General features: G+C 37.0%; 1 protein-coding gene and 1 pseudogene across 1 annotated transcript; both read left to right on the forward strand.

Annotated features, from left to right (window-relative positions):
- Nucleotides 1-42,886: 42,886 nt before the first annotated feature.
- On the forward strand, nucleotides 42,887-121,566 carry RASSF8 (Ras association domain family member 8). Its single transcript, XM_047067168.1, has 5 exons — nucleotides 42,887-42,957; nucleotides 106,074-106,280; nucleotides 116,408-117,297; nucleotides 119,638-119,782; nucleotides 120,391-121,566. Exons 2-5 carry the CDS (start codon nucleotides 106,178-106,180, stop codon nucleotides 120,510-120,512), a joined length of 1,260 nt encoding a protein of 419 aa, XP_046923124.1. The 5' UTR covers nucleotides 42,887-42,957; nucleotides 106,074-106,177; the 3' UTR covers nucleotides 120,513-121,566.
- LOC124502491 (SIN3-HDAC complex-associated factor-like) lies at nucleotides 54,546-55,431 on the forward strand (annotated as a pseudogene).
- Nucleotides 121,567-127,931: the final 6,365 nt, after the last annotated feature.

Consider the following 127,931-nt stretch of genomic DNA (forward strand, 5'->3'; position numbering starts at 1 on the left):
GGTGGCGCAGTCGGTTAAGCGTCCGACTTCAGCCAGGTCACGATCTCGCGGTCCGTGAGTTCGAGCCCCGCGTCAGGCTCTGGGCTGATGGCTCAGAGCCTGGAGCCTGCTTCCGATTCTGTGTCTCCCTCTCTCTCTGCCCCTCCCCCGTTCATGCTCTGTCTCTCTCTGTCCCAAAAATAAATAAAAAACGTTGAAAAAAAAAATTAAAAAAAAAAAAGAATGGGAAAGAATACCATATTTACTTGCTTTCCATATATACATACTGAAGAGAAAAGGTGACTGTTTTCCTTTTCCTTCCAAATTTATTAGTAATAGTGATAGGCTGAATAAATGACCCCATTTGTACAAATTTTAGCATATGACTTTGAGCTTCCAGGTAGTATTGATGTCACAAGATTGCTGCTGTAACTCCAGCTATATCAATCATATTCCAAGCAATCATAGGGCTTGAGTCAGCCCTGCTAGTAACTTACCACCAGGTACACAAATAAGGAGTTCCATACAATACCTCCCATCCACATACCATGGCCTTCTGCAAGGAAGGTTATGAAATGAAATTTTTCACTGGGCACAAAATCAGATTTCTGTTACTAAGAGCAAAAGGAAGAAAGGAAATGAGATAGGCAGCTAGTATTACCTGCCTTATTTTCTTTTTAAGCATGTGTTTCCTTAGATGAACTGTGAGGTCATGGAAGGCTGAGATTATGTCATATTAATTTTTATAATCTCAGAACCTAGCACAATACCACAGTTTATTACATTTTTCAAAATGTTTATTAATTAAAGACAAGTATAACAGGTGAGTAAGTGGCATGAGTTTGTCCCATTTATTTTTTTTTTATTCAAAAAAAATTTTTTTTAATGTTTATTCATTTTTGAGAGACAGAGGAGAGACAGAGCATGAACGGGGAAGGGGTAGAGAGAGGGAGACACAGAATCGGAAACAGGCTCCAGGCTCTGAGCTGTTAGCACAGAGCCTGATGCCGGGCCTGAACTCACGAACCCGTGAGATCACGACCTGAGCCGAAGTCGGACGCTCAACTGACTGAGCCACCCAGGTGCCCGGAGTTTGTTCCATTTATATTGTCACTCATTCATTTAATTGTTATTTCAACTAATATTAATTGAGCTCCCAGCCTGAGCCAGGCCCTGTATCAGGCATGGGGAATACAGTGATAAATACAACATAGTCCCTGGCTTTACAAAGCAGGTAAAGGTGATGTTAGGGGAGGATAGGAATGGCCCTAAAAGTAAACAGGCAATTTCGGGGCGCCTGGGTGGCTCAGTCGGTTGAACGTCTGACTTTAGCTCAGGTCATCATTTCACGGTTCATGAGTTTGAGCCCCACATTGGGCTCTGTGCTGACACCTGGGAGCCTGGAGCCTGCTTCAGATTCTGTGTCTCCCTCTCTCTTTGTCCCTCCCCTGCTCACACTCTGTCTCTCTCTCTCTCAGAAAATAAACATTAAAAAAATGTTTTTAAAGGTACACAGGCAATTTCAAGGTGATGTGGGAAAGAATAAGAAGTGGTCCTGAGCCACCATTTGAGAGGTTATGAAGCTGTAAGTAGTCTGGGTGAAACATACAGTTAGGGAAAGAAGAAGAGAAAAAGAAGGAAAGGTGGGGATAGATAATAAAAAAAATAAGTTATAATCATAAGCCCATAATTTATTCCTGCCAGCACACATACCTATTTGTTGTGACAAAATGTTTGTTTCTCCCTTAGACTTCCTCACGAAAGAATTTCCCAACACTCTGTCCTTGATGGATCTGTCCCACTGACAAGGTTCTTGGTTGGCCTAAACTGTAATCACAACTGTGTTCTATGGACCTTATCCAAGCATGGAGCAACTGTCTTCCCAGCATCCCATCTTACAGGATGATGTTCCCTGGTAGGCCAGTTTGGGAAATGTTGGTCTCAACACGTTTCTCAAACTTGGCAATATGAGTCTACTAGACAGCATAAAAAAGAGTTGCCAGGCATTTCCAGAGAAAGGGAATTATCCCCAGAAAGTGCAGATCTGAACCTGGTTTTCTGAGTGTGTTTACACCTTGGGTTTCAGTTACACGGGTGACCAGGACGGATATAGGTTTAGCTGGACTAATGGGTCACCACTTCAGCAATTTTACAGTCAAATAAGTTATCCCTATGATGCTGTGACTAATAATTAAAACACTCATCTCTTCCTACAAATAATCCGGTTCAATTCAGTTTGTAACATATATGGCTAGAAATGTATCTACATCAATTCCTATTTTCTTTGCCTACCTTAGAGAGAAAGATAGCCCCTAACCATGAAGCAGAGGTCACAAGAAGAGAGACAGATTTGAAGATGATATGTATGCTATTGCCTTAAATACGGAGGAAGAGGCCACAAGCCAAGGAAATCAGATAGCATCTACAAACTAGAAAAAACAAAGCAATGGATTCTCCCCTAGAGACTCCAGATGGAACACAGCCCACACCTTGACTTTAGAATTTCTGACCTCCAGAACTGCAAGATAACACATCTTGATTTTAGCCACTAAGTTTGTGGTAACTTTTTTAGTAGCAATAGGAAAATAATAATACACAGTAATATATCTCTAGATGGTGTCCCCCTCCCCCTTCACAAATCTTTCTTGGGATTCTCCTCTTTTCTGAATCTACCCTCTCAGATTATTTTCCTGAAAGTCAAATCTGATTATGTCACAGGGCTTAAGGTGCATGAATACTCACTGATTCTAGGTAGATTACTTTTGGGGAATATATTAGAAACCAGAAATAAGAGTTGTTTACAAAATCCTGTCAAGGACATTTGGTATGATCTCAGGAAAGCTTAACAGGGATGTGATTATAGCTAAGAAAGCTTAAAACAAATTGCACTCTACACTGAAGAAAAAATGTATTAACCATATGGGGTTGAGGTAGAGAAGAGATTTTTCTGGGTTGATTCAGGACTGGACAGAGATAAATTCACTTGACTCTGGCACCATCAGTAAGACACACGCTGGTTTGGAGGCGGGGATACTTCATCATGGAGCCTAGTAAGTGTTTATCCTAAATATTGGTCATGGTTATACTATCACAGTCAACTTCATCCTGATTTAAATGCTAGTCATGTGAAAGTCGGTTGTCATAAGCCAGTCCACTGTTCACCTCTGGATGTGTGATAAAATTGAGGTCAGGACGCTACTGGTGACCAACAGAAACCAGATTAAGGTTCTTCTTCTACTTCCATTCCCCTTACAGAAAGATAAAAGATATGTCCTTCAGTAAGATCCTGAATCCTAGTTTAACAATAGCCACACTTCTGCCAGCTATCGCTCACCCCTGTTTCAAGACCTCCACCAAAAAGGGAGGACTATCAACAACAACAAAAAAGGGTGGGGGGAGGAAAGTTCAAGGAAGGAAGAGGTCAAAATTGGCAAATGCCACAAAGGGCATAACAAAATGCGGATTAAATTTTTCCATTAGATTTGGCAATTAGGTGGGTGACTGATGTTGTTCAGTGGAGTGAAAGGTTGACAAGGGAATGAGAGTTTAGGAAATGTTAAGGTTAAGTCTGGAAAAGTCCTCTTGAGAAGAGGATCCATGCCCTAAGGAATCACCTTAAATAAAATTTCCTCAGGGTTTGCATTTGAATCCTAGAGAACTCTCCTTGTCCACAAATCCTCCAAATGTTTATCAGCCAAATTTGAGTCTCACTGATCTCTCTTTCTCCTCAGTTCACCTCAAAGGCAAAGGAACTAATGAGCTGTGCAATAACTAAAGGTCAAAAAACAAGAGGAAGAAACAAAAGACCTACAAACACAAACTCAAAACAAAACAAATCAGGTCTTTGGTAAGAGAAGCTGTACCAAGTTGTGCTTCAAATTTAATATCCTTGTTTTGATTTAAAAAAAAAAAAAGAATGAAAACTGTCTGGAGAATTAAAAGGGGCATTTTATAATTGGAATGTTTTCTTGTATCTCGACCATTATCTTCACTCCATCTCCCTCCAAATTAATAGCTGTTGCTGAGTTGTGGGCATGTGTGAGCACAAGCCTGGACCAAAGACTGAATTTTGTCCAGTGGCTAGAGTAATTGCGTGCCATTAAAAAAAAAAAAAAAAGGTGGGATAGGGAGAACCACATACATATCTGCATTTCCAGATGAAAGCACTGGTTTTCTTCCTCAACTATTTGCTGTATTTAAGGGTCAGGGAGGGGGGAGCAGTTTTCTGAATGTGAGACCAGCTCTTTCTAAACTTGGTTACTCACGTCTGATTCATTCGCTGTGTTTTTCATCTCCTGTCTCTGTCACTGCCTGCCGCTGAGAAGGGGGTCGCTGAATCACTGCCACTCCAGATGAAAAGCAATTCAAACCCAGTCCTTGGAGGATGGAAGGTTTTGTTTTGTTTTCTTTCCTTTTTTTCTTTTTTAAGCGTCTGCAGAATAAGCCTCCTACTTTCCGACATGACCGTAGAGGGCAGTTTTACAAGTCTCACCCGGAGCTCTGGAAGATTTTGCTCCTGTGAGAGTCAGTAGGCACTGGTCACCTCACCATTTCTGGCTTTTCTGGTCCATAGGCCTCGGCGGTCGGGGGTGTGTGGTGGGGCGAGCGGCGGCGGGGCCGAGCTAGGGGCGCCGGGGTGAGCTTGGCCCGGTGGGCCCGAGCGGCTGCGCCGCGCTCCCCGCCGCTTTAAAAGCTCCCACAATGCAGCGCTGGCGTCCCAGTTCCGTTACAATGTCTCTCACGGCGCGAGTGAACCGGCAAGGAGCGGGCGGGGTAGCCGGAGAGCCGGGGCTGTAACCCGAGCGCCCGGCCGAGGGGGGCGCCCCCGCGCCGCTCCTCGCGCGCGCTCTACCCGCGGCCCGGCGAAGGGGCGGAGCCGCCCGGGTGCCCGAGCCCGGCCCGGCCCCCAGCCCGGCCCCCAGCCCAGAGGCACCGGCCGCGGGAGCGAGCCGGCCGCCAACTCTGCCGTCCGGCACAACGCTCGCCGCCCCGCTCCTCGCCGAGCCTCGCTAGACCGCCCGCGGCAGCGGCGGCTGCGCTGGGGGCGGCTCCTGCGGGCGGCACAGCCGCTGCCCGAGCGCTCCCACACCGCGGCAGCTCAGCCAGGGGCGTCCACACTCACCTAGCGCTGGCCGGGAGGTGCGCCGAGAGGACGCGCCGGGAGCCGGGGCCTCCAGCCGGTGCGGAGCGTGCGGCCCGCCGAGTGCGGCGGAGGGAGGCGAGCCGGGCGGCACGGCCGGGACAGGAGCTGGGCGGCCGCCGAGCTTCGGACGCCGTCGCGTCCTCAGCGCCCCGGCCGGCCTGGGCGGGCGGCCTGCGGGGGCGGCGCAGTTGCGAAACTGAGTAAGTATTAACTTTACTCCGCTGCTGCGATTTCTGGGCAACGTCTAGGATCCCTCCCTTCTCCTCCTGGAGCCTCGGGCTCTCCCTTCCCCGCCCCCTCACCCCTCCGTCTGCACCTTGGGTTTCTTCGCCGGTTCTACCCTGCGGCCACTGGCTCCCAGTTCCTCCGGTTCACCTTTTCCCTGTTGTGTTCGCCTTTGCGCGTTCTGCCCGCCGCGCACACGCGCCTCTGAGAAGTACAAGCTTGTGTCCTGCTTCTCTGTTTCCTCCCAGTGTCCTTGGCAGGGGAGTTTAGAGGCCACTTTTGTTGGGCAGGGAAATGTATGTATGGCTTCTTTAACATTTTTCTCTCCAAATGGAAATCGGATGTTCGCTTGCCGGGTGGCGGTTTGGTGAACGCTTACTTTCTCCTCTGAAAACAGGATTGTTTTTTAGGTTTTAAAATTTTGTTTGAACGCTTAACCGTCCTCCGTCCCTATTTCCCCTTGCCGCCAACCCGTCTGGAGAGGCGAGTCCAGACGAGGGGACTTTAAAAGTAATTCCGTTTTGCAGACTAGAAACTTTGCGAGGGTTCATAGCAGAAAGCATCATAAGCTTCAACCTGAAGGGACGTGAGCTTTGAATGTGGCTCCTTGTGCGGCACTAGAGCTTACAAGCGAGTACCTGGGTTCGTAATTGAGTGTTGGCGTTGTTATTTTAGCATCCTAGAGCCGCCTGGTGTTGCTAAACCACTACTTTTTCAGCATCAAATGGCATCTTGAGCAGAGCAAGCGTTGAATGTAATTACGGGTCAGCATTGCCCCTGGTCTTTAGGGACTTAGAAGAGAAATAGATGCAGGGCACATTTCATAGCTGTGAAACCCATCAGGTTAGCTGTGTCAGTGCATCACAGCATTGCATTAAAAAGAATTCTTCCAGCCTGGTAACAGCGAGGAGGAACATTTACAAATTTTCCAGTATGATGTGGCTCAGCAATTCTTCGTTAGATCTGTTGTGTCACTAGAAAGGACCTTTAAAAAGGTATAGAGCTCAGCTTTTCTGCCGATTGGATTAACCCCTCATTCTGGTAGAAGGCCTCAGGTAGTCCTCCTCCCCCCCCCCCCCCCGCCGTCTTTCTTTTTTTTTTTTTTTTCTTTCATCTTTGGGTTGTCAGCAGTTGGCGATCCTGTTTTGAAGGACTAGAAAACGGGAAGCTTTTCTTAATGGATTTTCAGCATCCCGTCCTTTGCCTGGGTGAGGCAGTAGTGAATGCCAGCTAGATCTCTGCAGGGAGAGGTGCAGGTGGACACAAGAATCTGGCAGAAGGACACTGTAGTACTATCATTGGGGGGGGGTGGTTTGTGTGTTTATCTTTTAGTGGGCATATTGATGCTACTTTTTATTTATCTCCATGGGGAATCTCCCAAAACCATGAAAATTACATGTGACCATACCCAGCTTTAAGAAGACTGAATGTAATTTGATTATTCCGTTGAAGGATCAGACTTAACAAAATAGAATTTGTAATGTAGGCGATAAGACCTTTCAAAAATCTCTCCCTTCCTCATTTTCTCTCCTTTTAAGAGCCTCAAGCTGGTACTTTCAGTAATAGACACAATTGTTAGTAATGCATTGAGTTCTTTCTAGGTTCATTAATCAAGCCTAATTTCTGGCTTCAATAGCTGAGGGGGACATCAGCCCAGAGAGGGAGAGAATCATGAGACTGTGCAGATAGGAAAGGCATTTCAGTTTGCTAAAGTGTCAATGTGCTGCAGAGAAAAGCAGTTAAAAAGAAGAATGTTCAGGTTTTAGCATGCACATTTACTGAATTTGGCATTTGGTTGAGATATTTGGGAATTGCAGATTTTAAATTCTACAGTTATGGTATCCTTTCTTTTTGCCTAACATTGTATCCTTTTAAGTTTTTGATTGTTTAATGGGAATCTCAATACTTCCTTTTGTAGCCTTCTGTACTGGGTGGCTTGCATTAATTTTTTACTTGAATGGTTTAGCCATTTTGAGAAATAGTTTTTCAGAATTTCTTACTCAGTTGATCTGTCTTATATTGATTCATGTATGGTTTGTGAGTAAAAATATTGTTCACTGCTGGGTGTTGTTGCTCTTTTCATTATCGTTGATTTCTGGCATCATGGCTTTGCTCCTTTATTGTAAACCATTAAGGTCCTAGGTATCTTGCGGGTGTTCAAAACATTGCAAAACTCTGCAGGGAGAAGTGGAGAGGGGATAGGGAAACATTATGCATCATAAATCTGAGAACTTGGATTTATTTTTTTTTAATTTTTTTTTAATGTTCTTATTTATTTTTGAGACAGAGAGAGACAGAGCATGAGCAGGGGAGGGGGAGAGAGAGGGAAACACAGAATCCGAAGCAGGCTCCAGGCTCTGAGCTGTCAGCACAGAGCCCGACGCGGGGCTCAAACTCACAGACTGTGAGATCATGACCTGAGCTGAAGTCGGACGCTTAACCAACTGAGTCACCCAGGCACCCCTGAGAACTTGGATTTAAAAAATAACATATCACCTGTTTACTCACCTTGGGTGCTAGCTTGCTCCAACCCCATGTAGATTTCAAAATGGGAAGTATGGACATAGTTTCCAAGAACTGTGTATAGTGAAAAGAATGCTTACCCCACAGCCAGCCAACCAGACTTGAGTAGCAAGTGACTTTGTCACTTTGAACTGATTTAGCTTGGCCATGCTACTTCAACCTCATGATCTACAGTTTGCTTTGTGTAAAATGGGAATACTGTTCCTAAAAAGGATGCTGTGACAAGTGAAATAGCTAACATAGTGTCTGGTACATCTCAGTCAATACATGACAGTATCTGACACTTCTCAAGAACTGAGCTCTTGATTACCCAACCTTTCAGCCTGTTTCTCCTGTGTTTTTCATCCCCTCCATCCAACAAGTGGCTCAGGCCAGAAGGCTAGAGTTTAACATTCACTTCTGTTCTCACCTCCCCTCCCCACCCCCAACCAGTTTGTCACAAAGTCTTTATTTACTTTTCTGGAAAAATCTCTCTCAAACCTGTCTGATTTTCAATCTCCACTACGTTTCCATTCCACTTGAGGCCACCATTATCTTTCCCCATTGCCTTCTGCATGTACTCTGTATCCCTTCCAGTCTCTTTTCCTACCAGCAGCCTAAAAAGAAAAAAAAATGTCACTTGCTATTTAAAGTCTTCAAAGCTCTAAGAAAACACATTTATTTCTCCAGATATAATATGAGATCTTCAACATACCTATAAAGTCCTGCATGGTTTGGCCACTGCCCACCCCCAATCTTCGTCTCTTGCTAGCCACATTGTTCAGTTCTCCAGCAGGCTCACATCAGGGCTCTTGCTCATGCTATTGGTCTTTCTATTTTAGGACCATCTCCTTGAGTAATTTGTCATCCTTGGATATGGATTCAAATATCCTCTCTATAAATGTCTTCTCTGAGAAGACCCTATCCTTAGCATCATGTCATTTAGAAATTCTTTATTTTCTCCCTCATAGCACAATCATCTTGCCTTCTTTGTGTGTATCATAACTTATATATTATTTACTTAATGTTTCTTTCTTAGCCTCAAGGTCGAAGTAATACCCGGTTTATTCACCAGTCTATACTCAGTGCCTGGTACAGTTAGTAGGTGCTCAATAAAGGATTCTTGTTATAATTAATAAGATAATGTCAGTTTTATATTTGTGTCTTGGTTGCCTCCTATGTCACTGTTCATTCTGCTTTTCATAACAGAAAAGCCAGACTGGTGCTCTCCTGTGTTCCTTCATTGCTGGTGTTAAATGTGTAATATGAAACAGCCTTTGCAGATACGAGGCAAAATTAATGCATTTGGGCTATGTGGAAAATTCATAGTAATAAATTGAGACACCTTTTAATTAGTGTTACCCTTGTGATTTTCTGTTGTAGATAATCCTTTTTCTAAGTACATCATTAAAGTAATTACGGTTTTTTTTCATCAGCACAGGATTACTGAAAGAAAAAAATCTTAGTAGTTCATATTATTTTACACATGTCATAGGATAATATGTTAGCAGCTATTGATCGCTCAGTGTCAGACTTCAAAGGAAGGTAGAGAAAACTAGTAGAAAGATGAGAGTTCTAGTTCTAAGGATGTTTAGTACTTTCCAGCTGTTGATGTGACTTGCATAAATAACTACATATCATTTGAACATTTAGTTAAGGTAGCAGAGTAGTTATTTAAAAATTGGAGCCACCTAGAGGTCTGTAAATTCTTTTTCCTTCTCTCACTAAAGCATTCCTTCTTTTAGCCAAAAAAGTCTCATGACTTTCCAAGGCCAAGGAAGGCTTAAAGCTTTGAGTATTTTTGTCATGTGGTTGCTCTCTACAAATTATTAGTTTGATGCACTATAGTTCTAAAGTGCTTATGTCCTTAGTATTAATGTTTCTACTCTAATTCTTAAGTAATAACCCACATTTCTTTTGACTTATTTCTTAGGACTTGAGTTTCTTTTTAGAATTTTCCCTTGCACTCCTAGAGTATAAATCCAATTCCTCTTTCGTTTTGTAGCTTATACTTTAGGTCATAAAGTATACAGAGAATTTAGGAGTTGATTCTAGTTCTTTCAACGATTTATTTGTTTGCATTTAACCTCTGGGTGTCTCCTAAATGTTATACCTCATAAGTGGTCTAGACTCTGAGTTTTTGTCAGCAAGAAGCTGGATGCCCTTGGATTGGGAAAGTAAGGGAGATTACAGCAGCATTTTTAAGTCCCTATTATATGCCAAGCTTGAGGCTAAGTGCTCTCGCAAAAGAACAGTGAGTGGTTCATCCAGTCAAAATCATGAAAAGGAACCATAACCTTTCCATACATTTGCTTCACTCAAAGAAATTGTTTTTGTTGTTTCTCCATTTCCCTACCCTTTATTTTTCTAGTTAGGAAGGCATGGCAAGATAGTGAAGCCCTCTCTAGCTCAGCCCATTACCTTACCTTTTTATTTATTTAGACCTGAATTTACTTGTATAAAAATACTGGACGTGGGGCCAGAAAGGGGCATGCCCTTTGATTTGTCTTTGAGGTAGGTCTCTGTGCTCCAGGATATTTGCACCATGAGTAGCTACTACTATGGAGGAGAAAAAAGTTATGGTTGAGAGTCCTAGTTATTTTTCCCCATATATATGTATATATTAATATGTATATTAACATATACACACACATATGCATGTGTATGTATATATATACACACATACATACATGCTTACTGGTTACTTTGGGTGACCTTGAATGAGTTGCCTGAAGCTTTATAGCACCAACAATATCTATTACCTATTTATTTCACAGCCTTGCTATTGGATTTAGAAGACTTATTTTTGGCAATGTTTTTTTTTTTTTTTTTTTTGTCACATTCAAATATATCACAAAGCTCATTACAATTAACTCCAATGCTGTCAAGTTCTATGCATTAAGAAAAATGTTTTCTAAAAAAAAAAAAAAAAAAGAAAGAAAAATGTTTTCTTAGCATATGTTTTAACTCTTTGTTTTGATAAGCAATCAGATATGAGTACAGGTTGTAACAAGAGGAGAGTTGTAATACTTTTCTACCAGCTTTTATTCATGTGTGTGATATATCTTGTCGATTGTTAATGGTCATTGGCTTCTGGTTAATCATGTTTATCCTTAATTGTAGTAAATTTATTATTGGAAAATCACCTAAAATTAAATTATTTTTCAGAAAGAAGCACATACAGTGGAAAAATTAGAGTGCTTTTAATGGATAGGTATTGGACAGAAAAGTAAGATATCACTCTAATTTTTGCTTAAAATATTTGAATAGATTTATAATTTCTGAAATCCTACTGCAGAAATAGTATTGAAAGGTAGGTTGGGAATAATTTGTAGTGTTTAAGGTAAAATTTGGGCGTTTCTGAAGCAAGTTCTAATACTTGATGCCATTAGATGTCAGGAAAGTAAACTAGTTTATTTGTGCTACATTTTCCTTATTTTCTTTTTGTATATAATGACTTCCTTCTTTTATATCTCTTTTTTAATTTTTATTTTTTATGTTAAAATTTTTTAATGTTTATATTTGAGAGAGAGAAAGACAGAGTGAGCAGGGAAAGGGCAGAGAGAGAGGGAGACCCAGAATCTGAAGCAGGCTCTAGGCTGAGCTGATGCACAGAGCCTGATGTGGGGCTTAAACTCATGAGCCATGAGATCATGTCCTGAGCCAAAGTTGGAAGCTCAACAGACTGAGTCACCCAGGTGCCCCATCTCTCTCTTTTTTTTTAAACCTCTTTAGTGAGCTAAGCTGAGGTGAACAGCTTAGTAACATGCAATGAACTGCACACATTTAAGTGTACAGTTTGATAAGCTTTGACCTACATATATAAATATGAAATCATGACCACAGTCAAGATAGTGAATATATATATCACCCTCCCCAAATTTCCCATTCCCATTTGCAGTCCCTTCCCTATCCATCATCCCCTCCCCGACAAAGCACAGCTTTGCTCTGTCTCTGCAGAGTAGTTTTCATTTTCCAGAATATAAATTAATGGAACATGTAATATATTCTTTTTTGGTCTGACTTCTTTCACTCAGAATAATTATTTATTTGGAGATGCATTCATGTTGATGTAGGCAGCATTGATGAATAGTGTTCCATTATATGTATATACAACAAATTATGTATGTACCTATTGATGGCCATTTGGGCTGTTTCCAGTTTTTGGCTATTACAAAGGAAGCTGCTGTGAATATTTGCATATAATCTTTGTGTGGACATACGTTTTCATTAATCTTGGGTAAGTACATAGGAGTAGAATGGCAGGGTGATGGTAGACATACATGTTTAGCTTTTTCAGAAACTGCCAAACTGTTTTCCAGAGTGATTACACCATTTTATTTTCCTACCAGCAGTGTATAAGCATGCTAGTTCCTTCACTTCCTTCCCAACAATTAGTATGATTAGTCTTTTTTAATTTTAGTTATCAGCAGTATTTCATTTTTATTTTAATTTACCATTTCCCTAATGACTAGTGGTGTTAACCACCTTTTAATGTATTTTTTGCTATGTTTGTATCTTCTTTGATGAAGTGTTTGTTCAAGTGTTTTGCCCACGTTTTTATTGGGTTGATTGTTTTTTTAATTGTTGAATTTTGAGAGTTCATTATATATTTTGAAAAATCCTTCATCCAATATATGTTTTGCAAAGATTTTCTCCCAGTTTGTGGCTTACACTTTCATTTTCACAGTGACTTTTGAAGAGAAAAGGTTTTTAATTTTGATGAAGTCCAGCTTATGATTTTGTTCTCTTACATATTGTGCTTTTGGTGTCCTTTTTAAGAACCTTTGCCTAAGCTAAGTTCACATAGATTGTCTTCTAAAACTTTTCTGATTTTCTTCTAGAATTTTTATAGTTTTAGGTTTTACATTGAAGTATATCACCTATTTGAAGTTATATTTTTAAAATAGACTTTACTTTTTAGAGCAATTTTAGGTTCACAACAAAACTGAGGAGAAGGTACAGAGATTTCCCATATACTCCCTGTCCCCACACATGCATAGCTTCCTCCATTACAGTATTCCCCACAGAATGGTGCATTTATTGTAGTTGAACCTACATTGACTGACACATCATTATAACCTAAAGTCCATGGTTTATGTTAGGGTTCACTCACTCTAAGTGTTCTAAGTACTGTGTGTTTAGGCAAATTTATAATGACACATATTCATCATTATAGCTAGTTGCACTGCTCTAAAAATCCTCTGTACTCTGCCTATTCATTTCTCCCTCTCCTAATCCCTGGAAACCACTATGATCTTTTTACTGTCTCCATAGTTATCCCTTTTCCTGAATGTCATATAGTTGGAATCGTATGGTATGTAGCCTTTTCAGATAGGTCCTTTCATTTACTAATACGCATTTATGTTTTCTCCATGTCTTTTCATAGTTTGATAGCTCGTTTTAGCCCTGAATAATATTTCATCATCTGGATGTACCACAGTCTGTTTATCCATTCACCTACTGACAGACACATCTGTGTCCAACTTTTGGCAATTATAAATAAAGCTGCAAGAAGCGTCCATGTGCAGGTTTCTGTATGGGCATAGTTTTCAACTCCTTTGGATAAATACAAAGGAACACAATTTTAGGGTCATGTGGTAAGGGTATGTTTGGTTTTATAAGAAATTGCCACATTTCCCAAGTGGTGTACCATTTTGCATTCCCACCCTCAGTGAATGAGGGTTCCTGCCCTTCCACATCCTTAACAGCATTTGGTGTTGTCAGTGTTTTGTATTTCAGCCATTCTAATATTACATTGTTGTTTTAACTTATATTTCACTGAAGACTTATTATGTGGGGCATCTTTTTATATGCTTATTTGCCGTATCTCTATCTTTGGCAAGGTATTAAGGTGTTTAGTCTATTGAGTTAATTTTTTTTTTTTTTTTTTATTGAGTAAGTTTTGGGTAGAGTTGATTTTCGGCATATGGCAATCTAATTGTTTCACCACTATTTGTTAAAAAGACTATTATTTCTTTACTGAGTTGTTTGCATTTTTGTAGGAAATGAGTTGTCCTTTATATCTCTTCTTATTATATCAGTTGACATTCATACCTGGATAAAACAAACTAAAGGAAAAGCAACTAAATCCTATTCTGGACAATGAATGTGTTTTTGTCATGTTTAGTAAAATTTCTAGTTTCCTTACTGTAGCCTTTATGTAAACCTTTCCTACGCAAACATTTCTTCTCCCTTTATTTCTCTTTTTGTTATTGGCTATGTATTATAATAAAGTCTGGTGGTGGGACATGCACAACTTGCCCCTGTAAATTTTAATTAACTTTACTGTTAATGAAAATTATTTGTTTTCTCTCTTTGAAAATCTCTCAACCTAGATTACACCTTCCATTTTAATTTTCCTAGTTTTGATGGTCTGTCTCTTCTCCCATTGTTGAGTCATGACATATGGTGTATATTGGAAAGACTGCTCACTTCAGTTAAAAACCTGGCTGGGACTGGGTAACCTTGGAGAAGTTATAAAGCTCACTCCTTCTCAAGTTTCCTTTAAATGGGGCTACTGTTTCATCACTCAGGGGTGTTTTGGAATAAAAGTGATGTTTGTATGTGTCCATATATGGAAATGAATGTAAATGAAATGTCTCAGTGAAGAGTTAGTGCCTTTCTCCCTTACCTAACTCCAGTTAAGCTGTGGATACTCATTCTCTCTCAACTGAACAGGCCCCAGTGCTCTTTGGAGCCAACTGAACAGGAGTCTGAACAGGCCCCAGTGCTCTTTGGAGAAGACAGGTGCTCCACAGTCTGTCTAGGCAAGTGGTCTGAGGAGAGAACACTGTCAGTGTAGATGATAGAAAGGTGGGAGAAGAGTGTTTGCTAGTTAACGTGGGTGACATCCTCCTCACCCCTCGCAGTCTGGAGTTGGCTGCCCTCTAGGCTATTCTCCATTAGTAATCCTTTCTCCCTATTGGATTTCAGTCTCATCTTTCCTTCTCTTCTTATCCTTAGCCTGGAAAGAATATGCTCAAATCTCTCTTGACATTGCTACACCTCCTGTCTACTTCTGTCTCCTTTCTCAGCCAACTTCTTTGAGGAGGTATCTGTGCTTAATGCTTCTACTACTCACTCCTCAGCCAGGTACCATTTCTTAGAAACATTTTGCCACAGCACCAATTTCTTAATTGCCAAAATCAATGGAAACTTCTTACTTCTAATATAACAGAAGCTTTTTGTAGCGTGTTTGCACTGTTGAGCTATCTTCCTGTGTCTCCAGACTTCTCCTCGGCTTCCTTGTCAGTGCTCTTTCTTTGTTCATTTATTTATTCAAAAATGACAACAAAACACACAACACTGCTCTCATAGAAAGTGCTCCATGGAGGAAGTTAGATAATGAGTAATTTTACATTCTTTATATGATGATAAATGCATCAGAGGAAAAAAATATAACAAGTTGGAGAAATTGAAAATGCTGGGGTTGGGAGTGGAGGTGTTACATGATATTGGATAGGCAGGAAGTCCTCACTCATGAGAACACATTTCAGTAGAAAACTTAATGAAGCGAAGGACGTAACTCTGCAGCTGTCTGGAGGAAGAGCACTCTACACAGAGGAAACATTGAGTGCCTAGGCACTGAAGCAGGTACATACAGTTGTCTCCAGATCAGTGAGGCTGGGAGTGGGGCCAGGGCATGGGACAATAGCAGGAGATGAGGCAGTGGGGCTTATATACCAGGCCCCTTATTGGCTGTGACAAGGATCTTGGGTTTTACTCTTGAGTGAGAAGACAGTTGAGGATCTTGAAGAGAGGAATGAATGAATTGGAGAGTAGCACGGAGTAGTAGGTGAGAGGATGAACTGTGGAGCTGGCTGCTTAAGTTAAAATCCCAGCCCTAAACTTAACTGGCTCTGTGACCTTGTAGTAGTTCTGTAGCTTCTCTGTGCCCCATTGGTAAAATGGGAATACGAATGATCTCTATCTCACAGTGTTGTTATGAGGATGAAATGAGTTAATATTTATAAAGAACAAAGCATGGCAGATAGTATTATAAAAATGCTTGTTAAATAAAATCAGTAAAATAGAAAAGGCTCCCTGTGCTTCCAGGTCTTGTCAAGAGGAATTTAGAATAGAAGCAGAAAGCCTAAACATGGAAACAACCTAAGTGTTTATCAGTCAATGGATGGATAAAGAAAATGTAGCATATGGAATATGATTCAGCCAGAAAAAAAGGAGTTTTGCCATTTGTGACAACATGGCAAACCTTGAAAGGACAGACCTTGAAAGCATTATGCTAAGTGAAATAAACAGAGAAAGACAAATACTGGATGATCTCACTTATATGCATAATCTAAAGAAAAAAAAAACACACCTGACTCATAGATACAGAGAAAAGATTAGTGGTTGCCAAAGGCGGGGAGTGGGGGTGGTTGAAATGGTTGAAGGGGGTCGAAAGGTACAAACTTGTGCTTATAAGATACGTAAGTCCTGGAAATGTAATATACAGCATGGTGGCTCAATAGGAAGGAAGGAAAAGGAAAAAAGAAAACCAATTAGGAGATGATTGCAATAATTCATGCAAGGAATGGCTTAGTTGAGGTGCTAGTTGTGAAGGTGGGGAACATGGTCACATTGTGGGTGTATTTTGGAAATAAGGATGACTTATTGGCTCAGGAATAGATCTGCTTTTCCTCCCATCTCTGATCTTTCTGGCTCAGTCTTCTTTGCTCCTTCCTCTTCTCCCTTTTGACCAAGGGTTCTCAGAAAGGATAGTAGTGTTTGGAAATATGTGGGAGCCCTTTTTGGCTGTCACAGAGATGAAGTTGTGGATATTTCTTGTGTTCAGTGAGTGCTCAATATCATGCATGATGAAGATATGTCTTCTGCAATTTGCCGGTAGCTACCTTGTAGAGAAATGCTGCTTTAGACCTTCTTCCCACCTCTCCTACCTGTCCCCTGGCCTAGGATTTCCTAACCTGTGGTCCTGTGTGGGTAGCAGGGGGCCTACAAACTACCAAGTATTTTTTCCAAAATGTTTGTTTATATACATTTTAGTGAGTGGGGTAGTGGTAAGAATTTTAATCAAGTTCTCAAAAGGGTTCATATCCTCAGAATGCAAGAATTCCTGTTATGGGTGGTCTTACCCACCTTCATGGTTTTTATTCTGGCCTGTATGGTGGTGGACTTTCAAATCTGTTCCTTTAATGTTCTGTGCTTTGACTTCTAGACCCTTCTCTACTGAACCATGCATGCAACACTTCCTCAGGATCAACATGTCTTCTAACTTCTTCCCGTATTTCCCACCTGGGTTTGTGGCACCATCATCCACCTTATTCTTAATCTTGCCTTTTTTGTGCCACTTCACCTTGACTAATTCATCTAGTTCTGCTTTTACCTCCTGGACAGCTGAGGAAATTTTTTTTTCCATTTCCCCTTTATACACTACTCTAATTTAGCATCTCTGATTTAGATTGCTGCCACTTTGCTGGTCTTCCCACCTGAGACCCATCTTCCACATATCAGCAGATGACTGCTTGGATACAGAAATCTCACTGTGTCACTGACTTGCTAAAAACTCAGCTCTGTCAATGCCTGCAGGGTTGCATACAGGATCTCTGAAATCTGGCGCTAGTTCCCTGTCTTGGGCTGTTCAGGAGGCTGTCCTGCCTCTCTGCTTGGCTGCCCACCAGCTCTCCTCCCTCACCTGTCTTTCTGTGCTGGCCTCTAGTAGGACCAAACTAATAAGCTGTTTTATGCATTGATGCTGCAACATCTAAATATGCTATTTGGCCACATGAAAAAATAGTTCAGTCTCTTTCTTACCCATACTTTATAGCTTTAAAACCAAGCTTGGCTATCCTCTCTTCCTGAAGGAAGTGGTCGCTCACTTAGAAGTCCATCTTGCCTTCCTTATATATCATATGCATGCATATTTCTCTTCTTTCTTTGTGCTGTAATTTCAGAAGCTCTCTATTTCAAACAGATGAGCTTCTAAGAGGCTCTTCTTAAGCTCATTTGTTCACAGGTTCAAAGTGACTAAGAAGACTAAGCTTGCAGTCCCCCAGTGCAGTTCAAGGAGTGTAAGTTGGTTCTTTGAAGCTTTGTAACCAGTTATGCCCTTGCTGCTGGATGTTCAGTGGGGCATCTTTTTCTGAAGTGGAGCAGCTTTGTCTACATTAAAAATCTCTTGAGGCAGATGGGTCCTTTATGGTCTCTTTGGAGCCCGGGGGAGCCCCTTAGTAGCCCTTGGAGTCCAACTTCACTCCTTACCTCTTGAATTATAGGAGCCTCAGTGGGTTCAGTTTTGGCTGTACTCAGCCTTTCTGTTCTAGAACAATTTCCTGGCCTCCTGAACTAACTTTGGGCCAAGTTTCCATTTTTAACACTGATCATCCTGTTGTATATTCAAAATGGAAAAACTTCTGAAGATCTATCTTCTCTGTTCTGGCTGATTATTACTGCTAGGTTAATAGGTATAGGTTAGCCTGTTTCACCCTCAGCCCCATTCATCCTTTATCCTTCAGGGTTCCATATACAAAAGGAAAAAAAAAGAAAAATATTTTTTACCACTCTCAGCTATTTTTATTAGTTATCCTTTTGTTTCTGCCATAATTTTGTGTCTTTTTTATTAGTACATTAGACATGTACTGTAGCTTTTCAACGTGAGATAATGATAAGGTTAATAATGGTTTTTTTTAAATACTTTAAAACATATTTTAAATGTAGCAAACACATTCATCCACAGACTAATGAACAGGAAGGTGCCCACCCAAGGCAGAGTTTTCAGAGTTTGGCTTTGGAGCCAGTATATGTCCCCATCTTGGCAATTGTGGTACGAAAGCTCAGGAGTAGGGAGGTCAGGATGTGTTTCGTGTCACCTGCTAGATTGTGGATCTCCTTGAAAGTGAGATCCATATTTAATTATCCATCAACTACAATCTCTTTAATGGCAGGAACTTGTCTGATTCTCCTTGGATTCGTAGAGCATGGAACTGTTAGTTGTTGAATGAATTCATTTGCTAGCTAGTATTTATACCCTCAAGGGGAATCGTACTAAACTTCCTCTAAGTATATAGTTGTGTAGACTAAACAAAGAGTTTAAAATATAGACGACTAAAACATTCATGTTACATGGATGACTGAGGTGATACTGAAATTTGGGTTGGTAAGAATGGATATTTTACTTGGCTTTTGAAAACACTTCAACAAGTAGCAACTACCATGGTTAACAGTGGGATTTTGTAGATGATATGAGGAGAGGTGATGTAGTCTGTGGAAGCTTATTGAGCAATGAGGTTGCAGTAAATATATAAATAATTACATATGGCAGAGTATGTTATATGTATTATAAATATATTAAGCAGAGTATGAGGAGAGAGTGGCTAAATGACTTAAAGGTAAACGTATTTGCTATGGCAATTTTATAATAATAATTGGAAACATCTAAATGTTTGATTACAGGGCACTGGTTAAGTAAATGGTGGCACAGCTTCCAGATATACGGTTAGATAGCCATTAAAAATATTTATAAAGAATTTCTAGTAATTTGGGTAAAGCATATGCTTTATTGTAGGGGGAAATATCAGAATATAAACATATATAGACAACTTTTTTTTTTTTAAACCAGGCATCTAGGAGGAAGAAAAGCACCAGGAAGAAAATAAACCAAAATATATACACTGCATCTGTGTATTACACATATACAATACATATCATAAATATACACTTCAGTGAGTTTTTTACACACTGAACCTATCCATGCAACAAATGCCTAGATTAAGAAATAGAACATTATCAGCATTCCCACAAGCCCCCCCTGTGCTCTTAACTTTCAGTGACATTCCAGAGTTTTGACTGTTTTTGTTCCTTCCAGAAATGTAATAATACAACATGTACTCTTTTGTGTCTTAATTTCTCACACTCAGCATATGTGATTCACCCATACTGTGTATAGTTTTTTAGGTTGTTTATGTTTATTACTTATTATGGGTGACTTTTAATCATGCTCTTTTGTGTTTTCCAAAATTTGCTATAATGAGCATGTATTTATAATCAGAAAAAGATTACATTTGTTTTTTCAGAGATGCAAAGTCAAGTTTATTTGTGCCTGCGTAGATTCAGTTACCCAATTCAGCTAGACCATGGAACGTATGAAGGAGAATTGAGAAAATAAATTGTGGCTATTTAGAAACAGATGTGCAGTGCAATATGAACTCAGTATCAAGACAACCAGATTCTGTTTTGTCATTTAGTAGTCATCAGACTGTGGACACACTCTTTAATTCTTTGTTCCTCAGTTTTCTGATCCATTGGTCAATTAGGTATGATGATATCTTCCTTATAAACTAGGCATAAGGGTTAGCTGGAGATCATGAGTCTGTGAGTCTGCTAGGTGGTGAGGTCCTTCATTTAAAAACTGGAGTTAGAGAAGGTGGATGTGCAAGGAGGGAACTCATGTCCAGTTCCCATTTTCTCTATGAAGTGAGGGCTGAGGGTTCTTTGTAAGCAAAAGCACATGGCTTTGACGTATTAGTTTGTGCAAAGCTAAGAAGCTTTGGGGCAGGCAGCCCTTAAGTACTCAGGGAGCTAGGGGACCCAAGGGGGAATGCAGGAAGAATGCAGCAGTGTTGAGGGCCCAGCTGAGGTTGGAGCATAAATGTGAATATAGTGTGTAAGTTTTTCCTCCAGAAGATTATGATTTATCTGGGCTACCATTAAGGTGAATCTTTATTATAAAAGTGGAGGAGGAAAAAACAGAAAGAAAAAGGAAGGAGGAAGAAAGAAAGCCACTGACACATGAGAAGTACGATGTCTAATCTACAAAGAGAACACTGTTTAAAGGGAACCTCTGATTTAAAATGTGTATTATAGAAGTCCACAGTGATTTGGAACTTAGATTGTCTTTTTCCAAGCATATTTGCACTAAAAGGGAGGGCTAAGATTTTAGTCTAGCCCACAAAGGTCCACAGAACAGGCAGGTAGGTATCTTTTACTAACATGTTTTCTAGTTCTGAGAGTCCTAAAATCAACTAGTTTTAACTATTTTAGATCCTTCAAATAAAATAGGGCTTGATGTGTCAGCCTGGAACTGTATTCATGGATAGCATTGTTTCTATGAGAGTAATACTCAGGTACAGTGAAAACTTCTGGGAATGCACTCTGAGTTTTTTCTGACACCTCCAAATATGGGGATAGGTGAGCACTAGTTTCTGAGCCCAATACCTGGAAGGTTAGCTATTTGTAGATAAATGATGTTGGTTCCTTTGCTCAGTTTTAATCCATTCACACAGTATCTATTGAGTGCCTACCAGCTGGATATGCAAAAACAAAGAGAACCAGTCTTATCTTCCAGGTAGTTTGTGTCTGGGCCAGGTATTTAAAGAAATAATTTTTGGAATGTGATAACAGATAAAATGGAGATGTGGGTTCTTAAGGTGGGATTGGAAGTGAGTGTTTCTGGAAAGGTGTTTCTGAGTCTGCCTAAAGAAATCAGGGAAGGTTTAAGAGGAAAATTCACTCTTGAGCGAAGACTTGAGGAAGAAAGGCATTTTCTAGGAGGACACTCCATACTGAGGAAATGATAGACACCCCCCTGGGAACAGTACATAAGGGAGAACATGGTCTGTTGGAAAAGTACAGTAGTTTTGATATTTCTTAAAGTTAGATGTGTACAATGGAGTCGGGGAATGGCAGGAACTGAGGTAGGGACCCCCACTCCCCGACTCCTCTTGCAACCCAGGGGTTGGGGAAGGATAGCACATTTGTCCTAAAATTAGTTTAAGTTTCTGTTGATAGCATGATTGGTTATGAGAAACAGTTTTTCTATTTCTGTTCTGAATTAAGATTTTTACTTCTTTAGATTTTACATTAGGAAGAAATTTAGAGATTGCTTTAGAATTAACTGGGGCTTAGAGTACTGCTCAGTGTCTTTTATTACAGTGTATTTAGATCACCTCGTGAATACTCCACAAACATTTATGAAGCACACATTGTGTTGAAGGAATTATACTTGTGGTGGATGGTATTACAAGGATGAGAAATGGCCCCTGCCTTTCAAGAAGCTTACCGTCTAGTTAGTGAAGCAAAACTTGAATTTTCAAAAGTCCTATTATGGAAATAAAGATAATAGCAAAAGAAAGAGGATTAAAGATAATAGCAAAAGAAAAGAGGATGGGCTTGTTACTTAGAACTATGGGAAGCTGAGGAATGTATTTAGAAGACCACGTAATCAGGGTGCCTGAGTAGCTCAGTCAGTTAAGTGACCAGACTCTTGATTTCCGCTTGGCTCATGATCTCAGGGTCTTGGGATTGGCCCCGCATTGGGCTTCAGGCTGGGTGTGGAGCCTGCTTGGGATTCCCTCCATTCCTTCCTTCCTTCCTTCCTTCCTTCCTTCCTTCCTTCCTTCCTTCCTTCCTTCCTCTCTCTCTCTCTCTCTCTCTCTCAAAAGAAGACGACGATGACAGTGTAATCAAGGACTGAAAAGACCAAAAGAAATATGACTGGGGGACAGTGGTGTAAATGTGGGGCAAGGTGATTGGGGAACTGGAAAGAGGCCACCCCAGCCTGAGGACCATGGTGGAGACTAGCCCAGAATATAGATGTGCAGAGTATGGTTGGGAGGTAGCACCGTGTCTAGAGTCACTCAGTCTGGAGTGTACTGCTGGGAGTAGAGGGCAATGGGACTTTGTGGCTGGAGCCAGGTGTTGGAAGTCTTACATACTGCACTGAGGAATTTGAACTTTATTCCAAGGTGGTAAGGTTTTAAGATCAAGTCTTCTACTGATCTTCCTCTCCAACTCAGGCTGCCACTGTCTCTAGTTCTCCCTTCCATTTGCTATGTTCAGAACAAGCCCAGTGTAATTTGCCTAGTCCTGACACCATCTGACAGAGACTCTTCCGGTTTTGTACAGATTACCAAGGAAATTGTGATTTTGGTCTAGAATCTTAGGATGTTTTCGTAGTCAGCAGCTAATCCTTTGGTGTTGGTTCTCCTTGCCATAGATTTTTGCAGCACACTGTTCAGTTTTTCAACTATTTTTGTGTCCATTGTATAATCTGATACTTAACAGTTTTTGGAAATAGATCAGACAGCTTAGAGAAATCAGCTCAGAAAGCCTAAATGAATAGCCCAAGATCACTCAGTGGTGAGACTTGAAGATGAAATTAGAAACAGTGACTTTATGACCCTGTTTGGTCCAGGGTTCCTTCCATTGAGTCATTATACCATGGCCTTCCATGAGTGATTCCGACTACCAAGGAATGCACATCAGCCATGTTGTTATGCCATCAGCGAGGTGCTTGCATGGGTTTATACCTGTTGGGTGTGATATTTTGAAATGGCTGAGATTATGAGTTACATCTGTAATCATTACACAGAGAGAAACTAACTGGCTTATATGGGAGTTTGCCTATAATCATCTTATTTATTATTTTTTATAGGAACAGTCTAACTTCTTGGTAAACCTTTTTCATTCAACAAATCATTTTGATTTTTTTTTCTGGAAATAATATGCCTAAATCATTGGAGTTTTTATTCTTAATTTCATATAGTTAGCAGGAAAATTGTTTTCATCCTTCAAATATTCAGCAAGCTAACAAAGTATATTAATTTTGTGAGTCATTTTAAAGCAATAGGACTTACCAAGTTAAGTGCACAACTTAAAATATTTGTAAAAAAAAAAAAATTGAGGATCTTCCTTTAGAATTCTTTGTGCCAAAAGCAACAAAGTTCGCCTTTTAAAAATCATAATTGAGATTATCTAGGTTGTAAGCAGCTATAATATTGGCAAAAATACTATCTTTATAATTAAGGACCACTGACATCAAACACTAAACCTATAGAATTCCTATAGAGACGTGGTGGTGTTGACACTGGAGAGACTGGGAGGTTGTACCATATTCAGAAGAGCAGTCTCTGAAGAATAGCAATGGAAGGTCACATAGTGTTAGGCTATGGGACGAGGTCATGAGACCTCCTAGGCTTCCTGTTGTTAGTAGTAGGATCAGGTATAAACTCCTCAGTCTGTCCTCGGCCTTCCATCTGAGGGAGTGTGGGAGATGGAGGCTTTTCCCAAGTCCAACAACAAAGGCACAGAACACAAACAAAAGTAAGGACTTGCTTATCAGCACTGAGTGAATGTAATTTGATGGCATTATAGTAATGACAGTAAGTTTCAGACCTATCTTAGAAATAAAGATGGAGGGGCACCTGGGTGGCGCAGTCGGTTAAGCGTCCGACTTCAGCCAGGTCACGATCTCGCGGTCCGTGAGTTCGAGCCCCGCGTCGGGCTCTGGGCTGATGGCTCAGAGCCTGGAGCCTGCTTCCGATTCTGTGTCTCCCTCTCTCTCTGCCCCTCCCCCGTTCATGCTCTGTCTCTCTCTGTCCCAAAAATAAATAAACGTTGAAAAAAAAAATTTTTAATAAAAAAAAAAAAAAGAAATAAAGATGGAACTCTTCTAACATTCTATTAAAAAAAAAAACAATAGATTGTCATTGAATATGTAGAGGCTTCTGAGCTTCTGATAGAGCGAGCTGATCTGGAACATTTTGTTCAATTCTAAGGTCAAATCAAGTTATTTTTAAGCTCTTAAATGACTGGGACTGGCCTAAATATAATATCCTTATGTATCTGGAAGTCAGACTGGCTAACCTCACCTGTCTGATAAAAGCATTTACAGTGGCAGTCACAAACCTCTATGTTTCCTAGTTTCTAAATTTATTATTATTTAATTCTATATTAATTATGTGTGTACTATATGTGATTATGTTAATGATATTAATTGTTAAATAATAAATGTTGCTTATTTCCGGTCCAAAATGTTTTAGACCTTTGACTGAAACCTGTGTACGTACCTGTGTTTGGTGGGGAGGGGTTCAGGAGCAACAGAATGAGGGCCTTAAAAACAGGCACATAGATTAAACAAACATTCAGGAGGCAGGACAAGACCAGCATTCTTTAACTTCAAAATATTGGACATGATTATGGTGTCTTGTAGTTTTCTGATCATTTTCACATCTTTTAAATCATTTGATTGTTCCAGAAAACCTGTAAGAATGGTACGCTGGGCATCATTCACATTGTCCATGCAAAGTGAAGTCATAGACTACGTTGTGTAATGTAACAGATATTTACACCATTCTTCCACAGTCAATTTGGTCCTGCCCACCTTCCTAGGTGTCTTATTTGGGGGATTAGTTGGATAATGGTATCTAGCAAAGAAGCTTGAAGCAAGTGAGAAATTCTTGGTCTCTTATAACATTACTACTGGGTTATAATGAAAGCAAATTTTGATTAAACTACACATACAGATAATTTTTAGATAAACATTTACTGGCAAATAGCAAAAAATTGTTAATACAGCCTGGTGTATAAGCTTGATGAAGGCTCAAATCTTTGTGTTTTTAGGCGTTCTGACACACCTTGCAAGGAACATTTACTTAAAGCAGACAGCAGCGTGGCAGAGGAGAGATACTTGGTCTTTTACTTGTCATGAGGGGTTCCAGGCTTCACCAGATTCTTTGTTTACTGCAGGGTGGAAGTATCTCTGAAACATTTTAACAAGCCATACATACTTGAATCCTTTAATTTCATCAATATGATTCTATTTCTAATATTCATCAGGCTACTTATAATTAGCAAGCTGCTGAATACACTGAAGAAAATCCATCCAGTAGGTAATGAGCAGTGTCCCCAAAGCATTTGTCTCTTATAACCACTGTTAAAGTATGGGCTTTCTGATTCCACTGTGGACAGTGCATTCCTACTACTATCAAAGTTATTGCCTAACCTAAAAAGTGTCACAAATCACAGCCTGTATGCTAAAATGGCTCAAAAAGTAAATTGCAGATACTGAAACACATCTAGACTTTTGAGATGTCTAGGCAAGTTACACTATTTGTGTATTCTGTTTAATAAAGAAGTTAGCAGGCACATTAATTTGCTTATAGAAGTCTTAACAAAATGTGGAGAGTGAGTTTGTGGTGATGTTATTTTTGCCCACATCAATGCAGCATGAATAGGCATGTGTGCATGGTATCTGTTTAGTGACTATTTGTGTGTATATATGTATCATCTTTATACAGCACAAAGACTAAGTGAATTTCAGGTATAGTTTTCTGGGAAGAAATGAGAACTAAAAATTTAAAGATTTGCATTACTGAGGTAAGGCTAGGGTTTTGACACCCACCCATACATACATACACTTAAAACAAGCTATAGTCTGGTGAATGCTATGCAAATATTTACATACTCAAGCATGCAATAGGTGCAGTTTGGTAGCTAAACTTAATGTAGATGGTTTTGGGGATAGGTTGGAATATATTATGTATGGAATAAATGTGAGGATGTGACATGCAAATATTTTTTTCTAAATTTAAATTTAATCTCTATATGGTCTGTATCCCCCAAAATAAAAGCTTATTGAATTATACACTCTGCTTTCCCACAAGTGGTAGTAGTTGAAGACCAATTAATAGATAAGCTTGTCCTAGAAGCAGGTGTAGAGTAAGAGTTAAATAGTGAGAAGCTGCAACAGCTGGCCTAGGCAAGAGGAGAAGCCAGAGAGAAAAGGTGAGAGCAGTACCTTCCCTGAGTGCAAAGGGGAAAAGTCTCAATAACCAGCAGAAATAACCAGCAGTATTGAGTCTTATAGAGTCTATACACATTTTTATCCCCCATTTTACCTACACAAAAACTCAGGCACAGAATAATTTACCCAAACTTACATGGGTAGGAAGAGTGAGGCAGAGCTAGGATTCTAACCCAAAAGTGGCTACACCACTATTGATTTTAACTACCATTCCATGCTGAAGCTTTGCCATAGAGGAGAGTTTAGGTGCTTTGTTGGGTGATGGGGACACAGAGACACTTCCTACCCTAGAGGAATTTTTACAAGAATAGTAGGGTAGATGGCTCAATGACACATGGAGTGTTTTCATTTCTGTGATAGTGTGTTGCAGGTAGAGTCAGGACACAGGAAGACTGTGGCCAGCTTTTAATTATTGGAGGAAGGAGAGAGGAATCAGGATAGGTCTGTTGGAGAAGGTAACTCTTAAACTGAGGTTCACAGTGGCAAAATTTAGAGTGGTGGTTTAAAAAATTTAGGTACAGGAAGCTGGATTTCATCCTTAGGTCTGCTTCTTTGTTTCCATCAAATTTTCTAAGTACTCTTCCCATATGGTTAAAAACTGATTTAAGCGAATATGCTGTGTCTTTAAAAGTCTGCAATGGGTTTGTCCTAACAAGGTATTTAACTCACAAATGTGAATATTTTGTTATTTGTTTTGGTTAGGTGGGTCATTGTGCTGTAACATTTATAATACAATTATATGCAATGTTCTCTTTAGAAAAAGAGTAATTAAAAAAAGTGTAGTAACTACCATGCTTTGTGTATGGGGTGGGAAAGACCTTTCATAATCATTCCTGTGCTTTCATTAAAAGCACCTTAGAAGAAATGAAGCTGTTCTCCAAATGAGGAGAACAAGGAAAATTAGGAAAGAAGGAATTCTGGAAATGTTGCAGGATTCTTCTGAGTAACGTCCCTTCTATTACACAGGTGCCCTGTCTCCATTAAGTGATTATATGATGTAGCTGAGTTTATTATGTCTTCTTTATGTATAGTTTTGTTACCTGTTTTTTAAAAGCAAGCACATTATAACTTTTTAAAAACTCAATTTCATGAAGTTGTTTTATTGCACTGGCTCACTCTTGGGTTTTTTTTTTGGGGGGGGGGTTGGGGTGGGGAGGGCCGTTGCCCTAAAAATAGTAAGAACAACCATGCACTAAGTGAACATTGTAGGTGCAGAGGCTGTGCTAGGTCCTTTACCCACATTTTTGTTTAATCTTACAATTCTGCAAGGTAAATTTGCTCATTTTACAAATGAGAAAATAGGGGCGCCTGGCTGGCCCAGTCAGTTAAGCATCCAAGTTTGGTTCAGGTCATGATCTTGCAGTTTGTGAGTTCAAGTCCTGTGTCAGGCTCTGTACTGACAACTCAGAACCTGGAGCCTGTTTTGGATTCTGTGTCTCCCTCTCTCTCTGCCTCCACCCAGCTTGTGCTCGCGCTCTCTCACTCTCTCTCTCTCTCTCTTTCTCTCTCTCTCTCAAATAAATAAATAAGCATTAAAAAAATTTTGAAAAAATGAGAAAACAGGTTTGGAGAGATTTTTTAAACTACAGAAAGTTAAGCAGCCAGTAGGAAGAGCTGGTCTGAGAAGAAAGAGGCCAACATAAGGAGAAAAAGCAGATATGAGGGAGGGCATGGAAGTGAACAAAAGAATGAGAGATGAGACAGATGAATCATTCAGCAGACTCACATGTGTGGTGTTGGAGGTTCTTGTTCTGGAACCCCTGAGGCTGTGGATATGCCATGCCCTTGTCTTGGATATGTTAGCCTTCTATGTATATGGGGTGTCTCTTTTTTTCAGATGCTTTTTGGCAAGGTTTACAGACTCATTACAGCAGTCATGCAGATGGCATTAAGAGGTGAGGTGGGGTTAGTATAAAGGATGAGTGGTTAGGACTGTGGCAAGTTAGAGTATGCCTTACCTAAAGGGGTGGTCACCTGCTCTGCTCAAGTTGATTACTGCCCTTAGGAAATGTTTGGCTTATATTCAGGCTTTTTTTTCAGAGAAGCCATATATCTGGATATTTTGGGTCATTTCCACCTTTTTAAAAACATCAAAACACCATGTTAGCCAAACAAAATGGAAGGTGAATTTGTGCTTTAAATTGTATCAGTGTCTTTGTTAGCTGGTGAGAGTAGGGTAGGGGTAGTACTAAGTTCTTAGGCCTGTGGGAAAGGATGTCTTGGTTACCTGATTAGCCTCAGCCAGCTACTGAGCAGGCCTGGTCTGGGCAAGGAGTCGTTATAAATGCACTAATTTTAATTTTTGAATTACAGAGGACGTAGATGTCAGATTGTCGAAATAGTCTCATTTCAAGAATAAATCTAAGCTAATTTTTAAAAATTCATGGAACGAGATATTTCAATTCAGTGAATTTTTTAGATAATTTAAATTCCTTTAAAACCTTCATTTTAAGAATTAAGGATATCAGGGGCGCCTGGGTGGCGCAGTCGGTTAAGCGTCCGACTTCAGCCAGGTCATGATCTCGCGCTCCGTGAGTTCGAGCCCCGCATCAGGCTCTGGGCTGATGGCTCGGAGCCTGGAGCCTGTTTCCGATTCTGTGGCTCCCTCTCTCTCTGCCCCTCCCCCGTTCATGCTCTGTCTCTCTCTGTCCCAAAAATAAATAAAAAACGTTGAAAAAAAATTAAAAAAAAAAAAAGAATTAAGGATATCAAACTGCCTGTTTTAACAAATATATTAAACATAATATTTGTGAGGGATGTATTAAAAGACATTATTAGCATATTATCCCATAAATTTAGATTTTGTTCAGTAGAAAATTGACAATGAATGTGTACTTTTATGAGCAGTTTAAGGAGATACTGAGGCAGTTGCTTTATTTAAAAAGGAGGAGGTATATTGCTAGGGTGACAACATATCCTGACTTACTGGATCAGTCCTGGTTCATTCTTGTTCTGGAATAATTAAAGGACCTTTAGTCCAGGATGATAAATTAAATGGTTACCTTATATAATGTTAATATGTTCTTTAGCTGTTAGTCCCTTTCTCATAGACTTGGAATGAGCCAGGTATGCTGAACGACCTTGTTGCTTCTTGGAAAATTAATCACTGAAGCAAAGGATAAACCAGTCTTCACCTCACTGTTACTCTCTCAGCCCTCCCTGAAGGATCTTTGCTATTGCTGTCATGGTTTTACTTGTCAGCAACATTTAAACCATGATTGATTATATCTATATCATAGTTTTCAAAGCCATCCTTCTTGTTAATTTTAACCTACTCTTATATCTGTATCAGATTTAATTTGTGGTGTGTGAGGGAGGCATAGCAATCCCCATTTCAAGGATGTATACCAAAAGTATCCATAATCATCCTTCAGTGACACTTAGGTAAAGGTAATAAAACCTTAATTTTATATAAGCACATATCCAAGCAAATATCTTTTATTGCATGAAATTTAACATACTGGGTGCTACTTTCCTGATGTATCAATTTTTTTTCAGAAATTATGTTTTATAATTATATATATATGATGATATATGAGTGATACCATGTTCCACATCTTTTCAGCTTGGAATAAATATAATGAAGTCATGTTAATCAGGTTCGTAAATGAAAAAAATTTGAAGATGTAGATAAAAATCTAAAAATGACAGATTGTGAATTCAGAATGATTTTAATGTCTTAAAACAATGGCTGAACCATAAAAGGACTAAATTTAATGGATTATGAATTTCTGCATTTAGATTAAAAAATAACAGTTACGTAAGTACAGGAATGAGGAAACATCTCAACATACCTCCTATGAAAAATAACAGGAAGTAATGGCCTTTAAAAAAATTAATGCTACCTTTCATTTCTTGGTATGTGAGACTAAATATGCTCAACTTCTTTTCTACCATAAACTAAAAGTGCTAGATAAGTTACATAATTGTGTCTTTAAACGGTGAGAGGGAAACTTTGGGCCGAAAGTAAAAGCAACTCCATGAGGTACGTGAAACGGCCAATATGTGAACACTTGTTGAATCCAGCAGATGTGAGCTGTGATTTACTTGGAGATAGGAGACAAAGCCCAGAGCCTATGTGAGGGAGAAAAACTTTACTAGATGTCTCCACATCAGTCTGGAACCCTGTAAAGACTACTTTCATTGTGTGGTGTTAAACCAGAGCTAACTTTTCCCCCTGATCTTCTCCCAGTCCCTAGCAACTCTAAGGAAAACTGCCTAATATTTCATAGCAAATAGCGTTCATGCAGGTTTTTAGTCCTAATTTAGACCTACTTAGGTAGTTCAAAAAAGACAAATAGTTGTTAAGTGTTTTTAGAAAGCAGAAGCAAGTGCAGATTCCTTCTGGAGGAATCTTTCTTCAGTGTAGGTCTCAAAGAGTTCAAAAAATATAATTTCAAGAAATTTCAACTCATAATCAAAATTATAAAACAGACAAGTAAACAAAGCATCATGAATAGAACCAGCCAGAGTAGTAGATGATAGAATTAGACATGTAGTGATCTAAGATACAGTTATCAGACAGAGAATGTAAAGTAGCTTTGTGTTAAAGAAATGGGAATGTTAAAAATGTTAGTAAATAGCAAGTGAATATAAAAATGACAAAGGAGGTCTGAAAATACTAGATAGAGCTTTGAAAATTTAAATATTTACTTGGAATTTTAAAATCAGCAAACAGGCTTAGTGGTAAATTAGACATAGCCAAAGAAAGAATTAATCAACTGGAGAACAGTTCTGAGCTTTCTGACTGTGACCCACAGTAAGAAATTCATTTACTGATGTGTGTGTGCATGTAACACGTGTATAATTTAAGTCAGAGTTTTAAGAAACTGATTGTATCCTCCTAAGAGTAATATTCTCTATTATTTTTCCTTTCTAATTTGTTCTTTTTCATTTAAAAACAAAAGTTGGATCCAACCCAGGAAATTTTATGAACCACACACAATAGGTCATGACCACAGTTCTGAATAAAACTGATTTTAATAAAGTTGAAAATATTCATACCCTGCAGCCCAGCATTTATCCACCGATGTTCGTAGTGCTTCATGTGGCCCATTCCAAAAAACCTGGAAGAAAACCATCAGTTGTAGAAAACATATCTGTGGTGTGTTTTATACACATAGTGGATTACTGTAGGACTAAGGTGATAACATGATGAATGACCAGTAAGTGCAACATGGGTACCACCCCATCAGAGTGGATGCTGCCAGGAAACAGCCAGCCTCAACCCACACCTGTGCGCGCAAACCTTTTCTGCAGCTTTGGAAATGCATAGAGCACCGATCCAAGCAGCAACATCACACTGAGTAAAAAAAAAAAAAGCAAGGTGCAAAAGATTATATGTGGTATGATACCATTTATATGAAGTTCAGAAATTTGGGCAAGCTGGTAACCATTTGGGGATACAAACATGTAATTGAATTATTTTTCTAAAGATGAGTACACACAGCATTTAAGAGAGTTTCACCTCTAAGTGGAGAATTAGGGAGTGGGTTAGGAAGAGTCAAAAGGGGCTTCAGAGGTGTTAGTAATTTGGGTTTTTTTTCTTAAAACTGGTTGTGGCACACACGTTTATTCCCTTAGAATTCTTTATATATTGAGCATTAAATGAAAATAACTTAATAAAAAAGCCAAGGCACGATCAACACAGATAATAAATCTTTTATGCTGATCAGACCATCTTTAGAAAGACATTTTTAGTTTGGGCTGCCAGATTTTATGGACTTTAACAAACTGGAATGTGTCCAGAGGAAAACATCCAGAGTAATGATATAAACCTGGTCTTGAGCCTTTCATTTTTTAGATGAAAATCATGTGAATTTTGAGCATGGGGCAGTTTTGATTTCCCTGATCCATTAGCTAGTGGATGTGGGAAGTGAACTGTGCTCTGTTAAGTCTCAGGGTAATATACTTCTGCTGCACCATGCAGAAATGAGTTCTAAAAAATGTCTACAATTGTATTGTTTTTTCTGTCAAATGCTAGAACTGTAGGCCTTATGTGGCATGTTGTAATATACCAAGTAATAGCTCAGAAATGGGACCTTTCATTACTGGCTTCAGACAAGCCCTGTGCTATCCATAGCTTCTGAAAGCATCTTTAGATTCAGGTAGTATCCATGGAAGGGAGGTGCATCTGGGTAATTTGGTTTGGTGTCTTTTGGAGGAAAAGCAAACTCAGTCCTAGCATTGCTCTGTCTTTGGCTATGCAGGGAGCCAGTTTGTCTGACCAGGGCCTTAGTTGGACATAAACATGGAAGGTTGGGCAAATAAATGGTAACCTTTATCTAGGTATAATGATCACTGGAGGTAAAGGTATAAGTTAGCAATTGTTGAGGATCTACAATGTGCCAGCTGTTGTTAGGCATTTTTTTAAGACTTTAATTTTTTTAGAGCAGTCTTAGGTTTGCAGCAAAATTAAGAGGAACTTACCAAGATTTCCCATATACCCCACACATGCATAGCCTTCCCCATTATCAACATGCCCCACCAGGGTGATACATTTGTTACAGTTAATGAACCTGCATCCACATATCACTATCACCCAAAGTCCGTAGTTCACACTACAGTTCACTTTTGGTGTTGTATCCTCTGTGTGTTGGGATAAATGCACCAGGATATGCATCTACCATTAGATTATAGAGTGGTTGCCCTGCCCTAAAAATTCTCTATGCTCTGCCTTTTCATTCCTCTCTCTCCCCCAACCCATGGCAACCACTAATCTTCTTACTGTCTCCATACTTTTGCCTTTTTTTGAGTGAATGTCAAATAGTTGGAATCATACAGTTTGTAGCATCTTCAGATTGGCTTCTCTTCCACTTGCTCATACGCATTTACCTTTCCTCCATGTCGTTTCATGGTTGATAGCTCATTTTTAGCTCTGAATAATATTCCATTGTCTGGATATACCACAGCTTATTTATTCATTTACCTACTGAAGAACATCTATTTGCTTCCAAGTTTTGGGAGTTATAAATTAAGTTGCTATGCAGGTTTCTGTGTGGACATAAATTTTCAGCTCCTTTGAGTAAATACAAAGGTGCATGATAGGTAGATCCTGCCAGCAGGGAGTATGTTTAGTTTTGTTAGAAACCACCAAATTGTCTTTCAGAGTAGCTATCATTTTGCTTTCCCACCTGCAGTGAATGAGAATTTCTGTTGCATTTTATGTTGTCAGTGTTCCAGATTTTGGCCATTCTAACAGGTGTGTAGTAGTATCTCATTGTTTTAATTTGCATTTCCCTGATGATGTATGATGTACAGCATCTTTTCATATGTTTCTTAGGCATTGTCACATAAAAATATTCTATTCCTTTGGGAAGGAAGTGGTCTTATCTCCATCTTACAGATGTGAAATTCAAGGAGAGGTGATTAAAATCACTCTTTGGAAAGAAGGCCTTCCTGTCAAGAGAGCAAGCTGCAGGGTCCTGGTTAGAGGCAGTGTTGTGGAGTGGTTAGGAGCACAGACTATTCATATATACACAGAATCTGCCATTTGCTAGCAGGGTGAGCTGGATTATGAGTTATTTGCCTTATCAGGAAATGAGGAAAATCCTTATTTTATGGGATTGTTATGAAAAGTAAATGAATTAATGTATACAGTACATAAAACAGTGGCTTAGCACATAGAAAGTGATTAAAATGAAGTGTTTACAGAAATATTTTTCCGGACTCTGGCTTGTAGCAAGCAACTCTCTTGGTCTCAGTGACCTCGTAGCAGAGCCTGCCATCAGTCTTTTTTTTAAAATTTTTTTTTTTCAACGTTTATTTATTTTTGGGACAGAGAGAGACAGAGCATGAACGGGGGAGGGGCAGAGAGAGAGGGAGACACAGAATCGGAAACAGGCTCCAGGCTCTGAGCCATCAGCCCAGAGCCCGACGCGGGGCTCGAACTCACGGACCGCGAGATCGTGACCTGGCTGAAGTCGGACGCTTAACCGACTGCGCCACCCAGGCGCCCCGAGCCTGCCATCAGTCTTAAAGAGGTGAAATAGTTATGTCCAGTCTGGTATCCCCAACATCCCAAGTTGGGTTCTGCCCCATCCAGAAGGTGATAGTGGCCTTGATGATTTGCATTCATCAGTTCGTCTTCTTCCAAGATCCTTCATCTTCCAGGGGCATAGAGATGTTGATTATGATGCAGTTACTAAAAGACATAACAGGTACACTGATTTCTAAGAGCTTTGCTCTGCAGATGAGAAATTGAGGCTCAGGGAGGTTGTGAGTGTCCCAAATGCACTTCACATCCGAACTGGGATTAGGGTGTTTGCTCTCGTATGTACTACCTCCAGAACTGTGGAGGATAAAGCCAAGTTTTCTCTTTGAAGCCTCAATTTCATACAATATGAATCATCTCACATTTCTTGGGTTGACTGGACCATCAAGACTGTGGGTTCCGTGTGCCTTTTGGGGACTGGTAGGCTGTCACCAGCGTCCACATCATGCCAGGGCTGTTTGCCTTTTCTATTAAGGCATCTAATGGCTGCTCCTCCTTGCCCAGTTTCTCTCTGAATTGTGCAGGGATTAGACTTCTGTTGGCTTCCTCTGTGTGTTTCTCTTGTATCTGACCTATCATTTCCCAGTCATTGGCTTTTCATAACTCTGGCCAGGTTCGTATTTACTTATTTCCCCCCTTCCCCACCCCCCGCTTCTTCTGCCACTTCCTGTTTCCTTTAATCATTTTCCCTTCCTTATCCTGTTTTCTCTCTTATTTATTCTTACACATTGGCTCTTGTATGTTTTTGCCATTTTTCCTGTAGCTGGGGTCAGGAGAGGTCTCTTGATTTTTAGAGTCATTATTAGACAGTGAATGGTATGAACTGGAACATGGCACACTGACCCAAATCCACAATACAGCATGTGAACTAACTTAACTTCCTTTTGATTCCCTGGAGCCAAAGTGAACATTATTAACACAGCATTATAGTCAATATCATAATGGTCTCAGTAAGGGAAAAGAAGACACCAAAACTGTAGAGACTATAATTCTAGAAATGATCCAAGGACTTCCCTTCCCTAAGGCACTAAGGCAGGAAATGATAAGATCTCAGAAATAGGTAAAGTGTAATAATAATCACAAGTTCCTGGCTTAAATAGTGTTTAAACATAAAGATACTCTTTTCTTCAACTTAAGATAGCTTTATTGCTTAATGCTCTTCTTTGAACCGAAATGAGGACATTTATTCAAGATTAGCATATATGATGAAACTGTTCAATTTAGGAAATTAGATAATTGTTTGAAACATCTGAGCATGCCAAATGCTATAGTGATTGTCAAATTTAATAGGAGGATATTCTTTGATCTCTGTGTTTTGCGTTTTTAAAAAACATGCTAAAAATTTTCTATCAACTCCTATTTTAAAAGGAGAGAATAGAAATCATTGTCACTTAAAATCAATTAGTGTTATTTTAAAAATGAATCCATCACATTTGAACATACCCTTCTTTATGGTAGGGTTTTAAAAATTAGTTCTAAGACTGTTAGAAGAAAAATGAGAGAAAGTTTAGAACATCTGTGGACAACCTTTCAGTCAGAATTGTCAGGTCTTTATAAGTAATCTAGGGATTTTTCTTGTTGCCTGGTAGCAGTATTGAACATATGCTAAATTTACAGAAATAAAGCTGGATAATCAAATCTGATAAGCTGAGAAGAAGTTAACTAGAGCAATCTGTGGTATTTTAAAAAATTTCCAGGGTAATTGGGGACTGGTGGCTGAAATCAATATTTGGGATTTCATTTGTGTTAATACAAAAACAAAACCACAAGTTTGCTTTTTAATTAAATTATTTTTCTTTGATTTAAAAAATAGCCCTCCGGGGCGCTTGGGTGGCTCAGTCGGTTGAGCATCTGACTCCAGCTCAGGTCATGATCTTGCAGTTCATGGGTTTGAGCCCTGCGTCAGGCTCTGTGCCTATGGCTCAAAGCCTGGAGCCTGCTTCAGTTTCCGTGTCTCCCTCTCTCTCTGCCCTTCCCCTGTTCGTGCTCTGTCTCTCTTTCTCTCTCAAAAATGAATAAACATTAAAAAAAATTGTTTTTAAATAGCCCTCCTACCTTCCAACCAATCCATCCTTGTTGGGAGAGAAAGAAAAGAAAAATTTCTATCAGCTAGCTGCCTGCATGCCACCTCAGGAAATAGCATGTCAAATTCCTGCTTTATCAAGATCCTCTTCCTGGCCTTCCTCTCATCCTCATTGATTGAGTGTGCCAGATTCTGTGCTAGGTGCTGGGCCTATAAAGAAGAAGTGAGACAGGATTCCATTGTACAGTAGGGGAGTAGGTCTAACAAATAACACAAAACAGGGTGGAAACCTCCAAACAATCCTTTTGGTATGTTTAGAGAAGCTATCTGCTGAAGGAGCTGTCAACTTCACCAGCTCATTACCTTTTGTAATTCATTTAAATAAAAAACTAGTTAAGTTCTTTGAATTTTTCCTGTTCTTTACAAAGCAGCTCTTTGACAGGTATTATCTGTCCCACCTAAATTCTTCTGCAAACTCACTGTGCCTCCAGAAGAGCCTTGTACTTTCTGAGCAACAGTAAAGACAGCTTTGCAGAAAAAGCCCACTTCCTTTTCTGTTCTTCAGGTCTTTTTCCCTCCTAACATTTCCATCAGTTTGATGTTTTCTCAAACACCAGGCCACATGTGCTGTCCTGATCACGGAACCACACCAAGATCATACTGTTTCTTTCTCAGTGCTTGCTTAATGTAACTCTTTAAGACGTCCCAGTATCACATTTGTCTGATGTGTGTTCTACAGGGAAACATAGCTTCTGTTAGCATGGTTATGTTTGTTCTTTATATGCATTTAACAGTGGCTTTTTTGGCCAACTCAGATTGGAATAATAGAGCTTCAGTTAGGACAACTAGATAATTTGATGAATGCTTGTTAAACTCTGCAGTTGATCTGAAAACAACTCTGATGTGTAGGTTAAGTGTTAGCTAGGAGAGGGAGACCCTATCCAAGCAATCATTGGATAGCTTCTCTAGCAAAGTTTATGAAATGCATTTTTCACACTTCTCTAAGCAAAAGTGATTGCTTGGTGGTTTAAAAACTAATTGATCATGTCTTTTGTCTTCTCCTTCTCCTCCTTTATAACTCTTCTGATTTCCTGTGTGACATTTAATAACAAATCATAAGACTAACAAGGATGGATTTCAATTCCTGTGGTTTATGGATCAGTTTATTAGGCCAGAAAGGGAAGGTGCAGTAAAGAATGTGAACACTTACTGGGAGCAGCACGGGTTAGGAGAACTAACCTGGGATGGGAGTCTGGGAGAAAAAAGAAGGATCTTTCAAATCAGGTACACCTAAGTTCAAATCAGGGCTCTGCCATTTACTAGCCATGTGAATCTGGAAAGGTACCAGATCTTCTAAGGTCTTAGTGTCCTCATCTGTAAAGTGGGGACTGTAGGATTTACCTTCCCAGTGTAGTGAACAGCTTCTGAATGATGCATTGAGTGTTGCCTGGCACTTATTTTCTGAGTGTCTACTATTCCTTCTTTAAAAAGCAGAAACTTGGTTCAGATCAAGTCACTTAATCTTTCTGAGCCTCCGCTTTGCCATCTGTATAATGGGAATTATAACATATTAACATGAAAAAGCTCAAAAAATTTTTAGTCATATACAAGTATAATGACATTTCACAAAGGCTTCCTAAATATCCAGGATATGAACTCTGCTGTAGCTTTTTTTACGTTTTTTTGGTGCTTCCAAAACATCTATTTGGTATTATTATTACTGTATATTAGTTATATCTCACAAATATTGCACAATTAGTGGAAAAAAACCCTTATCTTATTCACATTTGTAATCCCTACTAAATTTTAAATATATTAAGAGCTTGGTAGATGTTGATTATATAAATAATTCTCTGCTTTGCAAACTAATATAGCTTATAGCATCCTAATGGATTTACTTCACCTTTATTGTTTCTGTAATAATTTTATTTTAACATTTTATATTAAATGTTAGAAACCTAAGATACTTTTCTTAATAACTGTATTTCTTGTAGTAGAACTGAATTATGTTCACAGATGCATGATGTCTAGGAGTTTTGGTGTCAAAGAAGAAAAAAAAATTGTATGTTCCTACCCTCTTTTATTAGAAAAACTAAAAATTCAGGAGAATTTCAAATTTGCATAATATTTATAGTTTTAATTTATTTTGTGTATACAAAGAGATATCACTTATAAAAATGTGCTGTTGCAGTCTATTTATAATTGAATATTTATAGTTGAATATAGTTGAATATTTAGATGGATTTTTCCCTTTCCAATAAAAAAATGTACTTTTTTAACTTTTTAGTGTCTTGAAGTCACAGAGTAGAGAGTAGCTTCCTCTAAAACCTTTAGAATTTTTCCTATGTGACCTATAAGACTTGAACAACCAGAGCAGTAACCTCTTTTCTGACTGTTGTCCACTGATTATTCATTTGGTGGGCCTAGTTTAGAAGAAGGGAATATACCCAGCAATTAACCAATAGTCATTAAGGGATAACCTACAAGCAAATGAAAGGCCTGCATGCTTCATTTCACCTATTAAAAAAAAAAAAAAAAAAGGAAGGAAAGGAAAAAGGCAACATCTCTTAGAAAACTGGAATTTATTTTGCACTTGAGTTGTTCTTAATCATTCTATTTTGGTTTTGTTCAGTGTATAGGAATTGCGATAACCTGATATTGTGTTCATTTGTTATCAGTAATTTCCATTTGCATTCTTATAAACTGAATAAAGGCTGTGTGAGTGACAATAGATATATATTAGTTATCTATTGCTGCATAACAAGTTGCCTTGAACATAGGGATGTAAAACAATAAATGTTTGTTTTTTATCTCACTAGATTCTTTGGATCAGGAATCCAGGAATGTCCTAGGTGGGTGGCTCTGGCTCAGAATCTTACATGAGATTGCAGTCTAGACATCATCTCATGTTATAAGTAGTCTGTGTGAAGGCTTTACTGGGGCTGAAAGATCTATTTCCAAGGTGGTTTGCTCACATGCCTGGCAAATTTGAGCTGGTTGTTGCCAGGAGACCTGTTTCTTACCATGTGGACCTTTCCATAGGGCTGCTTGACCATCTGCATAACATGAGCAAATGATCAAAGGGCAGGATAGAAGCTGCATCATCTTTTGTGACCTAGCCTGGAAGTCACACATCATTTCCATGATACCCTTCTGGCTATACAAATTAACTCTCCTCATAGTTGGAGGAGAATACGCAAGGTTATGAAGACCAGGAAGCAAGGATCTTTAGGGGCTATCTTAGGCACTGGCTACCAAACCTTAGGAGAATGTCTAATCTAATATGTGCAAGTGTCCAGTGAATGTTCAAATAGCCTTAATTTTAATTTTATCAAAAATAATATAAATTGGGGTGTAGAGGTTTTCAGTTTTTACATCTTTTGCTCCAAATTGCATGTGTTGGTATACATTGGTTATTGGTTCATTTCAATTACTTATATAACAGATACCTATTTTCGAACATGTAGTCATAGGAGAATTCTAGGTAAAAGAAATCATTTAGCAAGGCAGGACTTTCATTGGTGATAAGCTCAGCACCACTGAATAACCTGTTGCCATTCTGTAAAACTCTGAATTCATCAAGCCCTCAACAGACATTTACTGAGCACCTCTTATGTGCTAGGCAATATGAATACAGATAGCAATGCAAAATGTCTCTGTGCTCAAGGAAAGGCAAACATTTCATTATAATTATGCCAAATACTATAACAGAGGTACATACTACAGATGATGAGGTCAGTTGTTGAAGAACATGGGCTCTGAAGTCAATCTGCCTGAGTTCAATTTCCAGCTCTCTTATTTATTAGCTATCTGACCTTGGACCACTTATTCAACCTTTCTATTCTTTAGTTTTCTGATTATTCCCTTTTTACAACTTACCTTCCTTATAGGGTTGTAGGGATTTAGGAAACAGTACCAGTGAGTGCTCTTAGCCAGCCAGAATTCCTGGAATGATCAGTTTGGATGAGGGAAGATTTCCAGAGAATGTGAGATGATTGAGTTGTTTCTTGGAGGGTAAGTTGGAGTTTGGTCAGCACAGAAGATTGGTGGAGCCCAGGGATGAGATACCAGCATGCAGTAGAGCTGGAGCCTGAGGAGCTGAGCAGGGATAAGGCTGGGGCATGTCGTGTGGTAGCTTCAAGGGAATGACTAGAAATGAGTTTAGACAGTGGCATGCAAGGATATGAAGTCTCAGGTGGAGCCCCAATACATTGTAAATTTTCTGAGATTATCTGTTTAAATATCAAATTTCTTGCTGTCTTCAGATTGCTAGATCTTATGTCCATATTTATGGTTAGGAAGAAATTGTCACCATAATGACAGGCCTAACAAAAAAATTTGGACTTTTTTGTGGAGGTTTTAAAAATAGTAGAATGATAGGATTTGCTCTTTTATTTCTTTGTTTGTTTGTTTTTAAAGTGGTTTGGGCAATGGGTTGAGTAGTTAGGATGGTTATAGTAATCCATGGGGAGAGGGTTGAGGCCACGCAGGAGACTAGAGAGGTGAGTACAAGTATACCAGAACCTGGCCCTTCTTGTCAGGTTTGGCATTTCCCATAGGCATCCCAAGCACATTCCCGGGACCCTGGCAGGACTAGGACACTTCCCATCCTAATCTAAAGAACCTTGAATTTTGCAATTATAAAAATCTAAGAAGGAGAGATTTTAATGTTAGCGTATATCTAAGTATCATTTTGAATTACATATGAGGAAATAGGTACCATAATCTTCTTGGCCTTTAAATGTCTGGCTCTAGTCTTGATAACCTTATTTTATGGATAAAAGAGGATAATGATTATGTCAATTTTAGAAACTCCTTAACTGCCAACTTCCCACTTTCAAAAGTTTTTTTTTTTGAAAACAAAACTAAAAAGAGAGATGAGGCTTTAAAGAAGAAAAGATGGGTAAGAAATGAGATTTTTGATTTAGATAAATAAGAATCCCTTTGCCAACCAGGCTGACTTCTAGATAGCTTGTAGGCCCAAGGTTGGGAATTAGAGTGCTTAGTCTATTTAGCCTTTCTCACATGTCTTTTAATTCATCTTCCAATACTCTCTCCCAACAGGGCTGACCCTTCATTGCTTTCTGGATGACATGTTCCATGGACAGACTCTTTTACCAAGACACACGAGCCTCCAATTTGTGTCTTTCTTTTAGCTTCTTTAGGAGGTAGTTAGGTCTAGTTGAAGCCAGAAGGCTCTAACCCATCTAACATAAAATGACGAGACAGGAATTCTTTGATATCTAGTTTGCTTAAGGCTTATTTATTTTCATTAGAAAGAATTTTCATGTGAATGCTTCCCTCTTTTTCTTTTAAAACTTAGAAGCATGCACTAATGCACCTTTGCACTACAGCTATAACACTATTAAAAAATAATCCAGAAATGGATGGTATTTTATAACAACTATTAAGTTGTATGAAATGTTAGTGTAGCAAACAGACTGAAAGACAGTGTTTCCATTCAGGGTTATATAGCCTTTCAGGGAGAACCCAGCTATGGAAGGGGAAATTTTGAAGTAACTTATCCCTTCCTCAATTATGTTTGAAATTTATATATTTTCTGATAGCTTGCATCGTATTTGGGTTCATTTTCCTTACACTATTTCTAATTTGACATTTCATATTATTACATAACTAAGAATTTAAGGATTGTAACTTTTTTGGTGATAGTTTTTATTCATGAAGTACTTTAGTGTGAAAAGAAAATGGTTGGTGGAAGATGGTCTTGTTATTAAAGTAAACCTTTCTATAAATAAATGCAGAAACATCTGTTAAGGGCAGAGTCTGAATGTGGCAGACATCTGAATTGCGTCAATTCCCGCCTTGTGGCCAAATTTCTTAGGCTTTCTTTATAACTAATGGCAGAGTTTCACATTCTCACAGCATTAGGCAATAGAATGGGCAAAAGAACTGGTGCCAAGTTACCCTCTTTCTTGGGTTAGCTAGTGGTAATAATTTATACTCCCTAAGGAAAAGTGTGGCGTGTTTTTGTTTTTATTTTTGAAGACTGAAAACCTGAAATTTCTCCCTCAACATCACTTTTAGGTGCTGGCTTTTGGCAGTTTTCCAAATGTCTAACTGCTAAACTGCTCTCAATAAATTATTGTGGTGTTGCAGTCAGCTTTGGTCAGGAGAAAGAGGGCACAAAGTCTTTCCTAGAACACCATGGGCCCATCAAATGACCTTTTTGAGAAACAGCTGAGATTTCTTTTTCAATGGCACAAACACGCTAATTGAGATCAAACAGAACACAAACCCACCCCACAAATACCGCAGTTCAAATGAGGAAGGGAGAAGGTTGGAGAGGGGAGGAAAAACTGTTCTTCGGAAAACTGTTTGAAGCTAAGGGCTTATGTATTTTGTTCTTGGATAATTAGAAGTTAAAATGGGGTGATTTAGCATTTTTAAGATAAAAATTAGCCAGGACTGTAAGAACACTGTGTACCTTTTCAGGTGCCTGTGTAGTTCCTCCTAGAATACCTGTCTGGTGCTCCACTCTTCCTCAAGACTACCTCAACACTCCTCCCACTTGGGGACTCCAGCGCCCTAAGGTGAGTCTGAAAATTTGTACTCCTTTCATGTATCCTAGAAAAATATCACTTAAAGTGACATTTTAAAAACAATTTTTCAAAATTGGGGGAGACTTTCAGAGGTTGTGTTCACTGGTGAACTCCTAAGAATCATTACTTATAAGTCCTGTATTTAGATAAGTATAAAGGGTAGTTAGCACTAGTATTTCCTTGCCAGTGTACCATAAATCCTAGGTCCAAATTTGGGGTGACACTACTAGCATTATGAACCATGCTTTAGATTTCAAACGTGGAGTCTGAAGCAAATTTTTTGCAGGTTGGTGTGTCACCACTTAGGCTTTCTGAGCGTTACTCTACTCGTGCTTTAAATTGGCAGCCTCTTTTATTTATTTATTCATTTTTATTTTCAGTTTTTATTTTAATTTCAGTTAGTTAGCATACAGTGTTCTATTAGTTTGGGAGGCACAATATAGTAATTCAACACTTCCGTACTTCACCCTGTGCTCTTCAAGACACGTGCACTCTTTAATCCCCATCACCTATTTTACCTGTCCCCCCATCCTCCTCCCCTCTGGTGACCATCAGTTTGTTCTCTATAGTCTGTTTCTTACTTTGTCTCTCTATCTCTCTCTCTCTCTCCCTCTCTGTCTCTCATATTTTTTCCCTTTGCTTGTTTGTTTTGTTTCTTAAATTCCACATATGAATAAAATCATAGGGTATTTGTCTTTCTCTGACTGATTTACTTCAATTAGCATAATACTCTGGCTCTGTGCATGTTGTCACAAATAGCAAGATTTCATTCTTTTCTGTGGCTGAATAATATTCTGTGTGTGTGTGTGTACACACATTTTATATATACACACACATACCCACCACACCTTCTTTATCCATTCATTAATCGATGGCCTGTTTTACAGCAGAGAAGTATTTCTAACAGTGAAGATTAGAAGGTCTTGATAAGTTTGAAATAGCTTATAGTTTGAGCTTCCATCTCTCAAGTACTGTAATTGTCTTCATGAAAGGGGGTTCACAAAGTCTCTTAAAGTGAGAATATACAACTAAATTAATTTTCACTTGCTTTTTGTGTGCTTGATGTGTATCGCCTCTTGAAACATTAAAGTGCTTCGTTGGTCTCAGAAGGGAAAATAATTTGACCTTGTTTGTAGTATGTGAATCACTTGTGAATAAATTGTCCACATTTTACAAGGTGAATTAACTCTTCAAAGGCACCAACCAGCATGCTGTTTCATAAATTCCTTAGTCTCTTATTTTGCAAAAGTTACGTGCTTGCTTTTTTGCCTTAATGATGTATCTTCAAAGGTGTTAACATAAATTAATCCATCCCTGAAATAAAAATAACCTTAGAGCGTTGTAGTAATTGCTAGAATATTTGGAGGGAAATGAATTCCTAAAACCACAAGTCCTTATCCTCACTGGTTCAGTTTTTCTCCTACAGACTCTTGCATTGCTTGTGGCATTAGCAAAATCCATGACAAGCAGGCCACACGTGCTGAAAGTAAAAGATAGTCAGATTCTCATTGGACAGTTTTGTTATATCCATATCAGAAGCTGAAAAATTCTAGTTTAGCCCTGCTATTTGTCATGTGATCTAAAGAAGAATAAAATGTATTATGTAGTCTAACTTACTACAGTTCTCTCCATAATTATGTTATCACTTAAATTTTAGGTTTAGCTTTCATCACTGATGAAGCTATTCTGTAAATCTTTCTTTTATTTACATTAATTATGTTTTGTTTGGGAGGATTTATATATAAGTTATAGGAAGAGGAACTATGGTTCAGATTTAATGTTTAGATATTGTGTACACTTGGGTTTGAATGCTTCAGTTATTTTGTTTCTTTTAGAACGCTGGTAGTTATACATGTAGAAGATGTAGGACTTGATTCAACTTTGCAGATAAAGAGTTAATTTTTTGCTATTTCTTCTCAAATGCTTACTATACTAGGAATTAACAGTCTTTGATTTTTGACTTCAAGTGCAAAAAGATTCCCTTAGCATACTGCCTTGTTTTCTTTTTTCAAATGAAGTTTTATCTGTTTTAAATAAATGAGGGGTTTCTGGATGTGTTATAGTAATAGATAAAACTTTTTTGCCTTTTGCTGGCTGCTGAAGTAAACCAGTTTACTCATAGAAAGAGGGTATCTGAGTTCCCTAAGCCTTTCTGAATGTAGCATCTAATTTTAGTCATATTAACTTTCTGGCAACAAAACCAGCTTTGAATTTTCAGTATTGCTACACTGTGAAACTACCTTAAATATTTTTTTATGGAGTGACTTTAAATTTTTAATGTCTTGCAATCAGACTATTTCTACTAAATTACATTTTCTCCACAATGATGTAGTTTCTCGTGAGCCATTATTCTTTTAGCGAATGATAGAGAATAATTCACATTTTATTTATCACAAGGCATCTTTCCTAGGTTTTAAATTTGAGGCTGTGTAAGAAGAAACTTTAAAACTCATATTTTATGTAAAAAAGACAGATTATGTAAAACAGAATAAGACATTACAGATAATTTATTTGCTTCTCTTTCTGTTCCAGATAAGATTGCATTCTTCTCCCATCCCCCTTTTCTGGTACCTTCCTGTAAAAAGCATTAATGGAGGGAAAAGAATGATAAACAGGACTTAGCTCTATAATCTTCTTTCAAAACTGCCCTGTAAATAATTTCCTATAGTTTCTGTAATGAAGCTTATGGTGGTAATATTTTGTGCCTCTGGTAGTGGGGAATAGTTTCAAAATACTCTCAACATTTTACATTTTAAGCTGTGTGTGTGTGTGTGTGTGTGTGTGTGTGTGTGTTCATGTGTTCATGTGTTCATGTTTTCAGGTTAGGTTTTCTGTCCCATGTAGATTTAGTGGAATTTATTTTTTATATGCTTATACTTGGTTTTAACGGTTTAGGTGGGGGCATTTCTAAATAAAACTTGTTAAAGAGATGGTTATTGTTGTTACAGGTAATTTATGCACGCAGAGTTTAGGAGACTTGAAATGATCTTTTGGCAAAAAAAAAAAAAAAACTTGGTAGAAGAAGGGGGGACATTTTCTGTAATTTAAGTTGTCATAGTAACTTGCATCAAGACCGATACTTGGAATCCAGGCCTGAAGAATTTCAGTGACAATAAACATTCCAGTTGCATTCATCATTTTTTTCCCCTCTGAGAAAAGAGCCATCAATTGTGATCTAATTATTCGCTTTCTGTTTTTAGAAGATGAGTAGCAGCTTGCATTTTTTAACACTTTGAAACTTCCCTGGTAGAGTAGAAATGAAAAGTTAGCTGTTTATATTTAAACTTGGCATTTTCTGGTAATGTATCTCAAACTAACCATTTTGGATGACAAGATAGGTTCAATATAATGGTTACTTAATGAAATATGAAAAGAAAAAGAGAAGTTGATGAGGATTTGAACACATTGCCACACACATTTGTTAACATGCAAATTTTAATATTAAGAGTATTGGAAAATGGTTTTCATGGAACTCTGATCTGGGAATGTTAGGATTTTCCTAATATCAGATTTTTTTTTTTTTTAATTTTTTTTTTCAACGTTTATTTATTTTTGGGACAGAGAGAGACAGAGCATGAATGGGGGAGGGGCAGAGAGAGAGGGAGACACAGAATCGGAAACAGGCTCCAGGCTCTGAGCCATCAGCCCAGAGCCTGACGCGGGGCTCGAACTCACGGACCGCGAGATCGTGACCTGGCTGAAGTCGGACGCTCAACCGACTGCGCCACCCAGGCGCCCCTTTAATATCAGATTTTTAATATATTTATGGTATCTTGTATTCTTAAGCATGAATGTATTTAAATAAAAAGGAGGAGATACCATTTTTATTAGCAGAATAAGTTTACTTTGAGAAATTTGTATCCAGGCATTATTGTTAGATATGCTGTCTTTCACAAAGGACAGTACAATGTTGTTTTTAAAGAGAAAGCTTTTTTAGGTTTTGCTTCACTCTTGCCTTCTGCAAGATACTGATGACTAACCGACCCATAATTTAGAGTTAGAAACATTCTCCTTAAGCAAGGAACATTAGGAGAAATAAGGAGATAAAGGTGTATGTGTCCATTCATTTTAGGAAACTTGGAAAATAAATGGGAAAAGTTTGTAGCTAGTCTAATAGTAAAAAATAATATACAAAATTAGCAGCTGTTGAATATAACTGTAGTCATCTGTAGATAAAAGTGGTAATACTTTTGTAGAAACTTTTCCACATATGTGTGAGAATCTGAATCAAATGGGCAATCTTCTAAGAAACATAAATCAACAAAATTGAGTTTTAAAAATATAAGGTAGATGTAGAAAACCTAAATAAACCTACATAATTTACTGGAAATTGTGAAGGAAAATATAATCACCTATTATCTCACTGTTTAGAGATATTTACTGTACGTATTTTATGGGAAGTAGCTGAAGTTACGTGTTATAAACAAGGATCAAGTTATCAATAGCCAAAATACTAGTAATGGTGAAACACACAATTTTATCTCCTATTAGAATTAGCAGCTTACTTGCTGTCATCATTACTATCTAAAATAGCTCTGAAATATTTAGCCAGTATATTAAGAACAGAAAAAGAGAATTATTGAAAAGGACAGAATTATTTGTAGATAATAAAAAATGCCCAAGATATTTAATATAGTAAAATTCCATTATAAATAATGTAAATATCATGATTTATTTATATATATATCTGTTCATAGTAGCAACAAAAATTTATGCTGGGGATTAAACTTTGTAAGAAATGCGAATGGCCATGGGCGGGAAACTATTAAACTTTATTCTGAAGATGCAGAGACTCAATGTATCTGAAATTCTAGAAAAGAGGCTTTTAGCAAAGCATTAGTTCTCATATATTTAAAACAATTGCTCATTAAAAAAAAAGTAATACAGTTAAGTTTAAAATGTATAGAAAGGTATAAAATGAAAAACAAGATTCCTTTCTTCCTCATTGTGTTTCTTCTATCTAAAGGAACCATTGTTAACAGTTTCTTGGGTATCTTTGCAGAAAATGTGCATACAACATTTATTTATGCCTTTTTAAACTTACAGCAATAAGTAATAGTGTGTGTGTGTGTGTATTACACGAGATTCTTTACAGGTTGACTTCTTTAATTACCAGAATAATCTTAAAGGCAGATATGATTATCACACTGCTCATTGAATTGGTGGGAGTTCAGTAAATATGGGTAGTGTGCATTCTTCCATTTGGCTGAGTTTATAAAAATAAGGTTAGTATGGAATTACCTGGTATACTCAAGATTCTGATTGAGTCTACTTCTGATTGCACCTATGACTGTCATTCTCTGTGATCTGGTTTCTATCCCTACAAATTGAAATGGTGCTTATATCTGCCTGAATGTGGTAGAAAGAATACAAAAATTAAACAGGACCAAAATACAAAATCATTTTTTGTTCTTAAGGTATTACTAAGATAATACTCAAGAAATAATGATACCATAACACTTTTTTTCTTTTAAGTTTATTTATTTATTTTGAGAGAGAGAGAGTGTGCAGGAGCATGAGCAGGGGAGGGGCAGAGGCTTGGAACTGTGAGATCATGACTCCAACCGTTAACCAACTGCTACCCAGTCATCCTCCATAACACTCTTTCTAATTTTACAAAGGCAATTCCTTTTATATAAAGCAGACCTCATGAAAGTTATAAAGTAGAATAGGATGGAGTCCATATTTTCTGCTGTCAGGAATATATAGTCTCACCAACTTAAGCAGGTTCACACCAGATGGGAAAAACATAGTTTTTAGTTTTTATTGCTAAGCGATACCATGTTATAGCAATTCTTGAACTCTTGAACTTGCATGCTCTCTCTCTTTCCCTCTTCCTTTCTCTCACATTTTAGCCAGGGTATACTTGGCTCCTTAGAAATTTAGGGAAACTTGTCTTAAATCTCCAGTTTCAAAGCTTATAAAAGTATCCCCATGATCTTGATAGGTCTCAAGGCTTCATGTCTCCAGTGAGAATCCCCTCATCTGTCTTTGACTTGACTCTATGGATAGTCTTCATTTTGTCCAGGGTTAAGCCTTCCTTTTTTTTTTTTTTTTTTCAACGTTTATTTATTTTTGGGACAGAGAGAGACAGAGCATGAACGGGGGAGGGGCAGAGAGAGAGGGAGACACAGAATTGGAAACAGGATCCAGGCTCTGAGCCATCAGCCCAGAGCCTGACGCGGGGCTCGAACCCACAGACCGCGAGATCGTGACCTGGCTGAAGTCGGACGCTTAACCGACTGCGCCACCCAGGCGCCCAAGCCTTCCTTTTTTAATGGATTCTCTGAGAACACAGCACAACACAACACATGCATACCACTTAGTAGAACCTACCAAAGATCTGGGACTTAGAGGAAAGAGATTCACATTGTGGGAAGGGCAATCTTGATAGTCTTCCTAGACTCTGGCTTCAACCTCATCCCTTCTTAAGATGCCTCAAAAAGCTACAAAAACTGCCACGTGTCATCTGGACTCATCTGTCAGGGTACAACTCAGCTTATCCCATTATTAATTGTGTGACCTTGACTGATTAGTCTCTAAAATCCAGTTTTCTTACTCGGATGTTAGGTAAGATTAAATTATGCAGTTGATCCTTAATGTGCTGTGTTTAGGGGTGCCAGCCCCCATGCAGTTGAAAATCCACATATAACTTCTGACTTCTCCAGAACTACTGGGAGCCTTGATAACATAAACAATCAATACACATTTTGTATTTTATATGTGTTATCTGCTATATTTGTACAATAAAGTAAGCTAGAGTAAAGAAAATGTTAAGAAAATCCTAAGGAAGAGAAAATGCATTTATATAGTACTATACTGTATTTACTGGGGAAAAAAATACACATAAAAGTGGACCCACACATTTCAAACTTGTGTTGTTCAAGGGTTAACTGTGTATGTAAAGGTCTCAGCATGTACAAAATTCAGTGTATTATAATTATCACCAATTTTATTGAAAGAGTACTGTTTTCCCCAAATGCTTCGATCTTGTTTCAGACTTAGGCTAGATATATTTTTATATAAGCAGATGTTCACCCTTCTGTACTTATGGAAACTATGTAATTGTTCAAACCAGACACTTTGGAGAGTGAAACATGGCATTATTGTTAATTATGCTGGGATAACCATGTAAACTGTAAACCAGGATGAGTGGTCACTCAGCATGCCTCATTTGTGGTGCATGCTCAGAGAACACAGGTCATTGTCATTGAGTGAGACAATGAGGATATAGGACAAGTGAGGTCACATTCATCTTTTTGAGCTTTAGTTCCTTACTCATTAAACTGAGATTAACAATAACTAGCTCACAGGGTGACTAGAAAGATTAAATGAAGTTGTAGTCTGATAAAACATTGTATATATGTGGAAATTGGACACCTGTTAATTCCCTTCTCTGTCTCTGCAAATTACCTTAGTTCTGCTGATGGGTAAGTTTGTGTATAGCTGTGTAATTAGGTACTTAACCTTAATGTATCTTTATAGTTCATTCCACTGGACATTGTAGGTGGTAGTCATAACCAAGTGCACATGTGGTTCCTCAGTTTCCTGTGGAGAGTTGGTCTATATTGCTTCAATTAATCACTTTTTAACACTGAAAGCGTGAATTGTAGTGTTCAGGAACCACACCCACTTTCCCTATAAATTCTCCTGTGGTATGCTTTTTTCTTATGTGCTTTCCTATTTTTTGGATGAACATAATCTAAATAGGGGGATTTTTTTCTTAAATATTTCAGGTATGAATATTTATTTGCATTTAATACATGGTGAGAATCAAAGGCACTTGTTTTTGCACATCAGTTGTAGAGATGTATTTCTTCCTTGGGGAAAAAAATCTAGCCGAAACCTTAAAAATTAATAGTATAATTGGTAATATACATACCAAGTTTGATTTTCTTATCATTTACAAATAAATTTTAATAACACAAAACTGGAAGAAGTAATAGACCTCAAGGTTTGGGCCTTTTGCAAAATGATCACAGCATTTTCACCATTATTTTTCATAGTTGTTGTCTTCATTAGCAAATCCATATTCAGACTTGGTGGTATTTCCCGGTCTTTAGGCTTACAGAGAGTCTGTGGAGGACAGACAGGTGGTAAATGATTTTAGTCCTGTCATAAATTACACTTTTGTGGAATGAAGAAGGTGCTATGGGAGCACATGGGAAGTACTTTGTGCAAAGGTTTAGGAAGGCTGTTTGTGGCTACCATTTAAGTTAAGTGTTTAAAGGTAAGTAGATCTTTAAGGAGGGGGGAGAAAGCCTTTGAAAATGGCCTGGGAAATAGCATATGCAAAGCCTAGAAAGGCATATAAGGAGCATGATGTGTTTGGGAATTAACAAGTACAGCTAGGTGTGAATATGAATGTGGATGCCAAGGAGATGACTAATTTAAAAAAAAAAGGAATTCTTATTCTAAATGATAGTCTTTTCTAGGGCTCTGGGCTTTATTGAAATTGAAAGAATCAATATTATAAGTAGATAAAGTTCTAGTTGGAAAAGAAGTAGAAGTGTTAATGACTTAGAACAACCTAAACTTTAGCTGTCTCTGTAAGGAGAAAAATTACTTTCTTTATTCTTGATGGTTTTTCTATAATCTCAAGAAATTAAATATTTACAATATCCTCATTCTTCAAAAGGATATTGCTACTTTAAAATTTTCTCACTTGGGGCGCCTGGGTGGCGCAGTCGGTTAAGCGTCCGACTTCAGCCAGGTCACGGTCTTGCGGTCCGTGAGTTCGAGCCCCGCGTCGGGCTCTGGGCTGATGGCTCAGAGCCTGGAGCCTGTTTCCCATTCTGTGTCTCCCTCTCTCTCTGCCCCTCCCCCGTTCATGCTCTGTCTCTCTCTGTCCCAAAAATAAATAAACGTTGAAAAAAAATTTTTTTTAAATTTTCTCACTTAAAAAAAATTAGATATAAATAGATAACATTAAAATCTATATATACTGGCTCCAGCCAGTTAGCTTAACATTCCATTCATTTTGTTAACATTTTATTCTGTGAGCTGCTCTGTAGCCACCAGACAATTTTGGTGTGCAAATTCTTTGCAGATTTTGCCTTGTCAAAATGTGAATTGCGTGAGGGATGAAATGATTAAAAGTGCTATTTTTTTTGTACAGCAAATAATGCTTTCAGAAAAAAACATGCTGATATTAACTGCCATTTCTATTCCATTTTGCTCCTGAGAATTGTTTGAATGTATACTCTCCATCTTTTTATTATATCAAGAAGTAGAAATATAATGACATTTACTATTAACAAAATAGTAATTTCATGTAGTAATATTTACACTCTCATGTGAGAAATAAAATAATGTCCTATGAGTGACTATTTTAACTCTAGTACCATCTTGCCTGCTTCATTTTGTATTTTCCCTGTGCTACACTATAGCATATACATAAAATCTTTATTTTTTCTTGGAAAGCACTCTGAACATTCAGATTTGAGCTTGAAGAAACCAAGACCCAGTTGGAGACTGATTTGCTCCCTTTAGACATCTCCTGTAGGGCAGAAACTCTTTTCATCATCTTTGTAGTCTCAGTGCCTAGCCAATAAATAAAGATCTGTCAAATAGGTGGATACATCTCTTACAACACACCTCATTTGATTCCTGGTCAGCCCATGTTCTTTGTACATTGGTACCTCCCCCATCTGTTTTCCCTCTCGCAAAGTGGATTTACATAGCAGCAGCATTCCTTAGGTTTCAAATTATGTATTTATGCATGATTGTTGGCTGTCATAACCCCATCCCCAACTCACAAGAAAGCCAAGCTCATCAACATGTTAGGACAAAGGGGCCGTTTGGACTGAGAATCAATGGATATACCAGAATATTCCTGAATGAATTTAATTTCCACACTCAAGATAGATGGCACTTTGTGCTTTTCAATATGTTGTTCATTTTTTTTTAAGTTTGTTTATTTTGAGAAGAATGAGTTTGAGCTGGGGAGAAGCAGAGAAAGAGGAAGAGAGAGAATCCCAAGCAGGTTCCACACTGTCAGCACAGAGCACAACGTGGGGCTCAGTCCCATGAACTGTGAGATCATGACCTGAGCAGAAATCAAGAGTCGGATGCTTAGCCTACTGAGCCCCCCAGGCGCCCTATTCATGCTTCTTTTGATGAAATTACAGAGTCAAGATATTCTGTAGGATCGGACACTATATTTTTAGAATAGTGTTTCTAAGCAGGAGTAATTTCACTATTGGGGTGTTTAGAAAATTTGTCAGAGCATTGTTGATTATTACAGTGATTGGAAGAATACTATTGGCATTTAGTCAATGGGTAACAGAGATGCCAGGCATCCTGTAGTGTACAGGACAGTTCCACATATTGATATTAAAATGGCCCCCTCAGTTTCCTATTGAAAAACCACAACTGAGCATAACTTTTTACATGTATACACAAAGCATTTTTGCATTGTCTTAATATATAATGAATTTTCTAGGAATACAACTGTTATGGAAATTAAGGGAAAATCATATTTAATTCAGAAGTTGAAAAAGAGTTGTTCTCCAGTTTAATAACCATGTCACAGACAACAGTCCCCTTTGTAGTATTTGAGTTTCCTATCAACGTACCTGCACTTTACATACCTACGTTTACAACTGTTGCATTTATGACATAGACATACCTCAGAGATATTGTAGGTTCAGTTCCAGACCACTGCAGTAAAGCAAACATGACAATTAAGTGAGTGAACTAAATTTTCTGGTTTCCAGTACATATAAAAGTTGTATTTACACTGTAGTCTAATAGTGTGTAATAGCATTATGTCTAAAAAAACAACATACATACCTTAATTAAAAATACTTCCTTGTTAAAAAATACTAACCATCATCAGAGTTTTCAGTGATGATGATGATGCACTTATCACAGATCACCATAACAAAGTAATAATGAAAAAGTTTCAAGTATTCTGAGAATTACCAAAATATGAGAAAAACACAAAGTGAGCAAATGCTGTTGAAAAAAAGACTTGCTTGTTGTAGGATTGCCACAAGCCTTCAATTTGTAAAAAACACAATATCTGCAAAGTGCAGTAAAGCAAAGCACAATCAAACAAGGTAGGCCTGTAAAGGTGTGAGCATCTAGCTACTTCATTGAGTCTTGTCATTTACATAGTTAAGTTCATACCTCTCTGCTATAAATCCTTTTTCTTTTATTTCTTTCTGGCTTCTTTGTTGAGAATAGCCTATTTGGGGGTAGAGGAAGCACAAGTGTAGAAGCAGGGAGACTCATGAGGAGGCTTTTGCAGTTAGGTGAGCAATTATGGTAGCATAGACAAAGATATAGCCAATAGGGTTTCCTGGCAGATTAGATGATGGCTTGTGAGATAGAGAAATCAAGGATAACAGTAGGCATTTGGGCTTAAGCAACCAGATGGATACATTCTAATTGCTTTGAACTGAGATGAATATGGGTGCAACAGATTGGGTGGGGGGTGGTAAGAATAAGAGTTCTTTTAAGACTTGTTGAGTTTGAGCTAGAAAGGCAGTTGAGGAGGAGGGAGCGGTTGGAAGGGGTACGCTGGCTTGGCATGCACTCCAGACCTCGGGATTTTGGAAGACTATTGCCCAGAAGAAAAGATGTTTGGTTTTCACAAGCCAAAGATGTACCAAAGTATAGAGGGCTGCTGTATTTGCAGAGCTAAGTCCTCCAGTTCTCAATTCACTGACACTAAATGCTATGGAAAGGACTTCCAGAGCTGTTTTGGGTTGCATGAGACTCGTTCAGGAGACATCTGTAATGCCTGTGTCCTGTTTTTGAAAAGATGGAAAAAACTGCCAGCAGGATCAAAAAAAAAAAAAAACACACAAAAAACAAAAAACTGGAATCGTGGTAGATGCAAGGGCAGGACCTAGTCTGAAGACAGCATTGAAACCAAAGACAGTGAAAACTCTATCTGGAAACAGGATAAAAAGCAACCAGATCAGTAAACTACAGAAGGAATTTAAACATCACAATTCTGATGCTCACGGTACCACCTCAAGTGCCTCCCCAGCTCAGTCTCCTTGTTATGGTAACCAGTCAGATGATGGCTCAGATACAGAGATGGCTCCTGGCTCTAATAGAATGCCAGTGTTTTCCTTTTTAGATCTCACATACTAGAAAAACCAGAAAATATGTTGTGGGATTATCTATAAAGGCCGTTTTGGAGAAGTTCTCATTGACACACATCTATTCAAGCCTTGCTGCAGCAATAAGAAAGCAGCTGCTGAGAAGCCGGAGGAGCAGGGGCCAGAGCCTCTGCCCATCTCCACTCAGGAGTGGTGACTGAGGTTTAGGTAGAAGGGGAACAAAAAAACGATTTAAATTTTGGAAAGAAAACAAAGCAACAAAACCCTCCTATTTTTAACTTGGATACCTGCTATTCTGCCAAAAGACACTTTCTAGAATAGTTTTGAATGGGTTGTTATTTCTCCTCCAGTTCCACAAACTCTGAAGCCAGTGTCTAGCTTACTAAAAGAAAAAAAGTGTACATAATATTTAAGATGCTGAGTATTTCATAGGAAAGCTGAATGCTGCTGTAAAGTGCTCTTTAAGTCTTTTTTTTTTTTTTAATCCCCTTCTAATGAATGAATCTAGGGGAATTTCAGGGGACAGAGATGGGATTTGTTGTATGATAAACGTATGTAGTTTTAGTCTTTCTATATTGAGAAGCAGTGGTTGGGGCATTTTTAAGATGGCTGGCTATACTTGTTTTCCTTCATGATAATAAATTTGTCATAACTCAGTAACGTGGACTTGCCCCAAGAGGTAGTTGTTAATAATTTAAGGTCTTGCCAAGGTTCTGATGATTCAAACCTGTACTACTGAATATTAAGCAGGACAGACTAAGCTCTCTGGTGCAAATGCCTTGAAGGAGTAGTTTCTAAACATACAGAGAGGTAACTTGAGTGTATATGTTGCATCCTCTGTCACCTCCCTCCATATTCATTTTTGATAAAGATTTTAATGTATATTGAAACTTCTAAAGCAGAATCAAAGCTCCTCTGGGGAAATGTCAAGTTTTAGGATGAGCAATCCTAAATGAAGAGAACCAAAGCATTACCGCATGGTAGAGATCACATTCTATTAAAAATGTTAAATTATAGGGGCGCCTGGGTGGCACAGTCGGTTAAGCGTCCGACTTCAGCCAGGTCACGATCTCGCGGTCCGTGAGTTCGAGCCCCGCGTCGGGCTCTGGGCTGATGGCTCAGAGCCTGGAGCCTGTTTCCGATCCTGTGTCTCCCTCTCTCTCTGCCCCTCCCCCGTTCATGCTCTGTCTCTCTCTGTCCCAAAAATAAATAAAAAACGTTGAAAAAAAATTTAAAAAAAAAATTAAAAAAAAATAAATAAATAAAAATGTTAAATTATCTTTAAAAATGTCCAAGTCTTCAGGATGGCACACACAAAAAAACAAAGGTTAATGCTTCTTGGGGCACATTTCTTAGAGGGCTTGCTTAGTGTGTAAATAATTGACTTTTGTTTGTGTTACATGACTGGTGACTTCATTGAAAATCTGCGCAATTCAGTTTTAGCTCTGGATTACTTCAGTTGACCTTTGTGAAGGTTTTGTCTGTGTAGAGTGGTTGTTTGACTGGTTTTAACCTATTAGGGTTTGGGGTTTTTTTTTGTTTTTGTTTTTTTTTCCACTCTATATTAAAGTAAAATTCTAAAAGAAAAGAGGTGTGTGTTAATGCTGAGTGGGCTGGTTTAGGTTTGACTTCTTTTAGTCAGGCTTTGTGAACATTGAGATGATAGATGATGCATCCGGAACACGGAGCTCTTCAAATCCAAAATCTTCATTTGAAGGCTTTTTACTTGAACCCAAACCAAAGTACTGTCATTGCCTGTTTTCTAAACGTTCAGGAATAATCTATCACTGGTTCAGACTTTTCATAATTAGGGAGGATCATTTGCCTACCTCATAATAACATGACTCAGTGCTTATTTTTAAAACTGGATTTTAAAAATTAGATAGTATAAATAACAGTAAGGATTCAGCCACTTTTTTACGGGCACCATATAGTTTTATAGTTCTTAATCTAAACTTAAAATTTTGTATTTCTTCCTTATGGCAAAAACTACAAGCCACCATATGCACAGATTACACCGTGAGTTGGGTTGGCTCTCCCATAGCCTCTGAGGTGAATTACAAGAGTCCCAGCCATTATCATCTTCCTCCTGTTGTTCCGAAATTTTTTTTTTTGTACATTTTGGCTACAGTATTGGTGGTAGAATATACTATAACATGGATCATCTCTACTTCTGTATTTATTTATTTATTTATTTATTTATTTATTTATTTATTACTAGACCTCAACCACAGCCTTCTTCTTCCCCTTCCACCTCTTTGCCTGTAGGATGTACTGTATATAGTCATGCACTTTGTATTAATATATTATAAATCTACAAATCTGTTTTTTACTTATAATCAAAACTTTTACTAGGGTACTGAATAAATTTAGTCTAATTATAAAAAAAAAAAAAGACATGTTGAGTTTGAGATGTCTACCACTCAGTAGCAACACTAAGTAGGCATCTGAATGTGAGACTGAAGTTCAGAGAGGAGTGTGAGCTCGAAATTTTATGGGGATTGTCAAGTATATGGTATTTCAAGTTATGATCAAATTGAGTGAAATCACCAAGGGAGTGAATATAAATGGAAAAGATCCATGATTGAGATTTGGAATTCTCAAAAGCATAGAGAAGAGATTGAGAAGGAACACCAATGAGATTGGAGGAAAAGCAAAAGAGTGCAGCTGTTCTGGAAGCCAAATGAAGAAAGTGTATAAGGACGAGAGAGTGATTAATTGACTCTTAGATTTAGCGATGAGCTAAACATGATGGGTGACCATGGTTTTGGTGGAGTGATGGGAGTTAAGAGCCTGACAGGAATGAGCTCAATGGAGATGGAAGATGAGAATATGAAAAGGGATCAAGAAATGGAGGATAGCTGGTAGGGGAAGTGGGATCAAAAAAAATTTTTTTGTTTTTGTTTTAAGATGGGTAATATAGCTACTTACGTATTCTCTGATTGACAATAAAAATTGAAGATAGTGATGATGCTGGAGCTGATATAAGGGGGCTGACATGCTGCTTAGCCATGGGATGCCTATGGCTGCACCACTAGTTGTCCAAGCATCTGGTATGACATAGCTCTGGAATAGTCAATTAATATATAATAGATTTTGAGGCCCTGGGATCATCTTCTCACTCTCTGGTGTTTCTTCATTTTTTTTTTGTTTAGTAAAGTTGATCAGGCACCAGACAAAGGTTTAGGCTTTAACCAGACACTAAATTAGAAATTAGTGGGAAATTAGAAGGGAAGGCAGAACCAATTCCTTCTCAAAAAGCATCTGAGTGCAGCTTAAATTTTTCCTTCTTGTCCACTGGGACCACCTTAACCATTTTGACTTGTGGGTAAATGGCACAGGGATTTTAGAATAAGGAAAGTGAGTCACCTATGAGGGCACAGACTGAGGAGGCACTCACTTTTAGAGTCATGCAAGTATAATGTTGGCACTTGAGAATGATGCCTCCTTACATTTTGCACCCTACACACTTTGCTTGCTACATGCCCCCTAATTCCCCTGGTCCTGAGAATGGGCACTGTGGTTCATTTAAGGAATAATAGGAAAACTCTTTCCCTAATTATCTCTTCTTATATTACCAAATGGAGATTTATGTGCTTTAGTTAGTCTGATACTCCTCTCTCTCCTCAATATCTGGTTGACTTTGCCAACTAACAAACATGAGGAATACTTGGTAAAGAAGAAAAGAAATGCTTCTTTTCTGCAAAAGAAAAATTAGTGATGAGACAGAGTAGAGAATGATTAGTTGGAGCCTTTAGGCCAACAACTTGAAGGACTTTTAGATACCAAAAAGGCTGGAGAAAAGGAACTGGGGGATAGAAGGGAGAATCCATTCTGTTTGTGAAGACAAAAATAGAAACTGTTCCACTTTAGCTTAGTACATTTGTCATTTTTAAGAGTTTTAAGGGCCCTGGTACCATCTTGTCCTTCCATCTTTGGAATCCAAGGTGATAGGTTATCACTTACCTTGTTAGTGCTAAGAATTGACTTTCTTGTTCTGCTCAGTGCAGATCTGAGAAAGATCTTCTGAGGTCATCTGAGGAATTATCCATCTTTGTATCTCAGAAACCAAAAAAAGACTTACAGTAACATCTGCAGAACCCAGAGAATTCTCAAGGCTTTGTGTCATGTGATCTTGTGTTTGTCCCTTCTGAGGGAGCCACAGCGGTAAAGATACAATAGAGAATCACAGACCATCTTGACCATACTATATGAGTTGACAGATTCTCATATGAGGAGCATTTAGGACCAAATGTGTAGAGATGGTGCAGATGTGCTTGTATACAAAATGAGAGTCAACTGAAGGAATGGTGGGGAGAGATGTACACAGACAGCTCTTAGGAGCTTCCACTAAGAAGTGTGGGAATGGGAAAAGCCAATTGAAATTACAAGTGAGAAAGTTTTCTTCATTTTAAAGTGGTCACCATGAAAACTGGAATAGCAAGAAGTCCATGACTAATTACGAATGAAATAAAAGATAACTGATTAATGATCCTGTTATTTTAAATCTTGAGGTATTTCACTACAAAATTAAACCTTTATAAGTTGCAGCCACATATGAATGAATCCGGGAGCAATACTATCAGATGACAGAAGTTTTTATTGCAGTTTCTTTTGGGATGAGGCCTGATGCTGGTTTAGCTTGTGTTATTTCCATATCTGAGAGCTGACAGTCATGTGCCATGGAAAGAAGTCCTCACTGAAGATAGTAGACATTTGACTTTACTCAGTGTTACATAATCAGGAGGTCCTTTGAGAATTTCCCCAGAACTGATTTTCCAAAAAATTAGTCAAATATTTCCCAGAAAGACTTTCCTCTTTTTCGTGAGCAATATCATTTTTGTTAGTAGTGGTTACTCTTCTATGCCCTTGCCTCCTCTTCACGTCCAGTCCCAAAAACAGCTGAGTCAAGTAAATGTGAGGACATAATTAATTGATAGAGACTAACTCATCAACTTGTTTAAATCTAGTGTCTTTAAAGCTTTTGTTGTCATATGTTTGGCAAATAGTAGACCTTTAATAAATGTTTTTTTGAAACCATTAAGTATAATATATATTCTGCTTAATTATTTATTTTATTAGATTGTAGGGTATATTAGTTCATGGCTTGAGTTCTGGTTGCATACTGCCTGGATTCAGATCCTGGCCTTACTCCTAATGAGGTGTGTGATCTTGGGCAAGTTTTGTAACTTCTCTGTGCCATGATTTCCTCTTACAAAAAGTGGGAATAATAATAGTGCCTACCTTTTAAGATTATTATGAGAACTAAATAAATTGATACATTCAGAGCACTTAGAATAGTTCCTGGCATGTGGTAAGTACTTAATAAATATTACGAATGATTTTAACAAAAGCTGTCAGACATTTAATATTTAAAAAGTGAGAAAACCGAGTCTCTACTTCTTCCCCAAATAACACTGTAGCTGGCAATGAATACTTGAATGTTGGTTGCTTGAATACTAGATAAGCCTTTTTTTTTTTTTTTTTTTTTTTTTTTTTTTTTTTTTCAACGTTTATTTATTTTTGGGACAGAGAGAGACAGAGCATGAACGGGGGAGGGGCAGAGAGAGAGGGAGACACAGAATCGGAAACAGGCTCCAGGCTCCGAGCCATCAGCCCAGAGCCTGACGCGGGGCTCGAACTCACGGACCGCGAGATGGTGACCTGGCTGAAGTCGGACGCTTAACCGACTGCGCCACCCAGGCGCCCCGATAAGCCTTTTTTCAGTGGCTGTAAACAGCTTTCTGTGTTTCTGAAGGTGGAAGAATAGAAGTCATCTTCCCATCTGGCCTCATGTCAATACATCATTCTTGACACACTCTTGACACTGTGTTCATATATTGTTTACATTTTTGCTAATCACAAAAGTGCGTTGAGTTTTTAAAAAATTTGTGAGTACTATGATTAGTATCCAGATTTGTTTTTTGTTGAGTATTCTGTGTCTGTGATGTTTCCTTCCACGTGAATTTTAAGAGTGGTACAGTTTGTTCCATCTTTGTGCTTTGTCCACCCAAATTTATAGAATCAAAACACAGGAAGGTATATCTCCCAAAATTAAAAAAAAAAAAAAATGGTGAGATTTCCATGTAGGCAGCAGCATGATATCCACAGGGTTCTTTGTTGATCCAGGCTCATAGTCAGGGGGTTGGGCAGTTCTGCTCAATAGAGGGGGCAGAGTTCTCTTCATGTGGTGTGCCCACAGGACTTCCCTCCCAGCTTCTCTCGTTTGCAGTAATCCAAGTCTGTTTTATAAACGCATGGAAAAATGTGGCTTCTCTGCTGATAGCCACCTGCTGGGACAGCACTTTGGTGTTCATAAAACACTTTTAAATAGGTGAATTTAGGGTGATGCTCACAGCAGACTAATGTGAAAAATATTCTTATAGGTATTCTACAGCTGAAAAAAAAAATGAGTTTAATGCGTGAGTTTAAAAGGGCGTTCACTTAAAATATAAGTGAACCCAGGTCTGCTGACTCCTTAAATCCTGTGTCTTCCCATTTTATTGCTTTCTGATCAGAGTCACTCAGGCTCAGCAAAATCATGTAATAGGAATAATAGCTGAGACTGTTCATTAGAAATCATAATCATAGAATTAGAATTTCAAATACTGTAAGATTTGACACTGTATTTAGTTGTTGAAAACTTTACTTTTTATAAAATAAAAGGCCCCAGTTTCTCTTTAGTTATATTATTCATTCTTTCTGGTTATGTATTCTTCCTGCTTATGCATTTTCTAACTAGCCTTAAATTTTTAAAGGTATTTTTTTTGTTATATGTATACTTTGTCATTAAAGTAGATTTCATGTTGATAGAAGTCTTTTTTCTTTCAATGTGGCTGGTGTTGAGTAGGCCTAGATTAAGAGTTTTTCTGAAATTCTTAGAAGAGTGTAATTACCAGTTCTTATCCTGTACTTGATAGGTAGGTGAGTGGTCTCAAGAAGAATAAAATGGTTCTATTTTTGTAACCATTATTTTTCTAAACCTCATTCTGAGTAAATGGCGCTTTTCTGTATTGTCGGGACAAACCTCAGACCTGTAGCATTGGTTTGAAGAATAGGAGAGTGTGGGCCTTTGTTGTTTCATGGGGTTGTGTTCGTGTCCCCTGCCTGAGCTGCCAGTGCTGCAGATGCAGCCACAGCTGGCTGGTGCCATGTGTCCGGTGGCTTGCTGAGCGAAAGCTCGCTCACTATGACAAGCAGGTTTGGGCAGAGAACTGCCTATTTCAAGATCATGTTCAATGATCAGTCGCTGATGAGTCCTGAAAGACCCTAACTCCTATAGTAATACCAATAGCTATTTTTATTAAGCTATTTTTATTTTTATTTATAGTCCTATAGACCCTAACTAACTCCTATAATAATACCAATAGCTATTTTTATTAAGTAATTGCTGCATGCCAGGTTGTATTTAAGTCTTCATGTTCATTGTTATTTAGCTCTGACAAATTTAAGGATTATTATTTCCACTTTAACATTTATTTATTTTTGAGACAGAGAGAGACAGAGCATGAACGAGGGAGGGGCAGAGAGAGAGGGAGACACAGAATCGGAAGCAGGCTCCAGGCTCCGAGCCATCAGCCCAGAGCCTGACGCGGGGCTCGAACTCACGGACCGCGAGATCGTGATCTGAGCTGAAGTCGGAGGCTCAACCGACTGAGCCACCCAGGCGCCCCTATTATTTCCACTGTAGAGCCAAGGAGCTAGTAATTTGTCTCAAGTCATATAGCTAATAAGTGGTAGGGTCAGGACTTGAATTCAGTGCTGCCTGACCACTAAAATGTGTTCTTAACCAGCAACTTACATATGAAGGATGATGAAATATGTCATATGTGCATACATGTGCCCATGGCAGACATGGTTAATTGTACATGGTATGTGTTCATGCTGAGCTGATAATCCTTTCTAGCAATCGTTACATTCTTGGCTTCTGTAGTCAAACAATCAGACTTTTAATAGGCAAGGTAAAATATACATGCTATCTTTAACTCTAAATGTGTCTTTTATTAGCTTTCTCTGAAATTTCAGTGGTGTGAACTATTGCTTTGTTTGATAGGAAGAACAAATATGCAATAATTATCTATGGAAGCCTTCATTGGTGTGGACAGTTGAATTGAATTCAGGATAACTTTCATTTTAAATAGCATATAAAAGTCATCTCCATGTCAGAAAAATTTTAAGGCAAGTTGATTTTACTTATTTATAATATTTATTTATTTGAAAAATTTTTAGAATGGATATTTGAAATAAACAAATTTTGACGGTGGTCATAGAGTTTGTTATAATGAAATTAGATTTTTTATACAGTCAGGAAATTAATTTGAAACTCTGTGTATGGCTGCAGTTATGGAAATAAAAAGCTGTTAGGATTACAGCTTTATTTACTTACTTACCTTTCTTATATACTTATTTATTTATAGTCCTTTTTTCTTTCAGACCTTACTACTACTTCAACTCAAGATAGTATTTTTTTTTTAATTTCACATATGATCAAATAGGCATTCCAGTGTGTCTTTTGACTCCTCGATAAGAGGGACTCCCCTCCCTGCAGTATTGTTGAAGAGCATCTTAGGACAGGATTCAGGGTTGGCATGTTTAAGCCAAAGACCAGTAATACCTGCTATAATAAATTGTCATTCCTGTCTGCTCTTTACTGTTCACATTTCTAGAAAATGTGTTCTTCATTTTTCTCCTCTGAAATAGTGGCACAAAACTGAAAAATAGAAAATAATTGATACCAAAATATTTTTCCAGCAAAGAGACTGAGGTATAATTTAATCCAAATTAATATGTGAGGCCATGAAAAATTCTTTATCTTTTGTGTGTATCTTTAAAGTTAAGTAACCTTATACTTTAAGTTACTTATCTCCATTTACAAAGAAATGAAAATTTTCCTTGCTTATTTTTATAGTGATGTTAGGAGAAGAAAATATATAATACTGAAGAGACTAGACAGTCTGTTATTGTGTTGTGAGAAATGCTGACTTGAGTGTGCTTTTTGGAAAAATAAATGAAATTAAGAGAAATAACTCAATAGTGTTTCTTTAGTAACTCTCCTTGTTCTCAATAACACGTTTCTGTTTTTTCTTTATTGATAAGGTCCTAGTTATTCATACTTTAAAAACAGAAGACAGTACTTCTCTATAACACTGTGACCACAGACCCCACTAATTCTGAATAATGGTTACTTTGAAGTGCTGGTGGCTAGTTGGAGTTTATAATTTGTTACCAAATTACTATTATCTTTATTTTCATCCTGTATTTTGCCTGTCAAGCAGTCATATTCTCCAAAATTGGAGAGTCAGAACCTTCAACTAAAAGAGTTTGTTTAACTAGAGTCAGGAAGGGCCTGTTTTCCCTTGAAACATATGGGATATTCATTCATTTTCATTTGTTTTAAACTTAAAAATCTGGAAGTTATTAAGGGTTGCTTATGGAGTTTTTTGTTTGTTTGCTTGCTTGATTGGTTGGTTGGTTAGAGATTTTGGTTTTGGGTTATCTAATGACTCTCCCTGGTTTTAAAGTCTAACTGGTGCTTTTTTTTTCCTTCATGTATAGTGTTCCTTTAGATTAAGAATTTGTTTCTCCCTAACCTAAGATTTTAAGATCTCCCAAATCCATGGCCAGGATTTTTATTGTAATATTACCTTAGTTAATCTACATATTATTGCTATTTATTCCAGAAAATAACAATTTTCTAAGGAAGAAGGAAGTTTTTTATGTATTAATATTTTATTGAGGCATAATTGATACATAATGTATTAGTTTCAGGCATACAGCATAATAATTCTGTATTTGTATGTATCGTGAAACAATTACCACAATAAGTTTAGTTAAAATCATTCCCATAACACAGTTAAAATTTTTTTTTTCTTACGATAAGGAACCTTTAAGATCTATTGTCTAAGCCACTTTCAAATATGCAATATAATATTATTAACTGTAGTCACTATGGTGTACATTACATCCCCATGACTTATTTTATAACCAAAAATGTGTACTTTTTGAGTCCTTTAGCACATTTCACCCACCCCACACCCTGCCTCCTGCCTCTGTCAGCTACCCATCATTTCTCAGTATCTGTGAGCTTTTTTTCTTGATGTTGTTGTTGTTGTTGTTGTTGTTGTTGTTGTTTTAAATTCCACATATGAATGAAATCATACAGTATTTGTTTCTCTAACTTATTTCACTTAGCATAATGCCCTCAAGGTCCATCCATCTTGTTGCAAATAACATTTCATTCTTTTATGTTTTATTTTATATTAGAGAGCACGAGCAGGGGAAGGGCAGAGAGACAGAGAGACAGAATCTGAAGCAGGTTCCAGGCTCAAAGCTGTCAGCACAGAGCCTGATGTGAGACTCAAACTCACAAGCAGTGAGATGACATGAGCCAAAGTTGGACGCTTAACCAACTGAGCCACCCAGGCACCCCACATTTCATTCTTTTTTATGGCTGAACAATATTCTGTTATGTATATGTCACCGTGTCTGTGTGTGTGTGTGTGTGTGTGTGTGTGTGTGTGTGTGTGTGACATTTTCTTTATTCATTCTTACATTGATGGAGAGCACTTAGGTTGTTTCCATATCTTGGTTATTGTAAATAATACTGCAGTGAACATGGGGGTACATGTATCTTTTTTAGTTAGTGTTTTTGTTTTCTTTGGGTAAATACCCAGAAATAGTATTTTTTTTTTCAACGTTTATTTATTTTGGGGACAGAGAGAGACAGAGCATGAACGGGGGAGGGGCAAAGAGAGAGGGAGACACAGAATCGGAAGCAGGCTCTGATCATGGCCCAGAGCCTGGAGCGGGGCTCGAACTCACGGACCGCGAGATCGTGACCTGGCTGAAGTCGGACGCTTAACCGACTGCGCCACCCAGGCGCCCCAGTATTACTGAATCATATGGTAATTCCATTTTTAATTTTTTGAGGAACACTTACACTGTTTTCCATAGTGTCTGCACCAGATTACATTCCTACCAGCAGGGCACAAGTTACCTTTCTCCACATCCTTGCTAACACTTGTTATTTCTTGACTTTCTGATGATAGCTATTCTAACATGAGTGAGGTGATAGCTCGTTGTGGGGTTTTTGTTTAATTTTTAATTTATTTTGAAGGAGAGAAAGAGCAAGGAGGGGAAAGGAAGAGAGAGAATCCCAGGCAGGCTCCACATTGTCAGGACAGCCTGATGTGGGGCTCGATCCCACGAACCCTGAGATCATGACCTGATCCAAAATCAAGGGTCAGATGCTTAACCAACTAAAGTACCCAGGCACCACCCCCATTGTGGTTTTCATTTTCAATAACCTGATTGTTGATGATGTTGAGTGTCTTTTCATGTATCTGTTGGCTATCTGTATGTCTTGTTTGGAAAAATGCCTGTTCAGATCATCTGCACATTTTTTAATCCAATTGTATTTTTGCTGTTGAGTTTTATGAGCTCTTTATATATTTTGGATATTAGCCCCTTATCAGATACATGATTGGCAGATATTTTCTCCTATGCAGTAGGTTGCCTTTTCATTTTATTGATGGTTTCCTTTGCTTCACAGAAGCTTTTTAGTTTGAGCTAGTCCCACTTGTTAATTTTTGCTTTTGTTACCTTTGTTTTTGGAGTCAGATCCAGAAAAATCATCTCTAAGAGCAGTGTCAAGGAGCTTACTGCCTATATTTCTTCTAGGAGTTTTATGGTTTCAGGTCTTCCATTCAAATTTTTTTTTCTTGAAAAATTTTTTTAATGTTTATTTATTTTTGAGAAAGAGAGAGACAGAGACAGGGCACAAGTGTGTGTGTGGGGGGGGGGGGGGAGTGGTACAGAGAGAGGGAGACACAGAATCCTAAGCAGGCTCCAGGCTCCCAGCTGTCAGCACAGAGCCTGACGCAGGGCTTGAACTCATGAACCGTGAGATCATGACCTGAGCCGAAGTCAGACACTCAACTGACTAAGCCACCCAGGCGCCCCTTCCATTCAAGTTTTTAATCCATTTTGAAGGTTTGTTGGTTGGTTGGTTGGTTTTGTATAGTATAAGATATTTAGAGTTCTTTTTTTAATCTATTTTGAGGTTTTTGGTGTTTTTTGTTTTTTTTTTTGGGGGGGGGGGTATAGTATAAAATACTCTTTTGCATGTGACTGTCCAGTCCAGTTTTCCCAACACCATTTATGGAAGAGACTCTCCTTTCCCCATTGTATATTCTTGACTCCTTTGTTAATTGTGGTTAATTGACCACATATGCATTGGTTCAGTTCTGGGCTCTCTTTTCTGTTCCATTGATCCATGTGTCTGTTTTTATTCCAGTACCATACTGTTCTGATTACTGTACCTTTGTAGTCTAGTTTGAAATCAGGGAGCATGTCTCTAGCTTTGTTCTTTCTCAAGATTGCTTTGGCTATTTGGGATCTTTTTTGTTTTCAGACAAGTTTTAGGATTGTTTGTTCTATTTCTGTGAAAAATGCCATTGGTATTTTGATAGGGATTGCATTGAATTAATAGATCATTTTGGGTAGTATGGTCATTTTGACAATATTCTTCCAATCCACGAATATAGAATGTCTTTCCATCTATTTGTCTTTAATTTTTGTTATCAGTGTCTTATAGTTTTCAGTATACAGATATTCCCCTCCTTGGTTAAATTTATTCTTAGGTATTTTATTCCTTTTGACACAATTGTAAATGGGATTGGTTTCTTAATTTCTCTTTCTGATAGTTCATTATAGGAGGGATCTTTTTTATTGATGTTGTTATCTAAATATAAGGACCTATGAGAAAGAGCTTTATAAATAAAGTTTAAAGTTCTGTACAGTTTTTATATTGAGTGAGAAAGTTGTTTTACATAGTTATAAATATAAAATATAAAAAATAATTTTCAGAATTTAAGTTGCTTTTAAAGTCATTTGCTGACAGTTGTCTATGTCAGCCCATTTAAAAGGTGTGAAAATATTTTCTTCTTCCCCTTTTTCTTCATGCTATTTGATTTGTATTTGTCCTTTTACATAAATGTTCATTTGTATTTTTTTACTTACTTTAACATGACAGGATAGATAATTAAAATGTTATCTGAAGTTCATTCATTAGTTGACTAATTCCCTTTTAAAGACCTTTCCTTTTTCTTTTCATTTCTAGTGATTTGTAAAATTGACTTGATTCTTTATTTCTCTGCTATGCACAAACCAGGCAAGTTTTCTTTTTTTATGCAAGCTTTAGCTTCACAGTTTTAGTATTTTCAACTGGAATGTTTCCCCTGTAGATACGTAATAGTAAATGAGAACATTCTTACTTGTTTTTCTCTGGTTTTTCATATGGGAGTGAAATTCCATATAGGATTAGGTAAGTAAAGTATTTTAACAGAAAAGCTTTTTTCTGATTGCTTTTGTCTTTATTATATCAGTATTGTTCATTGTTAGTAAGTGTATTTATTCTAAGGTACACAAAGAAGAATTAGAAAAATAGTGCTTTCCATTGCTGAACAAATCTGGGCCCCGGCAAGAGAGAGGAAAGATATGGTCCTTTGAACAGTGAAAATTTAATAGAGGACTGTAAATATGGCAGGGAATATGAAGTGAGAGATTGATACGAGGTAAAGAGAATTCTGTGGAATATAGGAATAGCAGATATAATATGATCTTAATAGCCACTACCCTAAAACTGAGATTGAGTATCCAAAGAAGAGGCCCCATGGGACTGAGATTCAGAGTTTGTTGCACAAGGCCTGGCTGTGGCTCTCTGCAGAAAAGTCAGTGTGGTGCCTTGTTGATGGAACTTACCCAGAATCCAACCCTCCTGGAACTTGCTGAGGATGCGTCTTACCACAGGCACTCCGATATAAAATCACCCAAAGCCAGTGCTGGGAAAGCTGCTGGTTCTGCTGACCTCTCTACACTTGTAGGATCTGGGCACTGGGGGAGCTACCAGGAAACAAAACCCTTTCCTCTTGCCCTCTCTAGTGTGTCTCTCCAGTGCCCTCTCTTGACAAAATTCCACGTGGTGCGGTTGTCCAAGAAAACCTACTTAAGGCGCCAGATCCATTTTCAGAGTGGGCCAAAGGGAAGAATTTAGAGCTGAGAGGCAATAATTTAATAACCAACACAACCTGCAAGATCATGACAAAACACATTTTCTCTTTCCCATGTCTGTGAGATAGCCTGATATCATTTCTACTAAAATGTAAGAGGCATGTGAATTGTCAGGCATATCAGTTTACTTAACGTCTAGTGAAATGTATTAATCCTTTATAATTAGTGCACATCTGCTCCTTAAGAATTTGTCACTATAAAAGCTAATTTTTATTATTTTTTAAAAAGCATTGTTTCATTTCATCATGCTTCTGACCCATATTCATTACACTATAAACATCCACATAAATGTTATACAGGGGTTGGCAGCCACCTGTGAAGAATTTATTCTTGATTAAAAGTATTTTTGAAATAGCTGTAGAAGCTTGTTATTTGCTTAACAAATCCATTTTTTAATTTTAAAATTCTTGACGTTACTAACTAGATTGAAATTTTATGACATTCTGCTTTAATATTTCTTATTGACAAAACTCATGAGCTAAAAACAAAAACAAAAACAAACTAGACTAAAAACAAGAAAAGAGGGCACCTGGCTGGCTCATTTGGAGGAGCATGTGATTATCAGGGTCATGAATTTGAGCCCCAGGTGGGGTATAGAAATTACTAAAAAAATAAATAATAATAAAACTAAAAAAAAATTTATAAAACCAAATATGGATCCCAGCATTAGTAGCCAGAGAACATGATTTTAATTTCTTAGAGAATATTAAAAATGTATGCAAACTAAACACTTAAAATTATTTGAAACTTGAAATTACTGACCAGAAATTATGTAGGTCCTGTGGGAGAAGTAGCAGAAAGTATCTGTAGGTAAAACTGTGTTGCCCTGGTTGTAAACATGCCACTTCCAGAGGAAAAGTGATATTGAATGGATACGGGGCTAAGTCAAGGATATTGATCTACCCTGTCAGAAGAGCCTTTCACTGCATTTGGAAAATTCAGTCTGGCCCCAGACCTGATGACTAATGTTGGCCCCTGTGTAGTCAGTTACATAGAATAACTAGTTCATGTGTGGCTTCAGTAGATACGTCCAAATTTGCTCAATAAGCCTTCTCAAGAGTTGAACTCAACTCTGGTGAACCTGGAGCTGTCTACATCACGGTAGAGACCGTTGTCTTCTACCTGGCTTGGTTTGGCCATAGCGGTAGTGTGCTATCATTGAAACATTTATAGGAGGTGGCTTGGGGTAGACTGCACAAAGACGACTGGAGGGCTGGACTGCAGTGGTCATAACTATCCACTGGTGAATGTCTCCAGTAAGACCAACATGTCTGCTTGTCAAAATTGGTTACAGATTACAGTGTACCAGCATTATTCTTTTAAAATAATCTTAATATAATTTAATATATATTTAAATAATTAAACATAATAAGATTATATAATTAAAATAATTTTAATAATAACAAAAACATGCCATATCAGCATATTTTATTTTTAAAAATAAGAGGTAACTGTCTCAGTTTCAGTGAATAATGAGTGAGTTCAGGAATACTACTGATACTTAGAAAATATGGCCATTAAAAATAAGACTTTTTGGAGTATAATAAACTGATGCAGAAGAAATTTTTAAAAGAAGAATTACAAATACCATTTGAGAAGTTGCAAATTATGAGTAAGTATATATTTCCCAAATTGCCTTCCCTAATGGGTACAGTACCCATCAGCACGTGAAGTATGAAATTCTATATTAAAGAAAAATGTCTCCTTACTTTGTACTCATAACTCCTGGTAATAGCTTTGGTGCACCAAAATCCAAACTTTTTACCTCCTAGAGTAGACTAAATAAATAATATAAATGGTCTTCATGCCTCACTGATGTAGAAGAGTGTATGTGTGTGTGTATTTTTAAATTGAGTTTATAAGATATTTTGAATTGTAAAAACATTCCTGAATGTAGGAAAAGATTTACCATTTTGCAGAAGGGCAATGAGTTATTGTTCTTTTAAAGGAATGTTTGGATGAGGTATAAATCTACTGATTATCTTAATGCCACATTTTTAACTTTGATGTTTTAGAGAATTCTCTTATAAGAGGGAATTTAATTTTCTAGATATCCATTGTTTGAAAATGTTTTTTAAATTATATCTTTGAAAGTGCCTCAGGGCTGTAAGCTTAAAATTTGCAGCTTTATGACATTTGTCTAAGATGTAACAGGAAGAAAATGAACATAAGAATCTCACTTGTCACCTTACATGATAAGAGTGAATATTCCCTTAAATGACAAAAGAAATAAGTATGTTAAATCTTTTTCCTGGATTATCTGGGAGGGCCCTAATGCAATAATATAAGAGAGAGGCAGAGGGAGTTTTTGAGACAGAAGATGATGAAGCAGTGGGACCATGGAGGCAGAGAGATTGGAGTGATGTGGTCACAAGCCAAGATACCTGGAGCATTCCAGAAGCTTGAAGAAGCAAAGAAAGAATTCTGTACTAGAACCAGTGATGTATGCATGGCCCTATTGATACTTTGATTTTGGTGCAAAATCAAAACTGAGTTTTGGATTTCTGGCCCCAGAACTGTGCGAGAACAGTTTTTGTTCTTTCATACCAAGCAGTTTGTGGTAATATGTTATAGCAGTTCCAGGAAACTAATTCACTTAGTGCATGGACTGAATCTTTGTTTCTCCCTAAAATTCTTATGTTGAATTAATTACTAACTCCAACGTGATGATGATATCTGGAGGTGGAACCTTTGGGAGGTAATTAGGTTGGGATGAAGTCAGGAGCCTATATGATAGGATCAGTTCACTCATAAAAAGAGATCAGGTGGCCGTCTGCAAACCAGGAAGTGGGCCTTCATTAGACACCAGATCTGCTGGCAACTTGATCTTGGACCTCCCAGACTCCAGAACTGGGAGAAATAAATGTTTTTTTAAACCATCTAATCTGTGCTCTTTTGTTTTAACAGCCCAAACTAAGACACTTAGTAATGAAGCAAATATAAAAATAAAATGTAAATATAAGATAAATCAACCATATGAGAAAATATTTTAGAGATTGATAGCTATTTTTTTAAAAGAAAATATTGTATGTAGTGATGGTCACTAGATAAGACAGATACTATCATACACTGCTATGAAAGTGAAGGAAATTTGGCAATTTGGAACAAAATTATGGTGCCATTAGAAACTGTTTTCAAAGAATATATAAGGTAAAAATATGATTACCATATACTATGTAAAAACATGATTTAAAATTTAAAATTATGAACTAAATTTTAAGTAGGTATCTGTTTATAGGAAAAGAAAAGTAAAATTAAAAAAGTCTGTGGAGCAAATTTACATGTCTTTAATCCCTGCTTTTCCACTTCTTAAGTGTGTGACCTTGGGCAAATTACTAAAGCTTTTTGGGCCTCTGTTCACATCAATAAAATGAGGATAATAAAACAAACTATGCACCTTATAGAGGACTAAGTGTGTATTATTTTTAATCCCTCAAAACAACACCCAGCATGTTTTAAAGTGTGCAACATATGTTACTTAGTTTTTTTGTCTTTTTAAAACATACTGAAATAAAAATTTTAAAATCTAAGGAAGTGGTTCACCTGATTACTTCAAAAACTATTTCATTCTTCCTTCACTTAAGGTATAGATACTGAAGAGAGGCTCCATTTCCAGAAGCTCTGTGATCTGCTTCACGGCAAAACAAGCATAACTAGTGGAAACTATTTCTAAAAAATTAAAGTCACTGGATATTGTTCTATAGGTTGCACCAACTGAAGAAACATTTATCCAGGAAAACCTGCTAGTACTTGATAGGGGCAGCCAGTAAGGCAGTTAAGTAATGACAAGTTCCTGCCCTACGCCACTTCCAACAGCTCAGTTTTATAATAGCTGGACTGTCAACAGGTGTGGCTAAGAAAACAGGTATTCTCTCTTTCATCTCCCAGTGAAAAGATACCATGTCTTACGAGGAGGGCAGACTACCGGCATTTCTCATCCCCTCCAACTTTAAATTATATAAGAGGCTAAATTCCTGGTGAGTACAGCCAAGATGTCAAAGGTTCCCTTCCTCCTCCCAGCCCCCACTGATATTATGGAGACTCTATTCCAGATGTGGCAGACCTGGAATACTGGGGCACAATTGCCCACGTTCTACCTTGCTTGAAAAACAGAAGTTTCATACAGAGCGAGGCAAGCCCAAGAAGACCAGAGGCTACTGCCCCCACTCAGCCCCTGGACCAGTGGCTCCATGATTTTGCCTAGGGGAAGAGGTAGTCCATTAGAACAGAGAGTAGTACCTAAGCTCTCCCAGAAGGAACTCATTTTACTTGAAATGGAGTATGGGGAAACAAAAACCTAATGGTGCTCTCAAAAACAATGGAGATCTCTTAAGCAAGTAAGAGCAGCAAAAAGCTAACCCATAGGCCATCTTGTTCACAAAAGAGAACTGGGCAAAGAGCTAAGAAGAGGTCAGAACAAACCTCAAAGACTAGCCAGAAAAACTACCGATGCCCAAATTTAACTGGATCAGACTGTGAAACAACTTATGCCCAAAGCACTGTTTAAAACAATAGAGCAATCAGCCAGCAATTAGTTGAGCCAAAGATCTGGGCAGATATCTTACCAGAGATAAAAAAAAGACAAAGTTTTGCTAACATGACACTGGCATTCCCTGATGATTTTATGAACATAATGTCCTCCAGGTTCATCCACTTTGTAGCATGACAGGATTTTTTTTCTTTTTTATGGCAGAGTAATAGTTGCATGTGTATACATTTTCTTTATGCATTAATCCATTCCTGGACATTTGTTTCCAAGTGTTGGCTATTGTGCATAATGCTGCAATGGACATGGAAGTGCAGATGTCTCTTTGGGATCCTGATTTTAGTTATTTTGGGTAAATATGTAAATTGGGATTGCTGGATCATATGGTAGTTCTATTTTTAATTTTTGGAGGAAACTCCATACTGTTTTTATTTACAATAGTGCACCCACCAACAGTGCACAAGAGCTCCAGTTTCTCCACATCCTCACTAGCACTTATTTTCTGCTGTTTGTTTTATGCAATAGCCATCCTAACAGATGTGAGGTGATACCTCCATCTAGTTTTGATATTTGTTTCCCTGTTGACCAGTGATGTTGAGCATTATTCGTATATCATGATGTTGGCCATTTGTATGTCATCTTTAGGAAAATATCTATTCAGGTCTTTTGCCCATTTTTAAATTTGGTTATTAGTTTTGTTTTTTTCTTTGCTTTTTCTGGCTTTTTCTTTTTTTCTGGGTTCTGAGAGCTCCTTATATATTTTGGATGTTAAATCCTTGTACGTGGTTTGCAAATATTTTCTCCCATTCTGTAGGTTGCTTTTCACCCTGTTGACATTTTCTTTTATTCTGCAGAAGATTTTTTTTAATGTGCTCCTCTGTGTCTATTTTTGCTTTTGTTGCCTGTAATTGTGATGTCATATCCAAGAAATTATTGCCAAGCCTAATGTCACACTTTGTCCTTAGGTTATCATCTAGGAGTTTTAACAGTTTTAGGTCTTACATTTAAGTCTTTAATCCTTTGGCTTTGTTCTTTTTTTTTTTTTTCTTAACTTTTTTTAATGTTTATTTATTCTTGAGAGACAGAGTGTGAGCAGGGGAGGGGCAGAGAGGGAGGGAGGCACAGAATCTGAAGCAGGCTCCAGGCTCTGAGCTGCCAGCACAGAGCCCAACCCAGGGCTCGAACTCACGAACCACGAGACCACGATCTAAGCCCAAATTGGACATTTAACCAACTAAGCCACCCAGGCGCCCCTGTTCTTCTTTTTTAAGATTCTTTTTGCTCTCTGTGGTCATTGTTGTTCCATGTGAATTTTAGGATTATTTCCTCTGTTTCTATTAAAAACTGTCAGGATATTGATAGGGAATGCATTGCATTTGAAGATCGCTTTTGATGGGTTAGACATTTTAACAATACTAAGCTTGGCAGTACATGAATATGGGGTCTCTTTCCATTTGTTTGTATATTCTTTAATTTCTTCCATCAGTGTTTTGTTGTTCTCAATGTACAAGTCTTTCACCTCCTTGTTTAGCTTATTCCTAAATATTTTATTCATTTTGATGCTACTGTAAATGGGTTTATTTTTTTAATTTCTTTTTCAGGTAGTTTCTTATTAGTATATAGAGACAACTGATTTTTGTGTTGTGATTTTGTGTCCTGAAATTTTATGAATTCATTTGTTAGTTCTAACAGTACCTATGTGTATATGTGTGGATTCTTTAGGAGTTTCTACATATAAGATCGTATCATCTGCAAACAGATAATTTTGTCTCTCCCTTCCCAATTTGGATGCTTTTTTTTTTTTTTTTTTTTTTTTTTTTTTTTTTTTTTTTTTTTTTTTTTGCCTAATCGTCTAGCTAGACCATTCCAAGCCTATGTTGAATAGAAGTGGCAAGAGTAAGAATCCTTGCCTTAATTCCTGATTTTAGAGGAAAAGCTTTCAACTTTTAACTGTTGAGAATGTTATTAAATGGGGCTTTTCATGTACAACCTTTGTAAGTTGAGGTATTTTCTTTTGATTCCTAGTTTGCTGAGAGTTTTAATATGACAGGGTATTTAATTTTGTCAGATGTTTTTTTACATCTATTGAGATGATCACATGATTTTTTTTATCCTTCATTTTGCTAATGTGGGATGTCATATTAATTGATTTTTGTATTATGAACCATCTTGGCATACCAGGGATAAATCCCACTTGGTCATGATGTATGATCCTTTTAATGTGCTTTTGAATTTGGTTTGCTAGTTTGTTGTTGAGGATATTTGCATCTGTGTTCATCAGGGATATTGGCCATAATTTTCTTTTCTTGTACTGATTTTGTCTCACTTTGATAACAAGGTAATGCTATCCTCATAAAATGAATTTGGATGTGCTCCCTGTTCTTCAGTTTTTTGAAAGAGTCTGAGAAGAATTGTCACTAATTCTTCTTTAAGTATTTGATAGAATTATACCGCTCAAGCCATCTGGTCCTTGGGTTTTCGTTGTTGGGAGATTTTTGATTACTGATTTAATTTGATTACCGATTCAGTCTTTGACTACTGTTTGATTAAAGACCAATCTTTAATCAATTGGTCTGTTTGGATTTTCTGTTTCTTCATGATTCAGTCTCGGTAGGTTGTATATTTCTAGGAACGTACCCATTTCTTCTAAATTGTCCAATTTGTTAGTCTGTTATTGTGTATAGTACTCTTTCATTCTTTGTATTTCTTTGGTATCAGTTGTAATGTCTCTTCTTTAATATCTAACTTTGAGTCTAATCTCTTTTTTGCTTAGTCTAGCAAAAAAATTGTCAGTTTTGTTAATCTTTAAAAAGTATTTTGATTTAAAATTTTTTTCTGTTCTCTATTTCTTTTATTTCTGCTTTAATGTTTATTATTCCCTTGTTTCTGCTAATTTTACACCTAGGTCATTCATCTAGTTCTTTGAGATGTAAAATTAGGCTGTTTGAAATCTTTCTTTTTTTAATATAGATGTTCATTGATATAAACAACCCTGTTAGTACTATTTTTGCTGCATCCATAAATTTTGATATATTGTGTTTTCATTTGTCTCAAGATATTTTCTCATTTCTTTCTTGCTTGTTGACCCACTGGTTGTTCAAGAGCTTTATTTAGGGGAACCAGGGTGGCTCAGTCAGTTAAACGTCTCACTTTGGCTCAGGTCAGGATCTCACGATTCATGACTTCCAGCCCTGCTTCTGGCTCTGTACTTTCAGCACAGAGCCTGCTTCAGATCCTCTGCCTTCCTCTCTCTCTCTGCCCCTTACCCTCTTGTGCTCTCTCTTGCTCTCTTTCTCTCTCAAAAGTAAATAAAACATTTTTTTAAAAGTGTTTTATTTAATTTCCATATATTTGTGGATTTTCCAGTTTTCTTTCTCTTATTGATATCTAGGTTAATTCTATCGTGGTTAGAAATGACACTTACTAGGGCGCCTGGGTGACTTAGTTAAGCATCTGATTCTTGATTTGGCTCAGGTCATGATCTCAGGGTTATGAGTTCAAGTCCCTCATCAGGCTCTGCTGACAGTGTGAAGCCTGCTTGAGATATTCTCTCTCTGTCTCTCTCTCTCTGCTTCTCCCTCCTCTCCCCCCCGCCCCCAGCAAGTCTGTCTCAAAATAAATAAATAAATACACTTTAAAAAAAAAGATACTATAATTTCAATCTTAAATTTGCTAACATTTTTGTGACTTAACGTGATCTGTCCTGGAGAATGTTTCATGTGCACTTAAGAAGAATACATTTTCTCCTGTTGTTGGTTAGAATGTTCTGAATTTGTCTTCTAGATCTATTTGGGCAATAGTGTTCAAGTTTTGTTTTTTTATTGATCTGCTCTGTATGATCCATCCATTGTTGAAAGTGGGTATTAAAGTTCCCTATTATTGTATTGCTGTTTCTCCCATTTCTGTCAATGTTTGCTTCATATATTTGGATGCCATGATTTCCGTATAATTATTAGGTCTTCCTAGTAAATTGACCCATTATCATTATATAGTGATCTTGATTCAAAAAATACTGGCAAATGATTGCACGTTTGTTTGATTAAAGTTAAATGTGTTTTTATGATTGACTGCTTAATCCATTTTTGCAGTTAGTCAGCCAATTGCTATTCTAGCTATAGTGGATAAGAGACATCAGCTGGGTGGTTCTGGTCTTGGAGCTAAGAACTTCTTGGAGATTAGATTTGAAATTCATTAAGCCATTAATAAAATTAAACATCCATTGAGCATCTGTTCTGTGTTACTGCCTGTCAACATGTAGCTAATAATTGATACCGCGAGAATGACTTTGCTCACTTAGGGAAAAGGTGTAAATAAGTGGCATAGAGGACAGAGACAGGAAATCAGTAGTTAATGTTGACATGAAAAAGAATAGCTCATAATGATGACTCCTAGAGAATGGCCAGATGACTGGGAAAAGCCATGGAGAGTGGGATGTAAGAAATCAGGTCAGGAGGGTGTTTGCAGACAACAGTTTGGTCAGTAGTGCCAATGCTGTAGAACATCAAAAAAGGTACAAAGAAAGAATAAACGGAGTATAAAGATATGGCCCTCCAAACATGAGATTCTTGGTGAACTTGTTGGAAGTATTTCATTGGTAAAGGGAGGACATATTACAGTGGCGTTTGTGAGGTAAATGGAGATGAATTATAAGAATTTGAAGCTATGTGTAAATTTTAATGTCTTAAAAATATATTTCACTCAGAACTGTATTCTTTTTCCCATATTCTGTGGGATCATAGTTGATTTTATTTTCCTAGAGCCATTGTCCGTTTACTGAATATTCTATAATGAACATACTTTACCTTTGTAGTTGGAAAAGAAAGTTGCTATATATCTAAAAGATGCAATGATGTGCAATAGCCTTATTTGCTAATATGTTGAAAATACAAAACAGTTTTCTAAAGAAGTATTTTACAAACTTCTAAGGACTTTCACTGGCCTGCTAAGTGACCTTTGCTTTGGGATTTCCTTTGGTGCTACTTTAACAATAAGAAAGATTGTGTTTTACAAAGTTCTAAATTATAATATAATCATAAGGGTCTATGCTGAACTGTCTCTTGGCTGCTTTAATCTACATATATGAAATAACCTGCTTTACCCCTTGAATTTTACTTCTACCTGTGGCTTACAGTAAATGGAGAGAATTGGGCCCTACCTTACCTAATGTAATAGAAACAAAAGAGATTGAAACTTTGGGTTTTCCGCGCCTTCTTATATGAGGGATGGCGTGAGTGGGGAAGAAGGTTTACATACTTTGTGTAAGACACTATGATAAATTAAGGGTCTCTTTAATTGTAAATATATATGCTGAACCCTGAAGAAGCCCTGGCTAATTTACTTTTTCCTTAAAGCCAGATTTGGCACACAAAAGTTAATTTTGACATGCAAAACTAATTTAAAAAGCAGTATAAATCTTTACTGCAGTCTTTAGCTGAAAAATGTCCAGGAATGCTTAGATTTGTAGTACAATACACAGTAAAAATTCTTGAAACTGAAATTTCATCCAGTTTCCTCCATTATCTCTCACAAGTACCTGTTCACAAATCTCTCTTCTTCAAGAAACTCCATCGCCTATTCCCCTTCATCTACCCCTCACTGCTTGATTCAGCTGTTAACATTGATCATTTTAGCCTCTCAGGCTGTTTTCAGTTTTCCTGTTCTCCATTACCTGTATGTCAGCATTAAGGATAAAGATGGAGGAGGGGGTCCCTTCTCAGTTTGGGTGGGGAGATAAAATTGCAAACACATGCATTGTTTGTTTTTGTTGTTTTTTATATCCTTGTAACAAACACACAATAAGTGGTGTTTCACAAACCCTGCTTTTCATCTCTCTGGGGAAGGGTGACCTCTGGTGGCTAAAACAAAAAGCCCCAAATTCAAGAGACTTAAAGCTTTAATTATCTCATCTCTGCTCAAATTGTGTGTATATTTGTTCATGTTTTGCCACTTTTTGTAATGCTCCATGTGCTCATTCCAAGTAAATCAGTATCTTCTGCCACCATGTTTAAATCCTGCATCTTTTGTTACTCAGAGCTGTGCTCTGTCAATTCATAATTGACCTTAATTCAAGATCTAAAATATTTCTTAATAAAATATATTAATTTATTGATGTAAATATATCTAAAAATTATATATATATTATGAATAATAAAGTATTATTAATTTCTTAATATAGTTATATAGCATAATATATTACATAGCTATAATAACATTAACAATTAAAATTAATTGATATATTAATGTAATTGTATTTTCTTAACGAGACTGTCTCCTTGGTACTAAAACTTAAAACTTTTCTATTTAAATTATAGTTTTTAGTTATTATTATAATTAGAAAAAAAGTTTTACCTACTGGCTAAAGAACCTATCAATCTCCAACTATGCTGTCTGATTCATACTCCAGGCTACTGTTTATCTTTGAACCAACCCTTTAACCAATATTTAATTCAGTTGCTTCCTCAGAGATATTTGTCCTTTACTTGTTTAGTCTGTCACTAAATGGCAGCTGAATTGTCCATTTTGTTTTCATATCAATCTTCACTGATTTGGTTATTTGTGTCCCACTTTGTTTAAAAAGGATTTAGGGCAACTCACAAAGATGCATACTATAAAAATGGTAAAAATTAATTTTAAAATAAAAATGAAGCAAAGAAATAAAAGTATCTTGGGCACAGTTTATACTATAGAATGTCTAAATTTTCTCAAAATTGATTTAAAAAAATTTTAATGTTTATTTACTTTTTGAGAGACAGAGACAGAGCGTGAGTGAGGGAGGGGGTAGAGAGAGAGGGAGACACAGAATCAGAAGCAGGCTTCAGGCTCTGAGCTGTCAGTACAGAGCCTAACACAGGGCTCAAACCCATGAACTGTGAGATATGACCTGAGCTGAAGTCAGACACTTAACTGACTGAGCCACCCAGGCACCCCATCAAAACTGATTTTAATCCATTGTTTTTCTGAAATGTAATTGATAAATGCTATCATGATTAATGTGGGTGGGTTTAATAATAAAATAATTTAGTAATTTTTCCCCATGATCAAAAGAATGCTTTATTGTGGAGAAAAGAAAAAATTGTTGCTGTGACAGTAAATCTACATTCTCATGCTTTATAATCCTGAGTAGGGAGAGTATAAGAAGCAGAAATTAATCTATTCCACAGAATTCTACTTGTTTTCAAAGAACTTTCTGTGAAGTTCAATAGAATGACTTTTTAAAAACACTTATCTAGATAAGATGGATTCTATTCTTTTGTAATCCAGTATTGAGTTTGCGTCTATCATGCATTTTTACAGCCTGTGATGCTCTGCAGAGCTATTACTAATCCACAGGCATTTTTGCTGAGGTGTTTGGTATGAAACAAAAATTACCGTGTTACTCTAATGTAGTAGAAAAGTGTATTATTCTAATAAATTATATTTAACTGCTTTTTAAATCAATTACGTGTCTTTGAACTTCTTTTTTCCCAAAATTACATTTTAATTAATAAGCAGTCCCAGATTAATGTCTGAAGCAAAGAATTCAAAAAGCATTTTTTTCTCACATACTGTACAAGTTTTCAAGGTTAATTGTGTGTCACAAAATATATCCAAACTATGGCATAAAGAAAACAGTACTACCAAAGGCCAGACTATGCTTAATTATTCTTGGACCATTAACCACTATTCTATTGATAACCTGAGATACCTTAAATTTCACAAGCATGTATGATTTTGGTATATTTTTTCCTATCGGGACATAGTATTTAAGTGTCCTATAGTGATAAAACAATACAGATATTCTATAGTTGGTTATACAAAGAACATACTAGTTACTCAATGATCACAAACATGTTTTTGCAAAGTATCAGTACCATGGAGATGATGGTGCAAAATACAAATATTCTGTATAATAATAAGGGTTTTGAACTATTGGCAGTGAAAATGGCAGTTGATTGAGATATTTTAAAATAGAGAACTGGAAAATGAGTGTCTGCTTCTGAAAGTGGCTTGTTAAGTGGAATCTGAGTGATCAGAGTCAGGGTGGGAGAGCTTGAGAGAAGAGGGTTTAATAGAGATTTCAATATCAACTGTACATGTAAAGCCACAGCTATTCCTATCATTATTGAAAATACTCCTTATTCAGTGAAATTCAAGAAGTCTGAAAAGATGCTTCAGTGGTTTGATCTGACCTATATGTTTTACTTATAAATGCATTCCGAATAAATTTACCAAAATATCTTAAGTTTCTCATCATCACATGCTATTTTAATGAAATGTACGTTTCTGTGTGTTTAGTTCAAACTTAGGTGCATGATATCAGCAGCCTGCAGCATAGGAAGGAAACTTCCCATATCCTAGCAGAGCTAGTGACGAACATATGGTTTTGGGAAGTTTGGAAATTTTATGGCTGGAAAACTTCTGGATTTAGGAATTTTTCCATTGAGTTTGCTTCCCCTTGAGAAGATCCTTCCTCTTAAGATAGTCTGTAGCTTTATTGGCCAAGCTCATCTATTTTTGTGATGATTTACTCATTTATTGTCACATATAAAACTTTTAAATATGGGGCACTTGGGTGGCTCTGTCAGTTAAGTGTCCACTTCTTCTCAGGGCATGACCTCACAGTTTGTGAGTTCAAGCCCCACATAGGGCTCTGTGCTGACAGCTCAGAGCATGGAGCCTGTTTCGGATTCTGTGTCTCCCTCTCTCCCTCTCTCCCTCTCTCCCCCTCTCCCCCTCTCCCCCTCTCCCTCTCCCTCTCCCTCTTGTTATGTGTTTTATGTTAAATAAATAAACATTAAAAAAATTTAAAACCTTTTAAATATCTTTTTGGAAAATTTGTGGAAATATGTATGTTGTTGCTTAATTTTTCCTAAAAAGGAGTAGGAGAAATTTGAGTCATTAAATATAAAAACAATTCTACTATGTCTGTATGCAGTTAGATTCTCAACAGTTTCTCAAACTCATCTAGGTAAGGAACTTTGCAATGTTCATTCAAAACAAACTTCTTGCACTGTTTGGTGTAGAAACCCAAAGTCAAGTTGTAGGACTCATGGGAAACTTCCATGGCTTAATCAAAGGTTCCCTTGGGACACATGGATTTTTAGAAGGGAGGACAATAACAAAAAAGGATGTGGAAATTGCTACACTTGTGTGCAGCAAAGAATTTTGAACAAAATATTTCCGTGCAATTTTTATATCTTATTTACCTGTTCTTTATAGCCTAAGATATGTTTAAAGCCATAAAACCTCCAAATCTATTGAAAGTCAAAGGAGTTAGATTTCATTAACATGTGAAATGCCCAGTTTTCTTTACCCTTCTATAGTTATTTAAAGTAGGATTAGTAATAGGAATATCAACTGAGAAATTCTGTTGATATTTGAAATGCCTGGGGTGCCAACATAATTAAACAGCATGTGTACACACTTTGGCCCTGTTCCAAAACCAGTGATTACGTGTCTAACATTAATCTTGTGTGTCTACAAAAGCTGTTAGGGTAAACATCTGGGATCTTTTACTACCTAACCTAAAGTATTACATAACCAGTTAAGGGAACTTCTTACCCACAGATGTACTACAGAGAGCAATTTATGTGTGTGAACTTATTTTAAAGCACACATGTGTTAGGAACTAAATACATTATATCACATACTTCAGCCATCCTTGAATTGTGACTTTTCTTCTAAGGCAAAAAGTAAGGACAGTGTTCTTCTCACTTTGGTAGCACATATACTGAAAAAATAAAAAGTAAGGACAGTGTAAATGTTGTTAATGAGTTCAGTTTGACCCCAGATACTCTATAATGAGACTTAGGATCAATTGGAGATCAAATTCTTACCAAAATTATGTGGTTCAGCTTTTAAGCCATTACAGAATTTGTTGGAACTCCTTTGATCAAAAGAATCTGATACCTGCTCATGTAAATATTGAAACTCTAAGTAAAACTTGTGATCTTTTAGGTCACAACAGATACCAATTTGCTTATAGCATTTTTTATTTTTATAATAGAAAATGACAAGAACAGTGAACTATGCTATATCTTTTTATAGATTTCCACTACATTCCTCCTTCATGCATAGTAAGGTTATTATCTCACTCTTTCATCCTAAAAAGCACATTAAAATTTTCAAGAGAGTATACATGATTTATCTATGAAATTGACATTAATATAATTATCCAGGTTTTGTTTTAGAAAATTAATAACATGAAGTGCTATTGATTTTTTATGATAGACATAAGATGAAACTGAATAAAATCATCTTCATAGAAAGAAAGAAACTTATGGCCGTGTGTGTGTTTAAGCATGTTTCTTTGTCCATGGAAAACTGTTTCTTTGCATTTAATATGCAAACCTGCCTGGTCCCTGTGGGCTTTCCCACCCTCTGTGTAAAGATTAACAGTTAGGACTGGAGTCAGACTCAATTAAAATCCTTGTCTCATGTTATACTAGTTGTATCTAGTCCATTAACCTTTCAGAGCCTCTACTCATTTTGCGTTATTTTTAGTTAGCATATGTGGCTGACATAGAGGAAGCTCGTGGCTTCTGCTGATGTGTCTTTTCCACCACCATCTCATCAAACTGAGACCAGCTGATTCCTGGGGGCAGTGGGTAAGAAGGAGGAGGATGTTCTAAGTAGAGAAAACAGTACTTGGTGGGGCAGAGAGATATGACTACCTCACAAAAGGAAGTGTAGTTGAGGAACGGGCTGGACTGAGGTGGACAATGGTAGGAAGTTTATCCTAAAGTCAGTGAGGAACATTCATGGATTTAAGCAGAAGAGGCCCAGGAATATAGTATTGTTGAGTGGATAAATTCATGCAGAAATGAACTAGGTTGCTTTTGGATGGATTTAAACTGAGAAAAGAAGCTAAAATGAAGAGATTGTCATGATGTCTGCTGTTGAGACTGCTTATGGTTAAAGGAATGAAGTTATGGATGGTTATGGATTTCTTGAAAAAGAAATTTTAAGTGTATAAATAAGTTCTAGCCCAGGTGATATTATTCTTAGCCCCCTATAAAGATAGGGACTGTCACTAGACCATACAATTATGCAAGAGTAAAACTAGCTAGGGAGTAATGCCCACAGAAGAGGGGTCAGTGCCTTAGTACAGCTTAGAGAAGAAGTTTATTAACCTTACCCTTAGAAGTTATAGTTTTTATCAGTAGTATTGGGCAGTTGGGAAAATGTCCATTAAAATTTATAGGGAAATACTGGAGTAATCTTCATAAATCTCAAAAATAAGATATATTCCATAGCAGCTAATGCACATAGAAATTAGGGGCACCTGGGTGCCTCAGTTGGTTAAGCGTCTGACTTCTGCTCAGATCATGATCTCATGGATCATGGGTTGGAGCCCCATGTCAGGCTCTATGCTGACAGCTCAGAGCCTGGATGGAGGCTGCTTCAGACTCTGTGTCTCCCTCTCTCTCTGCCCCTCTCCAACGCGTGTGTGTACGCGCACTCTCTCAAAAATAAATAAACATTTAAAAAAAAGGAAATTAAAACCAAAGGTTGCAATAAAAAGAAAATATCCAGAAAGGTAAAACAAACCAATTGGAAGAACTCTGCAGCTTATAAATCTGCTATATGGTATTTTTTAGTTAGATGGGCTTTAAAAACAATTAAGAATTAGTATCATAGATTATTAATTAATAATTATTAACATTATTAATACATAGATTATGTGGAAAAGATATAATAATTTTGCTGTATTTGGACCTTATCCCAACCTTGTTTGGTTTTCTCCCTCTTCACCCCTGCATTTCGTAAGGAAGTAGGAAGCAGGAAGTTCTACAGTGTTCCCTTAATTGAAATATGGATAGTAAATGCTGGAGGATAAGGACTAAGAGTTACTTAGCCTGCCAGGAAAAAAAAAAAAAAAAAGGTTTTTTTTCTAAGATGATTATTTGTTTGATCATTCCCACTTAAAAAAAAAAAAAGAGTTTTAATTTCAGAAATTAAGAGTGATAAAATCCTAGATAGGGCATGGGAGTATTTCACCCTGCCCCTGTGGACTCAGGGATTTTGACATATCTTCTCTCATCCCCATACCCCAGCCATTGCTATGACTCTTCCAGCTGACCAGTGTGTTCATGGAAGATATGTGTCCTGTTTCTCTGGTATTAGGGCTGGAGACCAAATGGAGAGTCCCTGACCTAGATGATCTATAGATCCTTTCAAGGGCTTTGGATCTATATCCTTTCAGATGCATGTAACTGCTACTAAAGAAGTACTGCAGGAAAGTAGATGGGAGATTATCCTAAAACAAAAAAGGGAAGAAGCAGTTGAGCCTGTGATAAAGCATGTAGATTTCAATGAGTTATAAATATAGCTTTGAAGTACAGCAAACTAAACAGACTAGTTAAGAGATGCAGAATTCATTTTAGCCTAGCATTGTTTTCCCCAGAGTTTGTTAAATTCCCTTTTAATAGGCAGCAAAATAAAAAGGAAACAAAGACAAGAAACAATTTCAACGTCTCAAATTAAATAATATCAGTTATAAAATACTTTCCAGTGGATTGCTGCCAGTGCCCACTCCTTATCCTCTTTGGTATATGCTCTTATAAAAGTGAACTCTTTACAAATAAATTTAAAATTTTATATGTTATTTTGTATAATTTTTGTATTTTATATACTTTTTGGAGGTAGTTTTAGAAATAGGGTAGAGATTAAAATGTTTTACTACCAGTATCCCATTTTATTCTGCCTTTTGTCAAAATCTTCATCCCATTTTTTAAAATTTTGTGACCAAATTGTATTTTATTAATGATTTTCTTGTTTGTTTTTGTTAGACTTTTAAGACTGAAAGTTTTATTAGACTTGTAACACTTGTAGTTTATTCAGATTAGCACTAAATTTAGGTAAGTATTTTCAAAAGCAAATATATTTCATAGCATGGACTGCCTTTTTTATGGCTGATGGACCACCACGACTACTTCAGTGGACCCTTCTACATTGGAGGGGGGAGGTGTGTGCACACCTGTGTTCACATGCACACAAAGAGATTCACGAATGGGATGCAGGGGAAAGAGCTTCAGAGGGGTAACAGGGTCCTGAAACCAAGAGTTGGTCCCTAAAGGTCACCACAACATGCTTGTTGCCCAAGAGTCAGAGTCTAAAGGAAAATAATGTTCCAGCCATCCGGAATGTGAAACAACTTAAAGTTTTTCTTAAAAAAAGAGAGAAGAGCAGATATGTATTAAACCAAGCTCAGCTCAATTCCAGGACTGAGCTTGAACAATGCCTATGATATATATATGCTTAAGATCTCACCTCCTCCTAGTGTATTATTGTCTTTCTACCTTGTACATACCTCCATCATCAGTTATCATATTGGATGGTGATTGTAAACCTCTGGATTTGGCACACAGATTATATGTGGTGTATATGCTTTGGATGAACTAATACCACTGTAATAAAATACTTTGTTCTCTTTGTAATGTTTTCTCTGCTGTTTTATACCTATTTTTTAGAGTGAAAGTTTGTTTCAAGATCAAAGTCTCAAAGGAGAACATCTCAGCTGCTTTGGAAATAGAACTGACTAGAAGTAAAAAAAAAAAAAAAATACAGTAAAGACCACAAAGATAAATAAGCTGAAATAATGTGGTTTTGATAGTTTCCTAAAAGTATTTTACCTTCTCAATTATGAGCACCACAGATCCTGCATGCTTACTTGTTTGTTTTTATACTCTGCGTTTAGAACCCAAGCTTCTGAGGCATGTTGGAAACCACAAAAATATAAAACTAGATATTTGGCTTTTAAGTGTATCTTCAATGTACACCTTCATCATTGTTACCCAGGGCACATTAGAAAAAAAGTCACTTGCATAACCTACTCGTTAACTCCCAAGATTAATTTGGGAAAATAATTTAAAATGCTTTATTCTTTAAAATTCTTGTTTAAAAAAAAAAACACCATTTAAAAGGGAGCATATTTAATTTGCTTCATTTCCAACCAGATATAATTAGTGCTTAGTGAGGCCTCAGCTCCCAGTGCACAAAACTAGGACATTGCTTTGTCTCTTGTTGGTTTTATTTAATTTGACTTTAGTGTCTTCACAATGAATTTATTGGCCTGATAAATTACTCCTTTGTTTTCAAAGACAAATCCTTCCTGTCACTCAGGTCTGTGTCAGTCCTTTCTACTTAGAGCTTTGTGGAACAGTCCCAGATGTTTATTCTTCCTACGTAATGGTAGGACTTTTTCTTTTTTTCCTAGAAAATGTTTATATTTTTCAAGTTTGTTTTTGAGTTGTCTTTTAAAATATACATACATACATATATATATATATATATATATATATATATATATAGACACATGTGTGTGTACATATATGTGTGTATATACATATTTAAATATCTATGTATGGAAATTAGAATATATTTATATATTCTACTGGCACTCACAATGTGAAGCATTAGAATCATAACTGGAAGGGATATCGTGGTTGTTCCTCATGATTGGGCAGGGAACTGATCCAAAGCTGTGGGTTTCATTGCGCCTCCTCTTATGAAATTTAACATACTGCTTGTGGTCAGGCTCAGAAGGTGAATTTTTTTTATCATATTTTTTTAATTTACATCCAAGTTAGTTAGCATATGGTGCAACAGTGGTTTCAGGAGTAGATTCCTTAATGTCCCTTACCCATTTAGCCCATCCCCCTTCCCACCACCCCTCCAGTAACCCTGTGTTCTCCATATTTAAAATGACATATCAGATAAAGGGTTAGTATCCAAAATCTTAAAGAACTTATCAAACTCAGCACCCAAAAAAACATAATACAGTGAAGAAATGGGCAAAAGATGTGAATAGACATTTCTCCAAAGGAGACATCCAGATGGCCAACCGACACATGAAAAATGCTCAACATCACTCATCATCCAGGAAATACAAATCAAAACCACAATGAGATACCACCTCACACCTGTCAGAATGGCTAACATTAATAACTCAGGCAACAACAGATGTTGGTGAGGATGAGGAGAAAGAGGATCTCTTTTGCACTGCTGGTGGGAATGCAAGCTGGTGCAGCCACTCTGGAAAACATTATGGAGGTTCCTCAAAAAATTAAAAATAGAACTACTCTATGACCTAGCAGTTGCACTACTAGGTATTTATCCAAGGATACAGGTATGCTGTTTCAAAGGGACACATGCACGCCAATGTTTATAGCAGCACTATCAACAATAGCCAAAGTATGGGAAGAACCCAAATGTCCATCGATGGATGAATGGATAAAGAAGATGTGGTATATATATATACAATGGAGTATTACTTGGCAACCAAAAAGAATGAAATCTTGCCATTTGCAACTACATGGATGGAACTAGAGGGTATTATGCTCAGCAAAATTAGTCAGAGAAAGACAAATATCAGGACTTAATTCATATGAGGACCTTAAGACACAACAGATGAACACAAGGAAAGGGAAGCAAAAATAATATAAAAACAGGGAGGGGGACAAAACATAAGAGACTCTTAAATAGGGAGAATCAGAAGGTGAGTTCTTAAGGTGACTTTCATGGCATCTCCAAAGAAATCATCATCAGAATTAGTTTTGTGAAGTAGATAAAACAATCTCCATTCCTGGGTTTTGCTTAGGCAGGTGGAAGGTGGCCTCTTTATCTGCTGCAGATAGCTCACTTATAATAAATCTGGGAGGCTGTTAGGGGTCTGAGTTGGTGTAGTCCTAATTTCAGTCTAGACTCTGTTGAGTCTGGGTGTGAGAGGACTCAAGATTAGAAACCTGAGTTCTTTGCCTAACTCTTTTAACCTTAACTCTTGAACTCTTGAACTCTACTAACCTCAACTATTTGGTGTTTTGTTTTGTTTTTGGTAGTGGGAGGGGGGGAGTGTTATAAAATGATAGTATTATAGATTATAAATTATAGAGATATATTTAGAGAATATAGATTATATGGATTATAAAATGATAACTGCTTGCCTAACTTCATAAATTATCTAGCACTTGTCAATACATGATGTATTTAAAATTAAATCATTATTTCATTTTCTGGCCTTGCATCATCCTCATCCTCATGAGTATTTGATTCATTTGAACAGTAGCTTTTTGCTTTGATTTCGGTAATAATATCAATGTTTTTGCTTTTTAGTTGTTGAATCATAACTTTAAATATATTAGTGTTTTGATTTTTAAAAAAGGAAATTAGGACATTGTTTAATCTCCTTAACATAAGATTTCTGGTTCAGTAGCTAGGCACAAATAATTGGTTCCTTGGATTTGAATTTAAAAAATGAAAAATTTCATTCTCTTAGTCATTCTGCCACTTCTAGGTAAATTTTGAGCAATGGAAAAACTTTCCAAAAGTTCAAATTATACTTCTATTAACGTTTCAGTTAACTAGCTATAGATACCTCTTGACTGTGAAAACTACTGTCCCATGCTACTGTGCTGAAACCTCCTGAATGCCCTTCTTCATTCCCTTTTTCTGCCCCTCCCCCCACCTCTGCAGGTTTTAGACATTAAATCTACTGGCTTTTTTTTTTTTTTTCAACGTTTATTTATTTTTGGGACAGAGAGAGACAAAGCATGAACAGGGGAGGGGCAGAGAGAGAGGGAGACACAGAATCGGAAACAGGCTCCAGGCTCCGAGCCATCAGCCCAGAGCCTGATGCGGGGCTCGAACTCCCGGACCGCGAGATCGTGACCTGGCTGAAGTCGGACGCTTAACCGACTGCGCCACCCAGGCGCCCCATAAATCTACTGGCTTTTAAATAGTAAATATGTTAGGCCTTGAATCCTTGATTCCTGTTTTATTAGTAAGGTAACTGCTGACTCTTCATTATACTGAGACTTCATATTTTCTGAGCACTGAATATATTTATATAGAACTAACATGAATTTAATATATTAATATTTGTCACATGTAGGTTTTAGTCTCTGAGATTTTTTTCATAGTCTAAAGTTTAATAATTTACTTAATCTTTTTCCCTGAATATGTTGCTTACCATCACATTAAAACACAAGTCATGAGTTTTTTTGACATTTCTTAAATTTGTTTTCATATGTACAGCTTTTAGAGTATTTCATTGTTTAGTTTGTTCTTCAAAGGTCTATACTCTTTCACTTTGGGAGCTCAGTTGGAGTAATATCATTATGAATTTGTAGAAATTTAGGCAATCATAAATGCATCGATTTCCTGGCTTTGACATTGGATGATTGTGTAACTTAAACAGTTGTTATCAACGTAATGAGCCTGCACATTGTTCACAACATTAGCTGTTATAAAGGAAACGAATTCTGACTTCTAGTTTAAAATATAGTTAAGGAATTAGAAGGGGTGTGTGTGTGTGTGTGTGTGTGTGTGTGTGTGTGTCCATCCATGCACATGCACACACATGTATGTGTATGAATATGTTTGTTTACACATATATACACATATACATACATTAAAATACAAATTTGCAAATCTAGATCAGTCTTAACAATGGAAGTACAGGACAGCCTGATATAAATGTGTACAATAATGCTAAGGAGATACTATTTAAGGGCATAGAGTATACTTGAGTGTGTTTTATGGCTTTATGTCACCTTTCTGATACTGTGATGTTGTTGGATCTGTCTTCTCAGTTCCAGATGCAGATTTCTAGTTTTGCTGAACAGCTCTACAGAAATATTGCTCTTACAAATTCAAAATATCCAAAACTTAAAAACTTTTTGTTTATGGCAAAATCATATTGAGAATATGAATTGCTAGTTATTGTAAATATTTTGGAACTTTTAGGGTCTAGTTTCAATAATAAAATGAAGTACATGTTTATTTAATTCTTTTCTTAAATAATATAGTTACAGAAAAGATTAGTTTATCTTTTCTGCACCTAAATAAGCTAAACATAGCAATTTAAGAACTTGTTTACAGAGAATACAATGTATTTGAAAGAACACTTTGGAAAAGACCATATGTTGTGTTCACTCTGTATATTCCCAAGCTTTGAAATGGAAAAGAATATTAGCCACAGGTCTATCTATGGGTCTATTTGTCTTCATAATCTTAGATAAGTTATTTAGATAGGTCATTTATAAACCGGAATCTGAAAATGGCTTGAGAAGTCCGTACTGTTTACTTTATCAATTCCTTTGTTTTGATTTCATTAAATTCCTTACATTCTTTTTATTAAAACTCTCTGAGTGTGTAGGGTGGAGCATGTCTTTCTTTTTAACTGGAGACATTTGGCCTATTTTGATTAATCTGTTTTTAGGGAGGGAAAAGCTTTGCTTAAAGTGATAAGGTGTTGAGAAAGAGCCCTGTCAGCAGAATTTTATACTACACCGATATTTTTTTCATTTCTAAACATTAGGCATTATTTGTGCAGTTATTTTTCTATCTACTCTTTTACTTGCACACTTCCTTTCGCTGAGCATTTAAAAATTAATAGCCATAAAATTATTTCAATTAAATATTTAAGATCACATGCAAGCCACAAATTGTAGATTAGAACAGTAGTATTCCTTTCATAGGTATTACCTTGAGATATACAATATTTAGGAATTTTACAATGTAGTGTAATATTCATCGTAGCATCACCACTGGAGTAATCCTTGGCCATATTTTTTGACGCATTTCATTCCATTGGGTGATAGTTCTACAAGGGACTTTGCCAAGGTAATTGCTAGATTAGCAGTACTTGAGCTTTTCATTTTACTCTAAAAATATAGGAGTTGATGAAATGTAAACACATTGTAGAAATCAGATGTACTAATGAAATGTAAATAAATTTATTTAAACATAACAAAAACTTAAGTTTCTACCCCCCATCCCCACCCCTTGTTTAATTTGGAAAGTGTTTTGGGATTTTTAACAGTTAATTGCTTTAGTTGCTGTGCCTTACAGTTGAGCCATTTATATTAATTCATGTGCTCTAGGTTAGGTGTATAGCTTTCCTCATTCAGTCTGCCTACTGACTGACAGGTCACACCCATCCTCACCTAGCACCATTAGTTTCAGTAAAGGGCAGGGACTAGGCCTAAGCCCAATTCTTTAAATAGAATATTGTCAAGTAGAATACCACTTTAGTCAACATCAATGATCATATTTATAATAAATACCATGCCTTTTGCCCCAATATGTCAGCACACATCTCAAACTTAGCATCTGTCTTCTCCAATAAGACTGAATGCCCCCTCAAACAATGCAATACTTCATAGATTATTTGAACTCTAAAACTTCCCCAAATGAATGCAGAGCAGCACATAATACCTCTTTAAAGAGAATGGAAACTAAAGATAATGTAAGGAATAAAGTATGGTACTTTGGAACAATAGCATTATGGGTACACTGAATAACCTCGGTATTAAATTTTTGCTATGAAGGAAAATACCTATTACTTACTAAAATATAACCAAAACATGCACCTATTTTTGCATATCATCTAGGGATTTAATTATTTAATTGGCTTAGATTGTCTTCTACAAAAAGCAAAATTCTTCTTGACTCTTTTTTCTTATCTTTTTTTTTTTTTTGAGACAGCATGTGCACATGCGCATGCATGAATGGGGGAGGAGGAGAGGGACAGGGAGAGAAAAAACATACAGGCTCTGATAGCACAGAACCTGCTACAGGGCTGGATCTCATGAATTGTGAGATCATGACCTCAACTGAAGTCAATCGTCAGGTGCTCAACAGAGTCACCCAAGTGCCCCTCTTCTTGACTTTTAAAGATTATGGGAAAACTGTCTTTTCATATTGTTTATACTTTTTTATATGTAAAGTTTATTTATTTATTTTGAGAGAGCACAAGAGGAGCAGAGACAGGGAAAGAAAGAGATATGTGGGACTCAAACCCACGAACCGTGAGATCATGACCTGACCTGAAATCAAGAGTCGGAGGCTTAACCAACTGAGCCACTCAGGTACCCCTGTTCATACTTTTTAAATTTTTGAATTGAAATAGTCCACTTTAACAAAGATTCTTAGGGATCATGCATGTTTAGTTTTGCCAAATACAATTTCAGGCTTCTGTAGTCTTAAAGCATTTAGTACTTCACCAACCGAGTAAGTATAGTAATGAAATTTTGGAAAACATTTGAACTGTTGCACTTTATATACTGTGTTAATTAAATCTTAAAATTGAATTTAGTGCAAATTTTATAGTCTGGCAACTACTTTGAGCCAGGAGTCAGGCACTCACATTTTCTTTAATTTTATATATTTATTTCATTAGTATTTCCTCCCAAAATTCTTTTATTTTGGCTTTCAAATGTTTACATTCTAATTTAGCTTAGAAATACTAATTTCCTGTACCTTCAGAGGAACATGTTTTGACATATAAATTTTGGCTATTTGAAGTCACCATTGTAACTGTAAGTCAAAACAATGTTCTGTTGAAAAGTTTATACTTATTTCATTGTAAGTATAAAAATGGGCTTACTTGTCGGAATTGATGGGCTCAGTATTTATGAAAACATGAACGAGAAGGGGCGCCTGGGTGGCGCAGTCGGTTAAGCGTCCGACTTCAGCCAGGTCACGATCTCGCGGTCCGTGAGTTCGAGCCCCGCGTCGGGCTCTGGGCTGATGGCTCAGAGCCTGGAGCCTGTTTCCGATTCTGTGTCTCCCTCTCTCTCTCTGCCCCTCCCCCGTTCATGCTCTGCCTCTCTCTGTCCCAAAAATAAATAAACGTTGGAAAAAAAAAAAAAAAAACATGAACGAGAAGTCTGTAGTGATCTTGGCTTCATGAATAAAAAATAAATTTGTTTTTATCCCCTATTAAGTAAAACATTGGGTTTTATCACAGAACATCATTAATACTAAATTCAGGAAATAGATTCTTTATACCTGAATGATGACCATAAAGTCACAGCATAATTTTGTTACTCAAATGGATAAAAATCACTAATGAAGTAGCCAGTATCTATTCAGATGTGGAGAAGAAAAATGATTTTGCCTTGCAGACAGTTTGTTGTAGTAGAAAGGATCTAGACTTTGGAGGTCTAATAACATTTGGATTTAGACCCAAGCTCTATTCCTGCTTCACTGAGACAAGGGAGGTATCAGAGGAGCAGTTTCTGGTAGGAATCTCAGGGGTCATGTATTCCTTACTAAGTCTGATAATTATCGAATATTAGCTCCTTGCTTCTTCTCAGCTCTATGGCAATGATTAGGCTAAATATATCACTCAACTTAGTCGTATTGGAATTTATATGTCCCATGGTCACATCCACTTGATTACTTTCTCTCCTGAGCCAAGACTGGTGATTACAGAGTCCTGGAAAACTTTACTAATAACTTTATTTCATAAATATAAGTAACTTTTTAGTAGTTACAAGCATTATCAGAGTGGATCTTCTACTTACTGGCTGAGTAAGTCTGGGCAAGTTCCTAATTTCTCTATACCTCCATTTCTTCATTTGTATCATAATAATTCATATCATATAGAGATATAGATGGGTATTAAAAGGATTAAATATAACAGTTAACTTTTCATCTATCACAAAGTAAGAGCTGAGGTAGCTATTTATTATTATTCTTGTATTATAACAAAGACATGTTTTTATTTGAAGGGTTGGTTTACAGTGAAGGTACTAAAGTGCATTTGCTCAAGAAGAAATATCACAAATCTGTTTGCACTCACATCTACATTTAAAATGTCACCAAGTTTTCAGGAGTTTTTTATTTGTCTGGGAAACTCCTTTTATCTCTCCTTGTATCCTAAAATGACAGCTTGCTGGATAGAGTATTCTTGGCTGCATATTTTTCCCATTCAGCACAGTTGAATTCAGCACATGCCACTCCGTTTTGGTCTGCCAAGTTTCTGTGGACAGATCTGCTGCTAACCTTATTTGTCTTCCCTTGTAAGTTAAGGGATTTCTTTTGTCCTGCTACTTTTAGGATTTTTTCCTTACCTGTATTTTGCAAATTTTACTAAGGTATGTCTTGGTGTTGGCCTGCTTTTGTTGATTTTGTTAAGAGTTCTCTGTGCCTCCTGGATTTGGATGTCTGTTTCCTTTCTCAGATTAGGGAAGTTTTCAGGTATAATTTGCTTAAATAAACCTTCTGCCTTTTTTTCCCTCTCTTCTTCTGGGACTCCTATGATATGAATATTTATGGAGTCACTGAGTTCTCTAAGTCTGCATTTGGGATCCAATATGTTTCTTTCCTTCTTTTTTACAGCTTAATTATTTTCCATAATTTTGTCCTCTATATCACTTATTTGTTCCTCTGCTTCTTCCATCCTTGTGGTCATTACATCCAGTTGGTTTCATATCTTGGTTATAGCATTTTTTTTATTTTGGCCTGACTAGTTTTTAGTCTGTGGTAAGGGACTCTCTGGTGTTCTATGTTTTTCTCAAGCCCAGCTAGTATCCTTATGATCAATGCTTTAAATCCTGGATCAAGTATATTACTTATATGTGTTTCAATTAGACCCCTAGCTGTGACCTTTTCTTGTTCTTTTTTGGGGGGATAAATTCTTCCATCTTGGCATTTTGTCTGTTTCTGTCTTCCTTTTCTGTGTCTTAGGAAAGCCTGTTATGTTTCCTGCTCCTGAGAGTAATGGCTTTATAAAGAAGAGGCCATATACTGTCCAGGGCCTGGTGCTTTAGGAAGTGTCTCTGGTGTATGCTATGTGCACTCTGCTACTGTGTTTTAGCTGCTGTTTCCCTCACGTCACTCCTCTGCAGAGTTTCTCCTTACCTGCAGCGGGGAGTGTTTCAACCTTGTCCAGAGTGTGGCGAATTTTATCTAGGTGTAGTCTGGTCTGCTTGTTAAAAGAGACCTGATGCTATTTTATACTAGAGTTGAAGCTTTGCAGAACTCTAATTGTCAGTAGACTTGGTGCATGCAGGGGGTTGGAGGGGGAGGGTTGTGCTGGTCTTCTGTGGGTGGGGCCCGCTGCACTGGTTCTGACACACTTACCTGAGCAAAGCAGCACCTGCAGAGCATGGGGGTGGGGGAGGGCCTGGTGTTGGTAGTTTACACCGCCACTGTTGACACTGTGCTGATTACTGAAGTTAGTTTATGCTGAGGGCGGGGAGAGATAAATGGTACCCACCAGCTCCTTTGTACCCATAGAGGCAATGCCACCTCTCTCAGATGTGCTCCAGGAAGGGGGAACTGTCTCTCCCAATGTGTCCCAGGAGATCTCAGATCACACTTCCATCTGCCTCTGGATTATCTGCCCTCCTTCTCCACAGGAGCACTGCAGTGTCCACTGGGCTCCACACCTGCCATACCGTGGACCTCTGCAACTCCAGTCTTTGGTTGTAAAAACTCATGAAAATCAGCCCCTCTTATTTTCCTAGTCAGTGGCTTTGAGGAAACATTCCTCCTTGTGTGATCCCCTGTGCACTCCTCTCTCTCTCACCTTTCTCTGTGACCAAGGATCCCTCCCTTCTGTAGCACCCACAATCCACTTCTTTTCCAAATCACATCTCTGCACCTCCTGCCTTCCATGATTCCCCTCTTCTCTGTCTCTCTAGTTGTGCAGTTCTGTCAGTCCTTAGATCGCCTTCTTGGGCATTCAGAATGAATTGGTATTTATCTAGCTTAGTTCAAGGGACCAAACAAGCTTCAGGTCCTCCTACTACTACTTAACTCCTCCTTTCCTTCAGTAATTTTTTTAGAAATACATTATAGCCTTGTTCACTGCAGTGTTTTCTAATGATTATGAGTGAGAGCCATGAAATAGCACATATAGTAAAAGGCATGATTTAATTGATGCCAGAGTTTAGGGCTTTTACATTAAGAGTTTTGAGAGTGTGACCCCTCATCCCAGGCTGAGAGCTGTAACAGGAATTAAGCCATCACAGATCTTGACACTGCACACATGCCTCCAACTACCTCTAAAGGGCCTCAAAGTAGACTGGGATCCTAACAGAAGATATAATTACAAAACAGATGGCTTTTTATGTTTCTTTTTTATATTACTTCAGCAAGAAATGGAACCCAGTGGTATATTATTTTTTTATATTTCTTAGGAGATTTTGTCCTAGTAAAACCAAGTTGCAAGGACCTCTACTGTTCCACCTTCCATAAACATTTAACAAAATTAGCAAGAACAGACAACACGTATTTTTTCATACTTCTGTTATATCAATGGTAGCCACCATTTTATGGTCTATTTTGTTTATAATTATTTTTTTAAGTGTATATATCTATTTTGAGAGTGAGAAATAGAGCATGACCAGGGAAGGGGCAGAGAGAGGGAGAGAAAGGATCCCAAGCAGGCTCCATGCTATTAGTGCAGAACCCAGTGCAGGGCTCAAACTCCCAAACCGTGAGATCATGACCTGAGCCAAAACCAAAAGTCAGATGCTTAACTGACTGAGCCACCCAGTTGCCCCTGGTCTGACTATTTTAACTAGAGTGTTTTATAGGAGCAACTCCTTCAACATCTTCTATACTGGACATTTAATTTATTTCAGTATATGTAAATATATTTAATTTCAGTTTTCAGACTAATATTATTCCAAATATTGCCTAACATCTATTCATGTGACCTTGATCAAATGATGTAATTGGCCAGCCCCCAGCCTTTTGTGTTCAGATAAATGATTACACTAGTTGATGGCCAGTGAGTTGCTAGCTCTGAAAGACAAGATATCTTATCCATTTGGTTTCAGTGAACTCTATGAAGTGAGAGAAAATACCATCATGTGCCTATCCCTCTCTGATTTCTCCAGTGCATGGAATCTACAGCTTCCTTGTTATAAGTTTTACCAAGTAGAGCCAAATGTATTTTGGGGTGTTGTTGGCTGTCTTGTGACTTGGGAAGAAGAATATGGCAAAGGTAGAATGGTAGAAAGGAAGGAATAAAAGAAGGTGCATGTGCTGACATTTTAGTGGCACTTGTGTGGAATGGTGACATTCCAGTTAAAGTTCACTCAGGGCTACTACCACTAGAGAGACTGTGACAACCATAAATTGGCTTACAATGATGGCTATAGGGGCCGTTGGAGGACTTGAACTGGATTGTTTCTGTGTGTTGGTCTAAGTTCATCTCCATCACTATTATGATATTCCTACATACCTACCAAGTGGTCATTGTCTCATGCCACCACAATAGCTCCCTAGCGTCTTCTCTTGTGATCCTTTTCAGGCTGTGATGTTCCAAGTTAAATTCCCAAGCAAAACTCTTGATTTAGTAGTGTTCTGTCAACCAGAAGTCAAAGAAGAATTCAGTCTAATAAACATGGCCTTGTGTTTCATGGATTATTAGAATGATTTTACAAATGGTAACCATTTTGTAGGGAATAGGCAAGAAATGACTTTCTGGTAGTGTCAGTATGTTAGACTGGTAGAAGGAATTATTATCCTGAAGCAGAGCTTGCTTTTGTGACTAACCTTAATTACTAGAAACACATCTCTTTATTTTCTAAAATGGGCAATTACAAAGATTTTGCTTCCTCTCCAAGTTATAATTCTTACATAGAAATCCTGTGTTCCTGCTTAGAGTTTTAATTAACAGATCAAAGTTTACCCAAATTCTTAGTTCAGAAATAAGGTTGGTGAAGTATTATACTCCCAAAAGTTTCTTGATACTCTTTTATGAACATTTGCTTAACATCTCTGGGTATAGGAGATACCAAAGTCATAGATTATCAGTTTAACATTATATATGATTTAGAAAAATATAATTGCCAATAAGCTTTCTGGAGGTGGGTTTGGAATAGGAAACTCAACTGAAGGTAATGGCTCTTATACCACTAAATTTGATGCTAAATAAAAAACTAAAGTTACTAGCTATATTTATTTTAAAAGTTTGTTTTTTAAGAAAATAAAAAGTAGTTCTTAATAGCAAAATCAGTATTTCTGTTCCAGTAATTTTAACTTGATTTGTATCTTGCTTATACCAGATGCAGTTGAAATTTCCTAAAATGGATGCTAATCCCAATTATCATTTCTAATCTCTATCTAAAAACTTTGAGAATGTTGGCTGCTCTTAGGTATATGGTATAATAACCTAAAATGTCTTTATTTTTAGATGCTCTTATTAAAATAATAGTATTTCTGAAACTTTTCTTTTATATTAATAAGTATAATAACTTACAATATTATAATATAGTAAAAAAGTTTCTAACTTCTGAAAGCTATATTTATTTCCATAACTAACTTTTGTTGAATTCATACTTTGTGCCAAGCCCTGCACTAAGTCCATTTTAAAAAGACATGTCATTTCTCACAAATGCCTCTTGAAAAGTTATGCATCTTGACTTAAGTCACACAGTAAGTAATTGACTCAGGATTTGAACCTTGGTGCATGCTGTTTCCACTAATCAGTGTTACCTTGGGGGGAAAAATGGCTTTTTCCAAAAAGTAGTTTTTAATGGTGTGAACTTAAAAAAAAAAAAAATGCCAGAAATCTCTGAAGCTTTGCTTTGTATTTAAGGAAAGAGTTAAAAATTATCACAAATATGCAGACACATTTATTTTGGACTCTGTAAGTAAATCTGGATATAATTTTCAAAAGCTGAAGGAATAATTTGTTAGTGCTGAAAATGAACCTAATCATGAGACACTCGCTTTGCTGACTTGTGTATTTATTTGTCATAGGTTCTCTGCATTAAAACTGTAGTTTCTTAACATGATTTAGTTGGTTTACTCTTTACTTTCTCCTAAAATGGACAGTATGCACATGTTGTCTGATCCTTGCTTACTGACAAAAATAAATTTCTAGGTGATGATAGATGAGATTTCTTAGTGTAACTTAGGACATTTTAAAAGCATTTATTTGAATACATTGAATCCTTCTAGAGAGGCCTGCCTTATTCATGCTGTAGTTTCTTCATTCATCCCAATTTTGAATATATGCCCCTATTCCTAGGTTTGTGACCTTGAGAGAATTATTTAAACTGAGATTCACTTAAAATGAGACTAATGGTACCTAACTCACTCGTGTTGTGAGGAATAAATGAGAAACAATACACTGTGCTTACCAGATGGTAGGTACTCAGGCCATTCCTTGCCATAGTTGCAGAACGGTCACTTGAACATGTTAAATCTGGAAAATGTTAAATCACTGCATGTGTTTAAATGTTGTGACCTGAGGATAATGAATAGTAGAAGGAAGAGCATGGGTTTGCTGGATGTAATAATTAATATGCAAATATTGCTTATCATTGTGAATTTTTAAAAATGTAATATCAAAGAAAAAATCCTATGACTTTTCTAAAAAGAAAAATATAAAACCTATCTTTAGAAGAGATGGCTTAATCATGGCAATTAAGACTTTTCATATAAGAGAAAGAGAAGAGCTATTAAATTTTCTCATTTGTTCTATATTATTCCTACAATATAGTTGTATCTGTCACCACTTCTGGGTGTTTCAAAATACATTAAAAGGCTAACAGAAATCTCATTTTACCTACAGCATATCTTCAAAAGTTGGTAATTTTGTATCCTGTAGTTCAGTGGGATATTTTATAGGCATTATGCCTCTTTTCCACTCTCTCACCCTCCATGCTGAGTCACTGAGTACTAGTTTAACAAAGTTTAACCAGTTTCTCTACTGTGGGATATCTTGCCGCACATTGTCTCCCACACTGTATTTTGAAATGTTTCCCAAAATTGTTAAACTGGGGAACCTTATTTCCTTATGGTGCGTGCACAGGACTATTGTTCTCAATATTTCATTTGGGAAGGATCTTATTGATATCGCTAAGGTCATCTTCCTCAGTGCCCACTTTTAACGTTTTGTACTTTTTATGACAACCTACTCTCTGTGACACCATTTCCAGAACTGTGTTATAGCAAAATAATGGGTTTTCTGAAAGCAACTGAACATTTAACTGTATTTCCAAAATACAGAACCAGAGTGTTATAAAACAGGCATCACCTGAACACTGCAGTTCAGGGGCAGATAACCTATGACTGGCATCTGATGCAATTTTCCAGAACCTGTTACCTGTACCTACCAAAATCTGTTTTCTTACCCACCACCTTCCTTCCTAATCTGTTTTCACTCTTCTCCTTCTCCACCCACATTGTGCTTCATCCTCTCATGTTATCCAGGTTGTTTTTCTTTTTTTTTAAACTTATGTTACTTTCCCATCACTCACAGGCAATATGTACCTATTTTTTTCCTTACCTCAAAACCATTTGAGCATTAGAAAGTTAATCCTTTTTTAGTTTGTAGCAGTTGTTCTACATAACTTCATAATTCCCACATCAAATCAGTTTTAGAATAAGGTAATCTAAAGTTAAAGTCCCTTTAGTTTTTATTTTTTCACTAGTTTTCTATACAAAAGAGAATTTGGGTATCTTATTATTGATTCCAATAAGTATTATTCAGGATATACCATGTTCATTGTGCAGAATCTCTTTCTGTATGATGCCAAAAAAACTAGTGCTTAGCATTAGTATTTTATTTAAAGTAGCTAGTTTGATTGTAAAGATTTTATTATAACTCATTTTATCTGTGTGATGTTTCTATAAAGAATGCTTTAATATGCAGTAACCAAAAACTGGACATGAAAGAAATGATAAAATTGGCAATAAGCTTGCTTGTATGTTTGTGTCTAGTGTCCAGGGAGTAAAGGAATTTGCTCAGTAGCTCAATGGTAGCCATCACAAGGAACTTACACCATTTTTAAATATGCAGTCAGCACTTATTTGTGAGAGCCTTTGGTCACAACAGTTTTGTCCGCTGATCAAGACATCACCTTGTTTTGTGTGTTTTTCTCTTGAAAGATACCTTATTTGATATTTATTGTTGATTCATTAACATTGAGCTCACAACCAATAGCACTATAACTCACACCCAAACCAAACCTATCTAATAACATATTTTCTTCGTAAGTCGCATCACAACCTTCTTGCATTTAGGAACACTAGATAGTGTCTGCACTGTGTTTGGGAGCCATTTTCAGCAATGAAATCGCCAACAAAGACCATAAAAATGCCAAAACATGGCACTAAAAACCCTGAGAAAAGATAACTTATTGATGTTATGAAAGCTGAAACAAGAAGGCAGAGTATTGCCTCTCTGCATTTTCCACTGCTGTATACATGTCTGTGAATGACTGTGAAAGTGCCATAAATATTGATTTTGGGGTTACAAATTTAGTGAGTGGATGAATTCACAAATAAGGAACCCACAAATAATGAGGATTGACTGAAATTGCTTTATTAAAGTACTGGTCTTGGAGGAATATGTCTCCACAAATGCAGATGCTTAATTCCAATAGGCTTTCAAGACAGTAAATGGTTTTTAACTAAAGAACACTTTGTTCCCAGTAGCTTGTTACTGAATAAACCTAGTTCTTCATTATAAAAATTAAAATCATGGTTTGAATATAGAAACCTTATAGTGGAAACCATAACTGAACTATAATATAAGAATACTTTTGCAGTAGAACCTTACTTCTACCTACATCATTGTTTCCATGGAAAAATGTATTCCAAATTCCAGCTGAGATGCCAAAGCCCTTTAGCTTCTCGAGTCCTTAGTTCCAAGGATGACCAATCTACGAAACGCACCTACAGTGTAGGACTTTATTTTCCTTCTAGTCTAGTTCTGGGACTGGGAAGAGAGCCATAGGAATTAGACTCTGGAGGATAGAACAGGGTTGCAGATCCTGGAAGGGAGTACCTAAGGGCTTAGACAGGGACAGATTCTACAGATGACTTCCATGAATAACACCATGATTTTTAGGGAAACTAGGGATGATTGTTAGTACAGCCCAAACTGGACAGAAGCCATATTCTAAAAACAATAGCCCTGTTAGAAATAAAATTTTGGGCCACATGATCTATTAAGGCATTTTTTTTTTACCCTCCTTAAGGATTTAAGTTTGAAAGAGAATATTAGTAGTGTAAGAAATGCAGATGCTGGTCTTCTCTGTGATAAGCTGTGGTAGGAAGTCTCTGATCAAGAGGATAAATACCTGCAAGTTTATATAAACTAAGCAGTATTATTTATGCTCAGTGTTTTCCCACAATGTTACTATACTCTGTAATATTTAGTAGATGTACATGTGTTCTTTGTTCATTTGTATTCTCTTAATGATTAAAAGTTTGAGGTAAACAATGATAATTCAAGATAGGAAAATATGTGGTAGTGTACTAAAACCTTTGTAGAACTTAAAAATGAACCTCATAAGTGTCTTTTAAATGACAGGTTTCTTTGGGGGGAGGAGGCCTTTAATGAGATCTGCTGTCTTCCTTGCAAGGTTCCCCAAGTGTAAGATATTTTAATGAAAAATAATGGACTAGGTATTAAATAGATTTTAATTCAGTTTAGTTTTTTAAATTCAGCTTTTTATTTAATAAAGTAATTTAATTTTTTTATATTAATTTAATACAATATCTTAATGTTGGGCCAATTTTTTAATCTTAACTATATTCCAAGAAAGAATAATACGTATTCTATTTTTAATAAGTAGAGCGTCTGGCAGAAAACGAAAAATATCTTGTTTTAAAGTCAGAATTCTTTTTCCTTTCATCAAATGGTCTTTAAATGGATTGGGGACAGTAGCATATTTGAAATTCTCATTTGAAATTTCAACTATACATCAGCCTATTAAATGCTCAGAGTGGTCTAACTGTAAAGAAACTTGTTTATCTTTATTTGTAGAATTTCTTACATTTCTCTGGCTTTGGAGCCCTTTTCTCCACCCAGAAACTTCACCATTTCATGAGATTTCATAACTAAGGAACACAGTTATGGCAGTTTAGCTTGTCAGAGGCAAATAGCCCTTTATCTGGGTGTAGAGAGGGTTGATGAAACCACCTCTGTACTGCAGCGTAGGCAGAGGGAGCTGAAGTAACACGCTGGGAAACTGTCAGTCCTTTCCCTTGTTTTCAGGATGACAAAAAGTATTTTTGCACCTTCCCTGGAGAAAGCAAATAAGCTTATTTGCCTTCACTCACATATGTTCTGACTCATCTACCCAGGTGGCCTAGAACTATCTTAGGTCCTTTAAGAAAATGCATAAGGACTGTGTTACTGTTTATAACAAATGCTGTTTTGATAGAGAAGTTTTTAGTGTTTTTTTTTTAAATAAGCTTTTCAATAAGTCATTAATGCTGAAACACTAGTTCCATTGTCAACCTTTAAATAAATTTAAATATTGTTTTAATTAATTAAATCAATGTTTATTACATCTCATAAACTTTAATATTCTTTTCAAAGAAACCAACAAAAAACAGGAAGATCATAGGACAATGAACAAATCATAGATTGATTAAAGATTTAACACAGGAAGAACTGGGATTTTAAAACCCTACAGGAAAAAGAATTGTGTGCAATTGATTTTTAGCAAGCTAATAACATTCTAATCAATACAAGAAATCAAGACATTTGGTTTGATTGTAGGAGAGTGTGAAAATTTCTGCATGGCATATGAATAAATGCAACTAAACAAAAAAAAAAAAACAATGAGGAAACACCACAAATACAACAAAAATTGAGATTTATATTATTAGAATAACTTGTAATTTAAGAATATTATCAAACCCCAGTGAAATAAATAAGAAAAAGTCAAGCAGTTCATATATGGGGAAGTTGCCAGCCTTAAGTAAAAGAATTAATTTCCATCAACTAATATTTTCTGCACACCTATGCATTATACTATGGTTAGTGTTAGAATTTCTGTGGTAAAAGCAACACTCTCAGTCCTTTTGGGAAGAGAGGGAGGCAAGGTTCACATGAAACAAAGGAATACAGTGGAGTTCTGAAGATACATTTACAAATGCCGGCAAGGCTGTGGAAACTGGTTCAGTTATTATTCAAAAAATGACAAACATCTTTTTTTAACCTCAGAAGTGATCCTAATGAGATATTTTTTTTTAAATAGCTTATGTGTTTTTAATAAATTGCTTCTATGTTGAGCAATAGGGCTTGGTCCAGTAAGTAGGATTTCTTTACCCAAAGAAGAGTTACTTTATGATTGAATTACAATTATATGGGGCATGTGGGTGGCTCAATCCATTTAGCATCCAACTCTTGATCTTGGCTCAGGTCATGATCTCATGGTTCATGGGATCAAGTCCATGTCAGGCTCTGCACTGACAGCATGGAGTATTCTTGGAATTCTCTCTCGCTCTCTCTGCCCCTCCCCTACTTGATCGCTCGCTCTCTCTCAAAAATAAATAAATAAAATTATAATTATGAAAATCGTACTGGGGCGCCTGGGTGGCGCAGTCGGTTAAGTGTCCGACTTCAGCCAGGTCACGATCTCACGGTCCGTGAGTTCGAGCCCCGCGTCGGGCTCTGGGCTGATGGCTCAGAGCCTGGAGCCTGTTTCCGATTCTGTGTCTCCCTCTCTCTCTGCCCCTCCCCCGTTCATGCTCTGTCTCTCTCTGTCCCAAAAATAAATAAACGTGGAAAAAAAAAAAAAAAAAGAAAATCGTACTAATATGAAATAATGTCATGAATAGGTGGCTATAGTTGTATTCATGCTGCTGAATTCACTTCTGTGAAATAAGTAAGTACTTGGTCATTAATGGTAGTAGGATTATGAGATATTAAAATTTATTTTGCATAATACTTAAGAAATTTTAAGACTCATTTTATTAAAAATGTTTTTTCCTCTTTTTAGCTGACTACACAAGACTCTGCCTTCCTCACATTTCCATAGCCAGCGACATGACCTGACACCTTGATGACCAGTCTCAGGGCCCTTGGGTGACTGGCTGGTGCACCATGGAACTTAAAGTATGGGTGGATGGAGTTCAGAGGATTGTTTGTGGGGTCACCGAAGTTACAACTTGCCAGGAGGTTGTAATAGCCTTAGCTCAAGCGATAGGTAAGTGAACTCTCTGAGAGTCTGAGACAAAGTGGTTTATCCTTCCTGTTGTTGTTTGGGGTTTTTTTTTGTATTAAATATAGATTTCTAGTTTTTTATTTGGTTCCATAATACAACTCGAGAGCACACTTTTACTTATTACAGTTCCCCATGCTTAAATAAATCTGTAAAGACACTTGTCTTCTGGCTTCTCCCAGATTTACTGATCTTGAGTCCAGAGTCTGCACTGTCTCTGTTCTCTTATTATTTATCCTAAACAATGATTTCTGCAACTAAAGGTGTTTTCTTGAGCCAAAACATAGATTCCTAGTTCCCAGACCCCTCATTAGGAAAAAATCCTATTTACTGTTTATTCTGACTACTTTTTGAAAAGAAAAACATTGGGGTGCCTGGGTGGCTCAGTCATTTGAGCATCCAACTCCTGATACCGGCTCAGGTCATGATCCCAGGGTCATGTGATAGAGCCCCGCATCAAGGCTCCATGCTGAGCATAGAGCCTGCTTAAGATTCTCTCTCTCTCCCTCTCTCTCTCGCTCTCTCTCTCTCTTTGCTTGTGTGCTCTCTCTTTAAAATAAAAATAAAAAATTCAGGGGTGCCTGGGGTGGCTCAGTCAGTTAAGCATTTGACTCTTCATTTCAGCTCAGCTCGTGATCTCACAATTCATGAGATTAAGCTTGAGATTCTCTCTCACCTTCTCTCTCTGCCCCTCCCCCGCTCACATGTGTTCTCATTCTCTCTCTCAATAATAAACATCTTTAAAAAATAATAAGGGGCACCTGGGTGGTTCAGTCAGTTAAGCATCCAACTTCGGCTCTGGTCATGATCTCACAGTTCGTGAGTAGTTTGAGCCCCGTGTCGGGCTCTGCGCTGACAGCTTGGAGCCTGGAGCCTGCTTCAGATTCTGTGTCTCCATCTCTCTCTGTCCCTCCCCACTTGCACTCTGTGTCTCTCTGTCTCTCAAAAATAAATAAATATAAAAAAAAAAAAAAGAAGCCATGGGCAGTGTTTTAAAAGAAAATGAGTATATTTTACAGGGTGGCTAAGGAGTGCAGTAAGCTGCATCTGTCCATATCATATGATAGTCGCATTTTCTACACAGAATTTCAAAGGGAAAATGCCCAGATATACCAGGTGTGTGTTTATCAATTTGAACTAAACAGTGTAATGTACCTGTTTGTGAACAAGCCAGAAAGAAGTTTTAACTAAAATCTACCCCCATTTTTGCTTTCTCGGTAACTCAGTCCAGACCGTTTTGAAAAGTTGATGACTTGAATATAGAGGTTTTATATTTCTCCAGACTTGGCCAAACAACTCTTTTCCTGTATCATAAATACTTCATTAAATTCAGAATTCATCTGAGAGATGACTCAACTGGCAACCAGCCGAGGACCGTTGATCCTTGTTTCTCTTGTGCCATAAGATTTTCTCAGCTTCAGATGCAGTACGCTTTTGATACATACTTAAATATTTATCCGTCTTGTAATGTGGGTTATTGGCATTCAAAGTTTAAACACTAAGTGAAAGTTTTATAGTATTATTTTGACCTTATTTCCACTATAAGAAACAATAAGGGGTTTATCAATTGGGGAAAATTAATTCTGTGACATACAGTCCCAGAAATTCTATGGCTTAACACAGTAAAAGTTTAGGTATCCTGTTAGCGGAGTATGTACTGAATGAGAAAACTGCAGATGCTTCTAAAAAATGTATACTGAAGCAACTTGTAGAATACCTTCATGGGTTCAAACCCACACATTTGCCTCATGGGATGGAAACACCATAGATATATTCTTGATTAGGGATTATTGAAATTCTCTGGATAGCTAAAATTACTTTCAGGAAACCACCAGGACACAAAAATATTTACACAGCTTGGTAATTTGCAAATATATATGGCAGCAAACATTTTTTGACTTGGTGCTGCTAATCAATTGAGTCAAATTAGAAAATAGCTAAAAATAGAACATAAATTGGTAAAAGATGTTGAATGCATCTAATAGTATAGAAAGAAATCCTTTCTACTCTGATCTGTGACTACCTTGACAGGTTATATCTAGGTGGTGGAATAATGAGACAGAATAACAAAATAAAAACATAACTCTGAAACATTTAATTGGCATGAGATGGATAAACTGTCCTGCAGCGTGCTGTGTGTTTGGTCACTGTATACATCTTGGGCTTTCTGAAACAGTCCCAATTTCAGATATTTTATCTTGTTTTTCTCATAAACTATCCCAGAAATGCCATTATTTCACAATTCAAACTGCTTCTCAAATCTGTATGTGAAACAGAAAGCCTGTTTCAAGTTATAGTCCAGAAAATGCATTTGCTTTTACAATATTCCCAAAATATGAAAAGAATGTATTTCTGCCCTCAAGTAGCTTAGAACTTAAGTAAAGTATGGCTAACAAAAGATTAGAGAGGAAAAGAGGAAGAAATCAAGGAGACTGAGGGAAAAGTTTTCTGATTCACACTCCTTTGTTGCCTGGTACCATTTGAAGTACTAAAGATTTAGAATTTTTCTCTGTTCCCACTTCTAATGATCTTATTCCTATATCTCCTTCAACTGGGGCCAGAGTTAGCATTTAATATAAATAAATTGATGGGGCTGGGGTCCAAGGTGGAGTGAACTGTTCCTAAGAAGCCTTGTTTCATATAGTTTGCCCCACGAGATCAGTTTTCAAACAAGCACATTTTATACTGAATTCTAATTTAACTATTCAACGCTTCTTTTCTCTGGAAGTCCCCGTACAGTAGGGATCCTGCTTGTTTATTCTTCTTACACCATTGCTTTGCCTAAAGTAAGTATTCAATAAAACATAGTTTCTAAAACAGTGGTGTCCCGTAGAACTTTCTGCAAGGATAATAATGGTCTGTATCTGTGCTATGCAGTATAGTAACCACTAGCCACATGCAGCTACTGAGTACTTGAAATGTGGCTAGTATAACTGAGGAAATGAATTTTTAATTAAAATTTAAATGTGGCTAGTGGTTAATGGGTATTGTAGTAAACTGTTCTAGAAGACGACTAACTGGTATCTCAAACTTCAAATGAGAGAACCCAAGTCTGTTTCTCCGCTGCTGCCCACCCACAAATTTCTTCTTTCTCTTTATCTCAACAAATGAAATCTCTTTTCTTTTAATTGATTAGACCGAAAACTTTTATGTGATCTTTTTTGTTGTTGTTCTAATATCTTACAACTAATCCAGTAACAAATCCTACCTGTACTACCTTCAGTATACATGCAGAATCTTGTTTCTCTTCACAGTCACTGTTAACAACTTGATGTAAGCCACCAGCATTTCTCACTTAGGTTTTTGCTGTAGCCTTCCAACTCATCTCCCTGCATCATCTTGGTCCCCTCCAGCCTATTCTTAACAAATTTCTTTTATTTAATGTTTGTTTATTTTGAGACAGAGAAAGAGAGAGCACAAGTGGGGGAGGGTCAGAGAGAGAGGGAGACAGAGAATCCCAAGCAGGCTCCACACTGTCAGCACAGACCCCAGTGCAGGACTGGATCCCACAAACCATGAGAGCATGACCTGAGCCGACATCAGGAGTTGGATGCCCAACTGACTGAACCACCCAGGCATCCCATATTTCTTTTAAAGTAATACTTTTTTTTTTAAAGTTTCTATTTAAATTCCAGTTAGTTAACATACAGTATAATATTAGTTTCACGCATACAATTTAGTGATTTCACACTTACATACAACATTTGTTGCTCATCATCAAGTGCCCTCCTTAAGCTTCATTACCTCCCCTCCACCCACCTCCCCTCTGGTAACCATCACTTTGTTCTCTATACTTAAGAGTCTGTTTCTTGGTTTGCCCCTCCCTCACCCTCCATGCTCCTTTGTTTTATTTCTTACATTCCACATATGAGTAAAATCATATGGTATTTGTCTTTCATTGACTGACTTATTTCCCTTAGCATAATACTTTGCAGCTCCATGCTGTTGCACATGACAAGATTTCATTCTTGTTTTTGAGTAATATTCCATTGTGTGTGCATGTGTGTGTGTGTGTGTGTGTAAGTCCATACAGTGGTCTTCAAGACACTAATGAATCTCTACCCCCTCACCAATCTGACTTCATTCTCTACCACTTACTTTTGATTGTCCCTTTACTTATACCAAAGATATTTCTGCCTCAGTCTTTGCCTCTGTTCTTTTCTCTGCTGAGAATACTCTGCACCCAGATATCTTCAGAATTCGTTCCCTTGGATCTCTGCTTAAATATCTTCCCACAAAAGATGTCCCTGACCACATATCCATACACACATGCACATACACTCACATACTCTTTATCTGCCATACTCTAATTTTCTCTATAGCACTTACCCCTCCTGACATATTACCTATAGGCCACATATATAGACCATATACACATTTTTAAATCTAAACATTTCTGAAAGCCTTAAATTTATCATACTTCATTTGTTAGCCACACTTGGAATGTCTTGAACTCATCTGGTGCTAAAAACTGTTCTGATTCAATATGAGGCTGTTTTTAATTTATATTTATTCCATTTGATATGAATGTTGATACATTTTACTTCGTAAACTGTAATATGTTTGATTAAAGACCTATAGGGATAGCACCATGTTACCTTTCTAAAATCCAAAAAGTTCTGAAGTTTCAGCATATCTGGCCTTAAAGCTGTTGGATAATGGACAGTAGACCTACATTTATTTGTGCGCTGTATATTGCCTGCTACTGTTTTGTTATTGCCTATTCTCATAGCTTAAAGCCATGCCTAAGTAGTAGACACTCAATACATATTTGTGAATAACTGAATGAATTTTTTAAAGTTTTCTATAAATTACAGGCTGAACTAGGTGACCACCTAATGCCCTATCCATTTCTAAGAGTATATGATCCTTTAGAAGATAAGGAAAATAATATTTTATGTTCTCACATTTAACTCTTATTAATTTCATGCATAAATTATCAATTTTAGAAATTTACAAATTTACCCATTTTACAGATGTATTCATTATAGACTTTTTTGAAATTCAGAAAAGATACAAAGAAAATTTTAAAAATCACTCATGATCTTGCCTCCTAGAAGTAATCACTATACACACTCCTTTTATGTACCTCTAGATAAGTTTAAAGATTTCACTCTCCATAATTCTTGATAGTTTTAAAGTCTTATTTTTCATTTACTGGATTGTGAATTAAATTTTCCACTTAATCCTCGCAAGTCTTATGAGGATCATCTATTATCTCTATAGATGATCAAGCTAAGGCACAGAGATACCAGTTAACTTGCCCAAGCTCCTAGAGCTAGTAAGAGGGTAACTGGGATTCAAACCAGTAGTCTTAATTCAAGAACCTTGCTCTTAACTTCTTGTATACTGTTTTGGTTATACCCCCTATAATCTCAGTGGACATCTGTTAGAAAGTATAGTTATTGATTGAATTATACTGAAACAAGAAATAAAAGTCCTTAATAGTAAATTATACTGCTTTTATGTAGCCAAGATTATCTTTTACAGTTTTGATATTTATAACAATAGTGTAATCATTCATAATTCTAAGTACTTTCTATATTTTCTACATCCATAAAAGATTATTTTAATGAATGTAAATACATGTAATTCATAGCATGCATCAGTCAGGATGGGTTAGATTATGCTACATTAACAAAAAGTCCCCCTAAATATTACTGGTCTATAGTGATAAATGTTACCTCTTATTTTGATTAATAGTATTTATGCAAAGTAAGCAACACAGTGCCTAGCAAATAGAGGCATAATAAATGTAAATCATTATGAAATCAATAAATTTAATGGTTTTATTATTTTTTAATAGTAGTAAACTCATCATATAATACTAAATAGTTCCTAAATTAATGTGCAGTGATTCTGTGATTACACAATAAATAGATTACATGATATTCCCATCAACACTGTGGGAAAATATACTGTGAATGACTTAACTATGGGTTGTCTATAGCTGACCAACAGGTTATATTCAGAGATATTTACATTATATCACTGTCATTATAAATTAAACACTCTATGGTTAAAATGCTCTTAATAGCTACCCTTAGGACTTATAGAAAATCCATTGACAAATTTGCAGAGTAGTTGTATGTAATTGATAAATTGCTTTAAATTTTTTAAGCTTTGATTTCTTCACTGAAAAGTTGAGGATCATATCTATACTGCTTATTTCACAAAACCAATTAAGCCTGTCTGTAAAATATATTTTTATATATTTTATATATCTTTGTTTTATATATGTGTGTGTGTGTGTATGTCAGCATCAAAAGCATTTAATAGACTATAAAATGATACAATGCAATTTCTTTTACAGAGATGTTCCTTGTAAGAATTCTAAGTCATTATGAGAATGATTGGTTATGTTAACTAGAGTCTATATAAGAATCCAAAATGTTTATATAGCTCAAGGAGCAAAAAGTATCTGTTATTGGAAAAATTAAGGGCGGTAGGATTCATGATAAAGAATAAGTTTACTGACATCACTTCTAATATATCCAGAAACAGGAAGATTTGTTAGCATTAAATTCATAAGTGATGAATGCAACTCTCTGTCATGTTTTTTTGAATAATGTATAGTATTCATTTTTGGGGTAAGAAGGATTTGAAACTGAAGAAAAAACCAAATGTCAGCTAAAGCTAAAACTTACAAAGAGGGTTGATGATCAAGGTGTTCAATAGAATTTATATCCCTAGGGCCTGACACTATTTCTGACAGGTATTTGATGTTCTATATGTACTTGTTGACTAAATAACAAGATGTGACTTTTCAATCATGATTTTGTTATTTGGCTCTCTATTTAGAAAATTTCTGGAGAAATTTTCTAAAATTGTGTAAAAATGATTTACACAATGTTGTTGAGTGGTTGAAATAAGGGCATAATGTTTCTGAGTGACTCATATTTGAATATTTGAGTTTTGGTGTATATTTTCAAAAACTTCATATTACATACTATTCTGCTTTAACTTAGATGAGAAGAATCTATTATCCTATTTCCTTTTAATTTATGTCAATCATCCAGTGAGATTCCACTAATGCATTAAAGTCTCTCTATGTGATTTTCCTTATTATATGAAGTTAATATAATACTGGGAATACACTCAATTGCTTCATCTATCCAAAAGTACAATCAGTATTTTATTTACCATTCATTATTGTGGCACACATTTCTAAATAGCCACAACAGCCTAATCTACAAATGCTACAGGTAGGTAGGTAGGTAGGTAGGTAGATACTCCTTTTTGTTAGTTTTAGGGGTACATCAAGATGGAATGCAAGGTACAGCTCAGTGTATCCGTTTAATAAAATGCATTGAAAGGAGTTTTGCAGGAGGAATTTGAATCTATCCAAATGAAATAGGATCTTTAGGGTCTTGCCAAGTATGATATTAAAAATAATTATTATGGGATTTAACTGTTACATAACCTATCTAAAACCCAATTTTTATAATAAAATCAAAGCTATTAATTTACCTTTTATAAAAGCTTTTTTATATTACTGGATAGATTTTTTTTTTCTTTTTGTCTAACTGCACTAAATATGCATTATTTAACAAAAAAGGGAAAACTGGCATTAAAAGTAATTCTAAATAATCGTCTACCAAGACATTCTCATAGGGCAGCAGTACCATTAAGCATTGGAAAAATTAGCTTCGTATTTAATTATGACTAAATTAGGGTCTTTAAAATTGTTAATATAACTTGTATAATGTAATGATTCTGTTTTCTTTTTCAAGATGCTTCATTGGCCTGGTAGGATTAGAGAGGGCTCTGCTGATCTAGTCTAACCCCTCACATTACTTATGAGGACACAGAGCTCCAGATAAGAGTGAGATTCTAAAAGTAGTTGACAGGCAGGAAAGCCAAGAACACAGAGTGCTGTGATCTTTGAAGCAGTGAGTACACGTGGAACAGTTTTAGCCTTGCAGATTTGTCATGTGGTTTTTCTTGGAGTAATTACAGTAACTTTTAACCTGAAATTCACTAGAAACGTTTTTACTCCAAGAAGCCAATCCACTGTACTAAGGCTTTCTTCTTCATTCCCCTTGTTTGCCCAGGCATTTTGATAATAGTAACAACTAATATTTGTATAAAACTTTTCTATTTTAGAAAAAAAATTTTATATTTCACATCTCATTTGACTCACAACAGTATCAGTAAGAAAATACTATTCTCACCCTTTAGATGAGGAAACTGAAGCCAAAGGAAATTTAATGCATCACGCAGATCATTTAAGTAGCTGGCAGAGCCAAACTTGAACACAGGCCTTCTGACTCCAGAGCCTTTTTGCTCTTTCCAGCTCTGTATAGTTGAGAGTTGTTGAAAGGTGCTGAAGGATTTTTAAGTCAGATTATTGTCACGTCACATCATTTTTAAGAGGTCTCTGGTCAACCCTTTTGTTATGTGACTAACAATGTTTAAAATTAATAATGGCTACCATGTATTAAATGCCTGCCATGGGCCAGGCAGTGTTGTAGGTGCTTACTATGTGTGACTCTGACTCCCAGAACCTGTGACATACTGCTACGGTCTCTATTTTAGAAGTGAGGTTATGCTATTTATCCAGTAGGCAATTAAAACATAGGACTGAGGTGCCTGAGCGGCTCAATCTATTAAGCCTCAGACTCTGGATTTTAGCTCAGGTCATGACCTTATGGTGGTGAGATGGAGCCCCGTGTTGGGCTCCATGTTGGGCGTGAAACCTGTTTAACATTCTCCCTCTCCCTCTCCCTCCCCTTCCCCTCCCCCCCCACCCCTCTCCCCCTTCCCCTCTCTGACTCTGTGTCTGTCTCTCTCAAGAAAAAAAACAAAAAAACAAAACCTGGGATTAAAACTCCAGTCTGTTTGCCTCCCAAGCTTCAACTTTGCAGCTGTACCCAAGATTCAGCATCCTTAAAGGAGAATATATGCATATGTTTAAAGCAGTATCATTCTTTGTGTACTAACTCTACACTGCATACATGGCTACTCATATACATAGGAATATGTATATCCAGATCTTAATTTATTGACCTAGTAACTGAGAAAATAACTACTACTGGTTCAGAAGCTCATGAAATTCAAAAAGAAGATGAATCAGTAGCTGTATGGACCAGTATTATAATTACTAGGTGCCAGGATCAGTTTTTTTCTTCCTTGTAATAATGTTAAGTAGTAATGGATGCTTTTTATTGAGATGTAATTGACATGTAACATTTATATTAGTTTCAGGTATGTAGTGGATATTTTTAACAAAATATCCATCTGACCTACCTACCTTAAATGAAAATGTTTAGAAACTGTGTTCAATTTAATGATATTATACTGTCTTCTGAAATTTTATCTTCTGTAATTACTAGTTAGGTTCAGTATTTCTATTTATATATGATTTTATTACTGTTTTTTTTTAATATTTTTGCCTTTAAAAATTTTTTTTAATCGGCTTCTAAGCTACAACTATCAAAACTGTAGAAGGCTTCTCTTTCAGCCCCTATTTTTTTACAAAATTATTTTGAAGAGTTGTTTTCACTGAAGTGATTTTTATTTGCCACAGGTGTGCAGAAAGATACCAGCAGTGTGAGCTATGGGATGGCCAAGCCCTTATGCAGAAACAGAGGAAAGACCTGTACAGCCACCTCTTAGCTAAGTAGCATGTTGTTCACTGGCTCAATATCTCCTTTCAGGAGGAAAATGAGCCTCTAACCTTCCCAAATTCTAATGTGCAGAGAAAGCATAAGAATTCACAAAGAGGAAATTTATTCCAGTTTTGAAGTTCTACCTAGTTCCTGCGACCAGGCCCTCATGGCTTCCAGTGGGGCATTCTCCTGTCATCCTTTGTTTTATCTAGAAGTCTTGTCCCACACAGGAAGGTCTAGGGAATCAGGCATTTAACAAGAGCATAAAAGTCTCCCTGAGTTTTAAAGTGTTCAATTTCTAAGCAAATCTGAAGGATATATGTAATTCACATCCCATAATTTTATGCTGTTAACATATTTTCAAGGGAAGTTTTAAAAGCAGCATGGACTAGACTTTGATGCTAATCAAGAAGACACATTTATTAAATAGTGTCCTCTGTAGCATTATTTTAGCTATTGCATATGCCACTTTGACAGTTTGTTATTATCTTTTTTATCTAGGTCGAACTGGAAGGTACACTCTTATAGAAAAATGGAGAGATACTGAAAGACACTTAGCGCCTCATGAAAATCCTATCATATCCTTAAACAAATGGGGGCAGTATGCTAGTGATGTACAGCTAATTTTACGTCGAACTGGGCCATCTCTTAGTGAGCGACCCACTTCAGACAGTGTGGCTCGAATTCCTGAAAGAACTTTATACAGGCAGAGTTTGCCCCCTTTAGCCAAACTGAGGCCTCAGATTGACAAATCAATCAAAAGGAGAGAACCTAAAAGGAAATCGTTAACATTTACAGGAGGTGCCAAAGGATTAATGGACATTTTTGGAAAGGGTAAAGAAACTGAATTTAAGCAAAAGGTGCTGAATAACTGCAAAACAACAGCAGATGAGTTAAAGAAGCTGATTCGGTTACAGACAGAGAAGCTTCAATCCATTGAGAAAGAGCTAGAATCAAATGAAATCGAAATACAGTTTTGGGAGCAAAAGTATAATTCTAACCTTGAAGAGGAAATTGTCCGCCTGGAGCAAAAGATCAAAAGAAATGATGTAGAAATTGAAGAGGAAGAATTTTGGGAAAATGAATTGCAGATTGAACAGGAAAATGAAAAACAGCTGAAGGATCAACTTCAAGAAATAAGACAGAAAATAACAGAATGTGAGAGCAAATTAAAGGACTATTTGGCTCAGATCCAGACTATGGAAAGTGGTCTTGAAGCAGAAAAATTACAAAGGGAAGTTCAGGAGGCACAAATCAATGAAGAAGAGGTTAAAGGAAAGATTGGTAAGGTCAAAGGAGAAATTGACATTCAAGGCCAACAGAGTCTGAGGCTGGAAAATGGCATTAAAGCTGTAGAGAGATCTCTTGGACAAGCCACCAAACGATTACAGGTAAGAACATTTTTATAAAAAGGATGTTTCGTGTGTTTAAAAGAATTAATATATTCTTGGCATTTTCTTTAATGATTGTCCATTTTCTCTTATATTGAAAGTTAGAAAGCTATCTTGGCTTATAAGTTTCTTAGAATTTCTGTGACTTACGACAAAGCTAAGATGTGAGACCAAAACAGAGATGAGCGCTAAAGCCACACTGATCCTTGTTCCATGGCAACAGGTTTCTTACTGTGTGTCAGTTGTAACATTAGGTAATTGGATACAGAGAATAGAACCTCGGAGCTGGAATGGACACTAATGATGAGATAGTGAATCTGACCTTCACTCCTTTTAGAGATAAGGAATCCAGTGCAAAAGAGATTACTGCAGATTGGTTTGCCAGGGACTGTGTGGCTAGTTAACTGCTTATCTATTACTTCTCCATTGTTGCTAACCCCATCTTTCTTGAGATGTAAATAGTTCCCTTCTCTCCACATTACTTACTCTCCTTTGCTTTCCTGAGGAGAGGGACACAGAGGTTCCTCTCTGATTTTCCACTCTCTGGTTCACATACAAGAATATTTATATATTTTTTTTTTTAATTTTTTTTTTCAACATTTATTTATTTTTGGGACAGAGAGAGACAGAGCATGAACGGGGGAGGGGCAGAGAGAGAGGGAGACACAGAATCGGAAACAGGCTCCAGGCTCTGAGCCATCAGCCCAGAGCCCGACGCGGGGCTCGAACTCACGGACCGCGAGATCGTGACCTGGCTGAAGTCGGACGCTTAACCGACTACGCCACCCAGGCGCCCCAAGAATATTTATATTTTGCCATTAGGTGCTGATTACTCAACTTAAATTTCTTAGACACCCGTTCTTGAAAAGAAAATGTGATGATGTTAGGAGAATTACAAAAGAGGTATTAAAAATAAATAATAGTTAAAATATTAAATATTAATATTAAATAAAAGCTTAAATAGTACATAAATTCACATTTCTGATTTTTGTTACATTTGGCCACATTTCAAATGCTCTGTGGCACATGTCTAGTGGTTGCTGTATTATTGATCAGTGCTGGTTAAGAAGCTTGCTATTCAGAGTGATCCATGCAGTTCAGGACACATTTGTTAAAAATTCAGAATCTATATTTGTAATAAGGTGTCCAGATAGTGCCTACGCACGTGGAAGTTTGAGAAGAATTTCTCAACTGGAATATCAACAGTTTTATCAGCAGAGAAAGCTGAGCTTTCAGAAAGCACTTTCATGATTTCCTTTCTGTGCCACTAACCATACATAGTGAGAGAGAAAACTGCCACCAAAATTTTGAAAATTGAGAATTCCTCATGCAGTGGAAAAGTTGTTAACCTCTGATTTGTCAGTATTCTACTATTTGGATTCACTTTGACCCTTAAAAAGGGTACAATTGGAAGTTGTGTTGCCTTTGCTATTATCTACAGGAAACACTAATTCTTGACAGCCATTACTAGTAAATCTCACCACCCATTGAAAAATATTTCATAATCAAACTAACATATCTCCAAGTACCTGCTACGCTCAAAGTAAGTGGAAGAAGCAACCACTCATTTCTGGTATCTCTCCCCTACCCCTGCCAGGTTCATCAAACAGACTCAACCTGGATGAGTCCTTGCCACTTTTCCCTATAGTGCAGTAAAGGAGAGAAAGAGAATTTCATCAATGCCTTTCCTTGTTTTTTGAGCTTTCTGGCTGTCCAAACTTGATCTCCTTTCTTTAAAGATCTTTGGTTCTCAGATCTGTCTTTGCCAAGGATTTAATTAAGAACCCCACAGTGCAAATCTTGTGGGAACTTTGCTTTCCTCATGCTCTAATATAAATCTCAATAACGGATCCCATGAACACTTGAACAGTCCACCAAATACAAGAACTTTTCTGAGTCTCACAGACCAAATGACTATGAATTTTACAGTCGGTTTTGAAGTAAATAATAGGGAAATTTATTTGTGAACAGCTTATAGCAACATTGCTATAAACACTGGGATGGATGGAAACCGGTATTTATTGATGAAAGTCTATAGATATAGATTTATTTCATCAGGTGTATAGTGAATTCCTAACAGAGGAAAGCATCACATTTAAAAGGACAGACTAAAGAAGCTCTTGTCCTTTATTTGCTTACTTTTTGGCCTGTGCCACAGAACAAAAATGACCTCTTTTTAGCCTCTTTTTAGCAAATTTAACACAGATTTGTTGACTGTGTTCTTGTGCAAGCAAGTATCGCACACACAGCCCCCACAAGCAGATGGACTATCACCAGGATGTCTTTAGCTGGCCAATAGTGACTCCTCCAATAAAAAGAAAAATTTTAACTTCCATCTAGGACAAAGAACAAGAACTGGAGCAGTTGACTAAAGAGCTGCGTCAAGTCAATCTCCAGCAGTTTATCCAACAGACAGGGACAAAAGTTACCGTTTTGCCAGCGGAGCCCATCGAAGTAGAGGCCTCACATGCAGACATAGAAAGGGGTAAGGTGTTGAGAAATCTGCTCTTTTCCCTTTATTCTCACTGGTTAACTTTGAATAAACTACTCGCATTCAGTTAAAACGTTAACCTGCCACTCAAAGCTTGGGCCACTTAAAAAAAAAATTGATGTACGTCCTGTTTCTGGGGAAAATCAATAATATTTAGGTTATTTAATTTACTTAGAAAAGCATGTAATCCCCAAATCTTCTGTCATTTGTTTTAAACTGCTTCTTTAAGAAACTTTTTCCTGACGTATGAGTCAAATTTTAGCTTCTGTTCCTGACACCCCTTCCTCCTCTCCTAAAAGTCTTTATTATTAATTTGTGCTGATATTTAAAAGATATGTATCATCCGAACAACCAAGAAAGAGAAGCAAAATGCTCACCTTTTTACAAAGATCATTAACTGTTGAAACCACTGAAAACTGTTTTTATCACTGAGAGGGTCAAGAAGACTTAGCCTTCTCCTCGTACCCCAGACCCCACGGGGTCTACAGTTTTACAGTGTAATGTTAGTTGGCTCTTCAGGCAGGAAAAATTCTAATTTTTCACGTTGCTAAGTCCTTCGAGTTGCTGAGTCCACAAAATGGCTTTCTTTGTTTTCTGTGTAGAGGCACCATTCCAGTCCGGGTCCCTGAAGCGGCCCGGTTCATCTCGGCAGCTCCCCAGTAATCTCCGTATTCTACAGAATCCTATCTCATCTGGTTTTAATCCTGAAGGCATATATGTATAACATTATCTGTCTTCAGGGGAGAGACCCAATGAAGGTACCAAGGACAGTGAAAATTCCTTCTTTGATTTGTGCCAATGATGAACAGAGGATATATTTCACAAGCCACCGTATCTTTTTTCTGTCCTAAATTGCATACCACTTGGAGCCATACCCTGTGCACTGATGCTAAAGAACAAAGAAACTGTGTTTTCACACATCAACAGTGTTGACGTTTTTGTCCAGCAGCTGTAATGCAAAGCCTTCATTTTTATTTGTAGCATTTTGAGAGCATTAGGAAAGTATTATACTGTGTGTATACATCAATAAAACCATGACAAGAGTGAAGAGAAATACGTGACTGGCTTAGTTTAATTTATTCCATATAATCAATTAATGGGTAAATGTTGATGTTTTAATATTTTTTATTAATACTTATCCTGTGACCTAATTACATTATATATGGTGTGATTATGACTGTGTGCATGTTGCCAGACTCCATCCATACATTGCCAATTTACAGCTCTACAGGTGTCATAGGGTGCTCCACCATCAAAACTAAGTCCTTAAGAACCCACTTGTGTACCTGTATTTTGTGTACCTGTCCTAACCATTGCTTAATTAGATCCAGTCATTCAGGTTTTCTTTTTAATCTGGACTTTAATCTTTTCTTTACAATATTTCCAGTACATGAATGACCACATAGCAGAATAGAAATATTTTCATGAGGTTAATTGTATCTTTAACAAACAAAAATGTAACTGTTGACTATCCAAACAGGTGTGGGGTTTCCTGATACATTATGTGTTTTGTTTCTGCCCTGCCTTAATCACTTTAATCTCATGGGTCCTCAAGAGTTGCCATAATACATAAGTTAGAGATACCTGGTGGGTCTGCTTCAGAAAGGTTACTTTAAGTGATACATTTTTTAAAATGACCCACTTCATATGTATGATCTGTTGGTGTAAGCACCCATGGGCAAGCTTTTGCTTGCACATAATTTACTCTGTACTTTATGAACTATTGCTAGTTCTCCAATCGCTTAGAGAGAAAGTATGTTGGAGTTAGGTACTTTTTGCAAAGGAAATTAAGTTAATCTTTTTTTTTTTTTTTCCCATTTTTGAGCTTGACTTTTACATGTAGGACATGAGTCTCCATTTGTACATATATTTTCTCTATTTATAAAACCAAAAATGAGTCAACACCCCTCCCATGAGTGGTGACTTAACTAAGATTCACAAGTAATATCTGGATGGATGTGGTCAGATACCATTTAGCCATTTTTACATTCCCTCTGATCAAAATTTGGTACAGTATAATTAAGACTTTAAACTGAAATTTAAAGTAGTTTTTAATTCTGAGGAAAATATATTCTCTGTATTACATGCAACAAAGTAAAAGTGGATTAGTATATTAATGCCATGGTAACAATAAAAAGATGTAAGTTATATCTTATGCATGAGGGCAACTTTGGATGTTTTAACACATTTGACTTATTTTTGGTTTAATGAATGCTGAGAATGCTGCATTTAGGTTTCCAATGAAAACTTTTAAGAATGGCTATGAAAATATATAGAAGCTTCTAGAGAACTGAAAGTAATAATGCAGAGTTGCCTTTTCTAGTCCAGCTAAATGGCAGACCTCAACTAAAGATATTATTTTCTTTGGGTTCTTGGAGTTATCAAGTTGACTGTGCCATTATACTATTTTGCAAATAACTTGATAAATAAGTTATTCTTATCTAAATAACTACAGTCTGTACACATTTGCTCTCAATTTATAATAGTTATTTCATATCTACATATATTTAAAAATTAGGAGAATTAAAAAAATCAAAATAATTTGTAGATTTTGTGACAGCAATGATTTATGTATGCCCAATATATGCCTTATTTTTAAAGGGTTCCATCCTATACCAAGAGTCATTTTGTTATTGTTGTTCAGAGAAATTAAGATCTTATTCACAAAGAAAAACATTTTTATAAATTGATCACATCCTATTTAAATCAAAATGTTAAACTGAAGATATATTAAACTTTGCAGTTTGTAATTGCAAAGATGCCTTGGTGTGCCATCCAAAACACGAAGTCAATATCCAACTTAATTGTTGTAAATTATTATCAGCATTAACCTAATAACTTTAAAGAAAGACTGGCAGCATTGTGACAACTTTATCTGAATTTTCAAATGCCAAGTAATCTTTATGTACCTAATTATAGATAGAAATACTATTTCCTAGGTGAGAAGAATATATAAATGTGAATTTGATAAATACATTGAGCAGCTATACTTTTTAATCAGTTATATTACTTCTGGAAGAACATCTCTAAGAAATATTTTCTAAGTCTTTTTTTAAAATAGAAGAAAGAAAATTCATTTCCCTAGAACATCTTAAAAATATTGTAGTCTATTCCTGATCATTTTTATCTATTGTGAATATAGATGAGTTAGATTAAGTGCCACATCTTTTGGATACATTTTGGAGGGGGGCAGTGGGCAATGATATACAAAAAATACCAAATATAAAATTTTGCATCTGGGGGAATATTCAGGTTCTAAATACTAAACTAGATTATAAGGTTTTTATTATTATTATTATACTTTAAGTTGTTGTTTTATTAGGATTTCCTGTATTAAGTACATTAGAAGATATTTTTTTCTTACCAAGGAACGATTTGAAATAGCACTGGTATATTTGACCTTTAGAATGTCTAGCGTCTTCAGAGAATGATCCATAGTTGGTTGCTTCAGTCCTTTTTTTTTCCTTATGAGATATTTTGGTTGAGTAGCATGTTTTGTTTTGTTTTGTTTTGTTTTGTTTTGTTTTGTTTTGTCCTGATGCACAGGGAATTGATATGTGAGACTTTGGTTAGTATTAATAGTAGTTACCTATTTAATTCCCTCAGTCATCCCTGAATAATCATCAATTCCCATAGTTCAAATAAATCATAAACTAGAGCTAAAACAGTAAAGATGCAGAATTTATGGTGTGAAGTGTGATTATTAACAGTGTTCAAGAACAAAACACTTGCTTCCAGAGCATAAATAAATTTTGTACCTGCATTAAAAGAACATTTTCTTTGTGAATAAGAGAAAAACGGTCTTTAGAGTAAAGAAACTTCATTTAAAGCCATTTCTGTGAACATCTTTCCAAGTTAGAACTATAATAATGGATTGAGGAAATAATACGGAAAAGGCAAAAACTCTTGATTTCAGGTGTGCAAAGGATGTGGGCAGATGGGCATTTCCCTGTGTGCATTGCCTTTCAAAAATTGGGCCTTAATTTATATGTATATAACAGTGCTGTGTTCACATCCCTCTTCTACCTAAAGTTGTCTTTATTAATCCATATTGTATTAAAATTTAGCTCATAAGTATTACTTTTATATTATGTCCATTTTTTTGCATGTTTATACTATTTGCTACAGTATTTTTAAGTTTTGGGTGAAGGCCATCAGCTGTGTGGAGAAGACAAAACAATCACTATTTATTCAGTATTGCTGCTTTACGTTTCCAGAATAAGCTTTCTATGCCAGGACAGTGACTGCTTGAAAGCTGCAGGAGCTCTATTCCAATGCATTTTATATATTTTTAGAAACCAAATACATGCAGATAACTATTTAGTATACTAATTATATTAAACCAGCAGAAATATAAAGGCAATAAAGTATATACATATATATATGGGGGGAGGGAAAGATTAAAAAATAGGTTTACAGCCAGACATGGTGATAGCCCTAAATATATTTCCAATCTGTCTTTTGGTATTGACCCAAGGAGGATTTGAGTTGCTGCAGCTTTAAACAGATAATTGCCACGTTCACTACTGTGGACACATAAATATGCTTTTAGTACTGCTTTGCTTATGTACCAATAAAATATCTGTAATATGTATTATATGTAATTCTTTTTTTTTTGACTTTCATTTCAAAATGTATATTTTCTGATTATTATCATGAGCTGTAAAACAAAGGATCAGTATCTGATATTCTCCCAAGTAATAAATTTTCAGGATTCATTGGGGCATTACAGTTGCTGGTTTGTTTCTTATGTATTTAATATTTCAAAATATGAGTTTATTTTCTTTAAAAGATACTAAAGAGAAAAGGTCTGCATAACCGTGACATAAAATTATATTTCTCTGAAAGTAATGTTAAAAGAATTACCAATTGCTAGATAAGTAGCTGTTTTATCCAAGTGAAACTTACTTAAGAAATTAATGCCTCCCTTTTATTTCAAAAGCAAAAGGAAAAAATTGTATCTTAACCTCTGTATTCTCAGATTTCTTTAAAACCATAAATGAGGGGAACAATTAAATACCTACTATGTACCCAGTACAATAATAGGAGACACATTGAGCCATGCAGGGAAACTCCTCCAAATCATACAACTAATGAGTAACTTACAGGGCACTTGAACTTAGACCTTTCTGATACCAAAGTACTTTTCTATATTCCATGACAAACTACACAAGCTTTATAATGGTCAGTTTCTGTTTTTAATGTGAAAGTACATAAATTGTCATTTTTATATTCTGTATAAATTATATATTGACCAAGAAATTATACATATGAACAATAGTATGTTAAAAAACAATGGCAAATTATTAACAAAATAATGCAAAATACAAATTATTTTTGGCCTACTTTGAGGGAATTTAAAAATCTTAATTATCATGTCCTCCTCTATAGACGTTTGTTTAGTTAATGGCAGAGCAAGAAATAACCTTTCTTCACTTGATTCTTCACCTGCTGCCCACTTCACCTATTTGTGCTGCCTCTTAGGAAGGGCCAGCAGAGTCCTAGCTATTAAAACAAGCAGAAACTTGCTGGACACATTCTCGCCGTCTGTTGCCATTTCATGAGCCTTTATTGTTGGTCAGACATTGTACTGAAATTAGTATGATTTGCTTTGCACCTCAAGGAGGTTACAGTCTAATGATCACCGTTAAAGGAACAAGGATAGAGTGCCATGGAAATGCACCAGAAGGGCTTAGCTCTGGTCCAGAGTGTTGGCACACCCTGGAGAAGAGAATATAAACTGGGGAAGGTTATCTGGCACAGACTTACAGATGGGAAGATGTAGAGCCTGTGGGGCTGTGACCACAGTGAAAAGGTCTGGAGGGCTAAGAGGGAAGGTCGTCGGCATCCTGAAGGGCTTTGGTTGCCATGGTAAGGAAGGACTTTATCCTTAGAGCTATGAGGGAGTTTGGCATGGCAGTGAAATGATCAGACTAGCATATTAAGAAGATCATCCTTGCTGGCATTGTGGAGGACTGACTGGAGAAGGTCAGGCCTGAAAGCAAGAAAGACCACTTGAGGTGTCTCCAGGAGTCTCAGGCAGAGGTAACAGTAACTTGAACTAAGAAAGTAAGAATTTGGGCTTTATTTGATAACAAATGTTTATTGAGCACCTACTTTGTGCCAGGAAGAAGAGAACCAAACAAGTTATAGACATTCTAAGTAAACAGTAGCAAAAGGATATGGTGTTCAAATGGTGGGGGCAAAATAAAGGAATCCAGGAAACTCCAAGTGTTTGACAGCTACGCACAGCCTTAAATGGCTGGTAGTAATGGTGCTGTGAGTTTCGTAATGATGAGTAGTCACAGATACTCTGTTCTGTGTGCTGGGGGTGAAAGATTGGGAGAGGAGGAAGGGAAGAGAGAATAGAGACCTGAAGAATATGTACTTGAGAAGTGATCTTCCAATGAACCTCCCCCCTTATATAGAGCCCATGCAGCCTTTCCTGTGAGGATGGTGTGGATTTGGGGAAAAGCTCTCTCTCTCTGTAGCACCAGATGTACCCATCAGTCTCCTCATCTGGTATGTTGGAATCCTGTTTTCCCAGCATTACTTTGTGTTCTATATAGGCCACTTTTATTCATCTGCCATGAATATGTGTCCAAGACGTTAGAAGGGTCTGACCATGGTCCAAAGTGAAAGTAAGTGAAGAGGGTGGATAATACAAACTTGTCTCTGTCTATGCCAAGCCAATACTTACAAGTTTCCTGCAACTGCTAGCAGTGTGAAAATCAAATAAATGATTGGAATACCTAAGTAACAAATGATTTTTTTAAAGCATACAACAAATCAGTGACACTGTAACCAAAGAACACGGTGAGCTAAAATGCTGTGTGGCAACAGGTAGCATGCAAACAGAGGCTGGGGAGAGCAGGAACTTGAGCAAGATGCTCACCAGGAGCCACCCACTAAGCCAAGACGGTGCCAGTTGTGGCAGTCACTGAGCTGTGACCATCTTCCATACCATAACATAACATCCCTACTAAACCCAGCCTGCATTAGAACCTTCAAGGACTACCATCCTGGGTCACCTCAACAGGCCAAAAATCTCTCCCTTATATTAAGCCAAAATAGATTTCCTTGTAATTCACAACCTTTCTTAAAACCACACAGAACAAACAGTTTCCCACCAATATGACAACACTTCAGATATTGAAGGCATCTATTATGTCTCCTACTATTCTCTTTCTGAATTCCCAATTCTTTCAAGTAGTATAATTTCCAGTCTCCTCTCTTTTGAACATGCTGTAGACACTCTTGAATGTGGCAGCCAGAACTAATCACAATTCCATTTGTGATTTGATCAGGTCAACACAAGAACTTGATTCATTGTTGTGCAGCCTAAAACTAAAATGGTTTATTTTATTGGTATTAAGTTTTTTGTGAACCTCCCCTCGCTATTAAATCATTGAACTTACTAGCAAACCAGATCCAACAGTACATTAAAAGAATTATTCACCATAATCTAGTGAGCTTTATTCCTGGGATGGAGAGCTGGTTCAATATCTACAAATCAATCAATGTGATACATCACATTAATAAAAGAAAGTATAAGAACCTCATGATCTTCTCAATAGATGCAGAAAAGCCTTTGACAAAATACAGCATCCTTTCTTGCTAAAAACGCTCAAGAATGTAGGGATAGAAGGATCATACCTCAAGATCATAAAGGCCATATACAAAAGACCCACAGATAATACCATCCTCAATGGGGAGAAACAGAGCTTTCCCCTAAGGTCAGGAACACGACAGGGATGTCCACTCTCACCACTACTCTCACCACTGCTATTCAACATAGTGTTGGAATTCCTACCCTCAGCAATCAGACAACACAAAAAAATAAAAGGCATCCAAATCAGCAAGAAGGAAGTCAAACGTTCACTCTTTGCAGACGACATGATACTCTTATGTGGAAAACCCAAAATATTCCACCAAAAAACTGCTAGAACTGATACATGAATTCAGCAATGTCACAGGATATGAAATCAATGTACAGAAACCGGTTACATTTCTATACACCAATAATGAAGTAGTGGAAAGAGAAGTCAAAGAATCAATCCCATTTACAATTGCACCAAAAAACATAAAACACCTAGGAATAAATCTAACCAAAGAGGTGAAAAATGTATACACTGAAAGCTAT

Source organism: Lynx rufus, unplaced genomic scaffold, assembly GCF_022079265.1.
Source record: "Lynx rufus isolate CCGP_SWC_20201006 ecotype Redwood Valley unplaced genomic scaffold, mLynRuf1.p SCAF_7, whole genome shotgun sequence".
NCBI lineage: Eukaryota > Metazoa > Chordata > Mammalia > Carnivora > Felidae > Lynx > Lynx rufus.

What these genes read in the sequence shown, in the direction of transcription:
- RASSF8 (XM_047067168.1), top strand. Translation starts at nt 106,178, where the DNA reads ATGGAACTTAAAGTATGGGTGGATGGAGTTCAGAGGATTGTTTGTGGG. An exon ending in AGCCTTAGCTCAAGCGATAG is followed by an intron (nt 106,281 to 116,407) that starts GTAAGTGAACTC and finishes TTTTTTATCTAG; the next exon opens with GTCGAACTGGAAGGTACACT. An exon ending in AAGCCACCAAACGATTACAG is followed by an intron (nt 117,298 to 119,637) that starts GTAAGAACATTT and finishes ACTTCCATCTAG; the next exon opens with GACAAAGAACAAGAACTGGA.